Consider the following 138,567-nt stretch of genomic DNA (forward strand, 5'->3'; position numbering starts at 1 on the left):
CATCAGGGAGCAAACTAATTCCTTTCCTGCCTCCTTGGCTGCGCAGCCCTGAGCACAGCTGCACCTGAGGTTCCAGCTCACAGTCTATATTCTGCATCATAAAAGATACAAGAGAGAAATCTAAACTAGAGAAGTAATAACCTGTAAACTAATAAACCAACCCGGCACTTTGATAGCTAGGTGCTCCCAAGAGCAAGGATTATTAATGGATGTCCTCAAACACTGTGTGTCTAGTTTTCAAAGGAAGTGGGAAACATTTCGGATGCTCTGTGGATCTTACACGTTTGCTCTTATAAAACCAGCTTGGAAAAAAAATGCAAAGTTTATGATAAAAAGCAGCCTCCTTCCAGTCTACACACACAGAGGCGCTTAAGCAGTTTAAAGAGTGGTAAGAAACCGCTCAAATGAATAATAATAAAGGTATAAGGCTGCAATACTATGGGTAGGTTTTGTTATCAAAGTATGGGGCTGCAGAGTCATTGATTTTCTCTGGTAACTGAGAGAGAGACACGCATGACTTATGTGTCTTCGGCAGCAAAAAAAGCATCCTGAAATCCTGCAGAATCTCCAGCCAAGGACTGGATGACTCTGAACTGCTGCCTGTCCCGATTGTTTATTTCCATCAGATCATAAAATGCAGTATATTAATACTGTTATGTCTAAAGAGAGTTTGCAGTAATGCTTGCAATGTGATTAGAGATCTTTGGAGGAAAACTGCTATAGATAATGGAAGTGTAAGCACAGATACACTTTCTTCTAAGCCAGAAAACGCTGGGAAGCAGGTGGCAGCCAGACAGGGACCCCTCAGGAAAGGTCCCATGATCTGCCATGGTGGTATTCCCAAAGCTCCATCCCCTGCCTCGGTCACACAGAGCCTTCTCCTCCATTCTTTCATTTCTTTTTTAATGTATTTCTTTCATTGATGAAGACTCAGTGCCCCGTCACCTCTTGCCACCTGCTTCTCGAGTTTGCAATGTCCCACCTCAGCTCCATGCCAAAATGAGGTAGCCAAACGACTGAAACTGTTGCAGACAACTCTTTTGTCCCAAACCAATCCAAACCAGCAAAGTGCAGTGTTTCCATGTAAATCTGAACTAGAGCGGACTCTCTTTATTGTGTAAAAATAAGACAGGAGTCTGGCAAGGATGGCAGGAAGAATCTGGTCCTTTGTGTTCCCTGAAGTAAAACTATTCTCTGGAGAAAGCAGAGCAGGAATAAACTTCTTTATGAGTCAGGAGGCTTTGCTGGCAAGAGCTGCCATTATCTCCATGGAACAGGCAAAGCCTCGAGTGACTGTGGCAAGCAAGGAAGAGGAATGTTGTTTCCTCGCAGCTCTGGAAAACAGACTATTTACCAGATTGCAAGGAGCGCCGAAGAGGCATCGAGGCTCTGGATTAACCACAAGTATAACCTGGTGCATTAAAAGCCTTTCCATGGACCTCTGCTGCTCTCTAACGGTGCCTTAAGGGATTCTCAGCACAAAGTTTACATCCTCTCCCCGTAGCCAAGTTTTGTTACAACTTTTAATGCAAAACAAACGAAGATTCATTAAATCCCTAAGAGACGTTACCTGAACAATTCACAAGTCAGGTCTATTGCTGCAGCCACAGGAGGGATAGTTTGTGCGGGGTGGGAATGACGGTAGGGAGGGATAACACACAGAAAGTAAGGACTGGAGCCTGTTTTAGAGCCAGCAGTTGTTAGTTTGGAAGATTGCAAACCTCTGAGAAAGAGCTTTGTATAAAACACTGCTCAGAGTTACTATTCATGAGTATTTCAAACAGGATTGCATTACCTGTATGCAATCAACAGAAAGAGATGTTTATACGTACTGCTCATGGGACATGAGCATCTAGGTTTGCGCTCTTCACACGGAGGTCCTCATCTCCCATCACAGCCCCACGGGGCAGCTGCCATCGTGCCCTCAAGCCCCACATGTCGCTCAAGAAGCAGCTGGACCATGTGTGAAGTGGTCTGGTGCCAAACGTGCCTCTTATCTCACCAGCTGTGACAAGGGGAGGACAGGGATGAGGACACGGCTGCTCCCAAGGTCCCAGACCACCCTTAGTTTGATGGGAACGCACGCTCGGGGGGGGGCTGAACAACACCCGGTGGGTGGGAGCGGAGAAAACGGGGGTGAAAAACGGGAAAACGGCATCGGAATGAGGCCGGCGGAAGGGGCTCAGCCCCGGGGCGACGTTCCTGAGAAGAAGGGGGGGGTAATGGCGGCGGGTAATGGCGGCGCGGCGCTGAGGGGAGGGAAGAGCAGCGGCCGTCCCGCACCGCCGCCATCGCCATCACCTTCCGCCATCGCCCCGCGCCGCCGGCCGGCGGAGGGAGGGGAAAGGCGCCGCTTCCGCCGCGGCGGGGCGGGCCTGGGCGGAGAGCGGCGGCTCGGCGAGGCCCGGTGCGGGTAGGGGCGGCAGAGGCCTCCCGGCAGGCTCGGCTCGGCTCGGCTCGGCTCGGCCCGGCGGGAGGGGGAAGCGCCGCGGCCTGCGGGGCGCAGCGGGGCTCGGGGGTCGCCCCTTCGGTGCCAGCGGCTGGGAGGCTGCGAGGGAAGGGAGGGCATGGCTCCATAGGTGCGGCTGCTGTTAAAGCATGATGAGCTCGTTGTGCGGACGGCTGCGGCGGGGCAGTTAGATTTCCCATCCCCATCAGGGGTGTGGGGTGCTGATCGCTGTGCCTGCACCAACACACCCCTCCAGATGCTTTTGTGCTCTGTTAACACTGGGTATTTCAAATGAAGGATTCAGGCTTTTTATAGCCCGTGTTTTTAATGTTGTTTTATTATTACCGTTGCTGCTTTGTTCTTTTTCATCAGCCATGGCAGCGAATCCCATCGTGATGTCCAAGCAGCGAGAGGAGGTGGTACGCGGGGTGCCGACAGAGGTGGTGTGCACGGCGTTCTCCAACTCCGTCCTCGTGGTAGTCACGCAGTACGGCAAGATGGGCACAATCGTCTATGTGGACCCCAACACAGTGGGTGACAACGTGGGCAGGCCCTCGCTCACCACAAAGGTGCTGCTGGGCAAGGACGAGGTGAGAGCGGATACGCAGGCGGCAGGGATAAGAAGGGGGGAATGTCGTAAGTGGGGCTGTGCAAGTTGGTGGATCACAGCAGTTCACTGGTGTTTGAACTGAAGAGTCTCTTCCGAGGGGTTCATCAGAAGCATGTGGTGCTCCTCTGCGCCTTGACATAACAGAAGTTGAACGGAGTGGTTTGGGGAGCTGTTGTTTCCTCTCCAAGGGTTGCTTTGCTGTGTTTATGGCAGGTTTGATAAAGCTCCTATTGATCTAAGGGTTACAAGATCAAACATGCACCCTTTGATAACCTTTTTTGGGTTTCCGTTCCCAGTGAGGTTGTTTTCCTTCTTTTTTTGCCCCCCCCCCCCCCCCCCAATCTGTGCCAGCCACATCATGGACTTTAGTTGCACTCTCCCAGCTGTGCCTGCCAGCGCCTTCCCTTGAGAAAGTTTAATTTGTTTTGCTTCAACAAAATGAGTTTTTATCGACCCTTTCACAAAGCTGGAGAGAGCGCAGAAGAAAATGTATTTCACAAAGCGTCAGCTAGTCGGCCATTAAAGCACAAAGTTACAGCACTACAATATGAGGCTTTCCATCAGAGTTGGAGCTATCAAATATTACTTTCTCACCTTAACTGGAAAATCTCTAGCAACACAAGTTCTTGATTCTACCTGTAGCTTCCCCTTACGGAGTTCTTGTTCTTCAGTGATAGACTCCCTTCTCTGTTTGGGAGGTGCTTTTCTTTCCCTGGTATGACGTCTGCTAATTCTGACCCCCTCCATCCCCAAGCTGGTTTTGTGTTTTATTGTAGATGGGAAGTGCCTTTGTTCTCTTTGTAACATCATATTTCTAAATCATTTTGCCAACTTTATTGATCAGACTTTAAGGAAAGGCTTTCACTGGTTTGCTGTCTTCCTGCTTGTCCCCATTAACAACCCCACTTGGGATGGTGCACACTTCCATACCACACTGGTAGCTGAAACCAAGCTCATCCTTCTGATAAAATACATGACTGTGGGTGTAAATAAAACCTAGACAAGCTGAATGGGTCAAAGCCGCAGCAGTGAAGGTTCAGACTGGACATTAGGAAGCACTTCTTTACCAAGAGGATGGTCAAAGAGTGCAACAGGCTTCCTGGAGAGGTGGTCGATGCCCTAAGACTGTCAGTGTTTAGGAGGCATTTGGACAGTGCCCTTAACAACATCCTGTAACTTTTGGTCAGCCCTGAATTGGCTCTGGGTTTGTAGTAGATGATTGTTGTAGGTCCCTTCCAACTGAAACAGTCTGTGCTATTCTGTTCCTGGTTTTTTCTTGTTAAAGAAACCTCATTGAGAAGATAATACGCCTCTTCTTCCCTCCTTCAGCATCACTACTTAGTTCTGGATTTATTATTCTATTAAAATCAAAACCAACACGTCTTTTAGACATGCTGTAAAAGACTAAAAAAACCACTATTTTGGGGTCTTTAGGAGCTGCAAAAGTAAGTTTTTTTCCCGAGCTTGTATATTAACATACCTTCATCAGCAACAAGGTTTTAAACAAAATCTGCACTTGGAGACTTCTTCAGAACTCTGGTTATGGTGGAAGCAGAGGCATTTTGATCCATGGCATTTCATATAATTTGATATTTGGTAGGTGGGAGGATTAGTGGAAGGAAATTGATGGTTAGGGTGGGAGGATTAGTGACAGGAAAGCTTCTCTATACCAGCTTCTGAAGATATCCAGACTGGTGCAGAACTCGATTAAAGTGCAGCTCCAGCTCAGTTGTTTCAGGGTGGTTTGGTTGGATGTCACTCCTGTGTCCAAACTCTTCCCTTTTAAGCCAGCTGGGTGCATGCTTTGGCTGTGCTGACCAGCCAGACTGCGTGTCTGTTCCCAGTCATGTTGGAATCTCTCAACAAACTGCACACTCAGTCTGGGTCCAGCATCATAGAAGTGTAGAATCCCAAACTGGTTTGGGCTGGAAGGGACCTTAAAGCTCATCCAGTTCCACCCCTCTGCCACGGACAGTGACACCTTCCACTAGGTTAGTTTGCTCCAGGCGCCGTTCAGCCTGGCCTTGAACACTGCCAGGGATGTATCAACAGGTTCTCAACACGTTCCATGTCATTGCAGGACTCTCCCAGCTCATGCAGGAGAGTTCTCCCAGCTGTGATAGTGTACATCTGTCTGCCTTTGCTTTTCAGCCCCTCGTTCATGTTTGTGCCAAAAACCTGGTGGCATTTGTGTCTCAGGAAGCTGGGAACAAACCCGTTCTTCTCGCCATGGCTTTAAAGGACAAGACCATGGAAGGAATACAAGCTCTACGGGAAGTGATCCGAAGTTGCCAAGTGTGGTGAAGTTGTGCCATCTGGATTCAAGGAAATGATCTTGAGTCTGTGACTCATCACCACCTATTTAAAAGGACAAGAAATGAAAATGATGGAATGTCTTTGTGCTGGTTTTGGACGAACTGAGGAATTTCATGAATTTTTCTCTACTGTGTAGAACATTTGTGGGTTTTGTTACTGTGACAGGTTTGCAGTCCATACAGTCAGTGATGAGACGACGGCAATTGTCTCAACATACAAGAGAAGTGTTATTTTAATCACACTGGGTGGGCTGTATATTTGGGAAGTGGCGTGGCTCTTGCGTTTGTATCCTGAGGAGCGATGGATGCCAAGCTCTGGAGCTACGCTGCACCGCAGAGGGGGAACACCCAGTGCAGGGTGAATAAAAAGAAACATTGACAAATCTAATTTTACCTGTTTTCTTTTTTGCTCTGTGAAAATTGCTTCAGTTGAAATACAAGCCTGTAACAAATCAACAGCAGTTGCATAATAGGAAAGGTTTTCTTGCTTGTTTTTAAGGAAATGAGTCCTGTACGACTGCTTTTGTCCTCGTGTCAGTCCCTTTCCTGATGCAGTCGGAATCCATTTTCCACTTTCGCTCTGGTTTTAAAGAGAGGCAGATAATTATGCTCTGCAAATTTCATGAAAGCTGACATCAGGGTGGAAGACAGGAGCCCAATTTAGTGGTGAGAAGGAGACAAATAAGAGCTGCTTATGCATTACGTGGTACCAGCACATCAAAGAGGCAGCACATACCTCAGTGGGTCCACTTGCAATGAGCTGTCCCTCTCCTGAAGCATCTGTCATAGGAGACATGGGGACAAAAGTGTTTTGGGGGGTTACACATGGGTGCTTCTCCCAAGTCTGTTGAAATAAAAGCGTTCAATGAAGTCATATGAGTTGATGCAATGCTTAATAGCCAGGCTTTGCTTGAAAACACATTTGTTTTTACCTCTTCTTGTAACAACACCAAGTAGTAAATTGTTAAGTGAGCTGTTACACCCTTCTGTCAGTTATTGGCAGAGCAGAATAGAGGCCAGGGCTTGGATTCTGAGCAGGCAAAGCCTGTGCTGCATTAGGACCTGTTGGTTGGGCAGAACCAGCCCAGAGCCTCTGCCTGCCCCATGCAGATCCAGCTGCTGGGATATTTCTGTTGCTAAAAAAATCCCCTACAAGTAGAAAAGCAGAAAGTGGCTTTTGAAAGGACTCTTTTCTCTGAAGTCATTTGCAGCAGTGAAGGGATTATGAGAAATGAAACTTTAAAAGTACATTCAGGCACTGCAGGCTTGCAGCTGCCCCGACAAGAAATTTCGTCTAAAAATAATTCTCCAAACTGTGCTTCCAAGAATCAAAAATTTGCATCTGTCAGAGCTCCACATTTTCCCTCATTTATGCTTTTTTATTGGTCTAGGAAGGCTGAGAGAGGCATGTGGAATTTGTTAATGACGATGCTGGTTTGTTAGTAGAGGTTCTTTCCCGACATTAAATTCAATGTATTGCCCAAATCCTGGCCCTCTTACGGTGCCCACAGCTCCAGCAATGTGTGCAAACCAGACATTTATTAGCAAATTGAATGTAAATTGCATCTTCCACCGTGGTGATAGGGTGGCAAACCGCTGCTGTGCCCTGAAAACCTGAGTGCTGCTACCTAAAAGCCAACCACGAGTTAACCACCTTTGTTTCCTGTCTCTGTGTGCTACCAGGTCTGCACAGGGTGGCAAGAAAGGACCTTTTCAGCTAAAAACTGGCTTTCAGATAATGCCAGGGCATGGGGGTTATTTCCCTGCCCACCCTCTCCATACCACCCTCAAAACCACCAAGGAGGAAGGACCTACAGCACATAGCTATAAATTGAGGCAGGACAGCATCCATCTCTCCTTAAAGCCTGTCCGGAGGAGTGGGTGATGCACACACAGGGCGCTTGCTGTGCTGGTCCTATGGGTGCTTTACCTGAAAGCACCGATTTGGTGTTGGAAACAGGACACACAGATCTTGCTGCCTTTCCAGGGCTGATAAATTAGACCATGGGCAACAGGTCCTTAACTTTGCTCCTCTCTACTCTGCAGTAAACCAAAGGGAAGGCCTGCCTCAAAAAGCAAGCACCGGTCTGTCACTGCCATCGCTTTCCTCTAGGTGAGGATTAACTCCCAACTGCAATACAACCTGCCTTTGCCCCGCAGGACGTGTGCGGGTGTCAGGCTGCGCCATGGCTTTACGTCCGTGTTTGCTTTCCGGGTTGGGTGCCGAGCGTGGCAGACTGGAAAGGTAAGTTGGGTGGCTTTTCCGACCTGCCGCTCCTGCTCCGGGGTGCAGGCAGGGTGAGCTGACAGCGGGCAGGGCTGGGAAGGTGCCCGGAGGAGGAGTCTCCACCGAGCCGCTGGAGGAGGGAGCAGGGGATGCGGGTGCAGGTGCCCGGCAGCCAGGCCAGCTCCTGGAGCAGCCCCTCAGGGTGAGTGGGGTCCTGGGAGGGCTGAGCAGCAGCGGGGGGCAACCTGGCACAGAGCAGAGAGTGCCCCAGCCATCCATGGGACCAGCATGGCAAAAGCCCTGTGTGTGGGGGGCACCCACTCCTTTGGGATCGCCTTGAGGAGAGATTGATGCTTCCCTGGCTCAATTTATAGCTATGTGCTATAGGTCCTTCCTCCTGGGTGGCCTTGAGGGTGCTATGGAAAGGCTGGGCAGGGAGATAACCCCCATGCCCTGGTGCTTTCTGAACGCAATCAGGAGGAAGGGCATGTCTCCTGTGGTGGGGCTGAGCCTGGATGTGGGTGATCCCACCCCCAGGATGGGGTTTAGGGATCTCTCCCCCCTTACTGTGGCACACAGCCAACAGTGCACAGGCACTGTGGGGGGGCGACTAGGGGTTTGCCTTTCCTTTCTGACTGCCCCAGCCTCACGGGGACAAGGTGGGATTTGTCCTGTGTGCTTCGGGAAATGGGAGGGATGTGATGCTCTGGCAGCCTGTAGATGGGGCAAAGAAAAAGCCCCCAAAGCAGGTTTCACTGCTCAGTTTATCTTCTGCTCCGTGCTCAGCAGCTCAAATACTCCATGATGGAGTAACAGGTAGACATGGCAGGTACCTGCAAAGTGGCCGAAAACACCCAGACTGGATGTGGCACTGGCGCTGAGAAGCTGAGTTTTGCTGCTAATATTGTTCTCTGTCTCCTTGCCGCCTTTGTTTTGGAAGCAAATGTCCCTCTAACTGCATTGAATTGCCCAGCTACCTTGCATGGCCGGGATCTAATTACCTGCGGAGCTGGGAGCCCCGTCTCCAAGCGGCACCGAGGCTTTTGTGTTTAATGACTTGCTCCGCCACGTTCAGAGTGTGACAATGTCGGGGAGCCTGCCAGGGACCGGCTGCTGGAGCCACTGTGCTCCTACCGCCATGCCTGGGAAAACTAATAGGGGTTGGGATGTCTTGGGCCGGGCACCTGTGGCACAGTGATGGGTTAAAAACAAGGTAAATGGGTCTAGCAATAAGCATGGCTCTCCACTATGTTCTGGGAAGTGAACTGGATCCTTCCCTATTGGGATGTTTGGGCAGAGGGTTCAGGTTTAAACAGGGGAAGTTCAGGCTGGATATAAGGAAGAAGTTCTTTACTGTGAGGGTGGTGAGGCACTGGAACAGATTGCACACAGAAGTGCTAAATGCTTAAATGCTCCATCCCTGGCAGTGTTCAAGGCCAGGCTGGACAGAGCCTTGGGTGCCATGGTTTAGCGTGAGGTGCCCCTGCCCATGGCAGGGGGCTGGAACTGCATGATCTTAAGGTCATTTCCAACCCTAACCAGTCTGTGATTCTATGACTCTATGAGGTCCATGCCCAAACCCAGCCTGTGGCCCCAGCTAGCAGCAGGGCAGCCCTCGGGAAGAGTGAGGACTGTTGGGGAGCAGGGCACAGCTGAGCTCTCACCTCCCTCCTCCTGTTAATGTTTACAAGGCAGGTCTGGCAGCGTCATGGTCTGAGCAAAGACCAGGTCCCTGCCCGGCTCTCCCTTCTTCCTGCTGGCAGGAGCAGGGCAGCGGGACAGGTACAGGGAGGAAAAGACCCGAATCCCGCTGCCTCCTCCATCCGCTCTGCTTCCATCCATCCACACATCCACCTCCGGCTGTGCTTCCCCGCTCGCAGGTACTGCGGGTGAGCTCCTGGTTCCTCGCCAGCTCGCTGCTGCCCCGGGCATCTCCGCTTACAGGCAGCCTCTGCCAGGCGGAGGGAGGGGGGGGGGGGGGGGAAGGTATTTTTAGGGCTGTTGATCTGACACCAGCCGAGTTTCCTCTCCTGTGAGGCTGGGGTTCGGGCAGAGGGCAGCAGAGGCAGCCACAGGGCGAGCTCTCGCTTTGGTTTGTTTGCTGTGTTTAAATGGACCAAGGCCAGTCCCTACCACTCTGATCTGCGGCAGATACTTCCTTGCTTCTCACCAGTTCATGCTTATGGTTTTATCTGCAGGCAGTTGTTACCCAGCAGCTAAAACCTTTGTTTATGAATGCACCGAGAAGCGTCTCTATAGTTAGAGCTCTGCTCACAGGTTATTGGTTTTGGTGGGGGGTTTATAAACCACTGTTGTGGTACTTGGGAAGAAGCAGCTTTCTGTAGATTTGCAGAGGCCAAACGTGGCAGTTTGCGCATCTGTTGGCCTTGAGATATGAAGCTGCCCTATAAATAAGAGTGTATTATTAGGCTGGTCCTTGCTGTCTGGAGCCGCAGGGTACACAGTGCCCTTATGCCCCAGCCGCTCTCTGTGCTGGGAATGCTCCGTGCCTTGGGGCAACGCTTCGAGGAGGACAGACGTGCTGGGGAGATGCCGGAGCACTGCAGCATCCCCAAAGGGCAGCAGCTCTGCTGCAGCATGGCAGGCTTGCTCTCTGGTGCTCAGTTTGGTGCAGGAGGGGCCACTGGCTGCCCTTCAAGTCGGCATTGATGGCACACCAAGACTCCCATGATCCCAAAATGGCCAAGCCTCTTTTGGCCAAACAACCTGGGTGATGTCAAATGTTCCTGGGCAGCCTTGGACTTTGCCTCCATCAGGCGATGCATGATGAGAAGAGCTAAATTTTGGAGGGGATCACAGGTATTCTTGTATTTTCTGGGCTCCCAAGGAGGAGGACATAAGTGTCCAGATGGTGAGTAAATAAGGGACTTGTTATTATCATGGGTGAGGGATGAGTTTAACCCTTAAATATCTGATTCATGATGGAAAAGGGTCCTGAGCAACGTGAGTGAACTCACAGTGACACAAACGTAGGCAGGTTTTCCATTACAAGTGGGATAAAGACCCCTGAGGAAGCAAGAAGCAAGGCTGGGAAGGAGAAGCATGTGTTCTGGGGGCATGTTTGCATACACCTCCTGCTCTTGAAGGATGTTTGCATTTCCAACTATCATAAATAGGCTGGTTTGGATGAGGGACACGCTGGAAAAAACCTATGGAGAAGATAAACCTCACGGGAGGTTTGCCCACATTGTGTGGGCTGGGAAATGTGCTAGGACCTTCCCCCTCACCAGCTCACCTCAGTCCTGCCTCTCCCTTTGCCTCTCCCTCCCTGCAGATGAGTAATGCCACACGTGCCTTGCCCTCTTCCATGGAGCCCAGCACCCTGGGGCCCAGCACAGCACCCAGGCTGGCTTCACCCTCCTCATCGCCAGCCCTTGCCCTGCTCATGGTTGCCCACAACGACTCCCAGGACAGCCAGCAGCTTTTCCTGACCACTACAGCAGCACAGGCCATCTCCGGCATCTTCGTGTGGTCGGCTCTCGTCATCACCTTCCACCAGGTACAGGCTGGGGCAGAGACAGGGCTCAGCACTTGGGGCCAGACTGTTGATTGCCCCCAAGTTAATTGCAAATCACTCAGCTCTGGATAAATATCTCCTGCTGTTGCTGCCTGGAGGGGATATCTCTGTTGTGCAGAGGGAGAGTGGTGCTGGCAGCCTGGCACAGTGGACTTTGCCCATTGCTCCCTGATGGCTGCCAGAGAATTGGCATTGGCACTGCCTGGAGGCAACACCCAATGGGGTTCCTCATCTGGTACCTTAGGGTCTGTGCCTTTGGGATGCACACCACCAACTGCCCATGGGCATGGGTTCGGGTGCTACTGAAGGCAAGCTGGTGCCTCTGAGCACTGGGATGGGGCTGGCACAGATGAAGGCATGCTCCTTGAATAGAGCCAGGGAAGGGACCTGATTTCCATGTGTTTGCATGGAAGGGAGTGCCCCAGGGTCTGGGATGGAGCCTGTCTCTTGTGTCTATTCACCACAATGGAGGGCTGACGTGGGATGAGCATCCTGCAGCCCTGTGGGCTGGGGGGTACCTCTGGTTCCCCTCCTGACCAGGGGTAGCCACAGCTCCGCACACTGGGCCCTTTGCAGATCTACACACACCTGAGGAATTACACCATGCCCAAGGAGCAGCGCTACATCATCCGCATCCTCTTCATCGTGCCCATCTATGCCTTCGACTCCTGGCTCAGCCTCCTCCTCCTCGGCAGCCACCAGTACTATGTCTACTTTGACTCAGTGCGCGACTGCTATGAAGGTGAGTGCAGCCTCTCCTTGGCAGGGATGCTGATGGCAAAGCAGGGCTCTCATCCCACTGACCTGTCTCTGGATCGCATAAGGAGGCAAATCTCCACCTCTTTCACTTCCCTTCCTCCAAGCAGAGGTTTTCCCCTTCCTTCTCCATCAGCAGCAGGAAGCAGATGCCCCATAGGCAGACATGAGCCTTTCCAACAGCCTCAGAAGGACCCCAGCATCATGTGCCTGGGGAAAGAGGTTTCTGGCTGCCTTTGGGGTAAAGTGCAGGTCCTCTAAAGCAGGAGGTTGACATACCTAAGAAACTGGGGAGTTGGGGTGATTTGAGGTGCATGGGAAGCTTGTCAGGGTTGAGGTTGCACTTCCACCTTGTTGGTCACCCTCTGAGGAGTGGAGAGTGTGGGCATGTGCATTACTTCAGGTTTGGAGTATATGAAGAATAAGCAATGGGGATGTCCAATGGAGCTGTTCAGGACCTGCTCCTTGCTGGCCACTTGTGCTGTCCCCTGGCAATTCTGAGCTCTTTCCATGCAGATGGTCCCTGGCCACTGCACTCCTGCCTGGGTTTGTCTGGGTGTGAATGGTGCCTGGCTCCATGAACAGTGCTGGGACATACAACTGCTGCCCCGTGCACATACAAACTGTGTGTGCAGAGAGGAGCTGCTGCATCTGCAGCAAACCCTGTGCGCATGGTGCTGTGTGTCTGACTCTGCTTGCTCCTCTTGCTGGGCTCCATCCGCCAAAGGCTGAGGAGGTGCTGGGGTGGATGACAAAACACCTGAGCAGGAAGGAATGTGACATGTACCAGGCCCCTCCCGGATCTCCATCAGCCCTGCTGACCTGTCCACCCTTCCCTTGCCAGCCTTTGTGATCTACAGCTTCCTGAGCCTGTGCTTCGAGTACCTCGGAGGGGAGAGCACCATCATGGCTGAGATCCGTGGGAAGCCCATTGCGTAAGTCCCAGCAACACACAAGCTCCTTGGCCCTGCACCCATTATCCCCATCCAGCAGCCCCAACAGCATCTCCTCGGCTTCTCCTTCCAGATCCAGCTGCTTTTATGGGACCTGCTGCCTTCAGGGTATGTCCTACTCCATCGGGTTCCTGCGCTTCTGCAAGCAGGTGGGTACCCGCTGGGGGGCACTGGCTCTGCTCCCCTCTGATGAGGGCTCTCTGGGTCCCTTCCCCACTGCCCTGCTGAGGGCTCTGCTTTGTCACTCTCCCAAGATGCTTGGTTTGGGTTTTCTCCTCCGAGAGGCAGCTCACCCTGCTCACAGGCAGGCAGGCAGCCAGCAGCAGGGCTCTCTGTCCTTGCTGCTGACTCACTGCTGAGTCAGGGTCTCCTCCCACTGCAGAGCTGAGATTGCCATCTCTGTCCAGTCCCAGGTTAGCCTGAGCTGCTCTAACCCTCTATAGGTCTGTGCTGCAGGCTGAATCCTGGCTCTCTGTCCCCAGCTCAGCTGGTCTCCCATCTCAAAGCGACTATGCTGCCTTTTGGGAGCCCTGCTTCTTCCCATATGCAGGTTCATCTCTCACCCCACAGCACTGATCACTGCAGTGATGGAGAACTGCTCCCTCCTGTGTGTTTCCGTCCTGGCAGCAGAGGGGTTGGGTTGTGTGGAGGGGTAACAGGAGCTGCAGGGAGGGCAGTGGGATGTCCCTGCTGCCCAGGCCACACTGCATCTTTCCCCATGCAGGCCACGCTGCAGTTCTGCATCGTGAAACCCCTCATGGCGATCGTCACCATCATCCTGCAGGCCTTCGGGAAGTACCACGACGGGGACTTCAAGTGAGGATGCTGGGTTGGGATGGGAGGGTGAAGGGGGCAGGAGGGGTCCCTGCTTCATCACCACAGAGGAAAAGCTGAGAGTGGTCCCATGCTCCCCCCTTTCCCCAGGCCTCTCCTTCCCCTCCCGCGCTGTGCTCCCCTCCACATCCATCCTTCTTTGCCTCCAGTTGCGTTCACTTTGCTTCCTGCACCCTAGAGCATCATCTCTCTCTTCCCACAGCGTCCAAAGCGGCTACCTCTACATCACCATCATCTACAACTTCTCTGTCAGCCTGGCACTTTACGCCCTTTTCCTCTTCTATTTTGCCACCATGGACCTGCTGCGCCCGTTTGAGCCAGTCCTCAAGTTCATCACCATCAAGGCAGTCATCTTCCTCTCCTTTTGGCAAGGTGGGTACCACCACAGATGCCCAGTGCTTCTCATCCCATAACCACACCTGAGCCAGAGATACAGCTCCAGAGCTGATCCCTCTTCCCCTGTGCAGGGACGCTGCTGGCAATCCTGGAAAAATGTGGGGTGATCCCTGAAGTTCAGATCATCGACGGGAAGGAGGTGGGAGCTGGGACAGTGGCTGCCGGCTACCAGAACTTCATCATCTGCATTGAGATGTTCTTTGCCTCCATTGCCCTGCGCTATGCATTCACCTGCCAGGTGTACAGAGAGAAGAAAGAAAACTCAACAGGTAACTTTTCCTTCTTCCTTTCTTTGACAGTGACTAAAGAGATCCCCCTTACAGCATTACCAATGGGATGCTAAAACCACAAGAGCAGTTTCCTTCTCCTGTGCTCCACCAGTTCCTTCTTATTCCCTCATGACACCCATGAGCCATAGTAAGTGGATAGGAAGAGAGACCTTGATGTGGATGGGCAGAATTAGGGGATTTTGGTATTACAGCACATGCTGCTGAGAGGATCCATCCTGCTAGAAACAGAGCTCGGGTTGCCTTCCTTCTCCTTGGAACTTGCCACTGCAAGCTGACATGGACCACAATGAATTCCTTATCTTGAATTACTATGGAAAAGTGTCACTCCAGTCTTGGAGCACTTGGGCTCATGAGTGTCTGATGTCCCATCACCTCCCCTTTCTCCCTGTTTTTCAGCAAACCTTGCTCCGATGCAGAGCATCTCCAGTGGGCTGAAGGAGACCATAAGCCCCCAGGACATCGTCCAGGATGCAATCCACAACTTCTCACCCACGTACCAGCAGTACACCCAGCAGTCAATGCAGGATGCAGAGCGCAAAGCACCAGGAGAGAACGGGCACGTGGCCACCAAGGCGGATGGACCGAGCAGTAGAAAGAGCAAAAACATCGAGAAGAGAGTGCTGATCCTGTCGGATGAGGAGCTGTAGGGGACAATGGAAGGGACAATGACACTAGGGACATTTAAACCCATGCAAATGGGAGGTGTCTCAAGGCTGAGACAACCTGGTCTACTGGGAGCACTGAGAAGCCAGGAACTCTACCCAAAAAGCCAGTCTCTCGAAGGGAAGATGCAGTAAGCCAGGGAAAGGTTAAATCAAATAGTGCCAGTTTCTGCTGTCCCATCTCTTTGGGCATTAAGATTGGGGCTATCTTTGCTCCTGCAACTAAGCAGCCATGCGTTGCAGCCTGGGCTTTGCTCCCCACTGCTGCTGCCTCAGTGCCCCCATGCCTGTGCTGGGGAATGTCAGGCAGGGAGGGAAGCCAGGCTATAGGATGGACCAACTGCCCTCGCTGTCCTCTTACCTCCAAGCAGTGCTGAAATGCTTTTCTCAGCACGGTTTTGCTCTAGTTTCTCCTGAATCGAGTGAAAAAACTGATCTCCGAGGGCCCCGTGGAGAAAACCAGCCCAGGAAGGTGACTTCACTTCACCTCAAAACCCGGTCACACTTCAAAGACATCACTCCTTATTTTTACATCTCTCCCCCTCTCCTCCTCCCAGAAAAGCCCATGGAGTTGTGCAGACCTTTACCAGGGAGGAAGAGTAAGTGATCCTCCTCTCCCTCCAGATGGGGATGCAGCTGGATGAGTAACTCCCCCGGGAGCAGCAGCAGGACCTCATTCAGGGCTAACGCAGGGTCTTGCAGCTGCATTTGGAGAGCTGCCGGTGACAGAAGCGCTTGTTTATGTCCAAACCAGCTTATCTCTGCCTGGATCAGAAGTTAAAAGGGATTCCAGATTCCTTATCAGAGCCTTTATTAAGGAACCAGACCATGATTGGTGGTGCTAGGAATGCACTTACTGGGAACTGTCTGTTCCTCCCAGCCCTTTGCTTTTTACCAACCTGGGGGAAGGCAGGAGGGAGCTGAGCACAGCAGGGTGATAGTGGTGGGGACAGAGATGCTGGGGGATGCCACTGCTCAGGGCAGGACCGCTGGCAGGAGAAGATACTGCATGGGGGGAATTCTGCCACACCAGTGATGGAGAGCGCGCATCCTTCCATTAAACTTCCTCTCTGGGGTTTTTCCCCCCAATTTTTAGTCCAATTTTTACTCCAAGATGATCCTTGGAGTGCTTAGGCACTGGGTGGGCTGTTGTTTGGGGGGCAGTGAAAGGACAAGGGCAAGCCTACAGCCTGAGTTGCACTCATGTGGCAAAGCGATGGGTAAGGCTTAAACCTCTTTTACATACAACTCCTAGTATTTGTTTGGTCCCCCCTGTACCTCCTCTTATCTGCAAAATGCAAATCACTTCATAAAATTATTTTATTTATGAATTTTTCTAATAAACAGCAGTTTCTACCACAGGGCAAGCATTTTCCCTTAGCTCAGCAAAGCCACAATCTGCCTGTTCCTGCTCTAATGCTGATGCTCTTAAGCTCAGTGTCCTCCCTGCCCCTCACTGCTGGCCCAGCAGAAATACCTGCACACGCAGCATCCTGCACACTTTGGCATTCCCACAGGATTCGTGCTCATCTTTTTCACTCCACAAAGAGAGTGTGTGTGAGTCTCCCGCTTCCTTTCCTTCCACTGCGCCTCTTCCAACCCTCATCTAAGCTGTGGATGCAGCAGTTCAGAGCTGCTGGATCTGCTTTAGCCAAGCCCAGACTCCAGCACCAAGACAACCTCTGTTGTTACTGGAGAAACCTTATCGTGCTGGAAGCCTGGACTCCACATGAGCAGCTTATAACTAAGCCAGTCTTGCAAGTCCCTTTGCTCCAAAGCACCTCAGCCCATACCTGTTTAGCTGGTGACAGCTGCCACTTCTCTTGCAATGAGGTTCATCAACTAGATCCATATGAGTTGTGCATCCAGGCATCCACCCGTGGTCCTGGCATCCTGGAAGAAGAAATACCCTGCCTGCAAAGGGCAGCCTCAGTGCACAGGAACGAGCCTGCTTGGCTTTGTAATGCAGCCAGCACTGAAGCAGGGACATCACACCTTGGTCCTCTCCATCCCCTGGGAGAGAGCCGGCCACAGCTGCAGGAACAGAAGCGAGGACAGGCTGCAAAGGTGATTATAGCACATCTGTTGGCAGGCTCGCTGAGATAAAGACTTGCACAAGAACACAGCAAGAGACATAGTTGTACTTCACCGCGCAAATGATCAGCGCCGGTGCATAATGGGCTGCGTTCATTGCTCTTGCCAGCAGGTGCAATTCCCACTGCAGACAATAACATTTGCCTATTTATGTCAAGCCCCAATTACTGTATTATATGTAAAACAGGTCCTTCATGCAAGTGAAACAAGGAGGAGGGGTACCAGCTGTGGCTCATCCAAGTCAGCAGTGTGATACCAGCCTGAAGGAGCCATGCTGGGCTGGACACTAGCAAGAGAGAGCTTGACCTCCTGCTCCTTTTCCTCGGGATAGGGAGCAAGGCAAGAGCTGGGCACTGGCAGGGCCCTCAAACTGTGATGCTGTCAAAACACATCCACTGGGAAAAGAAACACCAGCAGTGCTGCTGTAGGCTGAGCAATGCATTCTCCAGCAGACACGGTCCTGTGCTCCTCTGTTAACGTGTCTCCTCCATTTCTCCAGCAAGGACACAGGGAAAGCTGGCAGCGAGCAAACGGGTGACCTACACAGGAGCCCGGCTGTGCCTGGAGCCATGCCAGCAGGCAGCCAGGCAGGGACGGGCTTTGCTCCCTGCCAGCAGCAGGCTCCAGTGGTTGGCAGATTTGTTTTCCAGTTGTCTCTTGTTCTTGGGCTTTCCCCAAGGACAAAGCTGGGATGCAGCTATGGTTCTCCCAAGCTTTTTCGGCTTGGATAGGACAGGTTTAGAGCCTGCTCGTGTCCGGGATGTATCCCTACATCAGGGCACACCATGCCATGGCAGCCACGAGAGCCAGGGCTGACTGTGCTTCTCCATCAACACACACTGGCCTATTTCCCTCTCTTCTTCAGTGTCACCAGCTCCTCGCTGCCACCCCTCCAGGCAGGAGCTGAAGCACATGATGATGAGTTTCTTGCTCAGTGAGTGACTGCAATCACTCCACAGGCTCCACCATGGTCCCTGCTCAGCCAAGCCTGCCTGGCCCCACCTAATGACCATCCATTACCTGCTGACACACAAAGCCTTTTCAGCCCTACCTCCAATTCCAGCTCTGGCCAACACACCCATCTGCCTCCAACTATTGCCTCAAGCCGGCACAGACCAACTGTCTTCCTGCTTCATCTAAAGAAAACTGACCATGCGGAATGGGGGGTTAAAGCTAACATGGCCCCTCAGAGCACACGGGCACAAGGTGCCACCTCTTTAGAGCCCAAACAGGGTGGAACATAAATGAAATATTGATGTAAGGGGTTCGAGTGATTTATTCACAAGCAGTCACATAGGAAAGCAGTGAAGGACTGTTTCACAACCCACAGGAGCAGAGGAGAGGGTGTCTCTCCAGCACCGCAACCTATCTAGGATGCACAGGGCCTCCTAGCCAAGAGCCCCCCTATGCATCCAGCTCTCAACACCATGACTGCAGGCAGGAGCCTGCTGAGCTATCAGCCTCCACTTGTGCTACTGTAAATACCCACTGATCACACACAGAGGCACAGCCTGGGTTAGAACCATGTGCTGAGCATGGGATCTACCAGAGAAGCAACTCACAAGAGCCATCCCTTGAGCATGTTCCAAACACACCAGGAAAAGCACCATGGCAAGGCTGGGAGCTGGGTAAGGGGGATACACCGGGCTCATCAATGCCTGCCAAACCCCGAGCAGCATCACCTCCTAGAAAACACATTGCTCACCATCAGAATAGGGATACACAGGCAAAATTCCCCAAGGAAAACACTCCACTGAAGATCAATTCAAGCTCCAAAACGCTGACCATAGACCAGGGCAAGTCTGAAACCAGAAAATGCTTTATTGGAAAGGTACAAAAAAACCAGTCACTGCAGCTAAATTTACAGCAATAAATTACGTTGTGGCTGTCAAGAGAAAGTAATGGACACATACACAGGGCTATCTGCCTTACAAACAGGAATCCACATTGCTTGGTATATCAATAATTTATTTTATAATAAAAAAGCAGCACAAAAATAAATATTGAAATGAAATTACTGAATAACCACAGAGGATAGAATGAGCTGGTGATAAAAAACAAAACAAAACCAACTGAAAACAGAAGACGTCTATCATTAAAAAAATGAAAGCAAGTATCCACCATCTACAGAAACACCCCAGCAGACTGAAATACAGACGAAGGAAAACAAATCCACGTTACAAAAGGGTTTAGGTTTTATATCTTTTTTTCTTTTTTTTCTTTCTTTGTTTTTTTTTGTTTTGTTTTTTTTTTTTTCTTAAATAAAAACAATCATGACAATGAAGTTTAAATGATTTGAGAGAGAAAAAACAAAATGCCACCTTCTCCTCCTCCCCGGGACTGAGCCGTCCAGTAGCCTGGCTTTGGCCCTGCCACAGCTCACCCATCAGCGCCTCATCCCTTCTCCAGTGTCGCCCCGGTCTCCATGGGCAGACAGTGGAGTTGGGCAAGAACAGAGACGCTGACTTGTTTCAAAGGGATCTAGAGCTGCCCTGGAGGGAAAAGGTTCCCCATTCCCAATAGAGAGCACAGCAGACATCCACAAGAACAGAGATGTCCCCCCCGATGCTTCCGTCTTCTCCTGCCTCCCGCCCAGCCCTTGGTACCCACGCTGCGGATGGGGAGCATCCCAAGCAAGGCCAGGCCCATAGGGAGAGGATCCCAGCATTTAAATCCAGAGCTCCCCCCCTGCTCCTCAGCAGCGTGGCAGGGAGGGGATGACACAAATGAAAGAGGGGCAGAGAAGGGAGCCCCAAGCATCCAAACTACTGCAGCGAAGAGACAAGCGAGAGGTACGGCCCGGGGGGATGGCACAGGCTGCAGCCAGCTCCCCACGCCGCGCTGGCCCTGGGTGTCAGGCTTGCAAGTGCAGGACGGAGAGAAAAAAAAAAAACAAACAAGAAAAATCAAAGAAAACAACCCAAAAAAAAATAAAACAAAACGAAGAAAACCACAACAGAAACAAACCGACCCCCAGAGGAATGCAACGCGACAACCCCAAGCTGGAGGGACCCTCCAGGGTGGAGGAGCTGGGTCTCCAACGTGGTCACAACAGCTTTCGGGTCATTCCTCCCTCCACGTTACCTTGCAATTCTGATCCCTCTGTGGAAGTTTTAGCCAGGACATTTCATTCCCCTCCAGGTCACCACCCAGGGAGCCCTGGACTGGCAATTTCTTTTTAATAAAGATTTACAGTATCAAACTTGGAAAAAAAATTAATTTTTTTTTCTTTTTTTTTACGAAAAAATCTGTACGATAAAATGTATATAATTATATATTTATATATATATTTCTCTCTCTTTTAAATATTTCCACGTGGTCCTTATGGATATCCAATATGGATTACCTACCATGGCTATGGTATCAACAGCTTTAACAACACCCAGGCCTCTTGTTCTTTAGCGAGTGACCAGAGATTGAAGTGCCTACCAGCACTAAACTAGCAATCACTTGGACAAGCCTTTGGCACCCTTCCTTCCAAGAACTGGAAATAAAAGAAACACTTGGCCACAAGGGAAGTGCCACGTAAAGATATGTTTCTCAACCCATTCCAACAGCAAGAAGACCCCACGGAACCAAGTCTGACCTCCAAGTTCCCCTGGTCTGATTGCCCCGGCGCAGGGCTCAAGAACAGCCAGAGGGTGTTCCTATCTAGCCAGGAATGTTATGGAGCTCTGGAGCTGTTTGAAAGACTGGAAGCATTTGGGCATTTTCAAGTCAACTGGCCTTTTTCATTAGAGTTTTCATTTAAAGCCCCAACAGTGCCAGGAGTCTCCATTTTGCCTGTTTTCAGAGGCACCTGTAAGGTCTGGGAAAGATTCCAATGTCTGTGAGCTGGAGAACATGAGAGGACCAGGAAATGACAGTAACATCTTTCTCTTCCTCAGCTTCTGCTGCGGGAGTCAATAACTGGTACTGATACACAGGGCACCGATCTGCCTGTTCAGAGATAGGGAGGGAGTGGAGGAGAAATGAGGTAACGCTAAGTGTCATCCAAACTCTACGTGTTGGAAAATCACTTTGAAGGAAACTCCCTGCTCCCCTCCATAACACATGGATCTGGCAGGGGTAATGAGCCTTCGGGAAGCGTTTCACTTACACCCTTTCTGGCTCAGTAAGGTCACGGCTGTCGATGTTGAGGACTGAACGAGAACCAAGTCTGAGGTTTCTCTTTTCATTAACCTATTTCACAAAGGACCCTCCTGGGAAATCCAGAGACTCCGATGACAAGGTGAAAAACGAAATAAAATCATAAAAAAAAGGAAAAGCAAGCTAACAACTTCTTCCAAAGACAAGTAGGGCTTCACTAAACGTCTACAAACCTACTGCTATTCAAGGCCTCAAACAACAAGTTATACCGGGTGTCAGCTGCCAGTTCACTGTCCCCTTTGCAACAACGATGGCACTTGATTATTCTCTTTCAGTCCAAAACACTCGTGAATTCTCCGTGATCTTTGCTTTCTGTTCTGGAGCCCAAATCCTCTAAGCTCTTCTCATCTTTAAACTTCAACCATCTCATTCTCTTCTCACCTGCATGAGAACAGGCATCGTCCGTTCCACAAGTCTCTGACCTGCCTTGCAAAAACTCAGTCCCTTTTCTTTCCTACTTCAAAAAGGAAAACAAACGAACAACAACAGAACACATGAACACCAACATAGCTATTTTGTTTTTTACAGTGACCTGGAAACATTCATGTTTTCAGCTCCTTTCAGCTTCCCACCTCCTGCCCATTGCCGAGCCAGAAATCCCTCTCCCAAACCACTGCTCAGAGCCATCCAAACAACTTCTCAATCCCAATTCTTCTGTCCCCTACATGCACACTGATTTTCCATCCTGTCCTCTCGGGATAATCCACCCATTGGCAAGAAAAAGCGTCAAGTTTCAGGGTCACGTTCACACAGGTTGTCTGAACACTGAGGGTTGTTCACTGTACTCTTTGGATCCCAACTTCAGCGCCTGACGTGCTCTGGAGAGGAAAAGACTCTTCCAGCTCCCATTCAACCTCCCCACAGCCCTTCTCTGGTCAAAGACTGGCGAGCCCAGCTCTCCAGCTAGGATGTTCATTGCTAACCTGCCAATGCTTTTGTCAAAGAGGAGGCTCTGGAAGCTCCCTCCTCCTGTCCGAATGCTATTGCCCTTTAGTTACACTTCAGTGCTTTAAAAACATCTCTCTGAAATACCTCTGCACAAACCCCTTCTCATAGTGCTGATCCCAGCAGAACTGTCCCACCTTCTCACAGCCAGTTCTGCCTCCACCTGGTAATACTTGCAGCATTTATCCTCCTCATCTCCCCTTCTCCTCCCCTTCACACTGCTCTTCACAGCATTTACTGTGCCTCCTTCCCTTGTCAGCTTCAGGGAATCCAGAAAAAAATAATAAAGCAGCTGCTACTTCAAGACTGCAGATCATTTGGAAGAAATAAACTGCATAAATATACCCAATTCACAGGTACACCTTAGGGAAGGAGCTATCGGGAAACCTGGGCTTGGAAGAAAGGAGGCTGCAATGTAGTTGTGTTTTGTTTTTTTTACAGGCCACACAGGTAATGGGGCATATTAAAATATGCAAAATATATGTATATTCCCATATTTTAACAGCATGGATTGAAAACGAAAGGTTATTCCTAATGGGTGTGGTCAGACCCAAGCATTAGTCTCCATCGTCCTCCTGCTCCCATCCACTCATAGCAGGACGAAATCTAATCCAAAAAGCCTATATCCCTGCCCTCATAGTATCAGGTGGAAGCGGGGAAGATAGGGGGAAACCCTTCTTACAGGGAGTAGGATGCCACAATAGGAAACTCTTTTTTCCCATACATTCATCTCACATGATGATTTCTACAGTCCATCTGTTTCCTGGCTCTTGAGCATCATTCACAAAGACTCCGGAGGCTCCTCAGGTATCTTCTCGCAGCTGGAAAGCTGCCCACAGCTGAGAGGGGCTTGGGGGAGGCAGGGGTAAGGAAGAAGCAGATCTTGTTATTTGTTCTGCATTACAGAGCTCAAATCCTGGACACAGGAGGTTGATGGAGCCACCGAGTCCAGACAGAAGCAGCCAGTTAAGTTCCCTTTGTAGGTTTGGGGTGGGGGTTTCGTTTTCTTGTTTTTCTTTTCTTCTCCTATTTTTTGCACTTTTGGAAGAGAATTGTTAAAATGCCAATTCTTGACGTGACCAAGTACTCCGGAACAATGCATAAGAGCCTTATCCCCTCCCTTCTGAAAGGCTGCTAGTTCCCCCCCCACCGAGGGCACTAGGACGCTGCTGAGAACGGCACAGAACTGGATGAGATTTCGGCTGATTTCACGATGGTGATGACACTGGTGGTGGCAACTTTGGTCGGGGTGATGGGCCCTCGCGCCACAGTACGAGCAAAGGTCTGGAGTGCTTCGTACTTGGAGCGCAAGGCATCCAGCTCTAGCTTCATGCTGCTGTTTTCTCTGGCCAGCTTCTCCACCTCTTGCTGCAGCTCAACCCGCTGCCTCTCCAGCTCCTCTTTCTGAGTCACGCGCTTGATGCGGCAGCTGGCAGCGTAGCCCCGGTTCTTCAGCGTGCGCCTCCGCTGCTTCAGACGGATGACCTCCTCTTTGGTGAGACCCCTCAGGTGCTGGTTCAGCTCCCGTACGGACATTGACACGAGTTCATCATCACTCAGCACTGGGGCATTCTCTCCTGACTCCTCCTTTACCTGCAAATACCAACAGCACAGGGGTAGCAGCAACCCTATGTGAATGGATGCTCTGGACAGTAAAAGAGAGACAGGCCACCCCTCAGCAATGGGACAGCCATACCTGGAAAACATCCCCAGAGCACTGCAGAGAGCACATATTCCACTAAAACATCTGCAGAGATCTGAGCGCTGCTTTCTCGTCTGAATTTGGGTAACCCTCTTAAGTCAGAGAAAGCAGCGAGCCTTCCTCACCCAGTGAAAGATGAACAGTAAGATTTCTAAGGAGATAAGTGTTAAGCAGACTGAAGCCTTCTGTATTCCTTTGTCAGGACTCGGAATTCATACTATGAATGCTAAAGATGACACCTCTTCCCAGCATTATGCTGGGACACCGCTGCAGCATCTCAAAAGCAGAATTAGCCACTTATATGCAAGGTTTAACTCAGCATTTGGTGGCTTTTTGCTGAAGACTGCTCATTCAAGTAGTGAACAACCCCCTGCCTGGATCACAGGACCACAGCCTGATTTGGTTCTCCTGCTGCATAGGCCAGACTCTGAAATACATGAGAAAGACACCAAGGCCTTGTGCCTTTTTCTCAAGCAGGTTTGCTGCCACAATTCTTTTAAGAATCATGGAATCATTTAGATTAGAAAGGAGCTTTAAGATCATTTGAGTGCAAAACCTTTAAGACATCATCCTTTTGTCTCTTCAGAGACTGCGGAACATCTGGATTGAAACGCTAGGGCAGGAGAAAAGAACTGTGACAATGCATGTACAACCCATGCATAGACTGCTACTAAGCTGGTATGTCTGAGGGATCTACTGTCCCATGGATGTGAGAGACACCAGCTGAACACATCCTTTCCCCAGTACTTTCCAGTCCCAAGAGGAGAAGGACTTCATTGACAGGCCTGGGAGCACTGGTTTCAGGATGCAGCCAAAACCTGCTAAGTCAAAAGTCTCCTGGATAGCAACGGGGATACCCCTACGCCATCCCAGAGATTTCGGACATCTTTCTGGTATCACCAGTACCCTTCTACCCTAACTTTTCCTGTAGATAGTAGGAAACTGTATGAGCACCTGTTTGTAAGAGTCTCTCAGAATAAAAGAGAACAGTCATGCATAACTGATATTGCACGAAGCACGGTTCTGTGACAGCCTCCCCCGCCACCCAGCATCACCCACTCAGCCTTCTTCCCTACCTTTAACGCCTTGTTCGGTTTGGGATTAGTCGTCATAACCTGAGCACAGTCTTCCGGACAAAACTGCTCAGAAATTGCAACTGGAAAAACAAAATAAGATTTTCAGGTTACAATAATGAATGTCAGAGGTGAAGGTAGGAAGAAGACACCCAACGCACGGTGGAAGCCCCCAACTCAACCACCATTAAAAGCAATAACCACACAGTTGTTTAAAACACCTGGATGGATTCAGAGATCAGCTTACCCCATTCAGATACAAGAAAGAGAAATCTGTGTTGACAAGTGCACTGCTTTTTGATGCTGAGACCTCATATTTTGTTATTAACTACACTAAGATTAAGAAGAAAGGACAGGGCAGGGAGGGGGAAGAGTATACCAGCTCCTGTCTGTAAACAGCAGTTAGGCTAACCACCATGCACCACCTTGCAATATGCCACCCCTTCTCAAGGGGAGTGCACAGTGTGGCCTCCCAGGCCCAGTCACTTGCTCACCTCCCTCCAGAGGAATCCCAGACGCTCGGAATGGCCTATTAGGGATTGAATTAAGAGTTACCTCCGCTCATAAAAGGCACTGAAAAGCCACAAGGCAACAACTCCCTTCATTCTTATTTTGATTATTATTAACCCGGCTCAAAATTGAATCAGCAACCCAGAAAGAAGCTGCCTGGTTTGCAACCTGCTTCCAGCGCTGTCCCCACCCAAAGGAGACGCCACCAGAAAACCCAAACAACAGAAACAAAAGCCCCCCCACCCCAATAACAAAGCAAAGGCAGGAGTTTGCCTCTCCCAACGCACCAAGACTGTTGCTTCCCGATCCTCTCAGCGCCAGGCTGCGAGAGCTGACCTGCCTGATGTTTCTAGTGACATGGAGGCATGTCCACCGATAGCGAGACACCGAGACACTGCCCTTCACTCTCACCTTAGCAAGAGACTACACCCCTTCGACCAGCACCTTGCAGAAACCCCACCTGCCCGCACCTCCACCCGAAACCTTCACCCCGTGCTGACGGCAGCACGGAGCTCTGCCTGGTACCTACCGCAAGAGAGGCGACCGCAGCCCTGCCACCATCACAGCCTCTGCCTATGGCTCCCCAGCGGGGAGAGCACAAGGCACCGGACCCCCCCCCCCCCCGATGCACACCCAAGCGGCACCGCAGAGCGTGCAGCCTGTCTGGCGGGAGTCCTCTTCCCCCCTCCTTCCTTCTCCAGCCCAGCCCAAACCCTCCCCATTTCCACGTCTGCATCGTGTCACACATCCTAATCATTCATGAAAAATCCAGCCAAAGCATCCCAAGCATGATTCCCTTCTGATAGTTGCCATGGTGACCTTGGGAAAGTAGCCAACCCAGAGACAGTCGCCATGGAAACAGAGAAGCCCAAAAGCAATAATGACTTCAGGTCATGTCTGTGCAAAGACATCACGAGGTCGTCGGAGAGTAAACAAACTCATTCATATCTGCAAACAGGGGGCGGCGGGATTTGGGGAGGGGGTAAAGGTGGGGCTGGGGACCAGTGGGAGCTGTGTGGGTAAAGGTGCTGGCTCAGCCTGCGCCGCTGTCACTTGAGCTTTATCGGTCGAGACACCTCATCATCACACGACTTACGTAAAGATCAAGATGAAGAGCAAGGAGGGGGGAGAAAGAAAAAAACCAATCCCCTAAGTGCAAAGCTGCGAGATAATATCCTAGATATTAGGGAGTGTATTTAGGCGCCTTCTCTATTTTTAAGCCCGAGACAGCACAGCTCTCCATGTCTGGAGGAGGGACAAGGACAGCCGCACAGCGCACAAGCCAAGATGCTCCGTGATGAATGGACCACTTACAGCAACTAGTGTGCGCTGCATTTTCTAGAGCATCACCAAGTCCTTCCCTCCTCTCCTTCAGCACCGAACCCCACCCCGGGCACACCTCCAACAGCCCCTGCCTCACCGGGGCTGCAGGGGACCAAGTCCCAGCCTCCAAGGGACATGGATGCGCCCGACCCACTGAGTGTTTTGCACGAGGGCTGACCACAGACAGGATCTCCTTCAGACCCCATTGCGTCCCCTCCACACCGGGCCATGGCCACCCACCCCTACCTCCAGGCCGGAGGCGCAGTCGTAGGCGCTAGCACAGAGGAGGAAGGAAAAAGCTCCTGGTCTCAGCCCAACGGTCCCGGCGAGTTCAGGAGAGCAGAGGCGCTGCCAGTGCGTAGAGGAAACGGCCGGCAGCCCCCTCCCTGCAGCCGCGCAGGCAGTTGGTGCCATAGTTATGCAGTGAGTCACCAGCTGTTTACAGAGTTTGAGAGCTCACATTCCCACAGCATCAGAAACTCTTCCTTCCCTCGGCATCCCCCCCTCCCTCGCCGCCCCCATCCCTACAAGGAAAGGGGCACGCTGCCGGCACTCCGTGCTGCTAAAACCGGAAAAGGAAAGTCAAAAAGGAGGGGGAGGCCGACGGCAGACCCGTCACACCCACCAATTACACAAAAAAAAACCCCTTTTGATCCTCACCCAGCACGTCTTCAAAGCACTTTCTACGCCAGCCGATGGAAAAACTGAACAGGGCCGCTTGGCTGCGCCGAGATGGAAAGAAACGTAAAATATCATGGAAAACAAGAGCCGAGGGGTGAGGTCGCCTCCAGTGGGGTCGGTGTGGGGGCTCGCCTGCCACCCCTGCGATGCTCCGGCTCCATGTGACAAAACCCTTATGGTCACCTGTTGCTCCATGTCGTCAAAGCTACATCTCCTGACCCTGCACATTCCTCAGCGGACGGGCTTGTACTGCACGCCCATCTCCACTTGCACCCTGGATGGGCCAGCATCCCTCTGAAATGGACTGGGATCCATCCTATTGCACCAGAGCTGCTGCTGGCAGAGAGATGAGCAAGAAGGTTGGGCCCCCTTCACGCAAGGGTGGGAGACTGGGGTCTGCCCTGACCCTAAGGGCAGGATTTGGTAGTGCAAGTGGAAACGCAGGCTCAGGTGCCAGGGTGAGTCTTATCTCTGTACTAGGTGAACCCACAGGCGTGGTCCGGGCTCGAAACCCATACAAGAACACTCACAACCCTCACCAACAGTCCTCCGGGGCCTCAGGCTCCATCTCTCCACCTACGAAATCCTTCCCATCAGGACTCTCTGGGACTCTTCAGCTACCAACTGAAATAAGCACAGGATCTCCCACAGACAGAAGACAAACCCCCCACAACAAAAACCATCCTGCAAACATGCCCTATCCAGCAGAGTTCCCTAAACATGCTGCACAGGGGTCTGCTGGGACCCTGCCTGCGATTTGATTATTAGAACCCTTTTAGTCTTTACCCTATGCCTGCCCTTCTTTTCTTAATTGCGTTTGCTGCATCACGTCTAAAATTAGGAGCTCAGCTTTTTTGGAACAAGGACTGCATTACATCGCTGCTCTGTAAGCGGTACGACACGTTTCAAACGCTACATAAATAAAGCGGCGAGTAGTAATACAACTGTTAAGGGGCAAAGGCTTTTCCAGCGCAGCTCACACTTGTATTTAGGCAAGTGTTTTGACTGTGTGTTACATAAAGCGCCCTTGTAATTCTGCAATAGTTACCCATTGACAGCCTTGCCAACGCCCTCTCCCTCTCTCAGTCGATTCCTCAGCCTCTTGCAGCATCCTCCCAAAAACCTGGAGGTCTCTGGCTGACATCCCAAGCCTGACGGTCTCGGCTTGGACCATCTATAGAGATCGCCATTCCTTCGCTTTGAAAGGGGAGGAGAGCAGAAAGCCTGACTCAGGCAGAGGTGCAGGATGGTGCTTTCCACACCAGGCTTGCAATTAAGGAAGAAAGCATGCCAGAATGAGATTTCAGACTTTCCACGCTACAGGGCTCTCAAAGCACATAGCATATTAAGGAATTACTATCAAGTCACTGCTGACACCCGACAACTGCGGATGAACTCGAACCTTAAAACTCTTTCTACACTGAAAGACAACCCTGGCCAGAACATGAGAGCCTGGCAGGCAGCCCTGCCGGTGTTCAGCTTCCATCCTCAGACACATACAGCAAAGTGAAAACATGCAACCCTCGCTTCCAGCCAGGCCAGTGATGACTTCCAGAGGGCAGAAAAACAATGTGAGTTTCAAGCAGCAATGGGGATCTCTGCCACTGAGCACAGTTACACAGAGAATACTTTACTCACTCCCAAATGCAGTGATTTAATCCCCAGGCAGCTATTTTAGTTAAATTTCTCATCTATTCACAAGTTATTCCCAGCTCCAAAGCGCTACCCAAATGGAAGTGCCTACCAAGGATAACATCTGAGCTGACAGGTGAAGGGAACCAGAGATGCTTAAATCTTCGTGGCCATGCCTCTGCTGCTCAGAGGCATGACATGGATTTCCAGCATGTTGCAGCATGGTAGGCAGAGCACCATCCTTCTCCCTATCATTCAAGAAGCCATGCTCCTGCTCTGACAATCTTCACACATCCTGTAAAGCAGACTGACGCTTGTCAGTCATTTGTAATGAGAGCGGGGAGGGACGGGCTGATGGTGTGAATCAGAGAGTAGAAGCATATGCGAGGCAATATATTTGACATGAAGGGAGAGAAGACACAAGGAGGGGGTGAGTCACTGTTTACTGTTCTAGAGGAGCTCCATGCAGCCCTCGCCCAGCTGGCCAGCTTTCCGTTTCCCTTATGGATCGGAACCAGCATCCAACAGCAAAGTGGAGATTCAGGAACCTTCAGAGCACATTTGAGAGCTGCCAGGACACAGCTCTCTGAGGCGCTCTCTGGGGAAGCCTGGACACATATCAGACAGCCTTCAGTGGTTTGGTAAACAACCTAGTTAGATGCTGCAGGGAGCCTATGGCCAGGCAGCAGAGGATACAGCGTGCCAGGAGGGCATGCTTGCGTGTCACCTCAGAAACTCCACCAAGGAGGTGGCTGAAAGGGAAAGGTATGCAGCAGCGAGCCCTGGTACTGACAACCATACAGCACTTTTTCCATCACGTGCTTACAAAACACAGTGACAGAGCTACACCAGAATTATGCCTCAGCATCACCAGCCCAGAGACGCACCTCCCCGGACAGCCAAGCTAAGTCATTGAGCAACAAATAACTTGCTTAGATGCACAGCCGGATCCTAGGGCAGAGCTGTGATTGGGATTCCTAGCTAAACTGCTCCTGACCCCACGTGCCAGCCATCGAGTTGGACATCTTCATCAGCTGCTAAAAATGGAACAGAGCACATCGCTATTCAGGGTCCTGCAATACTGCGAAGCAGTGTGACTCACTATGTAACCTGTCCCCCTGCTCGTGAGCTTAGTGGAAGGGTAATCACTCTCATTACTGCATCCCCCCCCCCCATTTCTTGTGTGGTTGGTCACAGAGCACTCTATCACTTGCCCGAGTTTGAAGGCAGCCTGAAACAATAGCTCAAGACAGAAGTGGAAACTGCCTGCTCATCTCTACAGGGTGCTGAGCCTGAAACTTCCTGATAATTGAAAGTGCTAGCACCGCTCAAGCACTTCACAGCTGGATGTTTACAGAAATGATCAGTGAGCAAGCTTATCCCACAAACCCCGACTGCCGCGGGGGCCAGCACTCCCAGCTGTCCTTTCTTCACTTCCCAGACATCTCACACAGCTAGAGATTTTCAGTACCAAGTTCTGCAGCGCATTCCACACCATTAATCATCTTCTAAACACTGATGGAAATAAGACCGTATCAAGCTGATCTGTATTTTTCCCTTTCAGGAGGCACACAGCGGTACTGAACTCCTTGCCGCAACAGATTGCCGAGACGGGTGACGGCGCAGAAATGACATAAAACATGACAAAGCACGCTAGCCTTGACAGGCAAACAGAAAGAGAGCTAACACATTTCTGCCTCTGCTTCAGAAACACTTGCGAAGCAGGGTACGAGCCTGGCACAATACAACCAGCAACGTTTAACGCTGCTGTGGCACAAAGCCCTGACGGCTCAGAGCCTGCACAAGCAGGCAGGGTGTCTTGAAGGCGAGAGTCATGTCGTGCCCCAACCTTGCAGCAATCACCCCGTTGCTGCTGGACCCCCATTCAGCACCTCCACCGGGTAGGAGCAGAGTTAACTCGGGTGCCGCGCAGCCGAGTGCGCTGCCATTGGGCAACCATGATGTCCATCACCTCTAGGAAGTGACTGCACGAGGAAGGCTTCTCCAAAGGCAGCACCGTGTACACACGGAAGGAGAAGGGGGAAAACCGGACCGACACGCGCCCGTTTCAGCAGTGAAAGAAAAGCCCCACAAGGTAAATCCATGTGCTGCTAAAACCCCGCCTGGGCTGGGGCACAGCGCTGTGCTTCACCACCGACAGGGCTTGTGAGGACTGAAAGCGCAAGAAAAAGGCGTGCAGCTTTCCCGGGAAACACTTTCCTCTCACCCGTTCCCTCTCCCCACCCTCGGCTGAGCTTCGAGACTATGATAGCAAAGGAGGTGGGTGCCAGGTGAAAGTGAAAATGGAGGCCTTTCCCTTTTCTGTAACAACTTTGCCCAAAGGGGGCTCGTTCCTAATTTGAGACCTCATGGCCTGCTTTCAGCGCAATCTGTAAGAGAAACCCTCCGCGGAGTAGCCCACGAGGGAAGGGAGCGGGCTCTCAGCCCGAGGAAGAGGAGGAGGAAGGAAACAGACCCTGACACACTGAGATCTCGGTTCCCCTCACTCGCGGCCCGTTTGCTTCCCCACGTTATACCACTGCCTTCATAGGGAGCCCGGACGAGGTTCTCCCACCCACCCCATCACTGACTAATTCCCCAAACCGTCCGGCGCCCACCAGACGGTCACACGGCACCCACAATGTCACCGTCCCCTTCCCTCCCACTGCCCCATCCCTGCGTGGCTGCAGAGCACCCCGTTTGCTGACCTTCCCCCCCCCCGCACTGCGCACACACACACCCCCCTCCGACAGGCTCCGGGACCAGCCCGATCCCACCACACTCTTCTCCGCGTTTCATCCCAAACCCAACCCGCGGCTCGCAGCCCAGGGGACCGGGAGCGGTGTCTCCGGGGGCAGAAGGCAGCTCTGCGAGGCCGCCGCCACGCCCGGTGCCCGCCGCACGCCGCCGCCACGCTGCCCGGCACCGGCTGCTCCCTCCGTACTACAAAAGCAGCTATTTTTAGACCCCGGAGCGCGCGGCGTCACAACAGGTTTCCTCATGTATTTTAAGAGCCATTCAAAGGCAGAGGCAGCGCGCTCAGCCTCGAGGGAAGGGGGAACAACAACAACAACAACAACCAACAACAACAGGAGGAAAGCAGCGCCCAGGCGCGGCCCCTCCCGAAGGGACCTCGCGGTGCGGCGGCACCCGCCGGGCCCGTCCCGCGGGCGGGACGCTGGGTTGGGGTAGTTGTGCCCGCGGGTTCCGCCGAGCCCCCGCCGCCGCCGCCGCCTCTCCACGGTGCGGCCAAGCCGAGCGCTCCCCCCGGCGCCCCTCTCCCCGCCGGGGCCCACGTGCACGCCGCCCGGCTCGGCCCGGTGCGAGGGGCGGCGGCACCACGTGCCCGGCGCGCTGGTGACTCAGCACTTTTACCTCAGCCGCCCCGCCCGCCGCGCCCAAAGCACACACGTATCGGGGTGCGCAGCGCCGGGCGCCGTGACCCTGTATATGTGTGTGTGCGCATACGTGTTCGTGTATGTATGTATGTATGTATGTGTGTGTGAATATGTAAATACGTATCTGTGTATATGTATGTGTGTGAATATGTACGTATGTGTGTGTGAATATGCATGTATGTATAAGTGTTTATGTATGTATACGTATGTGTACATGCGTGTATATGTGTGTGTGAATATGTATGTGTGTGTGTAAATATGTATGTGTGTGTGTGAATATGTATGTGTGTGAATATGCATGTATGTATATGTGTGTTTATGGATGTATATGTGTACGTGTGTGTATATGTGTGTGTGAATATGTATGTATGTGTGTGTGAATATGCATGTATGTATATGTGTTTATGGATGTATATGTATGTGTACATGTGTGTATATGTGTGTGTGTGTGAATATGTGTGTGTGAATATGCATGTATGTATATGTGTGTTTATGGATGTATATGTGTACATGTGTGTATATGTGTGTGTGAATATGTATGTATGTGTGTGTGAATATGCATGTATGTATATGTGTTTATGGATGTATATGTATGTGTACATGTGTGTATATGTGTGTGTGAATATGTATGTATGTATATGTGTGCATGTATGTATGTCTACACCCCTGTAACCAGGGTGTGCAGCGCCAAGCAGTGTGACCTGGTGTTTTGTGTGTGTATGTATGTATGTATTTGTGCATGTGTGTGAGACCGTGTCTCCCTACAGCCAGGGTGTGCGGCACCAAGCACTGTGACCTGGTGTTTTCTGTGTATGTGTATGTATGTTTATATGTATATATATGTGTGTGTGTGTCCCTGCAACCAGGGTGTGCACCTGACCTGCACACAAGCACCATGACCATGTGTGTATGTGTATGTATGTATGTATGTGTATGTGTGTCCCTGCAACCAGGGTGTGCACCTGACCTGCACACAAGCACCATGACCATGTGTGTATATGTGTATGTATGTATGTATGTATGTGTGCGTGTGTGTCCCTGCAACCAGGGTGTGCACCTGACCTGCACACAAGCACCGTGACCATGTGTGTATGTGTATGTATGTATGTATGTATGTGTGTGTGTGTGTGTCCCTGCAACCAGGGTGTGCACCTGACCTGCACACAAGCACCATGACCATGTGTGTATATGTGTATGTATGTATGTATGTGTATGTGTGTCCCTGTAACCAGGGTGCGCACCTGACCTGCACACAAGCACCATGACCATGTGTGTATGTGTATGTATGTATGTATGTATGTGTGTGTCTGTGTCCCTGCAACCAGGGTGTGCACCTGACCTGCACACAAGCACCGTGACCATGTGTGTATGTGTATGTATGTATGTGTATGTGTGTCCCTGTAACCAGGGTGCGCACCTGACCTGCACACAAGCACCATGACCATGTGTGTATATGTGTATGTATGTATGTATGTGTGTGTGTGTGTGTCTCTGCAACCAGGGTGTGCACCTGACCTGCACACAAGCACCATGACCATGTGTGTATGTGTATGTATGTATGTATGTATGTGTGTGTGTGTGTGTCCCTGCAACCAGGGTGTGCACCTGACCTGCACACAAGCACCATGACCATGTGTGTATGTGTATGTATGTATGTATGTATGTGTGTGTCTGTGTCCCTGCAACCAGGGTGTGCACCTGACCTGCACACAAGCACCGTGACCATGTGTGTGTGTGTATGTATGTATGTGTGTGTGTGTCCCTGCAACCAGGGTGTGCACCTGCACACAAGCACCATCATCATGTATGTATATGTGTATGTATGTATGTATGTATGTGTATGTCTCCATAAGTGAGTGCCAAGCACTGCAACCCGGTGCGTGTGTCCCCATTCACTTGCCCCCCTAACCGCCAGGCTCCCTCCAGCCCAGACCAGCCCCCGAGCATTCTGCACCCTCACACCAGAGGGCTCATCCTCCCCCTGGCTGGGTCCCAGCACCCGTGAGCACTGCAGCAGGGCCAGATCCTGACCTGGAGCCAGATTCCACACCCAGCTCTTGCTCTTTCCCTGTGCAATTGCGAGAGCTGCTAACACAGCACCTTGACCCCAGCGATCCCAGGCGTGTTGGATCCTGGGAGCATCCAGTAATGATGAAAACACATCCAAAAACACGTAAGAACCCAGTGGTTGCCCAAACCCAGCTGTCTCCATCGAAACTGGGCTCCCTTTCATTTTTCCATGCTCATAACTCTGTTAGAAGGTCTGCGTCTGCTCCATGCAATTTGTGCTTTCCAGCCTCAGGGACAAATAACCTCGTCTGAGGAGCTCTAAGGGCCATACTTGAGGCTTTGAGTAAGATCCTGTCTTTCACTGCTCCCTTTGCACAACCCTGGCTGCAAAACATGGGCAGCCCCACATCTGGCACAGCCCCATGGCTGCATGTGGCAGATGCACCTCCCTGCTGTTAAGAAACCCCTATTTCTTATTGGGACTGGAGTAACGAGGGTGGTTAAAGCTCCCAGGTGGTGGCATGAATCTTCCACCCAGCGTGACTACAGCAGCGTTGGCGTCCACCTCTCCTCGAGCTGCAGATTCTGCCTGAAAACCTGCCCTGGGCGCTGCGACAGGGTGAGCTTGGGGTGGAGGGCAGATTTCAACCATCCCCGTGGTCCCCATTGTTGCCTCTCAGGTTTGTCTCCAGATCTCGTTTATGTCCTGGTGGCTCAGAGAGTCAAGACAAGCAAGGAGCAGGATGGTGGTGGTGGGAGCCTTGGGCCACTGATGTCCCCAGCATGGCCACCTGCCCCTGTGGTGGGCATAACCAGGAGTGGCTGGAGCCATCCTGCATCATCCTGGGCTTTTCCCTGGGACATCCATGCAATGATGGTCCCCAGAGCAGGAGGGATGGGCTGTCTGTATCCTGGATGGGGTGTTACCTTCTGTGGTGACAGACCCACGCATGGAGCTCACCACAACTGAGGTATTTTCTGCTGTCTTTGCAACAGCATGGGTTTGTCAGGTCGCATATGGCATGGGGGGGATGTTGTGTAGCCTGAAGTCCTGTTTCTGGGTGAATCGCCCTGTTCTCAACAGCTCTTACTTTCCGTTTTAATTCCCCATGGAAAGCAACTCTGCTCCAAAGGTCTGTTGTCCTCTGCTGCTGACCCTTAGACTGCAATGCCCTTTATAGTAAACAACGAAGAGCTCTCCAGCCCCCTGAGAGTGTGAAAGCCTGGGCTTCCCTGCAGTTATGGACACTTAAGGATGAATGGGAGTGCATAGGATAAAGGACCTCTGGTGAAAACCTGGATGGCAAAATGGCTTTGTTTTAGGTCTAGCCCACCCGTGTGCTTAAAGCGCATCCAGCATCACAGTTCCCTGAAAGCGTGGTGCTGGATTCAGCGCAGGCACCTCTTTCAGGCTGTTTTGGGTGAAGTGTTCTTACCCTGAAAGGAGACATTAATTCTCCAGGTTTTGAGACCCTGGAGTACTGCATACAGCTCTGGAGTCCTCAGGACAGGAAGATATGGACCTGTTGGAATGGGTCCAGAGGAAGGCCACAGAAATGATCAGAGGAATGGAGCACCTCTCCTATGAGGAAAAGCTGAGAGAGATGGGGCTGTTCAGCCTGGAGAAGACTCCAGGGAGACCTTATTGCAGCCTTTCAGTTCTTAAATTGGGCCTATAAGAAGGATGGGAGAGACATTTTAGCAGGGCTTGTTGCAACAGGATGAGGGGAGATGGTTTTAAACTAAAAGGCTGGATGTGAGGAAAAGATTCTTTGTAATGAGTGTGTTAAAACACTGGCACAGGCTGTCCAGGGAGGCATTCAAGACCAGGCTGGATTCGCTTCTGAGTAACCTGATCTATTTGAAGATGTCCCTGCTCATTGCAGGGGGTTGGACCAGATGACCTCTGAATGTCCCTTCCAAACCAAGCTATTCTATGATTCTATGACCCTGAGTGCATCCAGGCTGGGAAAAATCTAAACGATCACTCAGCTCCCGTAATCTGCACCTCGTGGCGTTCGAGCAACATTGCGTGTAGATACAGACGTATTAAAACACACCAATACAAAGCACGCAGACCAGAGGAGCAAGCAAGCGGCTGGCAAGTGTCCCTGGGAGGCGTGTGTGGAGGCGCAGCTACTAGAGAGGAGCGGTAGGACCGGGCGTCTCGTAGGGTTTTTACGGCGGAGCAGGCATTGCTGCGGCGGCTGGGAGCTCTGCCTGCTGCCTGCCCTCTGCCCGCCCCGGAGCCACAATGTCAAGAGGAGACACGTGTATGTAAGCGCCTGGCGAGGCCGGAGCGGGGATCGGGCAGCCGGGGCAGGCGGGGCCCGGACCGCGCTGCCTTCCCCGGGCAGGGCTGGGGACCCCACGGCCGCAGGCGCTGGGTGTCCCGGTCCCCCCACTGCGTGCCGCGGCTGCGGGGTAGCATCGCCTGAGCATGGGGCCATGGGCTGGTGGCACGCCGAGGAGCCCGGGGTTCGCATGCAGGGTGGGTGCTCCTACCCCGGGGGACCCACGCGTGGGGAAGCGACCGGCGCTTGCATAAGGCTTCGGAGCCAGGCCGTGGCAGGTTGAGCCATTGTGGTGTCGGGGAATAAAATCTGCCTTTTGGAGAGAGCCGTTTCGCTGAGCCTTTGCGGTGAGGAGGGGTGCAGGGTCTGCGTGCTTATGGCTTGGGAGGGAGATGCAGAGAAGAAAAGTTGTGGCTCTTATTTAAGGTGCTGAGGTTGCTCCCTGCGCTCAGCAGGAGCGCGGGGGTCTCCTTTGCTTACGGTCTAGGAGATGTTTGCCTAAGAGGTTGTAAAAATCAGGTCTGTCAGTGGGAGGCAAAGGCTGACTGCATATTCCTTGCCATCCCTCACCCAGCCCTTCCTGGGGCTAAAAGCTCTGACTCAGGGCTTTGGGCGATGGCAGAGGATGCTCTGCACCTCAGAGCTGCAGCTCCCAGCACCACAGCTCTGTTCCCATGTGCAAACGGAGCTCGGTTTTGCTTGCAGCTGCCAGAAATGCTGCAGCCCATAAATTCATACCTGGGGAAAACCTGAGGGGCCTCTCTTCCAACCCCCAGGAGCAGGCAGGTGCTGCCTTATTCCTTGGGGCTGTCAGAGTCATAGGGCAGCATCTCCCCACATTCCAGAAGGGTCAGGCCCACCCGACCCTGGCAAAGCCATCCTTTGCCAAGTTTGCTGCACATAATCTTAGCCAAGGGCACAGCCATCACGGTGCAGGGTGCCAAGGTGGGCAGGCTCTGCCTGAACCACAGGCAGTGGGAATGGGAAAGCCATTCTTGAGGCTCGGTGAGCTCCCCTGTTCCATTCCATCTCCTTCATGTTTGCCTCCTTCTCCCCCCTCGTTCCAGCACCAGCACGATGAAGTCGTACCAGAAGCTGACGCAGCCATCAGCATGCCGGCTGGAGGAGGAAGGGGCTGCCCCAGCGCCCACCGGCCATGGGAAGCTGGCCCCGTGCTGGGTGGGCAGCGGGCTGCTGGTGGCTGCCGTGCTGCTGAGTGCCATCACTGTCTGGGTGCTGCAGCAGGTATCAGTGGGCTGGCCCCGACCCACGCTGCCCCCCAAGTGTCTCCTGGTACCCGAAAGCCACCGCTTTGACTGCTACCCGGAGCGGCGCGTGGTGGTGACACAGCAGCTCTGCGAAAGCCGAGGGTGCTGCTTCATCGAGAGCCCACCGCCGGCGGAGGGCAAGCGAGGGGTGCCCTGGTGCTTCTACCCCCCTGACTTCCCCAGCTACACCCTGGAGAGCCTCAATCAGACAGCGCTGGGCATGGTGGGGTTGCTGGTGCGGCAGGAGAAGGCCTATTACCCTCGGGACATTGAGATGCTGAGGCTGGATGTGGAGTTTGAGACGGACACGAGGCTGCACATCAAGGTGAGCCTTCTGCTGGCTGCTCTGCTGCATCCCTCCGTTCCATAGGTGACCCTGCTCAGACAGAGTCTGCAAGATACTGTGCTCCAGACACGGCTGTATGTGGCCAATGAGCATCTCCAGCCCTTTGCCCTCTTGCTTTGCTGGTCTGTAAAACATGTTTTCTCCGTTTTGCAGATAACGGATGCGGCCAACCCACGGTACGAGGTTCCTCTCGAGGTTCCCCAGGTGATGAAGAAAGCAGAAAATCCCATCTACAGCCTGGACTTCTCCTGGGATCCCTTTGGGGTGGTGCTGCGGCGCAGAGCGACAGGGATGGTGCTGTAAGAACCCACCTCCTCTGTGTCCTGCAATGGGTGGGGGGAAGCTCATCCCACCATAGGCATGTTCCAGCATCATTCCCAGAGGGAATTCCCACACTACAAGATCTCCAGCCAATAATTACTCTGTGTGTTCATCTTTCCATGCAGCATATGACTTCTGCCCCCACAGGCTGGCCACGTTCTTGCTGTGACTGTGGCAAGACGGGGTGGGATCAGCACACATCCAAAAACCTCCCAGTGCCCTAATTCCTCTCCGTGTCATACAGCAGCCCTTGCACAGATCACAGCACATCACCAGTAAGGGACCTGGTGGCTCAGGGAAAGGGCCACAAGAGCATTGTGGCTCTGCCTGTTTCACCCTGGTTTGGGTTTCCCTGGCTGTCCAAGCAATAGGGACACACACAGCTCCAGACTTTCTGTGGAAAAGAACTGCTTTGCTGCACTGCTCAGTCACCTCCAAACCTTTGCCCACCCTGAGCTGTTGGTGAGCACCAGCAGCTGGTCAATGTATGGCCAGGGTGTTTTGGGATCCCATCCTTTCCTCCTTCTTCCTGCTTGCTGGTGCCTGTTGTCCATCCTTGAGAGGTGCTTATCAGCAACAGCAGGCTGAGAAACCCCACCACCATTGATGGTTAATAATAACCTGGGTGGACACTTCTGGTGTCAAAGGAAAGGCTGTGCCATGCTGGGTCAGGCTGATTCAGCCTCGGGCTGTGCCTCATGTCCAGTCAGACCCGAATTTGCTGCCTGGGCCAATGTGTTGGGGCTGGATGTGGTGTGGGACACACAATGCTGCACTGACCCTTGGGATGCTTCAAGAGCAAAGGGGTTAATTGTTGATGGGCAAGTGGATCCCAATGAATCCCAGGATCCTCTCTTAGAATCATAGAATTAACTAGGTCGGAAAAGACCTTTAAGATCATTGAACCCAACCATTACCCGAGGACTATCAAGCCCACCACTAAACCATATCACTAAGGGCAAATTGATCTCTCCTTATGGCTGCCCACTCACAATCACCAGTCACATCCACCCCTCATCTGCCTCCTCACAGTGGCCCTACACTGTATAGCTGCCACCCCTAACCCCCATGGCCACCTCTCATCTCCCCTCTTGACCTTCTCTCTCTCTCCATGTCACCCTGGCAGGCTCAACACCACTGTGGCCCCACTGATCTTCGCTGACCAGTTTCTCCAGATATCCACATCACTCCCGTCGAAGTTCCTCTATGGGCTGGGCGAGCACCGCGGCCCCCTCCTGCACAGCATGGACTGGAGCACCCTCACGCTGTGGGCCCGCGATGTGTCTCCCACGGTACCATCTCCCCCCCCTCCCCATGGGGATGCAGGGGGTGAGGAGAGGGGGTACAAGTCTCTACCACCCTAGGAAAGCACATCAGGGGGGTGGGCAGCAGGAGTGGGAGAGGCAGGGGGTGGTCAGGGCTGGCGGGCAGACACGTACCAGGAGGATTTCAGTGCCGTTGCAAAATGCTCTTGGCTCTTCAAGCGCTTTGTGCTCCACCCTGCTGCTCATGCAACATGTTGTGATGAGGCAGGTTTCCCCCTCGCCCAGCTCGCTATCAGCCCCAAAGCTGTGAGAAAGAAGCAGTCTACCAGCTCTGAAACCATCCTTATCCTTCGCCTTGTCCTTTATGGGCTGCAGATGCAACTTGGGGCCATTCATTCATCCCTGGTGACATAGGGGCTCTCCTGCTTTGCCCCAGAGCTGCTCTCTCTCAGCCATCACCTCCTCTTTGCAGGAATCATTCAACCTGTATGGTGCTCACCCCTTCTACCTGCTGATGGAGGAAGGTGGAGATGCTCATGGGGTTTTCCTCCTCAACAGCAACGCAATGGGTATGTGATCTGGGACATTCCAGACCAGCTTGTCCCTGGCAGATGGGGCCACATGGGAGATGCTGGAGTGGCCGGTTTGGGAACTTGGGGCGAGAGGAAGCCATGAAAAGGAAAGATGTGGTTTGATAGCTCCGTTATTGAGCATCGCCATCTGTTTCCTGGCTACAGCGAGGCTCTTTAGCAACTGCTGAGCAGTTTAACCACACACCCAGCTGCCAAATTGCCATCAGAAAAGCAAGTCCCTCGTGTGTGGGTCTGTGCCCATTCCCCCTCCACCCATGACATCCTTGCCCCTAGGCCTGGCAGTGTGGCACAGGGCGCAGCCGGTGATGCCATCTGCCACCCGCGCTGTTCCCAGCTGTGGGATCAGCCAGCTAGTAACACAGCAGCTCCTGCCGTGTTGGGAATGGCATGGCCAACCACCCGTGTCCCCCCCGGCAGCCGCCGCTTGCAGCCAGCTGGGTTGATGCTGTGACACTGCATCTCTCATAGCTCCAGCTGCGCTCGCTGTAGTGCAGGGGTGCTCCACAGCAGGAGCTCCTGCGAGATGCAGCCACCTGAGCTGACGTTTGAGGGCCCTCTCCTTTTCCTTCTAGGAAAGCCCTTGCTTCCAGCTGCTCACCTATACAAGTAGCTCTTGATTCACTAAGGAGGGGGTTTTGCAGGAGGATGTGAAAGTTAAGCCCTGCATGTGCTTGGTCTTTAAGTGGAAGCTGGGAGAGTGGTGCAGCTTTAGGCTTAAATAGCAGATTTCTAAGATAGCAACCTCCCAACATAAGCCAGTGATGATTTAAGCCTCCAGATGCCCATTTAGCACCCACTAAGCGCAAGGCAGGGATTTCTGTGTTCCACTGCCTGTGGTGCTGCCTGGTCCCTGCCATGGGGGGTCAGGGTCTGGGGATTGCTCCCCAGTTGTCACTGTCTTCTTCTCTTCCCCTCACCAAAGAGGTGGCTCTGCAACCTGCTCCAGGCCTGACCTGGAGGACCATCGGGGGGGTGCTGGATTTTTACATCTTCCTGGGGCCCGATCCCAACATGGTCATCCAGCAGTACCAGCAGGTGATAGGTAAGTGCCTGCATCCAGTGCGGCCATTTGCTGGCACATTCCCTGTGCCCCATTTCCGTCTCACCCCAGCTTCACCACTGCCCCCAGCCCTCCCAGTTAGGGAGGGGTCAGCAGTCACCTCCTTTCCCCCATCTCCCCTTCCCTTCCCATCCTTTTGAGGTGCTGCTGTTCTCTTGGGACACCCCATCCATGCTGCTGCTTTCCCACTGCAGGTTTCCCAGCCATGCCGCCCTTTTGGGCACTCGGCTTCCACCTCTGCCGCTGGGGTTATGGATCCAGCAATGAGACCTGGCAGACCGTGAGAGCCATGAGGAACTACCAGATCCCTCAGGTAGCTCCTCAGACCTATGCAGGGGGGCGGTTCCAGGCTCCGTGACCCATCCCTGAGCCTCTGTCCCGCAGGATGCGCAGTGGAATGACATCGATTACATGGACGGGTACCGGGACTTCACCTTCGATTCCCAGAAATTTGCCTCCCTCCCGTCGCTGGTGGAAGACCTGCACAAACATGGGCAGCACTACGTTATGATCTTGGTACTCCTCCTCCTCTCCCCCTGTGCTGTTTTGGCTGCAGAGCCAGGATGTGATACAGAGGCGTAAGGGAAGCTCGCGGTCATCTTCATCCCCAGGGATTTTTATCCAAGACTGATCCCTACTGGAACTGCCACTGGAAAATCTCCCTGTGCAGGGGCCACAGAGACATGGGGCAGGTTATTGTGTTGTGCTCCTTTCTGCTGTGGGAGCACAGGGATGCCCCTATCCCCGTGGGTGAAAGGATGGAGGAACTGCGGGTCAGGCTGTTTAACTCGTGGTGCTTACATCCGCACGAGTGCTGGGATCTCATGACCTGGCTGTGGTCTCCCTTCTTCTCTCCACAAGGAAAGGGGGTACTGGTTCTGCTTGCTGGGGGTCCTGGGAAGGGAAAGGTTGTGTTCCCTCCCTGTTGAACTCCCCCTTGTATCCCAAGCCCATCTGTGACCTGACATTTCTTGCATAAGCACAAGACTTCTTGCGTTTGTCCCCCCTTCCTAAAACACCCTGATGGGTCCTGGGGACTTGCAGAAGTGGTGCTTTAGATGTGTTGAAGCAAGTTTCTGTTCCCCTTGGGGGAAACAGCCACTGTGTGTGAGCTCTGGCTGACCCTGTCTGGGTTGTCCTCTTCTCTGAATCACACCAGTCTGGCATGAGGAAGAGGCTATGGGCTGCCAGGAATGGCACTAACGCTCTGCTCCATCCCCAGGATCCCGGCATCAGCAGCACCAACCCCAACGGCTCCTACTGGCCATTCGATGAAGGCTTGCGCCGGGGCTTGTTCCTCAACACCACCCAAGGGCAGACTCTCATCGGGCAGGTGAGGAGCTCTGCAGGGAAATCCCAGCCCTGCGGCGTTGAGCAATAGCAGGGCTGGGGTTTCATCCCTCACGCTGGAGGGATGAAAGGGGCCAAGGGACCTCTCCGGGATGATTGCCAGGGCTTGGCTCAGCTCTCACCCCTGTGTGTCATCTCCAGCACCCTCAGGAGCCAGCCCCTGCCCCAGCAGAGGAGCCCATGGATGTCATATGAGCTTAATGGAGTTGGCAGTTCTGCCTCATCTGGTCATCTGATTTCTGTCCCTTCCTGCTTCTGGGCTAAGGGGAGGTTGTCTGTGATGGGCCCGTGCCTTCAGATCTGCTCCACAGTGGTTCCCTCACAGTTTGTCCCCTTTGGCCATTTGCTCCCACCAGTTTTCCCTTGCTATCTACAAGGAAGAGGCTTTTAACGTAGCCTGAAAACGTGGGGAAAAATGAATCCACTAAAATTCCTGGAGTGAGGAAAAGTGCGGAGAAATCATGGCCTCTCCATGGCATGCCCTGGGCTAGGTGGTGTCAGGGCTTGTGCAAGAGGAGGCAGAGCAGGTGCTTTATCAGTTGCCACCGCCCACCAGACCCTGATGCTCTAGGGTACCATGGAGGCAGGAGGGATGCTGTGCGTGCAGCATCCAGGACTCGAAGCCATCAGACTGGGTTTATTGCCTGTTTCACCCCTGGTTCTTCCAGCATGCTCACACCGCTGTTCTGTGTGGTGGTACCCCACAAACCACTTGCTCACTGAAGCCATCATTTTGTGATGTCCCCACAGGTCTGGCCTGGCTTCACTGCCTTCGCAGACTTCTCCAACCCGGACACCCACCAGTGGTGGCTGGAGAACCTGCAGCGCTTCCATGCCCATGTACCCTTCGATGGCCTCTGGATCGTAAGTCCCTCCTTGCCCCCATGTCACTCCCTGCCAGCAGCTCTGCTCACACCATCTGTTCCTTTCAAATGCAGTTTTTCCACTCTATCCACAAATCCCCAAAACCTTCCCTCTTGAAATCGCTCCACTGTTTTCTTTGCTTAGGACATGAATGAGCCGTCCAACTTCATGGATGGGTCTGAAGAAGGCTGCCCATCGGGAGAGCTCGACAGCCCACCCTACACACCAGGTAAGGAAGGAGATGAAATACAAGGCTGTGCTGGTAGGTACTGTGTGCTTGAAGATCACTGGCAACTGGGTGTGATAGGGAAAAACCATTTTTAAGAGACATCAAATCTCTGTTTCTCACACTGAATGTCTCCATCCCTACTTCCGTGTGCCAGTATCCACACCCAGCCCTTGAACACTTGTCAGGCCATGTCAGGGACCAGGATAGGACCATCTGCATGAGCTTTTGGTGCCGGTTTGGCAGTGGTGGGAAGGATGCCCCAAAGCCAGCAACCAGGGTAATGGGATCTGCATCCCCTGCAGCCCTCTCACCGTGTGCTGACAGCATCTCTCCCTCCTGACAGCCGTGTTGGGCGATTCTCTCTCTGCAAAGACAGTGTGTGCCTCGGCAAAGCAGAAAGCCTCGGTGCACTACAACCTCCACAACCTCTATGGGCTGATGGAAGCCAAAGCCACAGCGAGGTACCCAAGCATCCCGCTTCCTGCCAGCCTGGGGATGGGATGAAATCCTGCTGCTCACAGCTGCGTAGGGAAAAGATGGGGATTTGAGTGCCTGACCAAAAGGGCAAATGCTGTGGCTGCTGACAGCCTCTGGGATGGGATAACCCAGCAGAGGAGGGAAGCTGACACTGCATATGGGGGATGAAGCCAGTCCTGGCACTGAGCCTTCACCGTATTCTGGCCAACCCTCTAGCACTGTAGGGCTACCATGGTGCTGACCTGTACCTCCTCTATTATGGGTTAAGATGAGGGGCTGCTCTCACCTCCTGCCTCTGTCCCTCCCTGTGGTTTCCCAGCGCCTTGATCCAGATCCGGGGGAAGCGCCCCTTCGTCATCTCCCGCTCCACCTTCCCCAGCCAGGGCCGGTACTCGGGGCACTGGCTGGGTGACAACCGGAGCCAGTGGAAGGACATGTATTACTCCATCCCAGGTGGGTGGCACAGCACGCAGGTCCTCCCTACCGGCACCCCCAGCTCCATCAAGCTTCCTGTTTGCTCAGAGACACCTGGGAAACTCCCTGTCCCTGCCCTCAGGGCTGCTGAGCTTCAGCCTCTTCGGCATCCCGCTGGTCGGGGCGGACATCTGTGGCTTCTCCGGCAGCACCTCGGAGGAGCTGTGCACTCGCTGGATGCAGCTCGGTGCCTTCTACCCCTTCGCTCGCAACCACAACACCCAGAACGAGAAGGTCAGTGGGAGGCATTCCATGGGTGAGATGAGGGATGTGGGATGGCGGATGTGGGATGCAGGTCACGGGCAGTGGGGATGCCTGGCGAGGCTGGGGATGGGGATGACTCTCCTTGTCTCCCCCAGGCCCAGGACCCAACGGTGTTCAGCCCTGCGGCAAGGACAGCCATGAAGGATGTGCTGCTGACCCGCTACTCCCTCCTGCCCTTCCTCTACACCCTTTTCCACCATGCCCACCTGCAAGGGGACACTGTCGCCCGGCCCTTGTTCTTTGAGTAAGAGCATCCCCACCAGGAGCTGGGAAGACACTGGATCATGGAGAAGTGGCTGATCCAAGCGGCATTTCCATCGCACCACAGGTTCCCCCAGGATGTGACCACACTGGGGCTGGACAGGCAGTTCCTGTGGGGCCGGAGCCTGCTGGTGACACCGGTGCTGGATCCTGGGGTGGACTCAGTCACGGGTTATGTCCCCCGAGGCACGTGGTATGACTTCTACACGGTGAGGAGCACCACGGCGCTCGGCTGGGGTTCGATGGTCCCTGCTTGACCATATCGGGTCTGCTGGTGGGAAGCCACAGCTGAGCCCAGCAAGCCCTAATGGAGGAAGGGGTGGGAATAGCTGGTCCATCCCAGACCCATGCCCAAAGCCCTGTGTTTTGCCCCTGACCCCCTCATACCTTTATCTCTTGCTGTCTACCCAGGGCTCTTCAGTGAACAGCAGTGGGGAGATGGTGAAGATGTCAGCCCCCCTGGATCACCTCAACCTGCACATCCGGGAAGGTGCCATCCTGCCCACCCAGGTAAGCACCCATCCATCACCTCCCCAGAGCTGTCCACAGCGTGTGTGTGTGTCCCCTGCACCTCAGCTCCCAGACCCCTATCCCGTGTGCTCACAGCCCTCCAGCACCCATGTCTTTGAACCCCAGAAACCAGGGACCACCAGCGAGGCAACCCGAAGGAACCCCCTGAGCCTCATCGTGGCCATGTCTTCTGGTGACACTGCTTGGGGGGACCTCTTCTGGGATGATGGAGAGAGCCTGGACACCTTTGAGCAGGGCAACTACTCCTATGTGGTGTTCAATGTCACGCAGGTGGGATGCAGTGGGGAGGGTAGGGGGGTCTGATGGTACTCAGGACCTTGAGCTCATGCTGGCCCCTCCTGCAGAACATCTTCACCTCCACTGTCCTCCATGCCAGCGCCGAGGCCACTGAAGTTACCATTGGCACACTGAGCATCTTTGGGGTGCGAGAACCACCCAGCAAAGTCCTCCTGAATGGCCAGGAGAAGCCCTTCTCCTACCTGGACAACCAGGTATGGCTGCATCTCAGGGTGCCCTGTCCTGGGGAAGCCCTATCCTTGGGGGTCTCCATCCCTCCTCTCCTCGCCCCAAGGGCCACAGGCAGGGTTAGTGGCTGACGAGATGGCTGTCCTGCCATGTCAGTGTTCAGGGGGAGTGGAGCTCAGGCAGGCTGGGAAGGGGACAGGATGCTCCACATCCCCAGGCTGAGGCTGTACCCCAAAATGTTTCTTCTCCTCCCACAGGTTCTCACTGTGAGTGACCTTGGTCTTAGCCTCAACCAGGGCTTCTCCCTGCAGTGGCTGTGAGCAGGAGGCTGGGGGTTCACCCCCACCTAGCCATTACTGTCTGGAAGATGCTCGGTGCTCCAGCCCTTGAAGCTGGGATGCTGCTATGGAGGAGGCGGTGGGGACTGTCACATCCTGCCATGGGGACCCCCCCGCAGCACGGCTGGGGATGGGGATCCTTGGAGGGGAGGCTTGGCCACCGTGTCCCCCCTTCCTGGTTCCCATGGGTGGTGTGTGCGCCTGCGGTCCCTGCTGCAATAAAGACACGTGGAGAACTTGTCCTGGGAGCATGACATGGGGATGGGATGAGGGCATGGGGGGGATGAGGGTGGGGGGCAGCCAGCTGCTTTGATCACCCCCAGTTTTATCTGATCTCAGTCCTCAATCTCAGCTGCTCAATCTCATCCCTAATCAAAGCCCCCCAGTGTCAACTCCACATCCCACTCCCCCAGTTCCAGTTCCAGCCCCGATTCCAGCTCCTTGGTCAGTGTCACACCCCACACCCCCCCCCCCAACCGTCCCCCAGAAAGCCCCCCGAGACCCCCAGCGCTCTCCCATCTCCCCCACCTTTGGGTGCAGGTCTCCCTCCAGCCCGCTCGGCGGCGCTGTCCCGCGGGGCGGAGCGCGGAGCGAGCGTCTTTCGCCTCCACCTCCGGGCGGGGGCCGGACGAGAAGTTCCGCTTCCGACAGTGGTGGCGGCCCCATCATCATCATCATCATGAACCGGCCGAAGACGGCTGCCGTGCGGCGGCCCAGCACCGTGCCCAAGCCCTCCGGTGAGTCCTGCCGGGCCGGGGAGGAGGGCGGCGGGAGGGAGGCCCCGGTGTTGTGCGGTGCCCGGCGCTGTCACGTCTGCCCCGTGTCCCCTCGCAGCGCACCCGCCGCCGGGAGACTTCATCGCGCTGGGCTCCAAGGGGCAGAGCAGCGAGGGCAAAGCCGCCGTCACCCTGCTGAAGTCGGCGCCCCCCGGGCTGCCCTCCGAGCGCAAGCGGGACGCGGCCGCCGCCTTAGCGGGCCCGGCGGGGCTGACCGGCTTGACCAAGCGGCCCAAGCTGTCCTCCACGCCGCCCCTCAGCGCCCTGGGACGCCTGGCGGAGGCTGCCGTGGCGGAGAAGAGAGCCATTTCACCCTCCATCAAGGAGCCGTCCGTCATCCCGATCGAAGGTGAGGCCTCAGGGTGCTCCTGCCCGACACAGGCAGGTCGGGGATGCGAGTTTTCCTTTCCCTATTCCTTCAGCCCAGGAGCCTTTCTTGGAGCCCACACACTGGCTTTGTGCGCTGCCCTTAAGGGTTTCCCGTGCTGGATGTAGGGCTGAGGTGGCAGTTTTGTCTCCTCTCCTGTTGGCATTCGCTTGTGCTCACTGTCCTGCCGGATAGGTGTTTAGTGGCAGCATCAAAAGGCTCTCTGGGGACGTCTTTGAGTGTGGATTGTGGTGTTTTATTGATATATTTCTTTAGCAGAGTCTGGATCTGAATGGGGCTTGCTTTTTGAATTGCCGTTCCGTTTTCTGCTGTTTAATACATTTGTAGGGGAGCATGCTAGCATGATCCAACTGAATAACAACCAAGGGGCATTGTCAGGTGTGAATCAGAGCTTTTCATAGCAATTAGGTTTGGGAAGAGCCATTGCAAGGGCTAAAGGTGATCTGGTCTGTGCTCTGCTTTCCTGGTGACTGGCCCTGTCAGCACCTCAGGGCAAGTTATTGAAGGTAAATGCTGATGCCTGTGTGTTGGTGATTGCAGTTGTCCCCACGGTGCTGCTGGATGAAATTGAGGCAGCAGAGGCAGAAGGCAATGATGACCGTATTGAGGGGGTGCTGTGCGGAGCTGTGAAGCAGCTGAAGATGAACAGAGCCAAACCTGATACCACGCTGTACCTGAGCCTCATGTACCTGGCCAAAATCAAGCCAAACATCTTTGCCACTGAAGGGGTTATTGAGGTGAGGGCTGTGCCTCTTAGGCTGATGTATCATTGCAGCACAGTTCAGTGTCCCTCAGGTCAAAGCTTAATCTGCGTGTCTTTAAAATACTGTATATCTGTGGCAAGCTACTGCAATTTGTATTTCTCTCTGTAAAGCTTTTCTGTATGCTTTCTTGTTAGAGGGCTTGATTATTACTTTAATTTTGTGGATGGTATTCCAGGCACTGTGCAGTCTGCTCCGAAGAGATGCTTCCATCAACTTCAAAGCCAAAGGGAATAGCCTTGTGTCTGTCTTGGCCTGCAACCTTCTGATGGCAGCTTATGAAGAGGATGAGAACTGGCCGGAGATCTTTGTCAAGGTTATTGAACCAAGGGTGCTTCTGCTGGGCTGAGGCAGTGGTGGGCAGACTGGGTAAAACCAGACAGGTTTGGGAAATACAAGTGTTGCAGGGTCTTCTAATTTGTCTGTAGGAATTAAACCAGCCCATTAATTTAAAAGGCTAAGCTTTTGAAAGACCAGCTTCTACATTTTGGCTGTAGAAGCTGTAAAATCTTTGCTAAGGATTAATCAGCTGTGTTGCTTGAGAGGGTTGGTGCCTGTAGAATTTGGGTTGTGATGGTTGGGATCTTTTTGCTCTTATGTGGCTTTCCTGCAGTCATCTGATCTGTTTTCCATTCATGCAGTGGTTATGCTGATTTCCTACTTTGCAGCTGTATATTGGAAGTAAATAAAATCTGGGGAAGCTCACAAGTACTCCTTTGATTAATCAGTAAAAATAACAGCTTGAGCATGGTTTGTGATCTCTTCTGCAGGTTTACATTGAGGACTCCCTTGGGGAGCGCATCTGGGTGGACAGCCCTCACTGCAAGATGTTTGTGGATAACATCCAAACAGCTTTTAACACAAAGATGCCTCCTAAGAGCATGCTCTTGCATGGAGAAGTTGGACGTAGCGGAGGGGACCTTAGTGCTGGTAAGAAGGTGTTTGGGAAGTAAGAGCAGAGAGGGGTGGGGAGAGCATGGAGCCTGATGAGCTCATTGACTGGTAGAATAGTTTGTTACTTGATGGTGTCAGATAAAATAGACTTTGAGTTCCAGGCATTGCTTTTCCTCTCTTTGGGGCTCTTTCATTTCCTGGGGACGTTTGAGGGCAGGCAGTGAAAGAGGTCTGGGGAATGTGCTTCTGTGTGTGTGTGGTACAGTGTGAGGAAGCAACTAATTGTGGCTTCCTTCAGTGCTGCTGAAGGGGATCCTTGGAAGAAGCTAAACACATGAGAGCATGAGCGAGTGCCCTGTAGAAAAAGGAGTTGTCTTACGAAGCATGCTGTGTGCTGGTCTCTCTTAGGAAGCAGCCCACACCCTTCCATGACAGAGGAGGAAGATAGCCAGAGCGAGCTGCTGATTGCAGAGGAGAAAATGAGCCCAGAGCAGGCAGGCCAGCTCATGCCCAGGTACAGTGCTTCTTGCTCTTCTGACGTAGCTGTGTGGCAGATCTGTCTGTGCTCACCCACTCCTGCAGTGCTGCAACAGGGAGCTCCTTTGCACTATCTGTCCCATGGCACTTTCTAGAGGATGTTAAGCATCAGATAAAACTGGGTGTAGGAGAAAAGAGTAGACTTCGTAATGTGTACCACAAACAAGAAAGGATGCTGATCTCTGAACACAGCAAAGTGTGATTGCGTTGACTTCTGTGGAAGCGAATAAAAGGCAGTTTGTGTGGCCCAGGTATGAAGACCTTGCAGAGAGTGTGGAGGAATATGTCCTAGACATGCTGCGGGACCAACTCAACCGGCGCCAGCCAATGGACAATGTCTCCAGGAACCTCCTTCGACTGCTAACAGCAACCTGTGGCTACAAAGAGGTGCGACAGACGGCTGTGCAGAGGCTGGAGATGTGGCTGCAGAATCCAAAGGTAAGGATATAAGCTGTTGAAGCAGCACAACTCTTCTGGACCTGGTCTGGAATCCAGGAGGGCTGCATACTGTACACTGCATAAGTTTCTGAGCTGTAATGGTAAGTGACAGTAGCCTTTCTGTTCTTCCTTTGCAGTTGACCAAGCCAGCTCAGGACTTGCTGATGTCAGTCTGTATGAACTGCAACACCCACAGCTCGGAGGACATGGATGTTATCTCCAACCTGATCAAAATTCGTCTCAAGCCGAAAGTCCTTCTCAACCACTACATGCTGTGTGTCAGGTGAGTGATTGGGACTGTAACAGGAAGGGAAGCACTCTGGAAGATGTGCCCAGGGCCCTGATGGGCTCAGTGTCTCTGCAGAGTGGTTTTAAATACCAGCTTGGACCGCAGGGTGTTGTGTGTGACATTTAAATGGATTTCAGTGGCCTGGAAATCTTTGTAATCCTTTAATATTGCTGGACATATGTGCTGCTCCATCCTTTTCGCTTTCATGTGCTAAATACTTCAAAGAGAAATCAAAACAGTGGGTCTAGCTGCAATGAAACATCAGCTCTGATACCTCTGGTCTTCCGTTGCAGAGAGCTGCTGAATGCACACAGGGATAACCTGGGCACCACAATCAAGTTTGTGATTTTCAACGAACTGTCAAATGCAAGAAACCCCAACAATATGCAGATCCTGTACACTGTGCTTCAGCATAGCTCAGAGCAAGCTCCAAAGGTAGGTGTAGGGTCTTGTGTGACTGATGGTACTCCCAGAGCCCCACCGGAGAGATTTAGTTGGTTTGAGTCTCAAATGAAATCTTTTCACATACAACTGTGAGATCTGTATTGTACTGTTTTGAAATTACATTATTACACTTGTCAGGAATAAATGTACAGGGGTATTTTCTAACTCCCACATTCTGGGTGACCAACCTTGGGGTAATGAAGTTTCATGAGAGAATGGTTATTACAGTTCCCTGGGGGTCTCGAGGACAGGAACTGTTTTCTTGTGTCGTTTTATTTTGTGGATGAAGATACCTTACAATTCACTGAAAGTTTTCTCTTTCTGTATGGCCTTAGTACCTAGCAATGGTGTTCCAGGATCTTTTGACCACTAAGGACGATTACCTGCGAGCTTCACGGGCTCTGCTGCGAGAGATCATCAAACAGACAAAGCATGAGATCAACTTCCAGGCCTTCTGTCTGGGTCTGATGCAGGAACGCAAAGAGGCCCAGTATGCAGAAATGGAGTTTAAGGTACCACTATTTGACCCTAGTGCTGCTGGGTGTACCGGTGGTGTACTGACTGTTGTGCGGCTGGGTGTACCAGTGGTGTACTGACTGTTGTGCGGCTGGGTGTACCAGTGGTGTACTGGGCTCTTCTGTAGCTGCTTTTCTGGCTGCTCTTTCTTTTGTTCTTTGTTACCTGAGTGAGTCAATATTTGTGTGTCTTGTACCATTGCTTCCGTATCCCATTTCCAAACATCCATGATCATAATCTTGCATGACAAAACACTTTTCCAGAAGGCAGCTTTGGGTATTATTGGCTCAATTCATCTTTTCTTTTTTTAAGGAGCGATTTGTCATCCACATAACTGATCTGCTAGCTGTCTCCATGATGCTTGGTATTACAGCCCAAGTGAAGGAGGCTGGAATTGCTTGGGACAAAGGAGAGAAAAAGAGTAAGTAGAACAACTTGGGTTGCTTCTGAAGATGGGCAGCTTAGTAGATACCTCCCCCTGAGGTTGGGGGAATATTGCATCTAGGGTTAGGAAGAGGTGAAAGTCTCCATTCTAAACAGAAGCATGGGGGGGCTTGCTATCATCCTGAGACTGACAGAGCTGGGAAATGTGACATTTCCATGGTTGGGTGATTCTTGTATCTGTGGAAGTAGTGGTCGAGAGGCTAGGGAAAGGGAACTGTGTAGGAAGAGGCCTCAAGCCTGGAGGGGCAGCCATTAGGATTACTGAGTATTTAATGCTGAGAAGACACACCTTTGGGGTGGCACTGATGTGACTGCCTGGGTATCTTCTTCTCACAACACTTAATTTGTCCATGCTACATCTTGTGGTTTTGTTGCACCAAGCATCCGAAAGCAAAGTATGTGTGGTGTCAGTGCTGGGATACTCAAGGCTGTCCCACTATACCTCTCCCCAGTTTACTGTTGATGCTTCAGAGCCTTGGTTAATATCTGCTCTTAAAACAGCCACCCTCTCCTGCTTGGCTCTTGAAGATGCTCTTCATACATGCGTAGTTTGTAACCTGGCTGTTTTTCAGACCTGGAAGTGCTGCGCTCTTTCCAGAACCAGATTGCTGCTATCCAACGAGATGCTGTCTGGTGGCTTCATACGGTCGTTCCATCTATCAGCAAGCTGGCTCCAAAGGACTATGTGCACTGGTAAGAAACACAGCTTGGTGATCTGCAATGCATAGGCAGTTCCTTTCCCAACAGTGTATGACATTTTGTGAAAAGCCATGTGTATGCCAGGGTTTGGTTGGATTTCTCTCCTCCTGTCAGACAGGGAACAGAAACTGTTTTAGCAGCGTTTATACTGGGACTGTCTCCCCCTCTGCAGATCCATCCTCTTACCAGAAATATATAATGGAAAATATTTCTGATTTGAATTATTTGGGTCCACACAATAGGGAATTTCCAGTTTCCTGACGAAGCATGATCCCTGTGGACTCCTTGTTCCTTTGTCTGCTGTCCTTTTTCAGGCTGTATGGTTGTAGGCTCCATAGGTAGTGGTGTCTTTCCTGCCTGCTTCTGGCAGACAGCTTGTATCCTGGGCTCTTGGCACAAGGCATTACAGTAGCAGGTCAAGCCAGAATTAATAGTAAGTGGGATGTGTTATTGAAGTATAAAAGCTGAATGCCCATACTGTGCAGTCCTCTCTGTTATGATTCATGTTGTTACTTTTGCTAGACTAGATTATCTGAGGAGGCTCCTTCATGTGTAAGATGGGAAGCAGTAGCAGGAGTCTGGGGAGACTGGGCTGCTGAATGTGTATTTGAGAATCACATAGATCGTGTTTACTGTCCACTTCGTCTCTACAGCCTTCACAAGGTGCTCTTCACAGAACAGCCAGAAACTTACTACAAATGGGACAACTGGCCCCCTGAGAGTGACCGCAAGTGAGTGCTTTCTCCACCCATAGCTGGGTACTGGCATGGAGCTGCTGTAGCTGGAGGCAGAGGAATGGGTGTTTTCTGGTGTTCCTTATATAGCTCTGTGTTAGTAAGACTTGGAACTATGCTTAGATTTTCTTCATCTGTTACATTGCCTTAAGATTGGGGGATGTTGCTCCATTCTCCATCTGATCCTCTTCCTCCTTTATTCCTATTCCCTGTGCCAGGCTATTCTGTATCTTGATGCTGTAATTGTGAGAAGGGCCGTCCTGTGCTGTCTGCTTTACTGGGGTAATGTTAGGAAGCTCAGACTCAAGCAGGCTGAAATGTAGAGGTACAAGGCAATGTGAGCAATATTCCATAAAGCAGTTTGTTTCAGGCAGTTGCATTTGGAGCTGGATACTTGGGAAGGGATTGTGAACTAAGCTGTGATTTCTCTTCTGCTCAGATGAGCTCTAGGGTCTGTGGAGTGTTTCAGGAGCCCTCATACTGCTGTCAAAAGAAACCTGATTGATGTCTCATGTCTCATGCAGCTTCTTCCTTCGCCTCTGCTCCGAGGTGCCCATCCTTGAAGACACCCTGATGCGGATCCTGGTGATTGGTTTGTCGCGGGACCTTCCTCTTGGCCCTGCGGATGCTATGGAGCTCGCTGACCACTTGGTGAAGCGGGCTGCGGCTGTGCAAGCAGATGGTAAGACTGCATAAATCTCCAGTCAGCAAGTGGTTCCTCCTGTCTTCATGTCCTGTTATTGCCACAGCTGGCTGTGGTAGCTCCTATCACATACCAGAGAGCCTTTGCACCACCTAAAGCATGTTTTAATTGGGGTGGCTAAGCAGTTGGCTGAAAGCCAGGCACATGTTGCTGTTGCTTTCTCACTAGAGAAGCTTCTTATTTTCTACTACTGTCTCTCTCTGTTTCTAATTTTGTGTCATGGAGTGTTGGGGAAATTATTGGTTGTGTTGAGGATGAAGGACTGTGAATAATCACCCAAAGCTTGGAGTTAACATCTAAAAATTCAGTTTAGTCCTTTAGACATACTGTAAAATGAGTAGAAATTTTTAGGCCATGCAAAAATGAAAAGGTTGGAAGTTAAGGTAATAAACCTATATATAGCATGCTCCTCATCATTCCATTCAAACACTGTTACAGAATAGCAGTTACAAAAGCACCCTTAACTCTTAACCCCTGTTATGAATTCATTCAGCATTTGTCCTGTCATCCTTGGAGCTCATTGAGTTACATGTGTTTGTGTCAGAGTTTGATTCTAAAGCATCTTACATGCTCTTAGTGCTCACTGGTTAATAGCAAAGTCTAATCCGGTGCAAGTGGAATGAACTAGACTTTGCTGTGAAAGTATGTCCAGTCTCTCAGCATAGCATATTAAATGCTGCACCATTTCAGATACTGGAAGAATTGGAGTTGGAGTGAGTCTGAAAACTTGCAACAAAGTTGAATAGCATTTTTAGTTCCTCTGAGCCCCAGAAGTTCCTAGCAGATTTACTGCTTATGTGAAGAAGTTTATCTGAGTTTTGAAACAGGTATCATATTGGATGCATTTGGGGAAAAAAAACCTGCCCTTAAGAATTTAAACCAAATTGGAGCTGAAAAGCTCGATATCCTTATATATTGACTTACAACTTTTAAGTGTTGCTGCTTTTTAAAGTGTTGTTGGGTTTTGTTCCTGTAATATCATGAGAACAAGTCCACAATAACCTAGTTGCTTGAAGTGAAATTTTTCTTATACTGTAATGCTTTTCTTGAAGGACTTTCAGCCAGGTAGACAGGTCAATAACTTGCTTAGTCTTTTCTTCTCCTCCAGATGTCGAGGTCCTGAGGGTAGAAAGAATCCAGCTGATCGATGCAGTCTTAAATCTGTGCACTTATCACCACCCAGAGAATATCCAGCTACCCCCAGGGTAAGGCTTATCACATAGACCATCTTGTTGTGATCTAGCTCATTTCCACTTGGTGACTAACAGTCCTAACTCACAGGTTTTGAGATGCTTTTGAGTTTGTAATAACAGAGTCGTGAGGAAACCTTTCACTGTTCAGCTGGGAATTTCTCTAGAGCAATTAAGACCTAATTAAGACGTGACTCATAGAATGGGCTTTCCTCTGCAAGGACTCTGACCTTTCTGCTCGTGATATTTTCAGTTGAATCTATCTGTCCCTCCTGAAAGAGGCTGAATCTTTAGATCAGTGCATGATTAAGGAGAAAAGCAGCCTTGAGGTGGGCTTAAGTAACCAGATCTGACAGTTTGTATTTGTGGATGGCTTTTGCAGGTACCAGCCTCCAAATCTAGCTATTTCTACCCTCTACTGGAAAGCCTGGCCTCTCCTGCTGGTAGTGGCTGCATTCAATCCTGAAAACATTGGTAAGTGTGGACATCAATCAGGTTATTATTTCTGCTGCAAAAATTGCCCAAGGTGCTTTCTGCTGAAGTCTGGATGCCTGTGTTCAAGGCATGTGCTGGGTTGATGAGATAACCACGGTTAACTAACTGTGTATTCCCTGTGTGTGCAAAAATACACAGTGTGGAGGTTTAGACCACCTTGTGGCTGGAATCATGTGGCCTGTGCTCTGAAGTGTGGTGGGCTGTTCTGAAGTGAGCTTGTTGTGTGTCTCCCCATTTTGGAGTGTGTTTGAATATATATAAAGACCCTCACTTTTTTTCCTTGTATTCCTGATTGCTGTTTTCTCTGCTGCAGGTCTGGCTGCCTGGGAGGAGTACCCTTCTCTAAAGATGCTCATGGAAATGGTCATGACCAAGTTAGTATGGTTAAACCTCTACATAGGTCAAATCAACCACTGAAAACATTTATGTCTGCATGAAGTTTGTGCCACCTGGCTCATTCCTTTCCAGTAGAACTGATGTAAAATAACGTGGCTGGCAGCAACACCACAGTTTGAGTGGGAAAGGTACTTTCCCCCAACAGAAATACTAGAAGTAAGGAATAAAACTTAAAATAGGGAGGGATAACTGTGGTGTGCATTGCTGAAAAGGTTTCAGTCTCTCTGGCCCCATTGGGAAGCTGTCTTGTTTCTTTCTATGTTGCCTAATGGAAGCTGAGGTTCTGAGGACGTTCTGCCCGTGGTTCATGAGTTTTGAATAAGCCAAGATAACAATTTTCTTTTACAACTTATTTTCTCAGTAATTATTCCTATCCTCAATGTACCTTGACGGATGAGGAGACACGCACAGAGATGATCAATCGTGAACTCCAAATCTCACAGAGAGAAAAACAGGAGATTCTTGCATTTGAGGGTCATCTGGCTGCTGCATCCACGAAACAAACCATTACAGAGAGCAGCAGCCTCTTGCTGTCCCAACTGACAAGTCTGGACCCTCAGTAAGTAACCTTCTGCTGGGTGGTGCCATCATGAAATCCCAGTTAATGCTCATCAGGAAGCTACTGCTCATAGGGTGGTTAATGTGGGCAAGAGGAGCCCTGAGATTTGGTAGCCTGAGGTCCTTGTCCTTCTGTTGCCACCTCCATGTCCCACTCATACACTTCTGAATTGGCTGATCCTCATCAACACCAGAGTGAAGGTAAGTCTGCATGGTGGATAACTTCTTGTTTCTCTGGCAGGGGCCCCCCACGGAGACCTCCACCACATGTCCTGGAGCAGGTAAAAAGCCTGAACCAGTCGCTTCGCTTGGGCCACCTCCTGTGCCGCAGTCGGCATCCTGACTTCCTTCTCAACATCATCCAAAGACAGGTGGGCTGCCTCGATGGCTTGGCTGTGTTGGGATCTGATCCCTTGTCTCAAATGTGAGCAGAGTGAGGGGCAAAAGGAAGCTAGGGGGAAGGGGGTTTACTGCTCTGGAATTCAATGATCTGTGTGCTGCATCTATATTCTGCTGCTGTTGCATTGTTATTCTCCTGCTTCCTAGGCCTCATCACAGTCAATGCCATGGCTGGCAGATCTGGTTCAGTCCAGCGAGGGTTCCTTGGATGTCCTACCCGTGCAGTGCCTTTGTGAATTCCTGCTGCATGATGCTGCTGATGAGTCAACCTCAGGTGAAGAAGAGGAGGAGGGCGAGAGTAAAGACCAGCGTGCCAAGAAACGCCAGGTGAGTATTCTCTTATCACTTCTGTTACCTCCTTTCTGTGCATCCCAGCTTTGACTTTACTGGAAAGGCCAACTTCTTGTTCCACAGAGACAACAGAAACAAAGGCAGCTGCTTGGACGCCTGCAAGACTTGCTGTTGGGTCCCAAAGCAGATGAACAGACAACTTGCGAGGTGCTTGACTATTTCCTGCGACGCTTGAGTTCCTCCCAGGTGGCCTCACGAGTCCTTGCCATGAAGGTGAGCAGAATGAAAATCTTCTTGACTAAAGTTTGTCCAAAACTGAGGGCAGAGTCCTAGGCTCTTATGAGTTAAGAACCCAGCACAGTGAAATTCTTTCACGCCACCCTTCTTCATAACTTGTCTTAGTCTTCAAACCCCATGAAATGCACTTCTACTCCCTACTGCTCAAAAACCTTCTCTGTTCAACAGTCAAGTAGTACTTTTCTTAAGGTAGATCTAGATTTTGCTGTTTCCTGTGAAGTTCAGGTGTAGACTCACAGATCATGTGTTCCATGGAGTAATTGGCAGGAGCCAATGGGCAGTGTAAATGGGTGACTGCCTGTTGTTCTAGAGCATAGTCAAGACAAGTACAATTACACAGGGCTCAAACAGAATATGCTTGGAGAAGACTGAAACCTCAAGTGGAGGTAGCTGTCAAGCAAAGACATTATTTGAGATATGAAACCTGTTATGTGCTGCATTCGGATTGCTCCATAACGTTTGAATCTTGTTTCTATTGTATTAGTATGAAAGTAGTAGTCCAGCTGCAGCTTCAAATGCAGCCATTGTGTCCATGTGACTTCTACAGGGCCTGTCCTTGGTGCTGTCAGAAGGGGGACTGCGTGATGGAGAGGAGAAAGATCACCCCATGGAAGAAGACTCTGGTGATTCTGAACTGCTGCAGGGATATCAGTGGCTGCTGAAAGACCTCCCGAGGCTGCCACTGTTTGACAGTGTTAGAGCAACAACAGCTCTTGCCTTGCAGCAGGTAGGTGTTAGTAGCTGGAAAGGTTAAGTGACCAGCTTGCTGTTTGTCCTACTCGTGCTGAAATGAATCAGAGCAAACGTGCGATATCAACATGTTTATATGCTCACAAAGAATTTTTCTTATGCTGATGCTTGTTTTGGTTAAATCTTGATTTCTAATGAGAGGAATTCTCATTCTAGGCCATCCACATGGAGACTGATCCCCAGACCATCAGTGCTTACCTGGTGTACCTCTCCCAGCATGCCCCTGTGGAGGAGCAGGGACAGCACAATGACCTGGCGCTGGTGAGAGGCCAGGTGGTTGGGGCAGAGGGGTTGCATGGGGGAGACCTGGCCTGTCTCAGGAAAGTGGTGACTTGCTGTACCAACAGGATGAGTGTTTTGGGAGCATGTGAATCTGGTAACTGCATGTTTGCGTTACTGTGTACGTGTTGGAAGGTAACCTGTGGCTTTGGTTTCATATCATGAAATGATATTGGAGCAATGACCTCCAGTCCAGCTGCCCATAGGATGGGGAATGCAAGAGTGAATAGTGGTTTGAAAGAAACCCATCACTTGGCAGTGTTTCATGAGCAAGCAGGTGCTAAACCTGTAGTCCCATGTATCTAGGAGAGAATGGGAAGTCAGAACAGTAGTGGTGGGCTGTGCATTTCCCTGTCACCAAAATTTTTGGTTTTTTTTTTTCTCTTTTAAAGGTTTTGGTGATTTATTTTTTTATCAATTTATTGGTTTTCCATTTTTCTGTCTCCAGGTGCTTTTTTTCATTGCTTTTAAGGCTCATGTACTTTTCCCCCCTCCATAGATCTGTTTAGATACATGGAGAAGGTTAACTGATAAGAGTCAGTAGGTCCGTTTCTTTAGAGAAATGCATGTTTTTACTGGGTAATGCTCACTTTGTTATGGGATGCATCAGAATGCAGCTGTGCTACAGCTGGGACACTGCAGTGTTATCACAAGATGCATGCAAAGCACTGGCATTTTCCCTGTTGTGACAGTTCTACTCTTGACTTTACACATTGATCTTCAGAGTGGTATTAACTGGGATGATGATGGAAACTGGAGAATATGATGCAATGAACAGGAGAACCTGGCTGTGTTGTTCAGTAAAGACCTCAGGGATCTCTTCCCCTTGCAGGATGTAGCCCGACTCATCGTGGAGCGCTCTACTATCATGTCTCACCTCTTCTCCAAGCTCTCATACTGTGCTGAGTCAGATGCAGTGCTTGTTGCTCTTCTCTCCATCTTTTCTCGCTACATCAAACGCATGCGCCAGAGTAAGGAGGGCGAGGAGGTGTATAGCTGGGTGAGTGCCTTCCTGCCTGTCTTAAGTGGGTAAAAGAAACCAGACAAGTTAACAGAAGAGAAGCCTTTTGTGGGTATAAACCACGTCTGGTTCAAGAATTCCCTCAACTGGATGTTGGCATAATATCAGAGCCAGTCATAAAAAGCTTTTTTTAACTTCCTTGAGTAAATTTTGTGGCCACTGTTGGAGATATTGGGCTGGGGGGATGGACGACTGTGATCTGGCTAAATTTGTCCAATATCATGCTCTCCTTTCATCTGTATGTCACATATCCCATTCTCCTTTCTCTCCCCACCTTTGTTCATCCTTGTTTTTTTCTGTTTTTTCCCAGTCAGAATCCCAGGATCAGGTGTTCCTTCGTTGGACTAGTGGGGAAACAGCCACTATGCACATCCTGGTGGTTCATGCCATGGTTATTCTCCTGACACTAGGGCCACCTCAAGGTTAGTGAAATGTGCTCAGATATATTCAAGGGGCCATGGGCAATACAGAGACTTCTCTATCTGCTGTCTCCTAATAGGTCATGGTGTTAATCCTTCTACTCAGGGCCTTGTCCCTTGCAGTTCTTGTTTGTAGCTGTAAAAGGTATTGAAATATTGCTGCACAGAGTGATTTGCAGGCTTATTATTTTTGCCTTCTGTAGACAGGAAATATTAAAATGCTGTTTCCCTCTGTACTAAACAAGAGGGACTCCGAGACTTGCTATAGTATGAGAACTGGGCACTCAGATTTGTAGTTCATATTTCCACTTGATATTGTTTACTGCCAAGTTGTTTTTCTGACAGTTGAACAAAGAAGTGTTCTGGTGTATTGATCTGTACAGAGAAGGGCAGGCTGTTCTAGGTGCTTATGAACATGGGAGATAATTTTGTATCCACTCTTAAGCAGGGGATGGTGATTTTTACACCTTACTGGATATATGGTTCCCAGAGAAGAAACCCCTTCCTACTGCATTTCTGGTTGACACCTCAGAGGAGGCTCTGCTGCTCCCCGACTGGCTAAAGCTGCGTATGATCCGCTCTGAGGTCCCACGTCTTGTAGATGCAGGTGAGCCTGTGGCATGTTTGTTGCTGGTTCAGACCCTCCTGAAAGGAAAACGAGAGGCTTCCCTGTTCCAATCCTCTATGCACCCAGCTATCATATTTGGATGCCTTTGGATGGGATCATCAGTCACTGCAGACACTGCAGCTGCTCAGGGAGCTTGGATTTAGCAAGGAGTGTGTTTAAATGCAGTCTAAACATACAACAGATTCTTTGCTACATCCCTTACGGCTGCCAAACAGACATACAGAATACGAGCTGGTTGTGGGCATGGGATGTAAAGGGATGTCCCAGGGTGATTCCCTGCTCAGCCATGATGTGTAGTTCATGTACAAGGGTTTGAGAAACAGGTACAACCTCACTAACCATCAGACCCCACAGATTAATCCCTACAGCATTAAAAGCAGAACTCGGGGAAATCTGAGACCAAAGGGGAGGTCAGTGTCTTTGGTAGAGCTTCTTACTGCAGCATGAATTGCATTTCCTCCCACTCTGATCTAGCTGAATCTTGCCAGGTTTTGCATGCATTCACTATTACTTTTAAAATAGAGGAGTGAGTATGGATGTTATGCTTTCTGAATGTTTTAGAGGAAATGAGGGACTCTGAATTGGAGTCCCATCTTTATTACAACAATTCAGATTGAACAAAAAGCACAGCATTGCTTCCATAGGGCAGTGCTTGCAATGTGGAAAGCAGTGTTTGAAGGATGTAAGCTGTGCCTCTAGTTACTTTTGTCCTTGCACAGCTCATCTGTGCTCTTTCTCTTCTTAGTATTCAGAGCTTTCGTCCCTTTCTTACTAATTAAATGACAGCTGTCTATAGACAGTGATTGAATTATTCAATAATTCCTGCCTGCAGCCATCAACAGGGTGGAAGTTATTTTTTAATATGAGTGATTGGGTTACTGAGGTTTTGATCAAGTTAAACAGAAGATCAGATTAAACAGTGAGTGAATTAACTGGAAGATGCAATAAGAAGGCAATGATTTGCAGAGGAAAGAAGGCATAGTAGGCAGCTGTCAGACGTTCTGGCTTTAGGCTCTCTTCAGTCCTGTCACTAAAGTGTCACTTTTGGTCCAGCCAAAAGCACAAAGATCAGGTAATAGAGATGACCCTCTGTGGGCAATTCAGAGGTCTGAGGACTCAGTGTTTGTGTATTTCAGCCCTGCAGGACCTGGAGCCACAGCAGCTGCTTCTCTTTGTTCAGTCCTTTGGAATCCCAGTTTCCAGCATGAGCAAACTTCTGCAGTACCTGGATCAGGCAGTGTCTCATGATCCGCAGACACTGGAGCAGAACATCATGGACAAGAGTAAGAGCTTTAGATAAGGCTGGCAAAGCATTTTACTTGAATGGTTTTCACAGGTATCTCATGTGACTTCTTTGGGAAAATCAAAACTAGTTCAGCAAAATGTGTGCACAGGCTGCTTTGGCACCCTCTTGTCACTGTAGATACCTCCCTAGAGCTTGTCTGGATGGCCTATGGCTGTATTTCCTGAAATAGAAGAAGGAGTTTGTAGATTAGATTATAAAGAGCCTAAAAAGTAATTTGGCAGCTATCTTATGAAAGAAACAAAGTGTAAAAGCATTGTGTTCACAAAGTCCATAGGAGCAGCAAATTCCCTTTACTGTGGGAGCTGTGCAAACAGCTCTGTCCTGGTTTACTAAAGAGGGCAAGACGATGATGTGTTCATGGTTTTTTCCTTTTTCAGACTACATGGCTCACCTTGTAGAGGTTCAGCATGAGAGAGGAGCAACAGGAGGCCAGACTTTCCACTCCCTGCTCACTGCCTCCTTACCAGCCCGCCGAGGTACTGCCTGAGATGGCTCAAACTGCCGAATATCAAAGTCGTCTTCCAAACTTCCTTGCTGTTGAGAGGGACAGGAAGAGCTATCTTCAAAAGGGGTTGTGTGGCAATATATCAGCAAGCTACAGTTAGACACCAGTCCTTGGTAGAGATTTTTGCTCCTGGCAAAGGGAGAAATTGCAATATTTTTGCAGTTTACTACAATGAGTTGTTGTGAGTGACATGGAATAATAGGTCTTGCTTGGCCTCAAGAGAAAAGCTACTAAATTCCTCACTAGTTAGAGACTGTAAAGCTGAAGATGATCCAGTGTTGGGGCTCCAAGTGCTAGCTGTCATAACAGCATTTATCATTTGTTTTCTTTTATTCCTCTTGCAGACAGCGCTGAGACTGCAAGGTCAAAATCCAGTCCTGAGAACTCTCAAGGCCAGAGCCGGATCCGGGCCTTAAGCCAAGTGCGAGTTCTGGGCCCAGAAGATGATCTGGCAGGCATCTTCCTGCAGGTACTTGTATAACCTCTAGCTGATAAACTGCTTCCCTGCAGCAGGCTCACAAAATCTGTTTCTCTTATTCTTGTGTCTTCTGACCCTTTCTACTGCAGTGTTTGAAGGCAGTAAGTATGAGAGCCCTGCATCCAGTGAGGCTGCGCCATTACAGCCGGGTGGGATTGATACTGGAAGGATTTTTCCTTTTAGTTTGGACATGATGTGGCTTTTGATTATGCCTAATGCTGTCAGTGCCTCTTAGCATGTTACTGTCTCTGTACCTTGTTTCTCTGTGTATAGTGGCTTTCCTCTCAGCACTAAGATGGAGGATTTGTGACATGCTCGCAGGGCCTAGACAGCAAAGCAGTGTGCAGATAGCATTTGTATTGTCTTGCCTGCTTGCAGAGCCTCCCTCTCTTCATTGACTCCAGAAAGAGTCTACAGGGAATTAGTTGGCCAAGTTAGTCGCCAGTATTTGGGTGGTATGGTGATAACAGTGTTAGTGTTGATTGTCATTTTGGGGTTGCATAGATGCCGTGTATGTTCCTGTACCAGGAACTGAAACATTAAATAAGCTGTGTCAGAAGGCTCCTGTTAGACCACAGGCAATATAATTGTACAAGTTAGATCGGTCCTCTGCTTCAGGATGTTCATGGTATAGCAAGTTCTTTCATCTCTTATTCCTTCCTGTGTTCTACCAGCTTTTCCCACTAAACCCAGACCCACGATGGCAGAACTCAAGCCTGCGCCCGCTTGCCCTATCACTACAGCAGGCCCTGGGGCAGGAGCTGGCTCACATCCGCCAAGGGAACACGCAGGTGACTGGGATCACAGCACGACTTCTCCAGGCAGTAGCTGCACTCATGAACTCGCCGCACAGTGGAGCATTGGTGATGGCCATGCATCGCAACCACTTCATCTCCTGCCCCCTCTTGCGCCAGTTGTACCAGTATCAGGTGAGCGGTGTTAAGATGAGGATCTCTGTAGTATTTAACAAAGAGGGGTGAGGAGGAAACGGTCTGCAGTTCATCTGCTCTGCTATGTGCAGACTCTCTACCTCTGTAATGCTGAGCATGACACAGAGGGAGTTAAGTTGCCTGGACATAGACATCTGGGTGCAGGCTTGCCACATTAGTCTAGCCCTGCTGAGAACTGGGGCTTGCATGCAGGGTTAGGTGTATCTTACCTAGTCTGGAAGCTCTTTAGCATGGTGGATTAGCAGCTGGTTGGTTTTGAGATCTCTAGCCTGTGCTGTTTTGGAGGAAGGATGTGTCTTGCAAGCCAGGGCATTTGCAAACAACTTGAGAACTGAGTCTGTTGTTCCTTAAAGAAGTCTTCAGAGCAGGCTGACATTTATCCAATGAAATAACTCATTCCTTTTGTCATGATGAAAGAAGGCACAAAGTTACTCTTAGTTATGCTGGGAGAGTTATTGTGTGTGTGACTTAGTCTTCTGCTTTGCATTTGCACACTAGGAACCACTGCCTTATGAGTGAGCTGTGGTCCAACAGCGTAGGTGTGCTCTATTTAATCTTGGCAGTATGTGCCACTAGCTCTGTCTTTCCTGCTATTTTTGTTGTCTTCTTGAAATGTGTATAAGCAAGTGTCTTTTGCCGCACTCCCCAGCGCTGCATGCCACAAGACACTGCCTTCTCCTCGCTCTTCTTCAAAGTCCTCATGCAGATGCTACAGTGGTTGGAGAACCCTGCAGTGGAAGATGGTCCTCTGCGTTCTCAGCTGAAGGCCTTTGCTGTGCAGTACTCCTCAAGGCACAGAATCAGTGATGGTACTGGCATTGTGCAGCTTATGGGACTCAGAGTCGACAAAGTGGGACAAGAAAGGGACAGAAACAAAACTGCCCCCAGGGTAGAAAGTGTAGTGGGCTGCCTTTTAGAGAGCTATGCTTAGGAATAGCAAAGGGAGGTTTTGTCATGTGCTGTATAAACTCCATGGGGAGGCAAACAAGTGACTTGGCTCTAGGGGCTTGCAGTAGACAACTGGCAGCATCTCACTCAGCACAGCAAGTCTTTCAGGGAAAACTTCCAATTGCTCAGGCTGGGAATTCTGTGCTAGCTGCAGTCGTGAAAGATGAGAGAGTGACTGTGGAACAAGGTCACATCATGGCTTGTTTTACCATCTGCCATCTCATGGGAGGAGGAGTATATAACCAATGGGAAATGGGTTTATGGTTCTAGAGTTTTCTTGTAGCCACATGTCCCTGTAACATGTAGAAGAGCTGTCAAGAGTTTTGGTGGGAGTAAAAAGGCAGTAGTGTAGTGTGTATTCTTGAGTAGTTGTGCCCTGGAACTTCGTGGACATCTCAAGAAGAGTAGCCTGATGTGAGGCTGCCTTGGCCCTGTGATGCCAATGCTGTGATTTCTTTGCAGTTCGAGGTGGCTTCTTGCACCTCACAGAAGCTCTGACTTTCCGTCATGATCCTGATCTGATCAGCTCCACAGTACGTGCCATCATTGCAACCCTCAAATCAGGAGAGAAGTGTAATGTGGAGCCGGAGCTCATCAGCAAAGGTATGGCTGTCCTTCTGCTCTGCTCCCGTTGCAGCAGCAGGTTGAACTTCCAGCCCAGCAAGGGAGTGCCTACTCTGCAGGCTGTGGGAAGCTACCTTCTGCCTGGATCAGAAAATGTGAACTGATCTAAACTTGGTCCTATCTTGTATCACCTGCTTACCCCTGCACTGGTATGTGGGTTTGTAAACTGTGATCTGGGGCTGGGATTAAGTCTCTCAGCGCTGTTTCTACTAACAAAATGAGAAATAGAAGATAAATAAAAGTCAGATTCCCTTTTTACTGAGCCAGGCTCTCAGGAATGCTGGGCTGATTGCTTTCATGATACTCTTATAAGATTCTGTAGCTTTCACCACATCCTGAAGTTAATGAGTGACATCTTTCTCCCTCTGCTAGTCCTTCAAGGTCTGATTGAAACTCACTCTCCATACTTGGAGGAACTCCTGACTGTCCTCTTCTCAGCTAATGTTGAGGCCAGGTTTCCTGCCATGAAACCAATTGCTGTGGTGAGCTCCTTGTTGCTCCAGGACAAAGAAGAAACACCAGTGAAGAAGGAGATGGACAGTTGCAGGTGAGCCTAAGACAATGATGGGAATTCACTGATAGGTCTGGGTTCACCACATCACTATTGATACTGGCTTTGTTTCCTCCTCAGTACTGAAGCAGCTTGGCTAGGGCCCTCTTCTGGCCTTCTTAATGACTGGCTGGAGATGTTGGACCCAGAGGTGATCAGCAGTTGCCCTGACCTCCAGCAGAAGCTATTATTCTCCTGGAACAAAGTAAGAGTTGTTGGGTAGAGGGACTACTGTGCTGAAACCACCTTCCTGGGGTGCTGACCTGCACCTAGAAACAGGGCAAGGGGTAGTTTTGTGTTTTCCCACATATTGGTAGATCAGTTCCAAAGCAGTACAAGATAGCTAGGAGGGGGAGTCTGGTGTGTCCTTCTCGATGCAAGGCTTATGTTTCATCTTTATATTATTTGAGCTGTGTTCTTTTCAGGACCTTGAAATGCATTACAGACACAACATAGTCCCCTAACAACTCAGCCAGCTGTGTTTTCATTGGTATTTTTTCAGACAGATCAATAGCTTCCCCAGAAGTGCTATGTCAAGGTTAAGACTAAAACCAAATCACATGGCCAATGCCATGTTCTATTAGAAAGTACTGCAGAAAAAAAAACCTGAAATCCACCTGTTGTCTTCTGTGCTGCCTGGATCATCATCCTTCTGTAGTATACATAGTATTTCCTACATCCACCTTGCAGCAAGGATCCATTTCTTACATCTGTGCCTTGTTTGGTCCTTTCAGGCAGGGTCTCAGGTACCCTCCTTCCGCCCGTATCTCTTGGCTCTTCTGACTCACCAGTCCAGTTGGACCACACTGCACCAGTGCATCAGGCTTCTGCTCTGCAGAAACAGGGAGCAAAGGTGAGCCTTATTTTTTTCAGGCCTAGCAAGGAGTTCTGAGTTGGGTGACTCTCTGTGTTGGGAGAGAACAAACAGGAGTTGAGAACAAGAGCTGCCATGTTCCACAGTGCATCTGCCAGGAGATGTAACCCAGCCAAAAACAGGCTTTGTGAGAGGGATGCTGATTTCAGTCATGCTGATTCATGTACCTTGATATAAATATTGCCTGCTGTTTGATGGAAGCAGTACATAAAGATTTGGCTGTGTTGTAAACAGGAAGTGCTAATCACTGGGTAATCCATCTAGCATTGCCCTTGTTGATGATCTTTATGAATATAGGGTCTGTGAGATGCCTTGGATAGTGAAATCACAGCAGTCACTACCTGGGCAGGCTCTGTTGGATCCTTTGGTTGTACTAAACTCTATTACCAGTCTTTCTCTAACCCCCTTCCTTGCATCAATCTCCCAGTTCTGATCTCTAAAGCAGCCCTAGCTCTCAGCTTCTTATACCATTGCTCTCAAATACTTAAGTGCCACTGTAGTAGCTATCTTGCTTAAACTTGTTACACTTATGGACCAGATAATGTTAACACCTCATAGCAGTAATTCAGGACATGAATAAACTAGCAGGACTTCTAAAGCTGGTAGTATTTCAGTTTGCTAATTACTCTGTTATTGATCTCTTGCTCACTAACAACTTAATTCATTTCTGCAGTCCAGGATAACAGCCAGGATAAGGATGTTCCGTTCACTGGGACAGTGCTAATTGTTTGTGTTGATGACCAACTTGTGGTGCAAGACTCCATGTAGCTGCACACTTGCTGAATGTCATTTGTTCAGCTCTGTACCCTGTGCTGTGCTTATTGAAACAAATATTTAGTCATAATCTGGGAACAGAACCAAACCCCTTCTTGGGACTTAATGGATCCTATTTTTACATTTGCAGATGTTTCTTTCTTCACAGCGCTCAGTATGTTTAGAGGAGCTACCATGTGTTTGTGTGCTGCCTGAGGGCTGTGTTGTCTCTAATTGCAAATCTGTCTTCTTTTGTCTTCTGGCAGGTTTGACCCAACTGCATCCTTGGATTTCTTGTGGGCCTGTATTCACATTCCTCGGATCTGGCAGGGGAGGGACCAAAGAACTCCTCAGGTAGTGGTTCAGTTCTTCCAAGATTCCTCCCTGGATGGAGTTAGAGACAATACTTTGACAATGCCTGATTTTCCCATGGCCCAGAGATGGCTGGAGTTGTAGAGGTGCAGCATGCCAAGTTTGCTGCCTGTACCTCGGTTATTTAGCTGCTCTGTTATGTTACATATTACAGTGGCAGTCTTGAGTCCAAAAAGCTGGTATGAACACACATAAGTTTGCCCACTTGGCATGTCCCCTACAGTAATAGCCACAGGGTCTGTTAAAGATCTAGGAACAAGGATACAGTGGTGAGCAAGCTAAAACCCGAGGGGGGTAATTCCCATTTTACAAAGAAAAGGGGCTTGCATCTCTTTGCCACAGAATTTCTTTGGTTTGGTGACTGACCCATCACAGATGCTGGAATGGAAGTAAATGAGTTCAGAAGTAGAAGACGGGTAAAGACATTTCATTTGGGGCTGTGAAGCGTGATTTCAGAGCTCTAGATACGGGGCAGTTCTTAAGTCTAGTTCTAAGAGATGTTCCATTTCAGTTGAGGAAGGTGTGACTAGAAGGAATTAGGGATCTAGGGATTTACTGTGGATTCATTTTGGGTTTTCTCTTGCATTACAGAAGCGCCGTGAGGAATTTGTGCTCCACCTGAAGGCATCAGAATTGATCAGCATGGTGGAGCTGATCCTGGCTGAAGCAGAAACCAGATACCAGAACACTGAAGAGGCCTCCTGCACACTCATCCAGTCTCGACTGCCGTTGTTGCTCAGTTGTTCTCACGGGGACCTTGAGAGCATCAAGAAAGTGACGGAGTATCTGACCAGCTGCATCCAGCAATGGGGAAGCAGGTGGGGTTGCAAATGGGGAGCACTGTCTACAGTAATTCTACTTGGGCATGGGCAGCCAGGTAATGATGAGACTTGCTAGCATGTCTTCATGACGAATATTGTGTTCCAGAGTCCATATGAAAAGTCCGTGCTGTTCTCCCAGATGTTTTTTTGGGAATAATAAGTAATTTTAAGCAGTACTTGGACCAGGAAGGTGACTTTAAAAGTGAAGTCTAAGGGCCCTTTTAGGACATCAGGATGAAATGCTTGCCATGCTTGTTTTTGTTCTTCCTTGTAAGACAATGGTTATTTTTAATTACTGCTTCCTTATGTGGGATTTCTTGTCTACTCATCCCTTGAATCACTACTCATAATGCATCCTGCTTCTGTACCATTGTGATTGCTCTCTGAATGGAGATTAGATTGCTTCCTAACAGCTATGTTAGCACTGTGGGAAGAACAGGAGGATGCTGTGTTTGTGGCAGTGAAACAAACTGTCCTAATTCTAACCTCATTTATGGTGGTGTTAGAAAAGATACTGAGTAATCTCAGTTGCCACTGCATTGTACTGCTTCCCAGTACAGACTGTGCCAGGGTTTTATGGAGGGCAGGTGTGTAGAGAAGATGCTAGCTGGTCTGAATAGTTCTGATTCTGACTACTCTTCCAATTGGGATGGGGGTGACCATGAGTACCACATGCAGGAGCTCTTCACCTGAGATGTAAGCAGAGCTTTCTTGTCCTGTGCCCCTTTGTAACTGTGGTGTTCTAACTCCAGATGGCCTAATGATGCATACCCATAGCCTGTGGATGGATCCCTGCAGACTGTGAATGATCTGAGTAGGTCAGAAGAAGCAAGGACTGAAAAAACACTGGTCCACATTATCAGTGGCTGCTCTTTCACATGGTCTGCTGGCCATATGCAGGAAGGCTGTTACTAATCTGATGGGTCTGAGATGTTGGAACTAATACAGTAACAAGTTGCTGACCTCTCCCTTTTTTTCTTCAGCTCTGTGGGAAAATGCTGCCAGGACCTTCTGCTTCAGATGTACCTGCAACTACCTGAGCTCCTTGTGCCTTTGCCCGAGATGCTTCTCACTAGTGAAGGAGCCAGAGACAGCAGCACTTGCAAGGTAAAGTTAGAGGCATAGGAAGGCCCCTTTCTAGTTGTATACCCAGAGTGGATGCTATCTTCATGCCCAGAACTGGCATAAAGGACAGTCCTGGCAAAAAGGACGGGATTGGCAAAAGCTTCCTGGGTCACTTGGTTTCTTTACCTTGCTCTTCTGTTGCTCCCTCCCTGCATGCACTCTTAGGAGCAGAGGGTTCAGATCTGGTTCATTTTGCAGTGTCTTCCTATAAAATAGTTTAAGCTCCACGAGCTTCTGTAAAGCACAAGTGTGCAGGCGTTGGATCCTGCTTTGATGTCTGTAGGGACTGTGGATTTCAGATCTTGTGCCAGCTGGAATGTTGCATCTGCTCGCAGATTCTACTTGAAACTGATTTCTGTTACCCCCCTCTGTGGTTGGAAAGGAATTGGGAAACGCTGCTGAATAGCCAGGGGCTTGTGCTTTAAACTTCTTAACTGTGTACTCATTGCTTTTCTTCTAGCTCGATGCCCTGGTTCACAGATTCATTAACCTCCTTGCAGACACCAATGACTCCAAGTCATCAGAAAGCCGCGTGTGGGATGCCAATATGGCCTGCAGGAAGCTAGCTGTGGCTCATCCCATCCTACTTCTCAGGTACTGCTCTTCCCGTTCATCCTCTGTGTAGCTGGCGTTCATTGAGAAGCATTCACCCATGTCCTAGAAGGGGAACAACCTTGCTGCAGTCGTCGTGATTGTGACAGAATCCATGTTCAAGGGCAGCAAAGTGATACCTCTTATTATGAGGCAGCACCTATTTTGGCTCCATGCCTGTCCAGGAGCAGTCCTCTTGGAATTGGAGACTAGAGAACAGAATGTGAGTGGGAAATGGGGCTTGCTGATTCTATGGATACCGGGATGAAATCCAGAACCCTGGGAAGAGGATAAGGGACACTTTCTTCCAGGAACTGAGGTGTAACAATATGTAATTCTTTCTAGAAGGAGGCTAGATCAGGATTTTCTTGCGTTTGGTGTTTCAGGCACTTGCCAATGATTGCAGCACTGCTGCACGGCCGTGTTCACCTCAATTTCCAAGAGTTCAGGCAGCAGAACCACTTGACCTTCTTCATCCACGTCCTGGGGATCCTGGAGCTGCTCCAGCCGCAGGTCTTCCAGAACGAGCACCAGGCGGCACTATGGGACTGTCTCCTGTCCTTCATTCGTCTGCTGCTGGTAGGAAAGTCCCTGCTCCCCTTTCACACGTTCGGGTTGCCAGCCACTAGGTGGAGAAGCTCCTGTAACACAGGGCTAGCCCAGCTCCCTCTTGTTTGGAGAGAAAACTTTCATATTCCTAAGAACAAGAAAGTACTTTGGAGAGCTTAAAGAGGAGGCAGGAGATAAAGAAGCTACCCCTGGTACCTCAGAGGTGCAGGATGGGACAGTGCATCATTGTTGTTTTTCTTTAACTCTCATCTTCTCAATCCTTTCTCAGAACTACAGAAAGTCCTCACGGCACCTGGCTGCCTTCATCAGCAAGTTTGTGCAGTTTATCCACAAGTACATCACATGCAATGCCCAGGCAGCTGTCTCCTTCTTGCAGAAGCACTCGGATCCACTCCAGTAAGCTTCCTTACTCCAGTTAGCCCATGGTTATCTCGTGGAGAACTTGCACAGTCAGGCTGCCATGAGCTAATGGGACAGAAAACAGCATATGAATGTGACAAAGTAGCTATTAATATGGCACTGTTTCACCGTTAGCTCCCTGAAGCCTCTGAGATGAGCAGCATGTTCCTTCTTATTGGTGAAGGCTTAGTCCAAGGAGATCAGATAATGATTTCAACTCACATAATGGCATAAACATCCTACTGAGGCCTCATAGTGCCCTAGAGTCATTTCCAGAGGGCTAGCAGGAGGATATTTTCACTGAGTGGTGGCTGCAGGGTCTCACCTGCAGATACGGGGGGGAAAATGCATTTGAGTTCCGGGTATGATGAAATGAAATGTCTTGTTGCTGCTTCTGAGAAATGATTCATTTTAGTGTACATACATGTGCTGTTACTTCTCCTCATGCCCTTATTGCTATTGAAAAACATTAACATCTCTTTCCCCCAGTGACCTGTCATCGGACAACAGTGACCTTGCAATGTTGAAGTCCCTCCTGGCTGGGCTGAGTCTGCCTAGTAAGAGTGGTGTGTTGGATAGGGGCTCTGATGAAGAGAAGGATGGTGAGTCTGAGTGAGGGGAATGTTATTCCAGCTGAACTTGCAATATGTTTTGGAGCACAGATGCTTTTATGAGCTGTATGCTGTGCTTGTTCTTTTCATACCAGCCTAATTAAAGGGTATTTAAAGTGGAGAATGTCACCTGTATACTCAACAGTTTGGAACCAGTATCTGGGATGGGTCAGTGGTATGATTACTGGAGCAGAAGAACAGCTCTTAACAAAGGCAAGTTTCATTGTTGTGGATTTTGCCTTCCTTAGCTACACTTAAGGATTTACCGATCAGGATACTGTAAGGGTAAATCCACTTCTCCACTCTTCACAACTTCCATGGGCAAAATACTCAGTATTGAAACAGCTTGGGAATGTTCCTTTGTGTCAGCTGAGGGGTACCATAAGGTGCAGTGATGCTATAGACAGTGTGAAGGCCAGGAACTGTATTACAGTATTGCTGGTTGGCTTGTGATACACTGCTGTACTGGTAGGGAGTACTGGACCTGTCTCTCTGTTAAGGCTACATGGATTCTGGGGCGTGACCTGGTCTCTCTCTTCTCCTCCAGATGAAGCAGCAGCCGGCTCTCTCCCTCTGGTCAGTGTGTCTCTCTTCACTCCTCTCACACCAGCTGAAATGGCCCCATACATGAAGAGGCTCTCTAGAGGCCAGACAGTTGAGGGTAAGTGAGGGCCTGCAGAGCTGTACAAAGATGCAGGGCAAATGCAGGCATATGCCAACCCTGTGACTTACCTGTCAGCTATAGGCTAGCTTCCTGTTTCAGTCTTGTGTTTGGAAGTCTCCAGCAGTTAGGACATGGTTTTGTTTTGGTTGAACTTGTCCATAACTTGCTGTGAACAGAGGCTTATGATGATGCTGTTATCACTTAGCAGTGCTGCAACTTCCTCTGTTTTGGGGCTCTTCAAGCATCTTGTAAGTGCTCTGGAAGACAGAAGTAATTCAAGCAGTTCTTGTAGAGCTAGATCTGCAGTGCTAATAGGAATGCCATTTTTTTAGTGATATGAAAATACCAAAATGATGAGAAGCAGGATTTTGTTGGAAATCCCCAAATGGCCTTCATGGAAGAAAACCCTGTTAACCTGACATATGGGAACAACGTGCTTTTTCTCCAAAGGTCTCTGAAATTGCAGGTGTCCAGTGTTCAGACCAGTATTGGGGTGATGGTTTTCTTTCCACACTAGAAATAAAGGGAAGAAATGCTGCCTGGACATCTTTTTGAAAGAGCCTTTCTATAAAGATCCTTCAGTTAACTTCAGAAGAGGGTGTTCTGGAACTGAAACCTCACACCCCACTCCTTCCCTTGCCAAAGCATGACAGTGCTGGTGACTTCTGTCTGTGCAGGTTGGGATGTGCTGATCTGGCACGTGACTTACCTGATCTCTTCCTTTTCGAAGAACTGTCTGTATTACACTAGTTCTGTGTCATAAGGACAGGTGGGAAAACTTGACTGCTTGGGAGATTGGATTTGTAGGGAAAAAGAAAAAGATCCTATGCTGGATCAGTGAATTTCAGTCACCTCTTTCAAACTGTGTCTTCCACCAGACATCCTGGAGGTGCTGACAGACATTGATGAGATGTCCAGACGGAGGCCAGAAATTCTGTCCTTTTTTGCGGTGAGTATTAGTGTCTCAAACTGCCACTGGAAGGAAGAGGTTCTTCTCACCAGAGTCTGTGTTGCACAGCCAGCTCAAGTACTACCCTTCCTCTGCTTTTGGGGTGGTGGTTGGAGCATTGTCTTCAGTTAGGCCTTCTGACAGCAGGCAGTATTTGCTTCCTACCATCTTCTCTCCGTTGCATACTGGGTCTGCCATCATCCACTAACTTTTGTCAGAGGAAGAATTAACCCTCTGTCCTCTTCCCAGTACTGGGGAGACAGCAAAACAGCTCTGTTGAAAACGCTGGAGCTGGGGGAAAACTCAGCTGACCTACATGGAATAAGATTACAGAAGGATGCTTTAAAGTATTCAAAAACAGGATAATCCTTCTTACAAAGAGGGCTTTTCTGGCTCAGCCAGTACCTGCTGGATGTGTGTTGGGCTGGATTGGTGCTGGAGGGGTAGTAATGCAAGTGTGAGGAGTGTTTGCTTCCTGGCTGGCCCTGTGATCCTAATTTGTGCGTCTTCTTTCAGACAAACCTACAGAAGCTGATGAGTTCATCAGAGGAGTCCTGCCGAAATCTGGCCTTCAGCCTGGCTTTGCGCTCCATTCAGAACAACCCTAGGTGAGGCCCACTGGAACTCAAGCTGTCCCAAGTCACTGATGGGCACTGGCTGCCCACCTTGAATGCCTGTTGATGGTGATCTGGACTGTACTGACACTGTCATGTTTTACTCCCAGCATTGCTGCAGACTTCCTTCCCACCTTCATGTATTGCCTTGGCAGCCGAGACTTTGAGGTGGTGCAGACAGCACTGAGAAACCTGCCTGAATACACACTTCTTTGCCAAGGTAAGTTGATATCTGCCACCTTTGGTGCATGCTTGGCCTCACAAGGGTCCAAGCTGGACTCCTTGTCTGGGAACAGCCTCCCTGGGAATTGCCAAGGGTTAGGGTTGCCTAGACCAGGCCATCAAATATGCAGGTGATGATATCAATAATAGCTTTGATCTGAGCATTACAGGGGAGATTTGTCATAGAGGCAAGAAAGGCTTCCTTGGAGTAGATTTGATCCCGTATAACCTTTTATGAGTTGTGATCCCTTGTGTGATCACATAACCACAGAGCTGTTAAATGGTGGATTGTGCTATCTCCTTGTGGCACAGCTGCATTCATCCCCATGTTTGTTGGTGGGTTGCTCTTGCTGGCATGTTGGAGCTCTTGGGTCAGTCCTCACGCTCTCTTTCTCTTTCACAGAGCACGCAGCAGTGTTACTGCACAGAGCCTTCCTGGTGGGGATGTACGGCCAGATTGACACCAGCTCTCAGATTTCAGAGGCCTTGAAGGTTCTGCACATGGAGGCCATGATATGAACATGTGGTTCTGGGACCTCCAATTCTAGAGGAATTAATTGAACTGGACTCATCAGCTGCACTGAAGCCCTGTAAGAAGACAGTGTATTTCAGCCCATGTGCTGGAGGATCAAAGAAGTGATGTAGCAAGCCAGACTGCTGGAAAAGGAGAGTGTGCTGATGAAGAGCAGAAAGGAGCAGTCTATCTGGCTAAGACATTATTGCTCATCTCCTAAACACTGTGCCAAACAGGGACCACTTACTTCATGGGGTCTTGGGGCAGTGGCCATTGGTTGGTTGGTTGTTTTGTGTCTCCAAGAGGGCAGAGCTGCTGGGAGAGCAGAAGGGAGGGCTGGCCCTTGCACTTGAAGTCTGCACTCTCTTTGTTGGAGGGAACATGCAGATCTGTGCAGGGGGAGAGACCTTTTTGTTTTCTGGGGATGGGTGTTTGTTTTTTTAATTAAAATTCTCTTTGTTTCCATTGTGCCTCGCTCTGCTTTGTGCTGCCTTGGGTGTAGCTTCACATCCCTCTCTCTGTGTTCTTCAGCCTCCTGTTATTCTAGACAAAGCGAAGACCTGTCTCCATGGACAAATGCTCACAGAGCTGTTCTGGCCTTTCACAGAATGTGTGGGAAAGAGGTTTAGAAAGGCCAGTGAGGTGTCATAGGTGAGTTTAGTCAGCACCAGCTGCTGGCAGGATGACTTTTAAGAGGTTCTTAAAAACAACCACAGAAAACTTCTTGGTACCTCTGCAAACATCCCAGCAACTGGTTGCTATCACAGTGGAGTCTTCAAACAAGCAGTTGGGTTTCCTCTTTGGGATCCAGCACTTCCTCCCTGTGACTCTTCTGACCTCTGCTCTCTGGTCCTTGTGTACTGATAGGGATGGTGGCTTACTTGCCAGCTGTCATTTGAGGACAGAAGAGGAGGTGTCTTCTTTCCCTCTGCTCCAGAAAAATAACTGCCATGTATGTTTGTTCTCCAGTCTTGCTTAATTCTAGTCACCAGTTTGCTTTCACGTTTGTCTCTATTTCTCTGGCACTCCACTTTGTTAGTAGAGAATTTGTGTAGTATTGTGGATAGAGAGTTGTAGACAAGTGTGTCTCCTTGCTGGTAGCAGTTGTGTCCTCATGGGTGGAGAAATACCGTCCATCCTTGCAAATGAGGAGCACCACAGCTGAGCCCTTGTGCTGCTCTGCCAAAATAGGAATGAATGTCCAGCAGGCTTTGCAGAGAGGTGGAGAAGAGGGAGAGATCCAAACCTCCCATCAAACGTAAGTTGCCTTGCCTTGTCTTTATTTAAAAGAGATTAGAGCCATCACTTAAGGATGCAACATGCTTCCTTTCCTCAGCAGCATCTGCTTCACATCCAGAGCCACTACTGTGGCAATTAGCTACATATAAATTATGTGGAGAAACAGCTGAAGATCAAGTAATTGAAACAGTTTTCCTGAGGGGCTCAGTGGCAGCAGGATTAATGCCTGTCTAAAGGGTTCCTAGTGAGATTACTGACTCCTCTTACCTCAGTCCCTTATCAGACATCATTAAGGCACTGCACTATCAGAGCAGGGAGGTGGTTCTTTTGGTGCTGCTGTGGACCTAGAGCAACTGGGAATTTGTGGGGCTGGCTGGAAAAGGGCTTTTCACAGGACTTTGAATAAAGGAGCAAGAATGATGTCTCAAGGCTTACCACATAAAGATGGCGAGTCAAAGTAGTGGTGCTTTAGTGAAGATCCTTCCTGTATATGGGGCTTTCTAGAAATCCTGCTCCAGGGCTACTACTAGAGACATTTATGTGTAAAAACAAATTGTGTGGCTGGCCCCAAATTCTACTCTGGTGATGCCTGCTGTGAGCTGACTACCTCCAGGATGCCAGGTTGGAGGAGCAGGGCATGCTTGAGTGTTGGCAGAACTACTTGATGACCCCTCAGATCAGAAGAGCCAGGCTTTGTAGGGCAGTGTGGAGAGAGAGAAACGTCTGAGAAGGTGAAAGGAGCATCTCTATCAGCAGCAGCAGACATCTTTTGGGAGATCAGGAATCAAATTCAAAGGGAAGGAACATGGGAAGAAGTTACTCTGCAGAACTGTGCCTTCCCATAGATCTCCCAGTACAGAAGCATCACCTGTAACTTCTTGATCTCTCTCCTTTTTGCTGTATTCAATGTTCCCATGATGAATTTGCTTTGCTGCCACCCTCAGCTTGGATGCAGTGGAGCTGAGCGGGTTGTCCTGGCTTGAAGCATGTCACCAAAACCAGATGAGTGCTGAGAACAGAGCTGTCAAGGGGGTGCCTGGCTGTGCAGACAGCTCAGGGCAGGAGCTCGTCCCTCCTGTCTGAGAAGGCAGCTGTGACAGCTCTAAAACCCTTAGCAACGGCGTTACTGATGCCCTGACACTCGCCCGCCTTCTAATCTGTGCTGTGTAACTTTCATCTCTGTCTGGCTGAGTGCTTTGCCTCCTCCCATCCCTGCTGAGCTGACAGGGGTATCCTTCATGGGTCTGCCAGGCTCCTCCTGGGAGCTGGAGCCATCTCAGTCTTCAAGGAGAGCTGGTGGAGAGGAGCAGTGAGCAGATCTGCAGGGTTATTCCTGGCCCAGCCTGTGGAGGTGGTGGCATGGTGCAGGCAGGCTGCAGCAAAAGAGCCAAGGCTTGAGAGGGAGGGGGATATGATGTCTCCTCGCCCATGTTGTGATGGCATTCAGGTCAGGTCCTCTTGAAGCCCAGCTGCTTCCTCACAGAGATGACCAGGTCCCACCTCCTGGTGGGAATCAGGGGATCACAAATCCTCTGCAAACACCAGGCAGCTTTTGTGATGGTTTCCTGCTGCAAATCTTTTCTCTCTGCTGCAGAGATAAAATGTTTTTATGACCCAGATGTGGCAGCCTTTGAAGGGAGATGGACACTTGTCCAGCATGCACACGATGGATCTTTACTGCACGGGCTGTAGGCATATCTAACCTGACCATACTGTCTTCTGCCAAGTCTGGTGCAGGGCATGGAATCATAGAATGGCTTGAGTTGGAAAGGAGCTTAAGATCACCCAGTTCCACCCCCCTGCCATGGGCAGGGACACCTCACAGTAGACCTTGTTGCCCAAGGCTCTGTCCAGCCTGGCCTTGAACACTGCCAATGGTGAGGCATTTACCACTTCTTTGGGCAGTCTGTTCCAGTGCCTCATCCCCCTCACAGTAAAGGACTTTGTCCTTATATCCCACCTGAACTTCCCCTGTTTTAGTTTGAGCCCATCACCCCTTGTCCTATCACTATAATCTCCAGCATCCCTGTAGGCTGCCTTCAGATACTGGGAGCTGATCTGAGGTAATGACTAATGCATGCTCCTGACTCAGTGGCAGCTGCCTCTGGGGCATGCTTGGTGGTGGGGAGCTGGAAGAGTCCCAGCACTGAGCTCAGAGGCAAATCTGCTCAACCCTCTACGTCAACAGCGGAAACACAGGGAGAGGTGTAGAGGTTACAGCCAGCAACTGGAATTTCATGGTTTCAGAGTTTTGCCAGCCATTAAAAAAGAGGAAGAGAAGAGAAGAGAAAGAGAACCTCATTCTGCAAGTAACAGCATGCAAGAAATCTCATGGGGGGGGAGAAGAGGAAAGCCAACTCCACTACTTACTGTCTGGGAGTAAATGTGGGCTGTGGTGTCTATTCCTGGTCCCTGGGGCCCCACCATTCTCTTCCTCCAGCCAACCTTATCCGTGACCTCTGTCAGTGACAAACGCCATTCCTGCCTGCCCTCCGTTAACTTCCTCCTGGCCACGCCACAGTTCAGGATGGTGTGATTCATCATGCTTAACGTGAGCAATTGTTCACCAAAAGCTAAAAAATGGAAAGAGTTTTTTTTAGCTTTGGGGATGTCAAAGCCAGCCCCACACCAGCTGTGAGTAGCCTGGCTCCTCTAGGGATAGTATTTACCTAAGGGGGACTGAGTTTTAAATCTCTGCATTGCTTCTCTGTGTGTTTAGCTAATTTGGCCCTAAAGCAGCCAAATATAGAGCTTGTGTTTTCCCCTCCTTTCAAATTCAAGAGACCTTTATAATACTGTATCTGCCTGCCCTGTGTAGCTGGTGCTGTCTTGCCTTTGGCAATACCCTGTTTGCATGAACAGCATCTCTAACACAAGAAGAAATTGGGCAAAAAACCGTCAAGACCCCCAGCAACAATTAAAAAATTCATTAAGCTACAACAGGCCCGTCACTGCTAGGTAATTATTAAGCTGTAAGAATTGCTAATTGTCTTATTAGCATTAAACAATTATGCAAATAATGGAAAACATACCATAAGAGTAATAAAATTACCTCCTTTTCTCTCCTTTTTTCTTTAACCATTAATGAGGTTTAAAACCTAAAGTGATGCTTATGGTTTTACTTGGAGCATCTTAAGAGAAGAGTGAGACTTCTAAGGGCACTCAGCACTATGTGAGTAGGACACCTTGAACTGCATCTACCATGAGGTGTTTTCTAGAGCTTGTAGTGCTTCCCTGTTCTACATCAGTTCAACATAGGGAGACACACATGGCCTTGGAGGACCATGCAGTGGTCACACTGCTAGGCCAGGACCAAAGAGTTTGAATTCTTTACTCATGGGCACCCCCATTCTCCCCCACATAAAGCACATGGTGCTTCAGGGTTTCTTCCTGGGTGAAAATAATGAAATTTGTCAAGTTTTCTCATCAATTCAGGACAAAATGTTATCTCAAGGACTTCATCACTATCAAGTTAGTAACCTGAAGTAAGCGCTGGACTCTCTTCCAAGTGTGGTTCCAGCTGGATTTTGGAGGTCAGCAGTAAGTTGAATGATGAGCAGTCTTTGTCTTCCGGAGAAATGAGAACAAGTTCTTGTTTATCCCCACCACTAGGAAATGGAGACCTCACTTACTCATGTTCACAGTGAGTTTAGAAGAGACAAAGTGCTTCTTTGTTTCAACATGTTAATGCCGTTAATCTCTAACAAATATTATTGGTTTGCAGGCTTTAAACTCTGCTCTGCTGATAAGGCACAGCACTTCAAAGCAGCCAGGGTGGGTCCTGCTCCCATGGTGATGCAATGAGAAATACAGGTCACCTCACTCAGTCTTGTATTTAAACAGGTTTTCATCACCAAAACACACCTTCACTTTCGCTTTCTGATAAGAACAGTGACGGGGATGGGGGGGCATTCTGCCATGGCAGTGCAGAGATTGGGGATCACCACCACCCATTTCAGCCTTCTTGGAAGAGGAGGGGAGGTCACCTAAAACAAACCCCAATCCCCAGTGTCCTTGAAGAGCTGCTTCTAGCGCCCTGGGATACGCTGGTACCCCACCAAGCAGCCGTTTGTGGCCTTTTCCTTCTCACTATAAGGTGTGGCAGGCAAGGAGCAGTTTCTCATCCTTGTTGCCTGGAAATCGCTTTCTGACTTTGCCCTCACCTCACTGTTTTGGGGAACAGGAAAGCCAGTGGGCAGGAGGGCAAACAAGGGAGAAAGACTTTTTTCCCTGTGACATTGTGTTGTACCTGGGTGACAGGACACAGTGAGCTCCCATGCTCGTTTTGAGGTTCTAGGGTAATGGATTTGCTGTTGATGAACTTCTGAGGGGCACATGTCATGGAGAGATTCACTGAAGTGCCTGTTCCTGTAAATTCACATTTCACTTTCCCATTATTTGAGTGGAAATTTGTGCTCAGACTTGCATTTCATAATACCTTTATTTATGTTGGGCTACTTTGCAGGTCAAACTGCCAGACTCGGAGGGGAGGCGGGTGTTGCTCTGTGTGAGTAGCTGTGAAACTGTTGGGGCTTTCTTTTCCCTGGCTTGGGCCTTTCTGTCTCTCTGGAGTCAGCCTGGCTGCCTTCTGGGAGGGAAGAGCTGATGAGGCATGTTACTGATGAGACACATACTTTTTCCTTCTCCTTTTGAATCCCTCCATTTATTACAGGTCACTGGCATGGGAACGTATGAGAGCTTTTGGCTACGACACACAATTCCTGTTGGGAGTGAACAGCCCTCTGTACAGCCTGCAGCACAATGACGAAGTAGCTCAATTTGATCAGCTGATTTCCCACAGTAGTTAAAAGATGTGGTTTTTCTATAGTGTTTCATTCTCTTATGAAACAAACTCCTTCATTCTCAGCTTCATGAGGCCCCACATTGCCTGGTATAAGGAATCCATGGAAAACATTGGTTGTTTTTCTTTGGGCTTTAGAGTGGTCATAGTCATATAGTTAAGATTTTTTTCTCACTAACACTGAAGTCCAGTCTGCTGCGTACAGGAACCAGGATAAATTTAAGAGGCAATGGCAGAGTGTGGTCCCCACCACTCATAGTCAAAACAACCACAGGAAGCACTCAGCATTTCTCTGCTGCAGTTTGGTATCTAGGAAGAGAACTGAAAAGGAAGAGAAAGAAAAGGAGACATGTCTCCTTTAGTAGAGAAGAATAAATCAGTCCATGTCTGTGGACTGCTACTCTTCCACAAGCTTCCAAACATGCCTTAGGAAGGGATCTATGGGATCCTGTGCTTGCAGGACATGCTCTGCCCCATGAGCTGGCAGTGAACTGGTAGGAAATCTCACCCAGCAGCACTGGGAACAGCCCAACGGGTGTGGGAAAGGTCCGCAAAACAGATGAGGATATATAAGGCTCCTACAAGGAAAAGCTGTAGAAGGGAAAAGTACAACACAGAGAAGGGATTTTTAAGCATCATCCCATGAGGAATATCCTAGGAGAAGAGTGGTTGTGGGTAATAGTAGGCAGCTGCACAGGCAGCTCTGCTCCCTTCCTGCCCTATTCCTCCCTCGAGTGCTTGTTAGTTTACCTGTTGGTACATTAAAGACTCATCATTGCTATAAACTCCCGCAGAGCTCTTCTTAATCACCAACTAAGAACACTGCACAAGTAGCTGATGCCTGTGTTTTGAAAAGCCATTATTGGGCCAGTAGTAATACTATTACTGCCTTAGCTAACTCCTTCAGCAATGTCATTTTAATCACCTTAGTGTATAATACGGACCTGATTCTTCTGGTGTAGCAAGGGCTGTACCTTCAACCTAACCCTCTGTGGGATGCACAGCTTGGAGCCAGCAGCTAATAGCTTTCTTCTGGTGTTTGCAAGCCTGGTTGCCTTCTTGATACAACTGTTGTGGCCAAACACAGATGACCAGGCTCAGTGCAGGGAGGGATGAGGTGAAATGCAGTGGCCTGGGATGCACAGAACATCACAACTGCTCTCAGGAGTCCAGCCTGGCTTTCTGCTCCATGGGTCTATGTCTTCTGCTACCCAGCCCCAGCTGCCCCTTCCCAAAGCACAGGGTAACGAGAAGGGAGCAACCACACTGAGTCATTAAGCTGGGTTTGTGAGAAGACAGATTGTCATGTTAAACAAATATAGTTTTTAAAAAGCTCAGTATCATTCCCTGGGCCATGCCCCATCTGGGCCATTAAATCTGAAAGGGGTAACTACAGCTGTGTCAAAGCTGAGCGCCAAAGCTGCTCCTCACTGTTTGTACTACCAGCGATTGGCAACAACTCCCATTTTCAAACATCATTTTCTTCTCATTTCCCAGTGCTGCACTGTATCGATTGCAAGCACGGCAGGGGGCTGTACGCTGCTAAACAAAACAGTCTTTGAGACTTACAAAAAGAAACCCCACCAAATGCATTTCCTAACCCCTTTGCATCCTCTGTATTTCAAGCCCCAAGTTACCTGATGACAGAAGATGGGAAGGGCTGCCTGTCGTTAGCCAGTTGGCTTTTTGTTATCAATCTAATGAAAAGGTGGAGTAGAAATGAAGCAGGACAGCTCAGCTTCCAGGGCTCCAGTGCTGAAAGTTTCCAAGAAAGCAAGCATCTTTTCCAAGGGAATGGGTAAAAAAAAGCCTTTTGAGTTAATCCAGCATTTCTTTTGATTGGCCCCTTGGTAATCTGATTAAATTTGAGTGCAGATGTTCATGCTTTCCTTCACAGAATACACCCAGTGCTCGGGAGCAGGCTCACTGTACTGTGCTTCCTCCTTGCCACACCGTTCTTGTTACGGTTGTGCAGCAACATATGCTAAGGCCCTATTACAAGGGATTCCTATAAATGGCATAAAGGATTAATAATGTATTTATAACACAGCTTTGTTTTAGTATAAAGTGATCTATAAATTTGTAATAAATGTTTTATAATGTTTTTGTAGCCTGTTATAAATGATAAATGGGAGACTATAGATGCCGCATCAAATATTCATGCTGCATTGTGTGCATTATTATGCTGTTACTGTTCAGGAAACCATTAATAATAAAGTGAATGGAGATGTAAAAGTTGCTGACATGCCCAGCAAGCCATTTATAATGAAATGTATAATCCTTACCATAAAGTAAATACATTGGCCGGTGATTGTTGATGAAATGGGAACACACTGAATTATTTGTGAGGTATTTAGATATTAATGTATATTATCCATATCATGTCATAGAAACACCATTAATATATGTATTATTAATTATTTTAACCTAATTTATAGGCAGCTCTTCAAGCGTTACCTTGTCTCTTCTGCTCTTTTGTCAGCCGCATGAGGCCGGGTGAGTTACGGCGTGTGATGTGCATGTCATGGGGCAGCCGCTGTGTTGGTGATGCTGATGCTGATGCTAGCCGTGGCCAGGACAGCACCAAGGCGAGTGTTTGCCTCACCCCCCATCCCCATCCATCCCCTTCTGCAGGGACAGGGGCTGAAGGTGGCCGCAGGTGATGGCAACAGCCCATGGCCGGCTCCCCTCCTTCCTTAGCCACGACGAGGCCTCAGGGCACCCGTGCTCCATCCTCCCTCCTCCTCCTCCTCACACCTCCCTGAAGGACACTTGGTTCTCTGTGTGTGGGTGTGGAGGAAACCTCCATTGTCCACACGGCAGAAGCCCAACGTGTGGGACCCCCGTGTCGCGACAGGACCCCCATGTCGGGGGTGCAACCGCAGTATACCCGCTCCCCGCCGCTTCTCCCCCGGCTCCGCCAAGCTCGGCCCCGGGGCGAGGCCCTGCGGGGCCTTCGCTGCCCGCCCCTCTCCCGCCCCTTCCCCGCCTCCTGCGCGGCGCGGCGCGGCCGGACGCCACACACCGGCGGGCAGCGGCCGGGCCGGGCCGGGCAGGGCGAAGGGGTCCCTGAGCACTGCCGCCGGTTGCCCCGGCCCGTCGAGGCCATGGCGGCCATCCAGAACCTGCAGCTGTGGTGCAAGCAGCAGTGCGAGGGCTACCGCGATGTGAACATCACCAACATGACCACCTCCTTCCGCGACGGCCTCGCCTTCTGCGCCATCCTCCACCGGCACCGGCCCGACCTCATGTGAGTACCCGCGATGGGCATCGAGGACAAGGCCTGGGCTGCCGGCTCGCCGGGGCTGGGACCCTCGATGGGCTGCCGTCGAGCCGCGGAGCAGAGCCCACCGTGGGCCTTCGCCTTCCCTCAGCCCAGCCGCGATGCCAGCTCCTCATGGGGAGATGCTGTGGGCTGGCGGCTGGCGCCAGGAGCTCTGCTATAGCACCCACGCTGAGGCTCTCCAAGTGGAGAGCTGTGCTCTCACTACCCACACGCATTCCTCCCCTCCCCAAGATTTTCCCTTTTTCCTTCCCTCCGTGGCTGGATTATGCATGTTTAAAAGCGTCTTTTTCCATTGCAAAACAAGTCCAGACATTGGTTTGGGGGGGAAGCGTTTCCTCCTTTGCTGCTGGTGTTTGCTTAGGCTGGGCTTTCCTTGCGCAGCCCGACGGCAAGCTCAGCTGTGTGTGGGGAGACGAGGGCTATTTGACCAAAATACAACAGAAGGGCAGGGCTCAGGTTCCTGCACATCACTCCATTTTCCCATCTATTGCTCTGGGTGTGGGAGGCGAAGTGTTTTCCAGCCCTTGCCGGTGCCATTGCTGGCGCCCTGCGGGTTTTGACCTGTTGCTGCCTAAGTGTTAACATCTGGGAAGGTGAAGAGCCAAAGGGAGATGTAGGTCCTGCTTCCTCGTTGGTTTGGGTTTGTTTCGTTTTGTTGCTTCTGGGCTCTTTGGACTTTGAGTTGTGGGGGAGTTGAGAGGGGAGGTCAAGGCAAGGGATGTGCACAAAGATTGCCCAGGATTATTGATTTAAGCTTAGGTCTCTCCCACAAGGCAGAGGACCACATTGGGTTGTCTGTGCTGCGGTTTTCCTCCTATTCCTTGAATTCCGCCTTTTTCCTTGTGCTCCCAGAACAGCCAGACGCTTGAGTTTGTGTGTAGAGATCTCTGACAGGTCTGCTGCTTCTGGTGGAATCCCGAGCTCTCTTGCTCTTCTCTCCTCTTGAAACTTGGCAGAGGCACTTAAGGCACACCTTCCGTAGTCCCAGTGCTTGGGCAGTCACCATGGTGTTGCTGTGTATGGCTTCCTGCCATGCCGTCATGTCCACATGACTCCAGATGTTTCCTTTCCTTCCTTTGATTCACAGTCCCAAAGATACAGAATACCAGAGCAGAAAGGTTGATGTGACCAGGAGGTGCTCCTAGAGGGATCGTGACTGCTTCCTGGCCAACTCTGCAGCTGGTCTAGCCGGAGCATGGGTGTACACAGGGGCTCAGCAGCTGAAAAGCTGGAATAATCCTGTTGATCAGTTTAGTGTGTTGTTTATAATCCTTGAACTGTGCATACACATATCTTAAATAAATCCTCCTGTGCTGAAGAGGGAAGATGTTCCTTGTGGCGTCTCCCTGTTCCCATTCATTTTCTTTTATGATGGAAGTTCTGCCTGGCTTTATTCAGGACCTTACAGAAGCGCTTCTGACTGGGGCCAGCTCAGCAAAGACTGCCTGGAAGTTAAAGTAAGAGAAGCTTTTATCAGCAGCCTCCCTCATCAGTGTCAGTGGTGTAATGCAGGAAAACACCAGGTGTATCCTTGGCTGGGCAAAGTCCTGCTGGAAGGAAATCATGCTTTCAAGTGGCTGGGGCTGCTGGGTGTCATGTGTTGGATCCTGGGACTGAATACCTGTGCCGTTCTCCATCTAGCTCTAAAAGCTTCTCAGTGTTGATAGTACAGGAGCCACAGGCAGAGAAGTGCAGCTGGGTGCACATGTGGCTGTGACCCCTGCTTCACAAGGGTTTGGAAGTGGTTTGCCCTGAGCTTCTCCCCTTTGCTTCTAGTAAAGATCCTGGTTGAAGATTAAAAGTATTGTACTGCGAATAAAACTAGGAAAGGATAAACTGGTGTTTGCAGCAGCTCTGCCGTGTTAATCACTTGCAGGACACGATTCAGTCACGGCAGCAGAGTTTTGCAACAGTGAGTTTTCTGTCGTGGTTTACACAAATGCCATTCTTTGGCTGAGGAGTGCAGGGGATTTCTCCTTGCAGAAGTTCCCAGGAAAACTTCAAGCAATTACGAAACATGGTCATAATCACAGGCTTCTCTTGTGGGGTATGGGGCTGCTGGGGGTCTCTCCTCCCCCTTCCTGTTTTCTTGCTGGAAAGCATATGGAAAATATGATAGCTTCCCTCAGACTTGCCTGATGTTGGTTTGTATGCTACCAGTGAGCAGGGCAGGCTGTGTAAAATCAGAAATGCATTTCCCACTCTCTTCCCACTCACCTAAGGATGCTGTGGGGGAGTGAAGATGAATGTTGAATCACCATGGAAATTCATTTCTCTTTTGTCCCAGCTAAAGAGCGCTCCAGAGCCAGCCCCAGCCAGGCACGCACGTGTGTCAGGCAGGTCCCAGCCCATTCTCTGGGGTGACTGCAGAGCCCTGAGGCTCCTCTCATCAGAGGGACGTGCAGCCTCGCAGCAGCGTGGTGAGAGGCTGAGATCAGAGCTGCTGCATGCGATGGCCATGGCTGTGCAAGTCTTAGTGGCCTTGGCTGATAAGTGAGTTAGAAGAAGCTGGGGAGCTGTGCGCCCTCACCCCAATATTAATGCCAGATGTCAAGGAAAGGTTTTGATTAAGCCGCTCCTCCCTGGGATCTTGCTCTTTCCCAGCCTGCAGGCTGGTGTTCAGCTCCACGTTCTGGGAATGGACTGGTTGTGAAATCCCCCTTGGCAGCTCAGCAGCCCAGGGTGCCTATTCCAGCAGCGTTTCCTGGGCTGCTGTCAGCTCAGCAGGGCAGGATGGGGCCGACAGTCATCAATACAGATAGGAAGGGCCCTGGCTGTGCTGAGGATGGGTTGCACTCTCCATCCCCTTAGCAAAAGGCTGGGGTGGAGCAGAACTGCTGCCCGCTTAGCCTCCATGGGGTTGTGGATTGTGTGATGGGCATAGATAAGAGGAGGATGGGTGCTGGGGTCAGTTGTTCGTTACCCCCAGAAGCACACTGAACAGAGCAGTGTGGAGCAGGCGCTGCTGAGAGGAGAATGAGCGCATTGGGGCATCTTCCAATTGGGATTCCCGGCTCTGTCCTCTCCGCACAGGTTGTTTGCACCTCCAGGAAGAGCACAGCTGAAAGGTCCTGTTCCCAGCAGAGCATGCTGGATTTGAGCCCTCTGTTCCAGAACTGGGACCCTGGCAAAGGGTGTTTCATTCTTTTTCAGTGAAATATCTTATTCTCTAGAGAGAAGATAGTACAAAAGTGCTGAGGGGCAGAAGCTTTTGGTACCATCACTGCTCTGGGATTCCCCCCCTCCCGAGTCTCCTCCAAGGTCAAGTTTACAACCTAGTTAGTAATTGCAGCAGCAGCAGCAGAGATTCCTCCTCTGGAAGCACATGTGGTTTGCGAGTACTGGGTCTGTGCAGCTGGAGCTGTGGGTGGTCAAGGAGGTTTGTGGTCATGAGGAGCACTGGGCCACTTCTTTTTGCTAAGAGAAGGGTTATTTGGGGAGCTAAAAGCTTCACTTGTATTCCTGTGCTGGTGAACTCCACTCTGATTTGTTTCCAGCACTGGAGGCCCTCTCTTGGGTCAGATTATATTTCTCACCTCTTCCAATTAATTCAGTTGCCTGTGTTTTCTCAGCGGAGAACTCCTTCTCCATTTGTATTATCTTTGCTTTCTTAGGATTACATTGGTCCAGAGAGCTTTGATATTCCAAGATAGGAGTTGCACCAGCAAGATCAATTTCCAAAAGAAATATGTGCAAGCAGTTCACCTGACTAGCCAGGGAAGAAGTGATGCTGAGCGGGCAGGAGGCTCTTGAAATGACCAAGTAACCTGGTTGTTTGCACTCTCCTTTGGGGTTTCAGACATTCACCATCAAGAGATTTGGGTTTTAGGTCTCTTACATGCCGTGCAGTGTGAAGCTGCATGCACACCAGCAGAGCAAACAGCATTCAGCGTGGCTGAAGGCCACTGACCGACAATGAGTAGTATGTTATGTCTTATGTGTCAGCATGACCGAGTGAGCTGGAGCTCCCCTTTGCTCTTGCAGGTGTTTTCCTGCGTATCCCTGCTACAGAGACTATTTGGGAGCAGAACCAGGAGTGAGGCCGAGTGCTGCAATCATCTCATTCAGCTGGCTCTTAAAGAGCGCTGATTTTCTTGTCTGACACAACCAGGATGATTGTATTTACCACTGAAACCTTCTGTGATTGTTTCTGTTGCTCTTTTTAATCCATTGTTTCAGGGAAGGGAAATCTCCGGGCAGGAGCGCTGCTTGAAGGAAAAAGCTCTGCAAGTCCCATTGATTTTGCACAGGAAAGAGTATATGATTTAGAGGTGGGATGTGCCTTGTCTTTATGTGCTTCTCGGGGGAGGTTGGCCTTTGGGTCTTATCTGTCGTTCATTCTCTCCTTATCCCACGTAGCAATTCCAGATGCAGGAAGCAGGGAGGAGGCACAGGCTGTGGTATGGTGGACAAACCTAGTTGAATGTGCCTCTCTTATGTATAATGTAATGCTCCACTTTCTGTAGTAAGTTGATAAAGGACCTGGCTTGCTCCTTGCTGATACAAGTCATGGAAAAAGTTCCCCTGCTGCGCTCCAGATCATGTGTTTGTCTCATGAATAGGTTGCTGTGGGCCAGCTTTGCCCTGGCTTTCACACTGTTATCCTGGCTCCTCTTCGAGCTGGGGGGCTGGCTGACAGGGGTAGGTCCACATGGGTTATGAAGGTGCTACATTCGAAAATGCAAAGTTGGTCTCTAGCCTTTTCTGCTTATCAGTGAGAATTTCCTCTCTGATACCAAGCGTTTGCTTCAGCTCTGTGCTAGTAGGTACAAGGATTGTAAAGTGAAACTGGGTTATCAGAAAGGAATTGACCCTGCCCGCTTGCCTGGGCAGAAGGAAGCGGTGTTGGAGAGCAGGGCTGGCAGCCAGCAGGCAGTTTTGTATTCCCAATTTAGCAAGTGACAGTCACTTTAAAAAAAAGCTGACGGTGGCTGTTTCCTAGGCGAGGGACATGCTCTGCTATGGGTGAGAAAGCACATTGTGTTGTGGCTCTACTTCCAATAGCACAAACTCATTCTTCCCAGTGTTTTCTTGCCTGTCTTGCCAGGTCTCCACTTTCTGAGTTCCCAGCACAGCACAGAGGGAGGTGACATCTGGGCTGGACCAAGAGAGGGAGAGAGCAAATCTGTAATAGGGGAGGAGGGAGGTGATGTCTGGGGACAGCAGAAAGGAAGAAGGACTGTTGACTTTGGCTTGTAACTTGCAAACAGTAATTGTCTCTTCCTTTTCAGTTACTGGTTCTGGTTACAAATCAAAGGAGACAGCCTAAGGGAAAGAAGAATAACATTTCTGCAGGCAACTTTGGTGTTATCAGCCACGCTGTTGTGTTGTGGGCAGACGTATTTCCCAGGCACGTTCCTAGTGCTGGTTTTGTGGAGCTCTGCCAGAGGACAAAAGAGGATTTGAAACCAGAACTTGGAGCTGAGGTCTCCCTGTGTGGAGACAACTTGCAAGATGGGGAAAGAGCATGGATGTGATGGTTTGGAAAGTATTTCTGGGGAGAGAGTGTTGCAAATCTGGCTGGGAGGCACCAGTGTACCTTTTTGAGGTGGGAGAGGAGGTAGGCTTTCCATGAGTTAGAGGTTGCTCCTGTCTGTCTCAGCAAAAGCTCTGAATTTGCATGGGATGTCTTGGCATCAGCACATCCTGACTGCAGGAGGCAGCCCTGCAAGGGTAAATGTGCCAGAAATGTGTTGTGCTGCCTGTGGGCAGATGGCTATGCCTGCTGAGCCTCCTGCACCTCTCTGTCCTGGGAGGTATAGCAGGTCTGTGAGTGTCTTGGATGGGATCTGACACAGTGCTCCCTCCAGAGCATCTGAGAAGGCAAGGCGGGAGGAGGTGCTCTGTCCCCTGGACCAGTGGGGCTCGGAGAGGCTTGAGAAGCTGGAAGCAGCATCACCAACCTGAGATTTTTCTCTTGTTCCTGTATTTCAGAAACTTCAACTCCCTCAGTAAAGAAAATGTGTACGAGAACAACAAGTTGGTAAGTGACTTTTAATGTTTTACTTGTGGTCTAGTCCATGACCTGGCACCTTGCTTATGTGCTTTAGCAGGTGCAGTGTGCTGAGTGTGCTAGACTCAAATCCTTTGCCTTATTCTGCATGTTTACAGCCTTCTGGTTTAGATGGCAATGTCTAGGCTTGCTGGCTGCTTGAAAGCACCATCAGACCATTCACACTTCTTCACTGGCTTCACAGGATTCCTGTGTCCAGTGTGTCCTGTGACAGCAGGGACTCAGAAATGCTGGAGCACACGATGCTCCTGAGGGATGAAGCAGGAGCTGGGAGGTAGCTGGTGTGAGAAGGGAAGTGCACGGAGTCCTCCCCCAGTTCTCATTACTGGTGCAGGGGATGAAAGCTGCTAGAAGGTGGAGACATCCTAAAACCTCATCCTTTGGACGCTTCGCTCCAGGATGGGATTTGAGTTTCTCTTCTCTTCATGAAGAAAAGAGCAGTTGAGCAGGCCAGGCCCCCTCCTGCACTGGATTCAAGCATGGGCTTAGTGCTCCAAGGAAGGTTTTTTTTTTTCCTCCCTCTCTCCCTCACAAAGAGAGAGCCAGTGCATTAAAATGCTTGTCTTCCCTTGGCATTGCTCCACACAGCTTCGTGGCTGCTTGGCAGGAGCTTGGGATGTGAATGAACCACGGCAGCTTACTCTTGTCTGGACTGGAGGAATGACATCCTCTGACGCAGTGAACTGTCTGAGGTGGTCCTTGCCTCTGGGAGAGCTAAACTCACCCTCTGCATTCCTTAGCTTCCACTCCCATTCAGCCCCAGCCATGTTCACAGTGCCTGTGGCAGACCCCTCTCTCCCCAGCCTGGGGCTGCAGGCTGGGACCAGTTATTCACACCCTCTGGGGTTCAGCCCTGCACGTTCCCCTCCTCTAGGTGAGAGTCAGACCACGCGTTTTTGCCCTTGAGGTTTGGTTTTTGGCTGGCATCAGGGCCTCTTTGCCATGGATGGTCATCCTGGCCAGAGTGCTGTGGAGCACGGAGTGTTCCTCCTTCCCCAGCTGCGCTGATGGTGTCTCCTCTGCTGGCAGCTTTGCTTGTCTCTGGGAAGTGAGCTGTATGAGCTGCCTCTAGTGCTTTTATTAATGAAAAGCTGCTTTGTGCCTCTCATATAAAGAGTTGCTGCCTCCTTTGTTGCAGCCTGTGTTTCCCCCACCCCTTCATTTCTTAGTTTCTTCTATGTCCTTTATTTTGCTCTCTCTTCCTTATTACCCCCGCTGTAAGATGACTTGTCTGTGTTACCCTTTCACTGCTGCTATCCTGCTAGCTTGGCTTTTGCCCCTCCATCTCCCTCTGGGCTCCTGGGCTGGCTTTCTCTCTCAGACTCACCTCCATCCTAGCTCTTACACTTGCTCTGGCTGCTCTTGGGATATGACTGGGTCTGATTTCTCCCAGTGCTATTCCTCTGCTATTGTTCAGGCGCTCCTTGATGCCTCACTGTTCAGTAACTTCTTAGAAGCTGCATTATTCAACTAAAAACCTCGTTTGAGCTGCAGTTTGCCATATAAGGTCTTCTGCTGAGGAGGAATTTGTCACTTCTCGAGTGCCAAAAAAACAACCCACAAGCCCTAGAAAAATTCCAGTTGGTGGCATTTTCTTGCCTAAGATTTCAAATATGTATAAAGAGGAGAAAGGCTTCTAGCAGCCTTAGGTCCAGTTTTTTCAGTGCTAATGGGCAGTGGCATGGTGCAGCAGATACAGTGGTGATCTGTGTCACAGGATGAGGCAGACTCAAATGGCTTCGAGTTTTATCACTTTGCCTCCCCTATGCACAATGGCAGCAGTGGCATTTACCTCCTTGTGAAGCACTTGGAGCTGCAGTGATGAAAAACGCTATGCAGAAATAACATGTTGCTGCTCTAAAAGCCAGCCTGGGCAGGCAGGTAGAGGGCAACTGGGCCATGTTAGGTGGTGATCTTGGATCTCCAGGCAAGAGCAGTTCCCAGGAGCACAAGGATGCTGCAGGCACCGGGGAGACTACATGTAATGCTGCTCTCTGCAGTGCTCACTGGTTCTGGCCAAACCAGTTGTGCGCATGGAGCATCCTCCTCTTTGAGATCCAGGCAGCCCTCACACTTGTTCTATGCCCGTTGCACTTTCTCACCCATGGCACTGTGTGGCAGGAGGTGGCGTGGTCTGTGTTGCTGCTAGACTGCACACTGGGAATGTCCAGCAAGAAAACTCCACTGGTCAGACCAGTTGTGCAGCTAGTGCAGAGGGGAACACCCCAAAGAATATATGGAGTACCAGACTGTGAGGCAGGCGAGTGCCAGGCTGGGCTGGCAGCACGACACAACCAGAGCTAACTGGCTGAAAGCGTTTTTAATGTCAGCTCAGTTACATTTTTACTGGGCTACCCAATGGAAAAAAATGGTAATTATTTTGCTGTAAAAGAGTGGCTGTTTGTTTCTTCTAAGCAGGAATGGTTGGCTTGTACACCAACACTGTGGTGTGTCCGTGCCAGAGGTCAGATGTGGAGGGTTTTAATATGTTCAAGCCTTTCTTTAACCCTTTCACTGTGGGCTTCAGCGGTAGCCATCCTCTGGTTCTGTAAGGGCTGTTTTCCTTTGTTGTGTTGGCATTTCAAACGGGATGCTCCAAAAGGAGGTGGAAGGGATTTTTTGCCTAAAAGCTAGGAAGGAAGAGGGCTGGAGAAAGTCCCTAATAAAGCCCTACAGTGATTTGAGCAAGGGCAAAGCTGCTTTATGGATGTTGCAATATTTTTTTTGTCCTCTAGTAAAGGCTCTTGCTCAGAGGCAAAAAGGAAATAGCTTTTACCTCCTTTATCTGACTTTGATCCTGCAGTTTCAAAGCAGAGGGCAACACAGAGAGGAATATTGGCCCCAAATATTGGCAGCGTGGATATGGTTAAGCTGGAAGGGAGATAAGTGTCAGGAATTCTGCATTATTCCTCTCTTCTCCCTCTCTATAGTCTGGGAGAGAGGGCTCCCCCCTGCAGCCCAAGATTCCCCTTTTGTTAGATGGGGAAGAGCAGGCAGAGGTCGGCAGGAAGCTTTAACCTTTGCACAGCACATGGAGGTAGAGAGCTGCCTGCAAACACCCAGCAGTGCACCGTTAACTGGGGAGCCTTCCAGGTTGGGCTGGAAGCCTGGAAGCGAGTCTGCCAGCCTGGACTGACACATCCCCTTCTGCCAGGCCTCGCTCTCGGCAGCTGTGCATAGCCAGCTAGAGGCAGGCTGGAGGCAAGCAGGGGAAGCCCAGGTGAGTTCCTGTGCAGTGAGCTATGGCCAGCTTGCCAGGCCAGATTTTTGGCTCCCTGCCTGGGTTTCTCAATGCAGTGGCTGGAAGCCATGACTCCGCTGGTTCCTGCATGATGTAGGAGTTAAACTGGTGCAGCTGTTCCCCAGTAGAGTTATTATTCAAGTAAGGCTGTTTGCAGTGATGTTTCCTACTTCTGGTGAGGACCAGTTCTGTTGCCTGGGCTGGACGAGACCCCTTTTGTTTTCTCCTTCCTTCTCTAGGCATTTCGAGTGGCAGAGGAGGAGCTGGGGATCCCAGCCTTACTGGATGCAGAGGATATGGTTGCTCTGAGGGTGCCAGACAGGCTGAGCATCCTCACCTATGTTTCCCAGTATTATAACTACTTCCATGGACGGTCTCCTAGTAAGTACCATATTCCCTGGAGGGGTGGGAAGGATCAGGGCTTAATCCTGTGCTTTCCTTTTGCCTCTTAACAGCTTGGAAAAGCAAATTAGGCTGCACAGAGGCCTTTTGGTACCACAGCTATTTCAGTGGGGGATCTGAACTCTTTACACACCAGACTACAGTAGCACCAGCGGAAGGACACAGGGCCATGCAGTATCTTTAAACTAGTGCCTTAAAACATGCAATACAATCTAAAACTTCTTATGGTCCAGCCAGTCGGGAACACTGAAGGTTTCCCTCCATGTTCCCTCTCTCAGCATTCCTTTCTTGAGCACCTCCATCCCTGTTTCAGTCTTTGCACACCAGAGGGCTGGTATGAACAGAGTCTAACAAGGCTGAGCTTGTCTGTGAGGTTATGCCAATGGAACAGCATCAATGGTAGGGCTTGTACAACAAAGCAATAATGATAGAAGGGAGTAGAAGAAAATAGCTCCTTGCCAAGCTGGGGTAGATGACTGTATGTCAATGACCAGCTGAGTGCATGGAGCTGGTCCTGGGGTTGGGTAAGGAACCAACTGAGAGCTTATAGGTCAGGATTAAAGGGAGGACATGAACAGGTGACATTATAGTGGGGGTCTGCTACAGGTCTCCTGACCTTAGAGCAGCTTCCAGTGCCTAAAGGGGCCGACAAGATAACTGGAGACGGGCTTTTTATAGGGGCAGGTAGTGACAGGACAAGGGGAAATGGCTTTAAATTGACAGAGGGGAGATTGAGATGAGATTTTAGGCAGAAGCTCTTCCCTGTGAGGGTGGTGAGACTCTGCCACAGAGAAGCCGTGGCTGCCCCATCCCTGGCAGTGTTCAAGGCCAGGTTGGACGGGGCTTTGAGCATCATAATCTAGTGTGAGGTGTCCCTGCCTGTAGCAGGGGTTGGAACTGGATGAGCTTTAAGGTCCCTTCCAGCCCAAACCAGTCTGTGATGATTCTCTGATTAACTGGTGTAATACTGATAACAATTCTTTCAAACATAAAACAGAGCTGTCAAGGCATTATATTCACGTACTGGAGAGTTTATGTGGGCTCACAGGAGCGTTGTTGTAGGCTTGGTTTATATTTGGCTCTAAGCTCATACAAAATGAAATAATATGATAAGCCAATTTCACAGGTTCCTCCAGAGGAAACTTCAGAAAGTGGGCCATGAATGACTTAACTGGTTAAGGTGAACCTAGATGGAGAAGATGGATATGTATTGAAAATGTCCTATATCTTGGGAAAAAAAAAAGCACAATTCAGTCTGAGAGCTGCTTTTAATGTCTAAACTCTTCCCCCTTCTCCACCTCTTTACACATTTAAGCATGCCTTTTCCTTCACAACCTCTTCCCTCTCCCTCTTCATTACTTTTGTTTCTTGCCTTAAACCCATTCTGATTGAAGTCAAACAAATCCCATCGTGTTTGTGCCGAGTGGTGAGAATCTGGGTCAGTCTGAGGTCTTTACCCCTTTCCCTCTAGCTTCTTACATACCACGTCATCAAGCACAGCGCATTTTTATACTCTCTAGTGTCCCACACAACACTCTGGTTGCATTCCTGTTGCTGGGGTGAATGTACATGTCTGCAAACGAGACCAGCCAGGAATGTGCCCTCTGACACTAAGCAGACCCCTGGTATCATAGTCGTGCCCTTTGAATGGGCTCCATCAGGACCATGAAATAAGCAGGACACAGGAGGCCAGAGAGGGTGAGCAGCCAGTATTTTATTGAGGTCATGTATTTATGGAAGAGTAGAGCTGAAGCCACCAATCTTTGTGCTGGGCTTTGGGAACTCACTGAATGGCACATGTGGGAAGTGAGGAGGCAGCATGAGACTAAACCCTTTGCTGGGCTGGCTGTCACCAGCCCACTGGTTGTTGCTGTAAGAGAGCCTTGGGTGTTTATTTGGATAGCTGGCTTTCTTGAGGGAAGGCTGCTGGGAGCTGGGCTTCCTCTCTGCTCTCTGCCCAGACTCTCTTTACTGAGAAGGGTATAAATCTCCTTTTAGATGGGTGATCATTTAATTGGACACTCTTAAAGTGAAGCTGTGACTCAAATATCCCACAAGGAAAACAGACATTCAGAATAAAAAGTGGAGCAAAAATAACATCCCCATGAGAGAGATGAGGGGTCTTGTCTGTAAAAGCTGTGCCTGAAGCCTCATTTCCCAGGGAACTCTCCCTGCATTTTCCAGGGCGCAGGGTGTCATTCCTTCCTTGACTGAAGTGTGTTGGAGGTTCTCTTTTCTTCACTTCGTGTGAATTTAGAGGGTTTTCTCTTTCACCTGCGAAGAAAATAGGATTGGGTGGAATTACCCATTTTTGGTGGTCTTTTCTGTTATTTAACCTGCATGCTCCACGAGAGTCCCAGCTGGGGTGCGGGATGGACATCCACAGCAGTGAAGCCTCAGGGTATGTAGGAAGCCTGGAGCACAGTAACCTAAACAAAGCAAGCTCTCCATGCTTCAGTTCCTCAGCTGTAATACCCAACAGCAGTGCGTGTGTCAGTGGTAATCAATTCCAGCCAAACTGTAGTTGAGGTACAAACCCAAGGTGCTGTCCACACCATTGATGGATGGTGTTTTGCATTCTTCCACTTTCTAAATCCCCCTCCATGGAATTCCCTGAGAAATAAAAAATCAGCAGTTTCAGCTGAATGTTGCTAAAATTCACTTGTTGCCTCTTGTCCCTCACTCCACAACAGAACTGCTTGTGAAGGAAGCCTGTGTCTCCTTGTATGCTTTGCTTGTTACCCATCAGGCACCTCTGGATCTCCTTATATTGTAAACTCCATCTAAGCCCATGGGTTTGCCTTATGTTTCCTTCAGATCTTTCTTCTTCCTTCCAGTTGGAGGCATGGCTGGAATCAAGCGTCCTTCCTCTGAACCTCAGGAGCAGCCTCTTGGGAAGAAAGCTGTTTCTGAGCCTCCTAAGCCAGTGCCACCAAAGCTGCCTCCTGCCCACCCACCAGCCAGAGCTAAGCCAAAAGAAACCTCCCCCGTCACCACGGTAAGAAATGTGTTTTGGGGTGTTCTCTATACCTTAAATCTGCTCAATGAGCTAGGATATTGGGCTAGTTCAGTGCTCCTAGTGATAAGGACTTGATCTCTAAATTTTCTGCTCACTATGGGGGATTTAATCCAGAGGCCTGGTTACTGCACAGATTCAGGTGGAAAATCCATCAGAGAGCTGGGATTCATCCCATGGTGAACAGGACATGGGTGTCGTAGGACACAGCTGTGCTGTTCCTAGATCTTGGGGATGGAGATTTTTAATGGAATGTGTTATATTGATTAAATTCTTGAAAAGAGTTTCAAGACAGAGTAGGGAAGAAAACAGGGTGGAAGAAGGGAAGATCCGCTCTCGAAATGGTAAAGCCCTTTCCCAGCTCATTCAAATCAGAGACCTCTGCACTTCAGCACCAGACACCCTGGTCGTCTGGTTTTGTGGGAACCAGTCCCCCTTACTCTACCTTCTTGAGGGCTGTTCCTCTTTGTATGAGCAAGGGTTTGGTGGGAGCAGGGATTTTCTGGGTATCACTTCTTTATCCTAGCCAGCTATCATGCCAAACATTCGCCTGACTATGGGAGTTCCATAGCTGTATGTAGGGCCACAGTGCTGCCTACTCACCCACTGCTTCTCCCCACAGAAAGGGGTCCTGGCAGACAGCGGGAATATCCCAAGCAGCAGCTGTGGGGTCTGTGGGAGCCATGTACATCTGGTGCAGCGCTGCTTGGTCGATGGGAAGCTCTATCACAGGAACTGCTTCAGGTACAGCTCTTCAGATTTGGGATGTGTTGATTGCAGAGGGTTCCTTTGGGACTGGAGAGAGAGTGGTGTGGGACGTTGTGTCAGAGTGGAGGCAAGCTGGACCTGCTCTTGACCTGTCCATAGGGGAAACCCTTTGCCCAGGCCTGTTTTCATCCACACATTTCCCACTTAAAACTTTGTTGTCAGCAGCTCCTGGTTTTGGTGCCTGACGAATGTGCACACAGGCTCTGCTCACTGCCAGTGTGGTACCTTCACCCTCCCTCTGCTGACAGTGGAATCCTGCCTGCACTCTCAGCTGCATGGCAATGGCTTCCCAGTGCTCTGGAGGATGTTTGCTGAGATTTTTGTATCCACAGGTGCAGGCAGTGTTGGAACATGCTTCTTCCTGGAAGCTACAAACCTGGGCCAGAGCCCAACACGTTCATCTGTATCAGCCACCAGCAGCCAGACAGTGTCCAGATCTCTGGTCTCCGCAGCACTGGGAGCAAACCTGAGAGTACCCCAGCCCCTTCTGCTGCCAGGGCTTTCCAGAAAGCAGCAGAACCCAAGAAACCAGAGCAGGTGTTGAAGAAACCCAGCCAGGAAGGCCTTGCTAATTCAACCAAGCCATCTGTTTCATCTTCTGGAAGCTCTGGCTTCAAAAGTGTAAATACTCCATGGTCCTCTTCAGCTGTACATAAATCAGATGACTGCAAAGGTACCCCGTTAGGAAATAAACCAGATCATCGTGAAGGTGCCCCCCCAAGGCCTCCTTGGACACCCTCCACAACAAAAACACAGCAAGCCCGAGAACATTTCTTTCAGTCATTGGAGTCTTCCAGCAATAAACCCTCTGACACTAAAACCCAAGTCCTTTCTCATGGCCCTGCTAAAACTTCCTCTGCCAAAGCCACTACTGAGGTCCGTCTAGTGAATGCTGCGAAGGATCAGGCACGTAACCATATTATACAGGCTCTGGCTGGATCAAACACCTCTCCAAATAAGCCAGGAGGACTCAGTTCCACTGGCTTCTCAGCATCCAGCAGGTGAGTACTATTCCTCTTTCCCTTCTTAGTCCCAAGATGATCATTGGGGTAACTTGGAGAAGTCCCAGTCTTTCTTCCCTTTTCCCTGCCTGCTTTTGTGGCTGAGATTTAAAGACATGTAGAGGAGCTAAGACAAGTCTTTGGAACAGAGGCCAACAAAAAGGTCCATCCTTTCAAAAAGACTGACTAGGTTGTTCTTTCTTGCAGTGGCAAATTTTCTCCCACCAATTCTCAGTGGCAGAGTCCAGCTCCAAAAGCACAGCCCAGCAAAATAGGGTACACAGCACTAAAACAGGAAAAGATTACAGACCCTCTGCCCAAGAGCCAAGCTGCCAGCAGCAAACCTGTTTACTCTGTGCACAAGCCAGAGTCAAAAGGCATCAAAGGTGAGGATGACTGATTCACATACAGCTCTGTCTGGACCCAGCACACCATCTCTGCGCCTTTCTTCTGGACCAGTACAATGAATGTGTCAGTGACTCTTATACTTTCTATCTGTACCATCGCATAAGAGTTTTCTGAGTTCTGGGGCTCCACTTATCCCTGTGCAATTGCTCCCTCTAGCATGGTGAGTTTTTCTACTCTGATGACTTCCAGGTATTTGAATTTGTACTAGCTGTCAACAAACATTGGGATCATGGTGGATTTCAGAGGCTCAAGTACACTTTTCCACATGGGAGAACTTGATGAAACTTCAGGATGATTCCATGATTGCAGCTAGGGCTCACCCAGCTTCCTTGTCTCTGGTTTGCTGCAGTAACATCGAAGTATCTGCCTCAGTGCATGGCTTAGCTCCTAAGATCCTCCTGAGACTTAAATCTCCTTGTTTCTTTTGGTTGAATCTGCTGTTATCTTGCTATGTTCCTTTCTTTAGGAAGCATGAGTGCTGGTGAAGACAAGTCTGAGAGCCCATCAGACTGGAGATCTCGGTTGAAGCCTGTAGCATACAAGTGAGTGTCTTGGAGCTGGTGGTTCTCCATGACAGGTGAATGGAGATGTCCAGGCTTGCATCTGTGTTTGTTGCTGCAGGTCTGCATGCACATAGGAGGAAAGAGCTCCTGTGTTTTAATGCTTCTGTTTTCAGCAATCTGATGGAAAAGGGAAAGGCTTTCATTTCTGGGTGAAGGAAAGCATGTTTCAAATTGCTGGACTCTGATTAGAAAAGTGAGACCAGTTGGAGAACCAGCCTAGGATGTCTAGAACTCTTCCTGTAGACCATTCTGCAAGAGGGATGGTTTCCTACCTTTGTCTTTCTTCTTTGCAGAGACCAAAGTGGCACTGAGAAACCTACTGGTAACTCCCAGGTGGGAACAGGGAGTCCAGAACACAAGGAGACAAAGCCAAGCCCATTAGTTGTCCCATCAGCAAAGCAGGACTCTGGTATGAAGGATATAAGCTTTGCCTTCATTTTGCTAGTTAGGCAGGGGACAGACATTAGGTGCTGCAAGGCACAGGTAACGTGTTGATTGAAATAGTGCCTTGCTTTCAGGAACCTTTGTTCTTTGCACCTCCTTTGGCCCTGTGGTGACTTTATTTGGAGAGACATTCTTCCCCAAGGAGAGGGACTGTGTCTTCACAGGGTGCCCTTCTTCTAGCAAGATTTCACTTACTGTCTCTTGCATAAGTGTGTAATGGTGAGAAAACCCCATGGTGGTTCCAAGCCATTTATTCTTCTCTTCCACCCATCTCCTACTCTGGCCTTGTAATTGGTGGTTTCTCCCTGTTTCCTTTGGGTTTGTGCCCCTCCCTGTCATCTAGGGCTCGAAATGAAGGTGGCTAGTGATTAGCGCCAGAGATGCTGGGCAATAAAGGGATTTTTGGGAGATGAGGGTTGAAATTGCTTACCCCAAACCTGTCTGTGCTTCTTAATCCAGCTTCATCTGGTGGATTCATGAAGAAGTTGATCCCCAGCTCGGATCTTGTCAGGAGCTGTCAGAATTCAAAGCAAGGCTGGGAAGTCCCTGGGGGCTCAGCCAAGAAGGAGGAAGAGGGCAGCCAGTTGAAGAAAAGCACTACCACAGGTAAGGTCTCTTCTGCCTGCTTAAAGCACTCTTTCCTTTGCACTGTCAGGGAACAGCCTGACTGGTCAGTGTGGGAGATGTGTCCCTGAGTTCCCGGTGGCTGTAGTCATGGGGTAAAAATCTGTGTCCTTAATTCTTATTAACCCGCTTGGCCTAAGCAGGAACCAGCCAGGCCAGAGAATTCAGTGAGAAGGGAAGAAATGAAAACAGGGATTTGCCAAGGTCACTGCCCTGTCATTCTTTACACTCAAAGCTATGAAGAGGACCATCTCCTCATTCGGAGAACTGGGATCTAGCTGATATCTCTTCCCTTCAGTTGAGTGGGTTTGGAAAATGAAAGGAATGCAGGGAACTGTAAGCCAGAGTCTCCAGCTGGCGGGACCATGGTAGCAGCAGCCTTGGCTGCTTTCCTTCTTGGACATTCAAAGATGTCCTGACCAGTTCTGACTGGTTTGTTCCTACCCTTAATCCAGTTTTTTCTGTATGTTCAACCAGAGCTTTACTGTGTACCTCTCCTCTTTTGCCTAGTTGTTTTTGCTCCTATGTATCCCTTCAGAATGTAAATGAAACTTCCTGGAACTTACCTGGTGGTTGCTGCTGTCCTGTTTGCTCAGCTTGTTTGATCTCCCCTTTTCTTACCCCAGTTAGCTCTGTTTTATCTGTTTATCAGGGCTCAGCCCTTGCTCAGATGTTTGTCTTGGAGCAAACAGGATTGGTCCTGGTGGCACCGTGGCCTCCAGCTATAGTATTTGTTAGCTGGTTCCAGCATTGTCCTTAGCCTGCTCCTCTGATAGCTACAGAGCATTCAAACTCCAGTTATGTTGTCTGTTTTAAAAGTGTACCGTGGCTCCACTGCCCAAAACTTTCCATCTCCTTTTTCCCCAGACTCAGCCACAAGGATCAGCGTTACATCCTTCCCAGGAAGTGAGCTGTTAAGATAAGGGAGGCTGGTTTTATATCCGTCTTTCTAATGCTTACTGATTGCTGTTGGGGAGTGTCTGCTATGGGAAACTTTTCCCAGCAGTCTCCCCCTGTTTTTCCACGTGTGTGCAAGGCTGCCATCCCAAAGGCTGTTCTCCTGCTGCTGTCACTTGGCAGCCTGCGGATTAAGGACAGACCTGTTGCTCCTCTGTATAAGCCTTTACCTCAGCATTCAGAGACACGCTGTGAACAATCAGCTACCATTCCTGCCCTTAATCCTCTGTGTGTTGTGTGGGGTTGTGGATGATGAGCATTTCTGTAAATCACTCATTTTCTTTGGGATAAGCAGAGTTTTTCTTTTGAAACAGGGTTTTCTTTGAGTCATTTTGCTACCTGTTCCTCTCCAGTGACCTTGGTCTTCTTGTGATCAGTGGTGCAGCTTTCTGCTTTGGCTGAAGGTGCTATAGAGATCACTCAGAAGAAGCCTGGAGATGCTGAGCTGGGAGAGGGAGGTTGCTCAGGCAGTAGCAGTAGACTGCTCATGGCAGGCCAGGTCCCTCTTGGAGGAACCTTTAGGAGAGGTTGGAAAAGAAACCAGGTTGGACAGGGCTTGAAGCAACCTGGTCTAGTGGAAGGTGTCCCTGCCCATGGCAGGGGTTGGAACTAGATGAGCTTTAAGGTCCCTTCCAACCTGAGCCATTCTATGATTCTCTAAGTGCAAGTCGCAAGTAGCATACAGGGCAGCAAACCAGGAGCATCCAGAAGGAAAAGAACCCTGACAAAGGCCATCAGTGCAGGGACAACACAGCACATTGCCATGTGCAGCAGTGTCTCCTTTTGCAGTCTTCCTGAAAAACACAGTAGAGTAAGGCCTGGGCAATTGGAGAGGTGTCCTTGAGTGCTTCCTCGAGTCAACACCAATTGCCAGAGACTCTCAAGAGGCTTCCTGAGTCTGTCCTGTGTTTCTCCTTGTGTATGCTGAGCCTGCACTGCTGCTGCTTTTCTTACAGCTATGCTCTTTTGGTACTAGAGTTTTCCTTCCTTATCACATCATCCACGTATGCCTCTGTTCTCTCTCTGTAGTAATTATCCAGCCCAGCCCCTCGGGTATCCGAAAACCTCACACTCTTCTGTAGTTATCCTTGCAGCACAGTTGGGCAGAGGAAGCTGAGGCACAGTGGAACAAATACACATTGCAAAAAGAATTGATTTTAATAGGTGTCCAGGGCCTAAATAATGCTGTGTAGTGGGGCCTTGGGGACTTCTCACCTAGGAAGTGTTTTGTGGAAGGAATTGAACCTTTGTTTCCTGAGACCTATGATAAGGTCCCCTAGACCATCTTTATTTACTGAGTATTTCCTGCTACTTCTTTTTAAAGGACCACTAGAGGGGTATTTTCAAGTATATCTTAGTGTTTCCTCTGACAATAATCTAGTATTTCTGTTCTATCCTTTGGAAGCTTAATAAGGGGTGGCTTTTGCCACAATAAGTATCTTTGAGTTTTAACAAGGTAAAGAATGAACATGGAAGTCAATATTCTTGGGTGGAAGATTGAAAGTCACAGCTGAGTTAGGTGACTGGCTATGCCCTGGGGATGAAAGCAGCACCCTGTGACCAGAGGGTATCTGAGTGTCCAGCCTTAAGGAGTAAATCAGGCCATGCTGTTTCCTGTGCATGCATCTCCCACCTTAGTCAAGGGTGCTGATGCATACATGTTATCAGTGGCGTGGCAGGGATCTGTTGTGCTCTGGTGGTGTAGGCACTGTCCCACACCACAAAACTGTGTAAAGTATTTTGTGGAATTCTTTGGGTTTATGTTTTTTTTCCGTTCTAGTTAAACCCTCTGCTCCGAAAAGTACCCAGAGCCCTGAAGCAGTATCCCCAACCAAGGTATGGCTGGAAACCAGGTGTAAGTGGAACAGGCTGGGGTTGTTGGGTGTCTTGTTGGAGTGCTTGCCCACTTATATCTCAGTTTGTCTTATTGGGACGTAATAAGACACTAAGGCAGCTTGTCTTATTGTTTGAATTCCCAAGGAACGGATAACAGAGAGCCAAACAAAGTTCTGGTAGACACTGTGTCTCCCAACAAAGGAGGGAGAACATCTGTGGAGTGACAAGTGTGGGTAGATCTTATCCTGTAATGTGTCAGTGGCCACCACGCTGATGGCTTGGCTCTTCTAGGACATGGCTCTGCAGTTGGGCTCCTGATCTCATTTCCTATCTCGGTTGGAGCTGTGACCTCAGTGGGAAGTCTGAGGGCACTGAGCTGTATTTGGTCCTACATTTGTTTTTCTAGCTGCACCCAGACTACCTCCCCGAAGAGGAAATCCAGGGCAAGGTGCGTGACATTGAGAAGCAGCTGGATGAGCTGGAATTGAAAGGAGTGGATCTGGAGAAGCAGCTGCGTGGCTGCGAGGGAGGTAAAAGAGACTCTGGGCCAGCTCTGATACAGTGGGGAGGTGTGAAGCTCGTGTCTTGCCTCATGGCATTCTTGGCTCTGTTTCTAGGAGCTCTTGCTACGTGTGAGACACCAGGTTGCCAAAAGTGCCTGGTATAGCAAGATAAAGCCCTGGGAATTTCAAACCCTGTCTGGCTGTTTCCTAGCCTATTGTTTGAGGAAGGACTTCTGTTTATTTGGCTGAGGATCAGGGAGTTTGGGAGTGGAAGGCTGCTATTGATCTGACTGATCTGATCTCAAGCCAGACTGGTTGTCATGGCTGGCTCCAGTTTCACAGAGGTTAGTGGATTCATTCAGAATGGCAGAGTTGAGCTGGCCACATGGAAGATGAGCTGGGTGCAGAGTATCTGTGAGCATCTTCCTTGGATCTGCAGGGAGTGATTTGCATCCTTTCCTTTGTACCCAGGAGTACCAAAATGAACTGTAGCTCATCACTGCCTGTAGCTCATATTAGTCATCCTGGGCTCTCCCTCAAGTATCATTTGTTTGAGCCAAGGAGACTGAACTGGTGCATCTTCTGAAGGAATCTTTCCTTTTGTCTCCTCTTGCAGATGAGTCTGAGGATGCTCTCATGGTGGATTGGTTCAAACTGATCCATGAGAAACAGCTGCTGCTCAGGCAGGAATCAGAGCTGATGTACAAGTAAGTACAACCAGAAGTTCACCCATCTGCTTGTGCGCTTCATCTGGGAGCAGGAAGCAGTGAAAGGAGAAGGAGTGCGGCAGCCCCCCAAAATAGTGTGCCAGTTGGTGGGATGAGGGAGACTTGAGGATGTCTCTGGGAGAGCTGCCAGCATCCTGATGGGCCTTTGAACACTGGTGTGCACCCAGGGCCTGAGATGAGCTCATGGGAGGGAGACTTCACAGATATGATGGAGGAAGATTTCCCCTGACCCACCAGCTCCTGCCCAGGTAGTGGGCAATGCAGAGGGAAGGCTTTAGCATGATGAGAACGGTTCAGCTGTGGGCATGGAGGGGCAGTTACTCACCACATCTGTGCTTCCTTCCAGGATGAAACAGCAGAAGCTGGAGGAGCAGCAGTGGAACATTGAGATGGAGCTGCGACACCTCATGAACAAGCCAGGTGAGGACTGGCTGCACTGCAAGTCCTGCTGGCCCCAGGCTGTGTGTAGCCCTCCACTTCATGTGCCAGCCCTGGGATGCCCTTCAGATCCAAATGACACTGCCAGGGACTGCAGTTTCAGTGCAGGGTGTCTCCTGACTGCGCTGTTGAGCTGTCAGTTGCAGACTCCCTGTCGCATCCAACCCACCTGCACTGGATGTGAGATGTGCCCACGAGCATGAGGATAATTTGGGCCTGTGAGAGGGGCTTGCTGGAGCAGGGTGGAGGCAGGAGCCACAACACAGAGGTAACTAACCTATAGCTGTGAGATGGGCTTTCCTTGTCTTGTGCAGAGGAGCTGAAGACGCACAGGGAGAAGGAGCGAGAGAAGGAGCTGCTGGAGTCATACCTAAACACGGTCAATGATCGGAATAGCATTGTGGAGTGCCTGGATGAGGACAGGCTCAGGTGAGGACCCCCAGATGGTGGGAGATGAGCCAACACCAGGGATGATTTCCACTGTACTTCTTCCACTGCCCAGGCTGCAGGGGTGGAGGAATGGCTATAATCCAGACTTCAACTCCATGCAAGATGGGCAGTGACCTGTCACCAAGCATCTCATCTTAAATGCTGCTGCCATTGCTTCCTTGGCAGCTGTTAGAAACTGAGATCAGGACCACAGCCATATTCAATGCTCTTTCAAGCTAATGCTGCTTTGAACTGTGAAAAGAAGGCCAGGGAAGAGAGAGAGAGGCTAGAGATGGGGAGGATGAAGGCAGTATGGGAGCTGCAGGAGAGCTCTGGGAATAGGAAGGCAGGAATGTGTTTGTCTGCTGCCGCAAGTAAAAGAACTGTAGCTGAAAGTTGGATCCTCCCCAAGCTCAAAGAAAGACTGCTGTGTCAAGTAGCTGGATTTGTACCTCCTGTTACTGACAGCAGCCTCTATTTCTTGACCTCAGGGCACCCACTCCAGCTGGAGTTGAGTAATGCCTCAGCTTTTGGCTGTGGCTTTGCCCAGGCCCATGGAGATAGCATTGCATTTGTCCCTGGTTGTGATGAGCACCCCCGCAGCACCCCAGGCCACTGGTGTCTCATCTCCTAGGGTGTGATGTTGCTTCACAAGTGGTGAACTCAGATGATTCATAGGCCAGGAAGGACCTCTCTGCTCCAGTGCTAGATATCCATGGTCTGGAAATCCCCACACAGGCCCTTGCTCTCAAGGGAACCAGATGCAATTTGCTAGTACGTAGGACTCCTCTAACTGCTTGTTTGGCTGTTTCTTTTCCTGCACCCTTCTCAGAGTGTGCTGTGGAGGTTTATCATTTCTGACTGGGGAGTTGTCTTTGCATGGGTTTTGGTGTCTACCACCTTGTCATGAAACAGCAAGTTTTCTAATGCCCTGCTGTTCCATTACAGAGAGCTAGAGGAGGACCAGATGTTGGCAGACATGATCCAGAAGTTGGGTAAGGGCCCATTGTACTCTGTGGAGCAGCACTGGGTGGTTCTGGGCCTGTCTGGGGTGGGTCTTAACCTGCTCTGTGCCTGCACCCTCTCCTGCAGATGGATCTCTGGCTCCTGGCTCTCGAGAGAAGAAGAACAAGTTCTGCTTATCCAGAATATGGAAGTCAAAAAATAAGAGTAAAGCTCAGGAGTGATGTTCCTTTGCCCAGTGGCTCAGCAGGGGCTATCATAGGTATGTTCCTTCCTCGCTGCTGCTTTCCTGGAGTCCTGCAGGACTGTGATGAGGTTCTTCTGCTCCCTGACATGGAGACTGCAGGTTTGTCAACCAAAGGGACAGTGCGAATCCCCTCTGGCCCTGGTATGGGGGTCAAGGATACCTTTCCCGGAAGGTGGACTTTAAAGAGTGTTTTCCTTCTTTGGATCTAGCTCAGAGCTGGCTTCAGCCCTGTTGTCAGCTCAGGAGGGCAGAGCTCAATTTGCCCAACCACTGCTCAGGTCATTGCATTCCTGAATGCAGGAGCATGGCGCTTCATGTCACCCCACAGTGCCCCACTCGTGTCAGCCAGGGCTGCACTAAGGGCACGGTACTGGTCTGTAAAAGGGCTACAATCCCTCCCTTCCTCTCTGCATGTGCTGTGGCTCCTTGGCCAGGATCAGAGACACAGGGAGGTGCTATGGGGTGAGAGAGATTGAGGGTCTTCCCTGTTGTAATCTGGAGCTGCAGGCCCCACAGCTGGGAGGAGGCAGAGAGCAGAACCCCCTCTGTATCTGTGGGGTGGAATGTCCTAGAACCAGATTGTTTCAGCAGTAATGCTTTTGATTCCAGACCTCCTTTTGGGGAGTGTCTGCAGGCTAGTTTCCCAAAGCTCATTGCTTCATTCCCTCTGTGGGGGAGATGTGCAGCTCCCTTACTTCTCTGGCTGCACAGTGAAGCAGGGTTTTCCATTATGGCCCATTCTGCTGAAAATGAACAAAAATCTTCTTTTAATAACCTGGTGCTAATGGGGAGCAGAAGGACATTAATGGGTTTGCCTCATCCATGAGTTCTGCATGGGACCAATGCTTTTAGTTCCTGAGGCTCCGTCCCTGGGCAGCCAGCGCCCTCAAGGGGTGCTGCGGTTCACATTGGTGAGACAAGGCGGGTACGAACATGTCCTGGGTTGCTGGCAGTGAGTCTTTCTACTCTCCCCTCCGTCCAGCGACTGCAGCCAGACACCTGCCTCGTGTGGCAGCATCTTCTCTTCCCAGTCAACCTGTGGAGCAGGGATGGAGACAGGCGGGGAAAGGTCAGATTCATTCATGATGCCTCTAGCTCCACTATGTGTGGGCTTCCCTCCTCCCTCCCAGCCAGGTACTCTGAGGTTTCTCAGGGTCCTGTTCTCCAGCAGGGCCCGGGGTTTTGCACAGAGGGGGTTTGCTGCCCGCTCTGCCCTGTGGCAAAGCAGAGGCGATGCGTCCCTTACCCACGAGGTGGCAGTGGGACTCTCTGTCCCCGGAAGCCTGCCCTGGGCACCGCAGGGCTGTGCTCGGTGAGGTACCAAGTGCCTGAGGGGTTCCTGGTGCCCACACTGTGTGTACATGTGCTGGGGCACCCTGTACCTGCGTATGCTTTTGTCCAATAAAGAACTGCTGGAGCACATCTCTGAGTCCCAGTGTGAGTTTGGATGTGGGATGTGGGCTGCCCTGATTGCTGTGTGCACTGACGATCCCTCTCTGGAGCTGAGTGGTAGCAGGAGCTTGGCATAGCTGTGATGGGAAAGGCTCCCCTGCCCTGAACTTGCAGCCTAACTGAAGGTCCTGGATGAGCAGCAGTGCTAAGGAGTTTCTCAGTGATTTCAGACTCCCCGCAGCTCTCAGGTAACTACATTTTCCACCTTGCTGCTTTAGCGTCACGCACGTCCCCAAAGCCTTGTGGGATACCAGCAGTCTGAGGGAGAAAATGAGAAGCAAACCCTCTTCTGCTGTAGTTGTACTGTGGCACTGGTGAATGGCTGAACTGCGGTTTCATCACGTAAAACACTTCTGGAAGTGCTGCACCACAGTCTTTGCTCCATGTTCTTCCAAAGGAGAAAATGAGCTGGTTTTGGGGCACATGCTAACCACAGCGGCTGGCATGCTGTGCCTTGCATCCCGACTTGCTTGTCAGGAAACTGTTTCCCGGGACTGTGTGCAAACATGAAGGGAGGAAGGATAGAGGGAGACCCCTCTTCCAGGCCTGGGCATTAGCAGCAAATCCCCAAAATTAAACATGACTGTGTGGGCTCTGCCAGCTGAGAGTGGTGGAGATGGAAACACCTCTGCTAAAGGGAGAAATACCCTTCCTAATGAGTGGGTCCCCCTCCTACAGCTGTGCCACACTGTCATTATTGCTGGGCTTTCATCTTCTCAGGCTTAGATTCTCCAGCGTTGAGAAGTTTAGTTTGTGTGGATTTAGGGGTGGCAGCATCAACCAAAGTCATCCAATCCTTCTCTCTCCAGGACACACGGAACAGTGTAACCCATCTTGAAGGCAGACAGGAGATGGGTCTACACAGGAACGTGATCACACTTAAACAACAACCCTCAGGGCTCTGCAGCAGCAATAAGTGCATATGGTTTGATCTGCTGCAGGGGTTTGCTTCATGAGGTCAGCTGCTACCAGAAAGCAGGCACTGGTTGCACTTGCTAGCTATGTGGTTACTTGCCTCCAAGAAGAGGTTCTGAAGGGAAAACTGCTGCTTCTCCCATCTGGAGTCTTGGAGATGGTTATCCTGGTCTAAGGTATAAGAGGCTCTCTGGAAATGCTGTGTGGGTCTTCAAAGATTTAAGTGTTCTAGATACAGAGATACTGAGAACAGGAGTGGAGACAGGGCCTCAGCCTTCCTCACCATGCCACTGACAGCAGGAGGTTATGGGCTGGTGTGAAGCTGACTTCAAGGCTGACCTCAGTTATTTCTATGTCAAAAATGAGCAGATGAATAGTGGAGTAGTGATCCAAACACATCCTGCCCACATACCCAAACTCTTGTCCATACTGATGCAGCACTCTCTGGTCATGGGCAGGGTCTAGCGGTCCCAAGCACCCTACAGCCTCCTGCAGCCCCACACCCAGACAACTGCTGGTTGTGAACATGAGGACAGCACAGCTTGTTTCTCCATCCTCGGCCTTGAATTTGGGACTTAAGGGATTTGCATTTCCACCACTCTCCTAATCAAGACTTGAAATGGGCCCTACACAACTAAGCTGCTGGCTAAGGTGGAGAGAGGGAACGGCTTTTTTCCAGCTGGCTGCTTTCGGCTGAGCCAATTCTCCCTGCCTGACCCCTGTTTGCTCTCCTGGCACAAGCAGCTTTGCTCACGCTATGGAAGTGCTCCAGGAGGCAAAGCAGGAGGATTTGGCCTAGGGACTGTGTGGGGAGGGAGGTGTTGGGAAACCAGCCTCTTCATTGCACTCACTCCTGAGTAATTAGGCAATGCAGGCACCCTCCTGTAACCGAGCAGGAGTCGAATTCCTCTCCATCCTCCATGGGCCTGTTTCTGCTCTACTCCAGCCTCATCAGATGCCAAACCCCGAGGTCAGGCTAGCAGGGGGTTGACAGATAGCGTTGCTGTGTGCTTGTGGGTGTCTGCATTTCGCTGATGACTGAGAGCTTAATTACTCTTCTAGGTCAGCTTCTCCACTTCCAAAATGGTTTGAAGGGGGCTGAGCTTCCTGCTCATTTCCTGATGGCCACAGTCGGGTTCATGGCCTCGCCAGCTCCTGGATACCTGGAATGCAGCCACTGCTTTCTTCATAGCTGAAGAGGAGTGTGGGGGGACTATACAGAGGTTGGGGGCTGCACCCCTGAGCTCTGTTGTTTAGGAGGCTCTTGGGGGTCCTTCTGCAGGCTTTGGGTGATGAGGAGGCCGCTGGCTGCTCCAGCACTTCAAGACTTGCAGATGAAGCTGTGATTAGGCACTCTGTGTGTGTGTCTGTGTGTGTGTGTGTGTGTGTCTGTGTGTGTGTGTGTCTGTGTCTCTCTTCTGCAGTTTTCTTTAATTACAATCTCGGAGGTAATTTCTGACGCATCATTAACAGTTCTGAGTAAACAAGGGGAATTCTCCAAATTATTCGCCATGAGCACAAAGGGAAATTGGCTTTCATCGTCTCCCTCTTCAGCCAAGGAAGAAGCTGATCTGCAGGAGGCACAGGGAAGGAAGGGAGCATTGGGCTGCTCTCAGATGCCTTGAGTCAACTTGAAGCGGAGCAGCAACCCCTCCAGTTTATCCAGCTGACTGCAGGGCCAGCTCTGCCTGCAGCGTTTTGTCCCTACCACTGACCTTAGTGCCTAGGACTCATTGCAGTTGTGACTGTAAACGCAAAGTGCCTTTTGCCTATGTTAGCTTTGGGTGCTGCTTTTGGGTGTTCAGCTCCTGTTTCCTGCTGGGTGAATTGGTTCCCATGCTGCTCAGGATACAAGACAGACCAAAAGCATCCTCAGGGCTGTGTCTCAGCATGGAAGGTGCCACCCTGGTCCTTGGCTGTTGGGGTTAAGGGTGATGCCTGAGAACAGCGTGGAGTTGGGAAAGGAAGGAATAAGCACTGATATGAAGGGATTTGGGGCCTGGGAAGCTAGATTTAGTCCAAAGCAAGAACCAGGAGGGATAACGATGCACCCTGTGTGAGCAGCAAATATGCCTGAGGTGTGCGGAGGTGCCTGGAGAGGACCTTTTTGTTGGGCAACCATGATAGGGGAAGAGGCTTTGTTTGAGGGGTGGCACATGAAGCTGAGACAGGGCAGTGGCACCCACTGGAGCATCCCCACCTCTCCCACCCCAGGTACCATGTTGTCAGCCCCTTCACCTGCATCCCAGCGTAGTGGCAAAGCGTGCGCAGCGGCAAGCGAAGGAGCGCGGGTTCTTTATATTCACGCCGCAGCGCACCCAGCCATGACTCTGTTATCTGCCATGCATGACTATTACTTGAATACAGAGTTTGTCGTGACTATTCTTCCGTGTGAAACAAGGGATTTGCTGCGGGATGGGAGCCCTCCCTCCGGCTGTCAGTCAGGAGGGGTTTCCTTTTCCTGTCTCGCTGGAAGCCGCGTCCCCAGCAAGGTGAGATAGTGGACACTTTTTCTCTTGTTAATATCCATGTCTAATCTCCTCTCAGAGGGGCCCTTTGTCCTAGACTGTAGCCAAGATGAGTAATTCCGGGATAGATGAGACGCTATAATTGGTTTGTGACAAATTAAAACGTTTTTCCTTGGGAGCTGAGAGCAGGACTGTGGTCTGGAGCTGTCAGGCGTCACAGGGGAGGGCGATTTTTCGGAGTAAGCGCATTGCAAATTGGCTCCAGATACGCCTCGGAGTCTGAAATTGAACTCCAGCTGGTGCCTCTTCTCAGTTGGGGTTTTGTTTTAGGGGGGTGACACAAAGGGAACATGTGCAGGGAAGGGACAGCCTGATCGATACAGAGAACGTGACTTCTTTTTGCATCATGCAATGAGCTGGGGACCACGGTGAACCCGTGGTGGGGATGCTGGGGAGCATCCAGAGGTGTGATGGAGTGAACAGGCCAAGAGCTTTGCCTGCTTTTTCTCCATGCTGCTCTCAATGGTTCCTCTACTACATCCCAGGCAGGAAGGACCATGATGGGAAGTTGCAGCTCGCATCTCTTCCCTTGGTTGTGAGTGGGTGCCAGATACAGAACCTCCTCAGGAGCTGCAGGCTGGTCCTTGTCCTGTCATACTTATTTTCCTGGGCTAAGGAGAGCCCTTCACCTCCACCTGGAGAGCAGGGGACCAGCTAAAAGTCAGGAACACACAGGAAATCAGGACAGAGCAAAGGGATGGAGGTGGAAGGAAAGCAACTTCCTGATGCAACTGCTTGGCACTGCTTAATGGAGAATGCTACAGTAGGAGCATCTCCTGGGTGGAGGTGGATGGAGAATGAAGGAGTGCATAAACAGCAGACTTGGAAAGGATGTGGGTCTATAAAGGGGGGTTAAAAGAGGCAAGAGGAGTCACCATGTGGGCTGGTTTGTGTGTAAAAGGTGGTAGGGGAAACTGAGCTGGGAAGAGTGGACAAAGTCTGCAGGACAGGGGTGTTGGGGCTGGTTCAATATGGGAATGGGTCAGATGAGTGGAAACAAGGCCTTTAACTGTTTCTCCCAAGATTTTGTATCTGATACCAAAGAAAAAAGGGGCCCAAGGAAGGGGTGCCATGCGTTTTCAATGGGTTGTACCTCAAAGCGAAGGAGATGGTCCAGAAAAGAGAGTTGGGAAACACAAACAGGGAAAGCACAAAGGCTGTCAGCAAAGACTTCCAACCCTGGAGGTGTTGGGTGAGGAAAGGAGGAGATCTGGGCATCTCCTAGATATGAAGAGCATAACTAGCGGGCCACGGTGGCACGGTAGTGATGGGCAGCTGGAGGATGTGGAAGGAAAGATCACAGGATCTAGTTTAGCAAGGGAAAGTGCACAGATGCAGCAAATCCTGACCGGCAGGATCAGATGGTGAGCTGTGACTGGTGTCACTGGCATTAAGACGTTAGCTAATCCGGTTTAAGGGGATAAGCCCAGGAAAAACTGTGGAGACCTAAATTGGAGCTTGTCACTCTCCTGTGCAAAGCAGAAGTGTGGAGGAGGAGGTGGAAGATGATGATTTGCTGAAAGGGGCCCTGGATTGTTGGTCAGAAGCAGAGGGCTGCTGGAGGAGGGCTGTGAAGATGAAGGGTCAGGAGGTTCTGGGTGGGAAGGAATGGTGCGGGATAGAGAAACCATTCACTGTGGCAAAGAGACACTGTGGAATAGCTCTGTGAGGGGTGGCCAGGGCAGAAGATGATCTAGGGATTATGGGAGGGGCATGCTTAGGAGAAATCAGGGCAAAGCTTCTTAAAGAGAGATGCCTGTGACCTAATGCAGTGAAAGGTGTGCTGTATTTCAGAATTCACACTCAGTTTCACCATCTTTCCTTACCGTAAGTGTGATGTTGCAATGGAATGGCAAAAGGATGGATCAAGTTCAGTTGTCTTGTGGTGAGGATAAAATAAATACTTAGCTGCGTGAATTTTATCACTATTTCTGGATGTACTTCAAAAAGGAGTTGGGGAGGCACCAAGAGCTTGTGACTGGAAATTACAAGGTCTGGAAGAAATCACTGGTCTAGTTTTACTCCATACGTAGCTTCCCCTGTTACAGTTTGTCCAGGAGCCTTCTGGGCTGCACAGCCTGCCTTTTAATAGCTGACCTATAGCCCATCCTACTGGTGAAACTGGGAAGGTAGCAGCAAATCTACGGAAACCCAGTGACTGTGGTCTGGGAAGCTTATACGATGCATATCAAAGCCAGTGTGTGAATTCCGTAAGTGTGGTGTAGGTCTGGCACTAAAGTGATAAGAGTCATATCAAGGGAATAACTTAATTAACTGGTCTTGATCAAAGAATTATATGAATTCAATAGCCCAGTTTTCAGCACTAAATGGAGTTTAGAGACACTGTACTTGACGCAGTTATCAATTTTCCTGTCCGAGGAGCTTTGAAGTGGCATTGAGAAGGGACAGGCTGTTGTTCTGTTTAGGACAGCTTCCTCCCTCCCTCCAGTGATCAGGAGGCAGAGGGGCTCCCTCTCCTTTTCAAGTGCTCATTTGAAATGGTCTGAAGCATAATAAACAGTGGATGCCAAGGGGAACAGTGTCTCGGCTTTCACAAGTTAATTGTTTCAGATGATGTAAATCAGGAACAAAGAGCTGTCCTTTCCGTGTCAGCCAGACAAGAAAGTCCTTAATTTCCCTATAGCTTTCATTTTGCTTGGGAATTTTGGGGGGGGTCCTAGACATTTTTCCCTCTGGGACATCTGCCTGGCTACATTCTGCTCAAACAATATGATGGGTATGAGAGCAAGACAGGAGTTAGGCTGTAGAAATGCTGCTGGAAGTCTTTAAAACACCAAATGCCATGTGTGTTTATCCAATCTGGATGCATCCGTATGTACCACAGTGTTGGTGTCTATCCCACAAGTTGGGTTTCTTTGGGCCGGAGGGAGAGGGAAGTGTTTGACTAGCATGAACCGGAGTGGACAGACTCAAATGGTTTGTCCAGCTGAATGAGCATCATCCTCTTGGTGCATTCCTCAGCTACTGGTACTTCACATCCAGCTGGTGTCCTGGGGACTCACCCTTCTGCTTCAGTAGAGTCAGTAGAGATCGTTCCATTCTCTGCTGTTGCCTTGGCAGACCTCAATGAGGTCTTCCAGAGGGGCAGGCCAATGTGTTCACATATGCCTCCTGGAAAAGCACACCTAAACCTCATTCATCCATCAGTGACAGTGATGGGAGAAAAGCCCTACTGCTTCCAGCTGCTGTTACCTACTCACAGACTTCCCTGCTTTTCTCCATCCCCTGGGCACTGTGTCCTTCCCACCCATGAGTACCTCCTTCCCAAGCAAGGCAAGGAGAACTGGCTATGTGTCATGTCAGACAGGTACAGTGTGAGGCTGCTGTGACAAGCTGAGAAGCCCCCAAAAAGCCTTTGGGAAGTAGAGGATTAATTCAATTTCCTTATGTCTCTGGGCCTTCCCTCTACAGAACACAGATGGACTTTGATTTTGCTCTCTGAAATGAGATGGTTCCTTCTCCTGGGCAGAAGGAAGGAATGGTTTCCAAAGGCAGCAAGCCCAAGGGTCCATTCACTTGGGTCTTCCCTAGAAGATGGAGGTGGGATGCTTCACTCTCGGAGCCACAGCACTGGTTTCTCTCTAGGAGATGGAAGCTGGGTGCTGGTAGCTGGGAGGCGAAGCTGCAGCTGGCCATGCCGTCTCTGAGCAGTGAGGGCAATTAGAGATCAGAAGAGCCAGGGTGGCTTCTTCACATTTCCTTGCTGCTGTTCTGGAGGTGATAATATAATTCATATCAGAAGAGTTAGTGGGCTGAAAATGAATTGGAGAAATCAATCCAGAGGGTATAAATGAATTAGCATGTAAATGAGGACACTTGCTCTACATAGTTTAATATTGCCTGCAGCTGTAAATAATTCCAGGGATGGAATCAAAAGCAGCAAACAACTTCATTTTGGTGCTCCTCCTCCGTCCGAGAGCACCTGCAGCTACGACCGACCCACCCTTGCAGAATCACTGCATTGCAAGGAAATTAAAGGAGGTGAGATGTATATACAGTTCTTATTATTATTTCCCTGATTGGCCATTATTTATGAGGCTGTTCCTGGTTTCTGGCACCAAGTCACTGTTTGTGCATGCACACGGCAGTCCGAGCGGCAGGGAAGGGGTGGCGGGTACCAGCCTGCAGTGAGAGCTCATGCAGCGTATCATGAGCTATCCTGGTCACCCTGTGGTGGGTTTAGATGTGTGTGAAATGGCAATTTCTCACCAAGACCTGCAGCATGAAGGGCCTTGATTGGGGTGGAGGATTTACCCCTCCTGGGGTGTCTAAAGGTGGGTGCTTGGAGAATAGGAACCAGCCAGGAGGACCTGCTGGTTAAATAAAGAGGTGCTTGGAGCGATCTGGAGAGATGGCTTTTCCAGGAGAGATGGAAAACTGTTTGCACTAGATAAGTGGTGGGACTTTGCTGTGTACAGTCTGGAAAAGTGGAAAAGATGCAGAGACAGGTCCCCAGAGTGGGGAAGGTGTTGGGAAACCCCTTCATGAGAGGTGACTGAAACAAGCATGGCTTATTTAGCCTAGCACAATGAAGGCTGAGAGGAGATGTGATTGCCCAGGCAGATAAACACAAGGGAGGCAGAGGAGCTAGTTAAGCTAAAGGCCAATGATGATACCAGGACGTGCAGATACAAACTAGTCATGAATAAATTTCAGAGGGAAATGAGACAGAAGTGTCTAAGTGCCAGAGCAGAGGCTATGGATGAGTGCTGGAGAGACCACGCAACCAGGCTGCTCTTGCACTGGCGTTTGACTGTAAAATAGGATTAGAGGAGCAGGTCCCTCAAGATCAGACAACTGAGTTTTGTGATCTGGGAAGTCCTGCCTGTTGCCAAAAGGCCCTTTAATATTCTGGCAGGGGAAGGATGCAGATCTGAAGAGGACATATGTCTCGTTGAGTGACTCCAAGAGCAGTTGTGGAGAGCTTTTGGATGGTGCTGATGACAGGAGGTTAAAGATGATCCACACCAGTCTTTTATCAGTGCCTCCCACTTGGTTTTGACACTGATGGATCACTGAGTTCCCTCTTTCATCAGGTTGGAGTTTCAGGTTCTACACTAACTAGATCTCCCAGGTGGACTGGAAACACTGATTAAGATGGATAGAGTGAAAGCAAGTCCATTAAATTGTTAATAAAGAATATTACACACATACCTTAATCTGCAGCTAGCCTGACACTTTATAAAAGTACATTAGGATATAATCCAATTGAAGCCACAATATCGAGAACATCTTATCTCATCACAAATTGAAATTATATCATATTCCTCATTTCTTAAATTAAAAAGCTAAAACCTTTTAGTTTGCTCTCATATGCTTGTGTAAAACTTAATCAGTGGTTTTAACAACATTATTTTTCAATATGGTCCATTTCTGCTCTCATTTATTTACAAGAGAGAACTTCCTGGTAGCAGAAGTGATTCAATTTGCAGGAGGATACATCAAGCACTTAAGGATTTTCTAGGGATTGATTGATTATTTATCGTGTTATCTTGCCTGGAGACGTCTGATATGCCCGTGCTTTTGCTATCTCTCATTCCACCTAATGCTCCTCCTTTGCGTCTCGCTCCCCTCCAGTGCTAAGGACGCTCTTCCCATGCTCATGTGTCTGCACGAGCTTGTTGGAGGAAAAAGGGTGTCAGGGAAGGCAAGGCTGAGGCTCTCTCTGTTGGTGTGAAGATGCTGGACTGGGCAGATAGGAGAGATTCATTTCACTGAGAGATAGCACAGAGGTAAGAGAGGTTGAAGGGTGGCTTGAAATTCGGCTGGGTTTTAACCACAGGCTGCTGCACTGCTCAGATGTAGATCTCCAAGTGCGTCAAACGTGTCCTTCCTCAAGAGGAAGGAATTGTGGCCATCAGCCCTGGCTGGGAGCTGGTCACCTTGGGCTACTCTTCCCAGGGTAGCTTTAAACACCTTCAAGTTGCCCAGTGAAGTTTCCTGGTGCTTCCATGGGACAATGCTTCCTGGTCAGCTAAGCTGTCACGGTGATGCACTGCCAATGGCTTGTCTAAGGCTCTTTGTAAAACCAACACCGTCCCTATATTTGAGATGAATCTGGTGACCCAACAAGGCAAGGTTTGGGGTATGGAGAAGGGGCCAGTTCTTCATGCTTAAAGAAAACCACTCTGGTAGCAGTAGCCTCGCAGGGTGAGGGGTGCACACTGTCTTCCACTGCCTCACTGCAGCAGAAGGACCCGTTAGCAATGGCAAGTCTTCCATGAGGTGTCAAGCCCAAGGCCAAAGGGGAAACATTCAAGGTCCCCATTTGAGGTGGGATGACTCCCAGGAGCCTTGCAAGAGGCTGTGGCTTGAGCTGTGTCTTGAACGTTGGCTTCCCTTCGGTGCTGGGACATGAGTGGATGAAGGAGGGATGCTGCCCGTGAGGGCTCTTGGCCTCATGTTTCTGGTGGGGCTTTGAGCACTGGATATAGGAATAAAACTTGAATTCAAGTTAGAAAACCATGACAGCAGAAACTCCCAACCAAACCATCAAGTGTTTGGACCGTGGTTGTCTTTCTGGCAGGGAGAGGCACTGGGAACAAGGGCATTTGAGGTTTATTCTTTTCGCTGCTGCAGATTCTGGCAAATTGCTCTCCTTGCTGTAGTTTTCCCTGAGCAGTTTGAGATCAGCTGGGTTTATTCTTTTATGAGTATTGGAGTGCAGGAATTGGTCTCTTTCTGGTGAAAATAAATACAGAAATCCTGAAGCACAGCCCCAAAGAGAGACGAGCCTGCGAACAAGCACCACGCTGGAAAAGGGAGTACATTTGGGTTGTCTGGTTTTCCTTGTGATTTTGGGGCTTTTAGGGTTTGTGTTGTAGGGATTGCACCAAGATGACAAACTAGGGAGGTCTGAAAAATGGGAACATAATCCCCTGGCTCCAGGAGCTCAGACTTAAATATCAACCAATACCTCAGGATGCACTTGCGAGTGCTGATGGAGCATCTGACTTAGTGAGCTTGGAGGTGAACAGCTCCAGAGCCCCCACAGAGCCCCATGGTCCTGATTTGCTGAACCTAGTGAAATAAATTCCTGTATAGGATGATCCATGTGCCCATGCTCCTGAAGGATCAGGGCCAAGATTGCAAAGTGCTGTGAGATGCTTGGATGAAAGGGACTACAGAAGCGCAAAGTATTACTTTTTCATGATTACTGCAATTGCTATCCTTGGGGCTGTCCAAGTGTTGTTGTTCCAAGTGAAAATATAAAACCCTTTTGGCATGTTTCTTTTTTGCGTTGTGAGAAATAGAAATGCAGGAGGCGAGAAAAAACACCCCAAATCTCTTCCTAACAGTGAGAGAAGGAAAGCAGCCCCTGTGCAATTTGTTACACATCTCATATGTCTCTGACTGCTAGCAGTAGAGATGTTTAGAAGGGAGTATTTAGCCAACCCAGCGCATAGCCTCTGGAGGACCAGCTTCTGGTTTGGTCCATGCTTGGTTGAACCTTTACAGCAGCTTTATGGGATTTTGACACAGCATTTCAGGAGAGGTTTGGTTCTGGAGGATGCCAACTGCCCCCAGTGGGGCTGAGATGAATAATCAAATTATTGGAAGGGTGCTCGCAGGCGCTGGGAAGTGACCAGTCTCTGTCCTAATCTCCGAATTGAGATGTCAAGGCAGCATCCAGCTCGGAGCACTGAGCTCGCCAGGAGGCAGAGGTGGGTAAGAGATCTCCGGCAGCAAACAGCCTGGCAGGGCTGCCCGTGGTGGGGAGGGATGCTGGCCATCAGGGGCCAGGGGTGCTGCTGCGAGGGAAAGCCAGACAAAGCTGCTACAACTACTACAGAGCAGGAACAAGGTGATGGTTCCGCCTCAAACTGCCTTCTTTCCACTGTAGGGAGGAAGGGGGAATGGCCAGGGTGTGCTGTGCTCCTGACCGGACACAGTGTACAGACTCCTCTGCTTCCATCCCAGTTTTAGGTCTTTGCCAAGCAGAACAGAGGAACAAGTGGCCTGGCATGGAAGAGACACAAGCACAAAGTCGCTTTGAACACCAGTTTAAAGGGATTACAGGAGCTGGGGCTTTGGTTGAAGTCTTGCAGGGGATGGCTTAGGGTGGATAGCGTGGGACCACCCTCATAGGGCTGGCAGAGGGCTCCACAAGACAAGAAACAGGGTGGGGAGCAGGGACTTGGCTCCAATGATGTGCTTTTCTCTTTGGGGACCAGATGTGTTCATTGCCCATCTGCTTTTTATTTCAGTGTTTGGATTTATCTACTGTTAAAGATGAAGCCAGAGCACCCAAACAGGGGAAGGCATGTGCTGCAGCAGCACTGCACAGGGCAGCTTGGGCTGGATTGAGCATTGGTGTTAAGAGGGAAGGCAGCCACATGGGGACGAGGGACTCCCTGCTGCCCTGGGGCTTGCGGGCAGATGGGTTTTCCCCAGAGCCAGGGTGAGCACTTGGCACTGCTGTGTAGGGAGCACTTGGCACTGCTGTGTAGGGAATTGCAGGTCTCAGCTCTGCTCTCTGTCTGGCTGGTGTCCCTCCTTCTATGCAAGCCCAAAGCGGGCTGGGATCCCTTTTGCAGCATAAGCTGGTGGCACCTGGGGTGTTCATGGAACAATGACCTGAGCATCCTCACTAGCTGCCCTCCCCACATAGAATCATAGAACAGTTAGGGTTGGAAAGGACCTTAAGATCAGCCCTGTGCCATGGGCAGGGACACCTCACACTAAACCATGGCACCCAAGGCTGTGTCCAACCCGGCCTTGAACACTGCCAGGGATGGAGCATTCACAACCTCCCTGGGCAACCCATTCCAGTGCCTCACCACCCTCACAGTAAAGAACTTCCTCCTTATATCCAGTCTAAACTTCCCCTGTTTAAATTTGAATCCATCACCCCTTGTCCTATTGTTACAGTCCCTGATGAAAAGTCCCTCCCCAGCATCCTTGTAGCCTCCTTCAGATGCCGCTTCCTTGCCCACCATTCAGTTCTCTCCCCATCTCTCCACTTCTCCTCCAGCCCCAAACGGGGGGCATTGGCCCTCGGCCGGAGCAGCACCAGACCCATACGTATGCAAAGCCCCCAGTTGCCATCTGCACGCTCCCAGCCAGGCCCTGCAGGTCGAGCCGCCTTCAGCCCCCAGCCCTTCGCCCATGGCACCCATGGCACTGCCATCAGCTGATGGGGAGGATGACTCAGCCGGCAGCTGTCGGGCCCCTAAAATAATGACAAAAACAATTAGCAGTCCAAGCAGTAGCCTCTCCTTAATTATCTCCTCCGAGTTTAATTAACTAGCTAAATTATCAGCAGTAATGTAGGCATTAATTATGTCAAATTACAGTGTAAAAATCACAAAGTGTGGAAAATGTCAATTCAGCTGCGCTCACCTGCCGGGCTGAGACAGCGCTGGGGACAGAGGCTCAGCCCAGCGCAGGCAAAGGGGCTGCTCATCCTCCCCAAGGGGTCGAGACCCACCACGGCATCCTCAGCAGGACCGGGAGGGGGATGTTGGTGCCAACAGGAGCCAGTGGCACAGTTTGGGTTGGGGAGCATTGGGGGCTGCCTGGGTGGGTGCAGGAGCAAGGAGGTAGGAAGTGTTTTGGCTCTGGCAGAGGGAGGGGAAGGAGCGTGGCTCCCCAGACCAGATGGCTTGGATGCTGAATTATTAAATTATGAATATTAATACAAATCAAGACACGGAAGAGGTAATAATTTTGCTGCCCTACAGAAATAATTAACATAATTTTGATAAATTATGTGATAAGAGAATCTCAAAATTGAGGTAGATTTATCTTAATTAATATCTTGGACTTGCTCCGAAAGGTAAATCGTTCTACTGGGGTCTGGGAAAGGGTGAAGAAGGGGCCCCTGGTTCTGTGAACTGGACCATTTCTGGGCTTGGGGTGGTGGGGAGATGGGGCAGCCCCCCCAGGCTGCACCCCAGCCTTAGTTCAGCCATACAGGGGGAAGCCCCACAGGGACATCAAGTGACACAGTTCAGGTTGCATGGGTCAGAGAGTAGAGGTTTGAGCTGACAAACTCTGGGTACCTGGTGCCACCCTCCACGTTTTGCTCTCCCCATAGAGGCAGTGCTGGGCACACACTGAGGTCTGAGCCCATGGGATCAATGGCTTCACCAGAAACTGCTGTCCAAGTGCCCCTTTCATCTGCCTGGATGCACATATATCGTGGTACGTGCCTGCTGTATTCATCCATCTGTGCCACTCCACGCACACAAGGGTGGTTAGTGGCTTCTTGTTTTCACAGTTCACGCAAAGATCTGTGTGTCTTCCCTTGGCCATGTCTACCCAAGGGCCAGGCATGAGAGTAAGACCTCATTTGCTTTCTGTGCTTGCACACGCATGGCTTTTATTCTTTCCAGTGCCTCTTCAGCACCGTCATCCACGCGCTGGTGACAAGCACGCTGCAGAAGCAGGTGAACACTGCTTCCCAGGACCTGGAGAGCAGTGTCCCTGCTGCATGTCTCTGACAGCATCACTCCAAGGCACCAGGACAGGGCTGCATCCCAAGCAGATGAAGACACACCAAATGGGTACGGTGTGTCTGTTTTCTGCGGGTGAGCCACCAAGAGCTGTGAGTGTAGGGACATCCCAGGGTGGAAGTGAGCCTGGAAGGGAAGGGGACATTCAGTTATTGAATGATTTGCTTCACCACCCATCGTTGTGGTGTTGGGATGCTTTGCCACTGCCCCACATTGTTTCCTTTCAGCTTTCATGACTCCAGAGTAGCCTGTGTCCCTCTCTAAGCGTGTGTGAAATGAACGGGCAGTGCCCTTCCCCTTCACCAAGCCATGGTTATTGCCATGGTCTTTGTCTTGGTGGTGCTGCTGATCATCAGCTCAGCCTGAAAAGGTGCAAATCTGCCCTTAAAAGGGTGTACAGCTGGGGTGTATAAATTGCTATATGTTGCATAAAGTCTTGCATTTGAATCCTGAAGGCACAACCTCACACCTTCAGCAGACATCTTCCAGGCACAGGCAGTGCATTCTCTGGTATGGATATACATAGAGTTCATCAGTAGCTTGTGGCATCAAAGCTCCAACACAAATTACAGGGCTAATTGCAAAATTAAAGGAAATAATGCTTTATTATGATGTTTTCTCAATACCAGCTCAAGCAATCAAGGAGAAAACGTTATCTGCACATTAATGGTGTCCATTTATATGTCCAGAGCAGTAGCTCTGCTGTAGTTCTGCCTGTAGCCTAGTTACGTTTCACGTGTGTGTCTGCTTATAGCTTAGTTACTTGGTGTGTTTCTGACACGGGTGAGCAGGAGGAGTGCGAGGAGCAGCCAGGAGAGGCTGTTCTCAGGAGGCTCCAGTCTTGGTCTCGAGCTCGAGAGGTTTTTAGATTCACATCCATGGGTTTGGCAGCTTAATTGGCAGAAGTTTTAATTTTTCAGGAGGGTTCGAAATCTTGTTGATCTGTTCCCACTGGCAGGATTTGAAGCCTCGAACACTTTCCTTTTCCAAAGAGCTGTACAAATGGTAACTAATACAGCCCCCGTTAAATATAATCTCTAGATGGGGAAACAGAGTCACACGCTGCACGAGTCCCTTAGCCGGCACGGGGGAGTTGCTGGGTCCCCATCCCATGCTCCATCCAGAAGGCACTGTCATCTCTTCCAAACCTTCCCCACTCTGCCTCGCTGCTGTAAAACCAAAGTGTATTTCGTGTTATTTGGCTGGGCAGAGAATAATGGGAATTAAAAACCCAAAGCCAATGACTGCCATGATGCCAAGGCATAGGCTGGAAGCAGGCTTGTGATGTGGCAGCCTTGTTTCATCCAGGTGAGACCAGAGATGGTGCTTGGGATATTAAGGGGTATTCCTGGGCACAAGGAGCAGTAGGAATCAGTACTGGGAATATCATTCATGGGAAAAACACAACGGGAGAGCCTTTGCCTTGCTTTCTGGTGTTGCAGGAATACCCCGTGTGCATCATGCCGCACAGCCCCAGGAGCATTTTGCAGGAGGCAAACCTCACGCTGTGTGTAGATATATGCATGCACACACACAAACAGATGGATGGACAGGCACCAACGCTGCCCACTGCATCCAACAATTCAATGAGTCCAGCCTTAACCCCTTCACCACTGCAGGAAGCATGTTCTGTGGCTTGGTCCCATCAGGAGATGGGACGTGCTGCTGGTGATACTTTGATGGAGCTGTTGAGATGGGAAGGATGTGGCTGGCCTTGGGGGGACCAAATTGTTCAGCTGTGTTTGATGTAGGGAATGGAGAAATGGAACTGAAGCCCAGTGTAATGTGGGGCACAAAGGAGGGATATTTGGGCGTCTGGGTGGAAGGAGGGTTGGATGGAGAGTGGTACTGGCAGTACTCCCCCATTTGGGCAGCAAACCCCAAGCTGTAGGAGGAAAGTGGGGGAAACTGAGTCAGGGAAACACATACAGAGAGGGGTATTGTTAGTGTGACTGCCCTGCTTCTGCAGAAGAAGGACGGAGTGTGAGGATGAGGGGCATTTGTTTGGGGTGAAGGAAACCAACCTAAGACAGTACGAGAGGACAGGAGTTACCCCTATGTGTGCACACACATGGGTATGAGCAAGACATTCCCACCTGGGAGAGCACATCCATGATGTGGAGCTGGTGGAAACCTCATCCTTCCCCTCCTCTTGCAACCTCCCCTCTGCTGGGGCTGAAGGTGGGGAGACTGGCTCTGCTCCTGCCTTTTGTGGTTGCTACTTCCACTTTGTTCCAGGTCTCTCCTCTGTTGGGACTTTGGGCCTTCCCGTTCCTCAGTAATTGTATAATTACTTCACAACATGCTTCAGGAATAGTTGGGGAGACAGCTACAGCCTAGCACAACAATAGTGACAAGTAAAACATTAATTTCTGGAGTTCTTTTAATTAATTCATCAGGAATCGTGCTGTGCGGGATGATTACGTTAAAGTGTTTAATTACAAATTTATATGTAATGATGCACTTTAATTACTTTGGACTGGTACAATATTATTGGGCCCTTTTCCCAAGATTCCTGGCACTGGGTTTGGGCTGCACAGAAGCAGTGCCATGGATGCTTGTGCCTCTAAATTATTTACATGGCATGGGAGAAATCTGGTCCTGATTGATGAGGGCAAATTCTCCCCTTAGCTGAATGGGAGCGAGGGTCGTGGGGAATGAGGAGAAGGCAGGTCAGCATGGCGTGTGTGTGTGTCAGGCTCAACGTCAGGGTGGGTTTTGTTGGAAGAATAGGGGTTAATCTGGTGGAAACTGGAGTGATAGAGAGCCAGGAGTGATAAATATTCATCAAAGGGGCTGGTGTCAGGATTCTGGTTCACCGACATAGATGTGTCCCGGATGGTTCTCACGAAGCAGCACGAGATGCTGCTGCAAACAGCTCTTGCCAAGCATATAGGATGCTTTTCTCCTGCTCTGCTCCTTTTGCTTGTCCTGCTTTCCTTTGTCTTGCCTGTCTTTGTGTGTGTGTGTGCACATGCTCATTTTCTTTCCCTTTAGGCTCCCATTCTCCCCTCATCCCATCTCTATTTGCCTCTGTGCACGGGGAGCATCTGTCATTCTTCTTTCTCCTTTGTCAGCATCCCTCCCCCGGCTCCCAGACCCCAGAGGGGCAGCCACACTGTTATAAAGCCCTGTGAGCTGAAGTGCTTCAAGTTAAGTTTGAGGTTGGCCTGTCTTCAAGGTGCTCCGTGTGCAAAATAACCAGTTATGTGGTGAAGATGATATATGAATACATGTATCTGTGCTGCACAGAGTAATCAGCAGGGCAGGCACTGCCTTGCTGTTGTGGATTCTCAGTGTCTGGCACACAGGGGTCTGGCAGAACTTGTTTTGTTTTGCTTGAGCCTGGATATCATGATCTAGAAAGGAAGAAATCCAACAATAACCTCTTCAAGAGCAAGGGAAAGAGAAAACAGTTTTGTTTGTTAGGGTCATAGATCCCCACAGATACACCACTGAGGTTTGGAGTAGCGTCACCAACACTTGGCTTGCCGTAGGAAGCCCAGGTTTGGGCTGGTTACTCTGAGGAGCTGCCATAGGAGGAAGAATGTCAGGACGTGGACCAGGAGCAGCCAACAGCAGAACAGGAGGGGATGTAACAGAGAGGATCAGAACCCCATCCGGTCATCTCTAGGCCCAAAACACCTCATCTGCAGAAACCGAGTGAAACCAGATCTTTTGATGATCTCTGGGTGGCTGCTGCCTGGAGGATGTAACTCAGGTGATGCCCACTGACAGCCCCAGATATATTAGTTGCAATTCGGTCTATGGCCATGGAGGGCTTCGTAAGGAAAGAGCAACACAGCTCCTGCAGGGCTTAGATGGGCAGGAGAGCCCATGGCCAGGGTGGCTGGGATAAAACTGAACGAAGAAGGGTACGAGCTCCTGGCAGTCACTGCTTATTGAAGATAGAAAGGGCCATGATGATTGTATCCTTCAAGAAGACAAAACACAGGGCACATTACTGGTGAGTGAGAGATGTCCTGGTAAAGCAAGGCCATTCACATGAGTAAGTAAGCAAGAGGGAGTCCTTTTGGGAGCCAAACCATGCATCACCCTGCTGACTCCCAGCAGCTACTGCTCCTGATGATGCTGTAGCTGAGGTGAGGAAGGAAAACTCCTTTTCCTCCATGGGAAGACAGGGTGTTTGCAAGCCCAGCTCATTCCAGAGTCTTGTCTCCTGCATGCCCTCCTGATGGTCAGGTTTCGCAGAGGCTGTGCCAGCAGATGGAAATGTTCCCTCTTTGCGTGTGAAGGGCAGTGAAGAACTTCTCCCCTTCCAGGCTTTCTCTGCCCCTTTCCTTTGCCTATGTGTTGAGAAGATGCAAGCGCACTTTGGCAGGGAGCAGGGAGCGCTGGACATCTCAGTGAGTGCAGAAGTGCTTCTGGCTGTAGTTTGGGTGTTCCAAGCCAGAGCTGATCTCAGTGTTTGCACTGCACATGCTGGGTCACGCAAACCTTTTCCTGGCAGTCTTCAGAGAGAAGGGTTTAGCAAGCGATGGCAGGAGCAGGGCTTTCCTGGAGGGTGGGTGGGAGAGAGGGGTCTGCAATCAAAGTACAGACAGAATGTGTGGGCATCACGAAGATCAAGCCAATCAACTCATGTTCAGCCTGAAATTCCAGAGTGGGACGTATCCTGCACGTGTTTGTGGTAGCAGTAGTCTCTGCCTGATACAGTTGGCTGGTCCGCCACACAGGCTTCAGATGTCTTCTTTTTCTGTTCACTTTGACATTACTCCAGACATCCAGGAAGGGTTTTAATGCTGGTGCTTACTGTGGAGGAGGAGATGGGGTGTTGCACACATACCCCCCTCTCCTAATTGCACCACATGGGTCAGAGGCACAGAGCAGCTCTCCAGGACAGGCACATCCTGAGCAGAGAGATTCATTCTGCCACAAATAGTTCCTGGCTGTGGCTCCTCTCCTGCCTGCATTGGGCTGGTACGGGTGCTGGAAGTGACACCTCACTGCGATGACTTGGAGTCTTGCATGCCATGCTAGGGAGGGCTCCAGGTGATGCCAAGGAGCCTCCTGGTGCCATCTCCCCACCGCCTGCTGCTCCTGGGGGATCATGGAGATCTGAAGGTTGCCAAAGGCTCCCCTTTTCATGGGGGGATGAAGGCAAGAACCCCCCCTTACCCCAAGTCCCTTCTCCAAGCCCTATTCCCAGCGGCATCGCGGCACCTCGGCCGTGCCGAGCGTGGTTGGCACCATCCCTGTCCGTGCTGCCGGCGCAGGGAGGGCCGGCTCGGCGGGCAGCAGCCCTGCCAAGGCCAGATGGTGTTTGTGAGCAGCGCCAGGTCCCAGCTGAGCGCTGCCCGGCGAGACGCGCGCGGGAGCTGCCGCCGCAGCCAGCGCTGCCAAGCCCACGGCATATGCTGAGCTCTGCCCTACACCTGCCCATGGGCAGCCTCGCGTGGCGCCGGCGTGGAGGAAGCGGGAGAAGCCACAGCCCCATCTAGAAGGAATCGAGCGGATCAACGAGGGCGATGAGACCCGAGAATGCAAGCGTACTATAAGAGGTGGTGCAGGGGGAGATGCGGCAACCCCGGTAAGGTCGTGGGGTGCATGGGAACGGGGTGGCCGGCACATGCCCCCTTTGCATGGGGACCCCCATCTGCACCAGGATCCCCCTTTGGGGGCTGGACCAGATGATATTTAAAGGTCTCTTCCAACCCAAACCGTTCTGCACAGCTCTGCCACATCCCCACCAGCGCCAGCAGAAGGAGCTGGGAAACTGCTAGGGGATATTTAGCTTCTCAGGAGCAAACCCCAAGTGATCATGAGAAAAATGGATGGGAGAGTATACTTGCTGCCTGTTTTGAATTTGCTTTGGTAAACTGTATGCAACAGGGGCTTGGGTCTATAATTTATTGAAAGGAACCAGACTGGAAACCAGCTTCATACTGTGAGTAATTTCTAGCATCGCTGTAATCTATCACTGGGAGACAAGGCACTTTGTTCCTCTGAAAAATTGTTTTTTATAGTTGGCTTAGTAACAACAATTATTGTTATTAATATTAATAACTACTTGTGTAAGGCCTTTCTTGTGTGGTTTAGAAAGAATTTTGTACATGGGTCAATAGGAGTTAAGGGGCATCTCGTGGGAAGGGAAACCGAGGCACAGATTTGGCCGCTGCCTTGCTTAGACTGACCCTGGCACGCAGCATCCTTACTCTCAACATACAGCTTGGTCCATTAGATGCTGATTTCCTTTGTGTATATCTGAAATATTTGAGGATTTTGTAGTGATGAAAGAGCAGATCAGGGAATTATTTTGTTTTAAATTTGGGTCTGCTTAGATTTAAAAAGTTATTAAGAAAACTCCAGAAAGAAATAGCCCTTGCCATGCCATGGTAGCTGGAGCTGGTGTGCAGGTTGTCCCCCTCGTGCTGCAGCTCATCCCCTGGGAGAGCACAGAAACAAACACATCTGAACTCAGAAAGAGTGGCTCAAACCTTTCCTCCATTTAGTTTTAATGTAAGGGAAGTACGAAGTTTTAGAAGCCTTTGATTTCCCCCTGACTGGCTCCCTGGCGTCTGCCCTGTGGCCACGGGACACCCCTCCTTAACTCCGTGCTGCCAAGCTCACCAGCTTGGCTAATTGGATAACACAGTGTCACCTCACAGGGATCTCCCCAGTCTCACTTGGCAGAGTGGAAAAATGTCATTTCTGCATAGAAAGCAGCAAAGACGTGCTGCTGAAAGCACACTGGGTGCTGGGGATGGGGGGAAGGTGCCCAACTTGGCTCCAGTGGCAGACAGATATGGGTGGGGACACCTCAACGTCATCCTCTCCACTGCTTAGGCTATATGCAAACTAAATGTGGCTGTTCTGGACATGTGTGAACTTACTGTAATTTAGGGAATGAAACTACTCCAGGTGATAATTGCATTCTTCTATGGAACTGGTGTAAACTTTCTATCCATACATTGTTCAAGATGCTATTTTAGCTGTAATGAGAGAGTTCCTAAGCTGAACTTTATCCCTGTCTCTTTTCACTTCTTGCTTTACAGCAATAACAATATTTAGACTTTATGGAGCATTTTACATCTCCAGAGTCCATTTGCAAGTATTAACTAACGTACCCTTGGGTCACTCCCATGAAGTGGAGGAGCACAGCAGTGTTATCTGCATTTGCAGGTGGAAAAGTCAAGGCAGGACAGGCGGTAGGACAGGATCAGGACTGAAGCGTAGGCTTCCTGCCTGGCCTCAGGCAGCATCCCTCAATGCCTTTTTGTGGCCCACCAACCCTGGTTCGCTTGCAAATGTTCACTTCCAGTAAGAAAAGTGGGTAAAAAAAAGTAAATAAATTAGAAGAAATACTTTTTTTTAATTAGGAATTTTAGCTTTCTTTTGGCATTTCTCTGTATTTCTTTAACGCAATGAAGAGCGCTCAGAGCAGAGCCGTGTTCCTTAATCCTGTACAGCAGTAATATAATCTGCATTTGTTTGGAGCCATTCAGCCTAAATCATCCCTGAGCACTGAAGCTGACGTGCATGCAATCCATGGCAATAAATCCAGCCTCCACCTCGATGGAGGCACTTCAGTTAAAACACAGCGAGACAGCCCTGGCACCAGTGAGGCAGGGAGAGGACACTCATTCCCTTACCCAGCAGCACATGGAACTGAAGCCTTTGCAGGAGATGCCCATTTCTGCTCAGTTTGCTGTGCTGGAGTCAGATGAGTAGGTCCATGATCCCTGGGCATGTGTTGCCGGTGCTGTCCATCTGTCCAGGGTTTCTGGACATTAGCAGTTCCATCAGGGTCATGCAACATCTGCATATCCCTGGAAAATCCCCCTTTTCCACCTGGATAAGAATTCTGGGAAGGTGTGTTGGAAGAGACACAGTGTGTGGTGGTGGTAGTTAATTATCCAGCATCCCAACGGGACTGAGCTGTCACTGTCACCGCTAAGGCTGGAGAAACAGAACCATGGGGAGGGCAGCGTCACGGCCCCCCTCACACGCAACGCCAAGCATCAGATGGAAAAGCAAAGTGTTTATGCTGCCAGACCCATCATCTCTGCCTGCAGAACCTAGAGAGGAGGCCAGGCAGCAGCACATAATGGTTTACCCCCACCCCCAAGTTTTCTCCTGTTTCCCAGGACTTTCGAGGGTTTCTCTCCATCGCGGGTGAGGAAGCCAACAGATGGCACTGTGCTGTTTCTGGAGGAGCTCAGCCTTGCTGGAGGCCAGGCAGGGATTCCAGAATGCTGGAAAAGCATTGCACTTCAGGGAAGTTTCCCCATTGCGGAGGCACAGGGAAAGTTTCCTTGTGGTCCTGCATCCACCCACCCGGAGCTGCTTTCGCCCCAACTATGATGCAAAGCAAAAGTTACCAGGACATTATCAGTTAACTGGAAACAGGATGCAAACCATTCTGCAAACCAGGTCAGTGTTAGAAAAGCTCAAACTCCCATTAAGAACATTCTTCTCCCTGCATCCCCAGATGCAGGCACCCCCCAACACTGTGCTGATACCCAGCTGAGGAAACCAACTGTGGGAAGCTGATTGTTTTTGGTAGGAGCCACAGGATGGATGCGTCAGCCGGTGGCCCTCATCTGGACTTTGCCTTTAGCCCCAGGGGCTGCTGCTGTTTGGGACCGGCAGAGCAGAGGTGAGGGATGGGGTGATGCTGGGCTTGGTTCCTGGCAGACAAACCCTGCCTGTTCTTTCCATCAAGCCTCCCCTGTGCCAGAGCACTCTTTATTTTACATGTCCTGCAGGTTTGCACTCATTGCTCTAGAAGCAGAGACACATTGATGGCTCCAGGCATAGGTTTGTGCCCTGTAGCAGTGTTGGGTGGGTGGTTTGGGGTGAGCTACCCCCCCTGCTCCAAATGTGCCTGTTTTCCAAGCTGAATCTCTAACTCTTTTCCAGACCGGCATTGGGATGTCCTGTGGAGCCGTTCCCCAGTGTTCCCAGTCCTACCTGCTGGGTATCACTGTCATCACTGACATGTTGTTTCCACCTTCTTAACAAGCTTCTATAGCCTGAGACCTCCCTGTGTTGATATTGCATCCTCCAACCTGCAATGGGAAAAGCTGGGCTCCAAACCCAGCATCGGGAACTGCTCTAACCTGGTAGCTACATCTGAGCAGACACAGATGTCAAGGTGGGGGAAACTCGGGTATACAGCCCTATTTTTTTGCCTGCAAGGCCTTTTCTAGCGGGCAGGACCAGCAGTGAGTGCACACCACAGCTCCGCACCCTGCCGTGCCGTCTCTCCGCCTTCTCCTTCCTACAATTTGCCATTCTCTCTTTCCTCCCTCCCTCTTCTAAAAGCCCTCACAAGGTCCAATCCAGTGGAGGTAAACAGTGTTTTCTGCCAGGTCCTGAGCATCCCTGTCTCTCATGGAGCCTCTGCACACCCTCTAAGGACGTGTTCAGCATCGCTGTTGTACCCAGCCACCCCCTGCACGTGATGGGCTTGACCCCACTGCGGTCCGATGCTGCCTTTCAAATCGCTGAAGCCAAATTAGGGTAAGTAGTTATATTAGGCTGACCTCTGCCTTGTCAATCTTTACATCATTCAGAGGCAATTTAGCCTATTCATTCATAACAAGAGGCTATTGATTGAATAATCTCTGTTATTAGCGTTTGGGTAGAACTTGCTCTTGGTTTTATTTTATTATTAGCTTGGTGTGTTTAGCTTAAACCCGTTTCTCTTTTGCCCTGCTGTAACTGCAATTACTGTAAAGAGTGTGAGCAGATACTTGATTAAGCTTTACAGAGATTATTACAAAGCAAGGCCTCTATCCTAATGCACATATTTCAGGAGAAATAGCATAAAGAAGAAGCATGCATGTGTGAATTCCTAGAATCTGCAAGCACCATTTATCCTTGCAGGTCAATAGCTCATATTGTCTGCGCTGCGAAATTGTTCAAACATATACAATGCTCTCAAAACATTGCTTAATTAGATTCTAGAGAACATTGACACACAAACAAAAGATATTAATATCAAGGATTTCAGCATCAAATGTAGTTTACACAGATCAAAGAACATTTTGGGTCCAAAGAGGTTATGCGTCTGACAGGTTGTTACTCCACAAGTGAAGAATATGACAAGAGGGGGAAGCAGTGATCAGAGAGCGGAGCACAAAGAGGAACGAGTATGGGCTCGTGAGGGACATGGGGAAGATGAAGCTGCAGAAAAATTAAAAGGAAGATTACTGGAGATGCAGGGAAAACACCTTACAGAAAACAGTGACAGATTCTGTGGCAATGCCCCCTAAAATGGACATGATGCTTTTGGGGGGTATAGGGTTGTGAATTGCTTGTTACAGGGTAGAATAAGACTTGTCCTCTTTCATAGGGATGGCATAGTAAGAGTAATATCCAAATCTCAGATATGTGTTTCTGGACAAAACCTTTCTCAAAATGGATGGCTAAGGTCTGAATGGAGACTTGGTCCTTAGCTGGGAGCCTGTTATTGCTTAGCCATTTGATGTGGTCGGTGCTGCTTGAAACTGGAATAAGGCAGTGAAGAGGGGAAGGAAGGGGATGTGGAGGTGAGCTGAAAGAGACATGAAATGACAGGTATAAGCCAGAGGTGAGTTATCAGAAGATGTGCAGTCCTAGCCAGGCCTGGGATCTTGGGTGGCAATAAGATAGGAAAGGGTACAAATAGAGTTAAAAATTGTCTGTCCTGAGTTTTACAAATGCTGCTGAGAATAAGTGACATACCTGCCTATGCCCAGCATGGGGGAGATCGATGATCTCCTTGGGATGTGGGTATCCTGTCCCCATCACCTTGAAATAGCTGCAGGGCCTGGGAGCAGCTTCCTGGAGCCTTGGTGATCCTGGGACAAGCAGGACTGCCCCAGACTTGCAGCCTGAACTGGGAAAATGTTCGGTCTGGTCAATGGGATCTTAATTCAGCTCATCCACCACACCTGGAACAGGAAATTACTCTCTGGTAGCTACCTGGAACAGAAGCAAGGACTTGGAATGAAAGCATAGGAAACGGATGTAAGGGCAGGCACAGAGTAGCTGTCCAGGAAAACAAGCAAACAGCTAAAAGAGCAAGCTAAGGGAAATCAAAGAAATTGACTTAAAATACATATGACTGAGAAAAAAATTAATAAGGCAAAGCTGTATTTAATGTCAATATTGTTGTAGTAGTCTGAGAAACCATGGATAAATAAAAACAGATGGTGGATTGATCATACAACACCAAGGAAGGCACTCGTGAAGAATATTTTCTTCTCGAGGCACACAGACTCATATGTGCGTTTCTCGTTTACTTTAATGGGAGTCATGTTTGCAAACTCCTGTGTTTTGAGAAACTGGAAAACCTCAGTGGTTAGGGCTTGTTTTGACACCACTGTTTCCTTTTTCCCCTGGAAAGTATTCGTTTCTGTTTCAGAAGTGTTCCACCTGCATATTGCACTATATATCACAGCGACCTGCCAAACCCGAAAACACGCTGACAAATCAAGGGCTGGCATTTTAAAACATAGGTGACCTGTAGCATTACTGAAGAGCACCCTCTCCCTTCAGCTTTTACTAACAAGCCCTAAAAGCAAACTGTCCCTGTTGCTTCTGACAAAGGGATTGCCCTCATCTGCATGCCGGCGGAGCTACTGGGACCTGCATCTTGGTCCTAAGAGTGCTCTCAGAGCCAACCACATTGGAGCAGCTCAGCTCCTTGCCTGACTTTGCATCTATTGACTTTTCTATGTGGACAACGCATCATGACATCCCACTTCAAAATTTGGGAAGAGAAAATCTGCATCACGATGAGCTACATATTCCTGGCACAGAGGGCACACTATTAGGCCCTATTCCAGAAGATCATTTAAACATGAACTTCCTGAACAATCTTATTTTTAATAGGCTTTTTCATTAGGTAGGTCCTTAGCTATATTGTGGGTACAGAAACAGGCAATTTGTCTATCACTAGTTCTCATTGTTGTGGTGGGTAGCCTTCAGTGACTGAAATAACATCCTTAACGTCCCCATGAAAATGAATTATTTGTCTTAAAATGTATATCCTATCATTGAAATCAAAGTGGGAGCAATAAAGAAGTGGCCAAATTCAAAATCATCAGAGTATGTTCAATTATGTGCCATTTTTATCCCAACTTCAGCTCACATCATCAACAGGAATCATAAAAACTTCTTGTTCCTTCTCAGAGAGCACATGGGATGACATGTTGCAGCTCTCTGGAGCAATGGTAGGACGTGTCATCCATGCCATGCTTTGGCACAACTGTATGTTCGAGAGGAAACAGCCTCAAGTTGCTCCAGGGGAGGCTTAGGTTGGAAATTAGGACACATTTCTTCACCTGAAGGGCTGTCAGGCATTGGAACAGGCTGCCCAGGGAAGTGATGGAGTCACCATCCCTGGAGGTATTTAAAAGGTGTGCAGATGGGCATTAGGAACTGCAGTGACAGGACAAGGGGTAACGGGTTAAAACTTAAACAGGGGAAGTTTAGATTGGATATAAGGAGGAAGTTCTTTACTGTCAGGGTGGTGAGGCACTGGAATGGGTTGCCCAGGGAGGTTGTGAATGCTCCATCCCTGGCAGTGTTCAAGGCCAGGTTGGACAGAGCCTTGGGTGACATGGTTTAGTGTGAGGTGTTCCTGCCCATAGTGAGGGGGTTGGAACTGGATGATCTCAAGGTCCTTTCCAACCCTAACTATTCTATGATTCTATGTGGTGCTTAAGGACATGGTTTAGTGGTGGACTTGGCAATGCCAGGTTAATGGCTGGACTGGATGATCTTAAAGGTGTTCTCCAACTGAAATTATCCTATGATTCTATGAATCAGAATGCTGCTAAGTGTTGTCTATTCATGGCTATGAGCACCCTGAGCTGGGGAGCATCAGCAGAGTAGGGACAGGAGACTGTTGTCTATCAACAGGTAAGTAGATCCAGTCTTCCAGTGGAAAAGGTGGATCAGTCGCTTATGGGGAGATGCAGACACAAAACAAGGGCAGGGAATGGCACTGCCTGCCAGGCAGAGGTGGAAAAGACTTATGGATATTTGGCTGAGGGCTGCAAAATCCTGAAGGCAATTTATAAGCTGAACAGTCATTCACCAAATCCTGTAATAGTAGAACGGGGGCATTCAATTGAAAACAGTAAGAGATTAAGTTTGAGATAGATAAAAGAAAACATTTCTGGACACGGCAGGTAGTGAACTTTGGGAACTTGCTGCCACAGGAGGAAAAGGGGATTAGACAAACTCATGGAAACAGCTTTATAAGTGACATCTAAAATCCCTGGGCAGGGAGCTGGGAAGCACAACAAGGGTGGAAAGCGTCCCAGGTAGCAGGCTCTCCTGAAATACCATCTCCTGCTGTGCCCATCAGAGACAGTATGCCAGGCTGGATATCTTGCCGGATGGGGCCAGCCAGGGCACCCTGTTCACTCAGCTTTCTGGATGAGCATTTCTGCTGCAGTACATGCACGGGACCGGCATTCTTCTCATGCCAGGCTTTCAAAGGATATCACCCCACAGCTTATTCTGCATCAAGGAGCAAAGCTGGTGGTGGTGGAATCCACCCCCCATCCTTGGGGTAGGGGCTCTGCTGTCCCCCTGCTCTCCATCCTTCCCATACTGAGCCTAAGCGATGGCAGCTGCCCGGAGAATACCTCGGCGCTCCAACATAAGACACATGGATCAATTAGCTCAGTTGCTGGGTTTCACTTTTGGATCAATTAACTGGAACTGAAATTAACTAAAAATATCCTTTGCTTATTAACAGACTGAGCTAATTGCAATAAAAGGTGGGGGGAAAAAGAGAAACACAGAGATGCTATTTGTCACTGTGAATCTCTGCCCTCATCTTTATTGCAAATATCCCTCATTTACTGGGAAGACTAATGACTCTACAACCTCCAAATTGGTAGTGTCATCCCATGATGAGGCAGCTAGGCTTCCCACCATCCCTAGCACATCCTGGCTCTGCAGGGCTGGGGTGGGACCTGACCAGGACCTGCTCTCATCTCCACCACCCCTCCTGCCCTGTCTGCTCCGTGGGGCCTGGCGGCGTTCATCCCTCTTTGTCTCGCCTTCCTTCCCTTTGTTTCTGGATCCAGTTCTTTGTTTGCCTCGTTTTTCCCTTTTTTTCTGTTTGCATCCATCAGTCCTCTGTTGGTTTCTCCCTTCTCTTTCCTTCGTGCATGCCCAACCCTGTCCCAAGGATTTCCATTCCCCAGCCCTTTCCTCCTCCCCTCTTTCCCTTCCTTCTATCCACAGTGCTATCCACTCCTTCCCTCTGTCTTCCCAGCTGCAATTAGAGCTAATCAGATACCTGAGCAGCTCTGCAAAGCTATTAGTGGCTTCCCGCTCATCCCAGGGGAGGGGAGCAGAGCTGGACAATTAGGCTTTTCCATGCAGCCCCCAGTCTGATAAACACAATAAACAACACAGGGTGATGGGCACATCTCTGCCACCAATGGAACTGCGCTGGTGAGCATCGTTGAACAAGCCGGTTGTCCCACGGTTGGGACCCAGCATTTGGGATGCTCCCAAGGAGCACACCCGGATACCCTGCTCCTGCCCTCACTCCGGATCACCCCATTATAGGAACCCGAGGGGTGATTTTGGTGGGGGACACGGCCTCTCCTTGCAGGGCTGATGCGTGGTGTTTGTTGCAGAGAATCTCTCCGCTCGCTCCGCAGCTCAGCACACCCCTCCTGCTGCTGGATCTATGAGCTGTGTGTGTGTTTTGTAATTAAGCAGTTAATTGCACTGGAGTTCTTGATTAGCTTTGGGGGATGGTAATGTTCTAGCAGGATGAGATGTTGTGTACAGTTCAGAATCATTTACAGAAATTGGAGCTAATTTTGCTGTCTGTGCTTATTACTGCATTAATTTAATTTGGGTTGCTTTTAGCTCATTAACACATCTAATTAATTCGTTGACATCACTATTAAGATGTCTCTTTGAAATTGGCGTCTCCAGATAATCAGGATGGAAGAGGCTGACAGATCAGGCGCGAAGCTGACTGGGAAAATGGGGAAGGGAGGAAAAAAAAGGGGACGACTAATGAATTTTCCATCAGAATCACACAGTTTGTCAGAGTTGGTATCAGAGAGGCAGAGACGGAGCTAGTGAGACGGAGAAAGGGCATTAGAGAGACAGCAGTGGTAAAGGAAGACTAGTTCTTCCAAAAACATTATATTTGTTAGGAGAGCAAGCAAGACACGAGAGGACAATAAATATTCTTTAGCAAATTGACATCAAGGCTGTCTATTTCTTAGTTAATTTTCCTCTCTCCCTGGTTTTCCATTGTGGCCTTTTGGCTGATTTCATTTTTTTTTTCCCATGCCACGAATGATTTTGTAGCACCCGTGCTGTGGGTTTTGATGGACTGAGTGTGATGCCCCTTCTGATGCTGTGGGTGCTGCTCTGCTGCAGAGGGGGGGAAGGCTACATGGATGGGAGACCATCCGTATCCCATGCTGCTGTGAGTGCCAAGTTCAGGGGATGGACAGACATTTGCAAGCAATTAAATTCTGGTTGTTTAATGAGTTAGCACATATCAGCAGAGCCTCAGTATCTGGCTGTATGCTGGCCTGGCTGCATTTGTG

The 138,567-nt window shown here is 50.0% G+C and overlaps 6 protein-coding genes across 15 annotated transcripts; 5 read left to right on the top strand and 1 right to left on the bottom strand.

The window, feature by feature from the left end:
- The first annotated feature begins 2,222 nt into the window (after positions 1-2,222).
- On the top strand, positions 2,223-5,762 carry PSMG3 (proteasome assembly chaperone 3). The gene is given in 4 exon segments (XM_057416936.1): positions 2,223-2,257; positions 2,259-2,413; positions 2,822-3,039; positions 5,211-5,762. Coding segments are annotated over 4 exon segments (561 nt in total). The 3' UTR covers positions 5,364-5,762.
- A 1,946-nt stretch (positions 5,763-7,708) lies between these two features.
- TMEM184A (transmembrane protein 184A) lies at positions 7,709-16,391 on the top strand. 4 transcript variants are annotated; one of them, XM_057416933.1, is made up of 9 exons: positions 7,709-7,803; positions 10,897-11,121; positions 11,716-11,881; positions 12,740-12,830; positions 12,922-12,997; positions 13,573-13,664; positions 13,885-14,054; positions 14,150-14,347; positions 14,765-16,391. In XM_057416933.1, the coding sequence occupies exons 2-9, from the start codon at positions 10,897-10,899 to the stop codon at positions 15,013-15,015; spliced, it is 1,269 nt and encodes a 422-aa protein (XP_057272916.1). In that variant the 5' UTR covers positions 7,709-7,803; the 3' UTR covers positions 15,016-16,391. The 4 variants fall into 4 exon arrangements, with proteins under 4 accessions (XP_057272916.1, XP_057272914.1, XP_057272913.1 ...); XM_057416931.1 differs by lacking the exon at positions 7,709-7,803 and adding an exon at positions 9,272-9,490; XM_057416930.1 differs by lacking the exon at positions 7,709-7,803 and adding an exon at positions 9,272-9,481.
- Positions 16,392-18,927: 2,536 nt separating this feature from the next.
- On the bottom strand, positions 18,928-27,274 carry MAFK (MAF bZIP transcription factor K). 2 transcript variants are annotated; one of them, XM_057416784.1, is made up of 3 exons: positions 27,073-27,274; positions 24,997-25,076; positions 18,928-23,811 (listed from the first exon to the last, which is right to left on the bottom strand). In XM_057416784.1, exons 2-3 carry the CDS (start codon positions 25,030-25,032, stop codon positions 23,377-23,379), a joined length of 471 nt encoding a protein of 156 aa, XP_057272767.1. In that variant the 5' UTR covers positions 25,033-25,076; positions 27,073-27,274; the 3' UTR covers positions 18,928-23,376. The 2 variants fall into 2 exon arrangements, with proteins under 2 accessions (XP_057272767.1, XP_057272768.1); XM_057416785.1 differs by lacking the exon at positions 27,073-27,274 and adding an exon at positions 26,033-26,131.
- A 9,296-nt stretch (positions 27,275-36,570) lies between these two features.
- Positions 36,571-47,187, top strand: LOC130603299 (lysosomal alpha-glucosidase-like). Of its 4 annotated transcripts, none has more exons than XM_057416940.1 (20): positions 36,571-36,699; positions 37,909-38,434; positions 38,609-38,754; positions 39,903-40,068; positions 40,514-40,610; positions 41,557-41,676; positions 41,889-42,007; positions 42,079-42,210; positions 42,917-43,027; positions 43,795-43,908; positions 44,053-44,137; positions 44,481-44,598; positions 44,934-45,067; positions 45,171-45,322; positions 45,448-45,596; positions 45,681-45,822; positions 46,025-46,123; positions 46,250-46,414; positions 46,489-46,635; positions 46,867-47,187. In XM_057416940.1, the coding sequence occupies exons 2-20, from the start codon at positions 37,919-37,921 to the stop codon at positions 46,927-46,929; spliced, it is 2,775 nt and encodes a 924-aa protein (XP_057272923.1). In that variant the 5' UTR covers positions 36,571-36,699; positions 37,909-37,918; the 3' UTR covers positions 46,930-47,187. The 4 variants fall into 4 exon arrangements, with proteins under 4 accessions (XP_057272923.1, XP_057272922.1, XP_057272921.1 ...); XM_057416939.1 differs by lacking the exon at positions 36,571-36,699 and adding an exon at positions 36,740-36,820; XM_057416938.1 differs by lacking the exon at positions 36,571-36,699 and adding an exon at positions 36,787-36,824.
- A 438-nt stretch (positions 47,188-47,625) lies between these two features.
- Positions 47,626-76,198, top strand: INTS1 (integrator complex subunit 1). 2 transcript variants are annotated; one of them, XM_057416979.1, is made up of 47 exons: positions 47,626-47,684; positions 47,782-48,072; positions 48,652-48,848; positions 49,051-49,188; positions 49,643-49,802; positions 50,175-50,280; positions 50,555-50,741; positions 50,879-51,024; positions 51,324-51,465; positions 51,810-51,986; positions 52,303-52,411; positions 53,007-53,127; positions 53,787-53,864; positions 54,392-54,549; positions 55,679-55,775; positions 56,143-56,234; positions 56,569-56,629; positions 57,013-57,210; positions 57,451-57,580; positions 57,756-57,935; positions 58,023-58,172; positions 58,744-58,923; positions 59,103-59,207; positions 60,058-60,225; positions 60,557-60,668; positions 61,111-61,272; positions 62,430-62,576; positions 62,977-63,075; positions 63,449-63,573; positions 64,257-64,511; positions 65,182-65,341; positions 65,943-66,083; positions 66,477-66,651; positions 66,736-66,859; positions 67,389-67,507; positions 68,548-68,635; positions 69,245-69,471; positions 70,458-70,581; positions 71,060-71,193; positions 71,577-71,769; positions 72,029-72,156; positions 72,649-72,761; positions 73,318-73,431; positions 74,313-74,383; positions 74,900-74,991; positions 75,108-75,217; positions 75,623-76,198. In XM_057416979.1, exons 1-47 carry the CDS (start codon positions 47,627-47,629, stop codon positions 75,736-75,738), a joined length of 6,558 nt encoding a protein of 2,185 aa, XP_057272962.1. In that variant the 5' UTR covers position 47,626; the 3' UTR covers positions 75,739-76,198. The 2 variants fall into 2 exon arrangements, with proteins under 2 accessions (XP_057272962.1, XP_057272963.1); XM_057416980.1 differs by having other exon boundaries at positions 61,114-61,272.
- Positions 76,199-84,820: 8,622 nt separating this feature from the next.
- On the top strand, positions 84,821-108,284 carry MICALL2 (MICAL like 2). Of its 2 annotated transcripts, XM_057416981.1 has the most exons (17): positions 84,821-85,023; positions 90,994-91,042; positions 94,553-94,694; positions 97,553-97,713; positions 98,354-98,475; positions 98,832-99,500; positions 99,708-99,886; positions 100,375-100,450; positions 100,765-100,880; positions 101,375-101,521; positions 104,277-104,332; positions 104,739-104,862; positions 105,452-105,542; positions 105,910-105,983; positions 106,316-106,430; positions 107,379-107,425; positions 107,523-108,284. In XM_057416981.1, the coding sequence occupies exons 1-17, from the start codon at positions 84,881-84,883 to the stop codon at positions 107,615-107,617; spliced, it is 2,406 nt and encodes an 801-aa protein (XP_057272964.1). In that variant the 5' UTR covers positions 84,821-84,880; the 3' UTR covers positions 107,618-108,284. The 2 variants fall into 2 exon arrangements, with proteins under 2 accessions (XP_057272964.1, XP_057272965.1); XM_057416982.1 differs by lacking the exon at positions 94,553-94,694 and having other exon boundaries at positions 84,931-85,023.
- The last annotated feature ends 30,283 nt before the right edge of the window (positions 108,285-138,567 follow it).

Source organism: Pezoporus wallicus, unplaced genomic scaffold (genome assembly GCF_028554395.1).
Source record: "Pezoporus wallicus isolate ANWC-B61680 ecotype Strahan unplaced genomic scaffold, APGP_CSIRO_Pwel_v1 scaffold_7392, whole genome shotgun sequence".
Lineage (NCBI taxonomy): Eukaryota > Metazoa > Chordata > Aves > Psittaciformes > Psittacidae > Pezoporus > Pezoporus wallicus.

Excerpts from the sequence above, each read along its gene's own strand:
- MICALL2 (XM_057416981.1), top strand. The coding sequence starts at position 84,881 with ATGGCGGCCATCCAGAACCTGCAGCTGTGGTGCAAGCAGCAGTGCGAG. Across the intron at positions 100,881-101,374 it reads ATCAGCAAAGCAGGACTCTG|CTTCATCTGGTGGATTCATG; the intron begins GTATGAAGGATA and ends TTCTTAATCCAG. Across the intron at positions 101,522-104,276 it reads GAAGAAAAGCACTACCACAG|TTAAACCCTCTGCTCCGAAA; the intron begins GTAAGGTCTCTT and ends TTTCCGTTCTAG.
- MAFK (XM_057416784.1), bottom strand. The coding sequence starts at position 25,032 with ATGACGACTAATCCCAAACCGAACAAGGCGTTAAAG. Across the intron at positions 23,812-24,996 it reads AACCGAACAAGGCGTTAAAG|GTAAAGGAGGAGTCAGGAGA; the intron begins GTAGGGAAGAAG and ends TGGTATTTGCAG.
- LOC130603299 (XM_057416938.1), top strand. The coding sequence starts at position 36,802 with ATGTCAAGAGGAGACACGTGTAT. Across the intron at positions 43,028-43,794 it reads GGCAGACTCTCATCGGGCAG|GTCTGGCCTGGCTTCACTGC; the intron begins GTGAGGAGCTCT and ends ATGTCCCCACAG. Across the intron at positions 45,823-46,024 it reads CGTGGTATGACTTCTACACG|GGCTCTTCAGTGAACAGCAG; the intron begins GTGAGGAGCACC and ends CTGTCTACCCAG.
- INTS1 (XM_057416979.1), top strand. The coding sequence starts at position 47,627 with ATGAACCGGCCGAAGACGGCTGCCGTGCGGCGGCCCAGCACCGTGCCC. Across the intron at positions 50,281-50,554 it reads GCAGGCCAGCTCATGCCCAG|GTATGAAGACCTTGCAGAGA; the intron begins GTACAGTGCTTC and ends TGTGTGGCCCAG. Across the intron at positions 60,226-60,556 it reads GCGAGGAGGTGTATAGCTGG|TCAGAATCCCAGGATCAGGT; the intron begins GTGAGTGCCTTC and ends GTTTTTTCCCAG.
- TMEM184A (XM_057416933.1), top strand. The coding sequence starts at position 10,897 with ATGAGTAATGCCACACGTGCCTTGCCCTCTTCCATGGAGCCCAGCACC. Across the intron at positions 11,882-12,739 it reads AGTGCGCGACTGCTATGAAG|CCTTTGTGATCTACAGCTTC; the intron begins GTGAGTGCAGCC and ends TTCCCTTGCCAG. Across the intron at positions 12,831-12,921 it reads ATCCGTGGGAAGCCCATTGC|ATCCAGCTGCTTTTATGGGA; the intron begins GTAAGTCCCAGC and ends TTCTCCTTCCAG.